Raw genomic sequence first — 123,674 nt, 5'->3', positions numbered from 1 at the left:
GCCCGATGTGGGACTCGATCCCAGGACGCTGGGATCATGACCTGAGCCGAAGGCAGCTGCTTAACCAACTGAGCCACCCAGGCGTCCCTGGAATCTTCTTTTATACATGCCAACAATCCACATGTCCTCATCTGTTTTCCTGACACAGTGGTAACAGCGACTCAAGAACAAAAATACAACTAGAGATCCGGTTTGCTTCAAGGCAAACAGTATGTGCAAAGATCCTGAGGTGGGAAGGAACTTTGAGTAATCAGGGAACAGAAAGAAGACCCTTCTCATGGGAGTGTAGAAGGAGAAGGAGGTATGAAATTAGAGAGAAAGGTAGGGCCTTGCAGGCCACAGTAAATTCAGCTTTTAAATGTGAAGAAAAGCCACTGAAGGGTTTTAATGAAGGCAGTGATTGGACATGGCTTACATTTGGATATCGAGAGCACTTTTCCAGTTCAATAGGAGAGAATGTGTCATGAGGTTAAGAACGAAGATGGAGAGACTAGATCTTACATTTGTTACAGGGCTGATAGTGTCTAGGTAAAATATAATGGGGCTCAACTAAGGTGATGGCAGTGGAGAGGACAAAAGATGGGAAATTCAGGGTGCCTGGGTGGCTCAGTGGATTAAGCCTCTGCCTTTGCCTCAGGTCATGATCCTAGAGTCCTGGGATTGAGCCCCACATCTGGCTCTCTGCTCAGCAAGGAGTCTGCTCCCCCCACCACCTCTTCTGCCTGCCTCTCTGCCTACTTGTGATCTCTGTCAAATAAATAAAATCTTAAAAAAAAATGGGAAATTCAAGGTAATTGTAGGCAACAGAATCAACAGGACCTGCTAGTCCCCTAGGTATAAAGCAAAAGGAGGAGTCAAGAATGACTAATATTTTTAGCTTAAATAACTGGTAGATTTCTGATATATGGAAGACTGTGCTGAGGGACCCTGCTTTAAAGGGAAAATTGTAGGTTAGGAAACAAGCTTAACTCTTTTAACAAAGAGACCCCAAAATATAGTGGCTTTTATTTTCTTTCACGTAGCAAGCAAGAGGTGAGCAGTCCAAGTCTGGCAGGCAGTTGTGTCCTAACACCTGGCTTCTGTGTCTGGGTCCCAGGAAGCTGCTCCAGTGGTCACAACTTTTAGCCACTGAGAAGGGGAAAAGACAAAATGGAGGGCAAGCAGTTTTCTTTTTCAAGGATGTAACCTGGAAGTTGCTTACCTCACCCAAGGACCGAATAAGGTATGCGAACAGGTAATGAGGGCTCTAAGAGCTAAAGGTCAGTTAGAGGAGAAGTTACAGAGAAAGAGGACAAGTGGTTGAAAAGTTGCAGAGAAGTTAAAAACAAAATAGAGGCTTGGGGCGCCTGGGTGGCTCAGTGGGTTAAAGCCTCTGCCTTTCGGCTCGGGTCATGATCTCAGGGTCCTGGGATCAAGCCCCGCATCCGGCTCTCTGCTCTGCAGGGAGTCTGCTCCCCCCCCACTCCCCCGCCTGCTTGTGATCTCTGTCAAATAAATAAATAAAATCTTTAAAAAGAAAAAAAACAAAACAGGTTTGATAAGAGTCAGTAAATAACTACATATGCCCAAATGTGAGGGTACCCCTCTCAAAATCCCTCAGAAGAGATGTCCCCTCATACCTGAGCCCTTTGTGTCTCCCACAGGATAGGGCATGCTTATTTTTTTTTTTTTTAAAGATTTTATTTATTTATTTGTCAGAGAGAGAGAGAGAGAGGGAGAGAGAGTGAGCACAGGCAGACAGAATGGCAGGCAGAGGCAGAGGGAGAAGCAGGCTCCCTGACGAGCAAGGAGCCCGATGTGGGACTCGATCCCAGGACGCCGGGATCATGACCTGAGCCGAAGGCAGCTGCTTAACCAACTGAGCCACCCAGGCGTCCCGGGCATGCTTATTTTTATTAACACGGGAACTGTGAGGATGAGACATGTTAACTTGAAATGCTGATGCCCGTGCAGTTTTGGATTCTCGTGAAAGTCATTCAAAGGAATCAACAAAAGAAGGTAGGTAATGGAAACGAACACTGACTTTGTATTTATTCCTGAATATTAACTTTGGTTTCAAGAGACTGCATAGTATTATAGAAAGTGAGTTTTCCTGGCTGCGTCCTGGTGGAGATGACATGGAGTGGGGATGCCAGCATGGGCAGGAAGGGGTCTAGAAGAGGAGTGGGACACGTGATCTGCCCTATTATTTTGTGTTGGGGCCCTAGGGTATCACAACAGGTAGGAAGTCAAGTGAGTCTTCCAAAAGTAGTTCTTGGAAGACAAGGTTTCATTCAGATGAAAAAGACAAAAATATATTGTTATGAAGAAAACTCTGTCAAATTACTTTGTCACTTCTCCTAAAATCATCCACTGAACCACATAACTCCAGCAAAAAGGGTGCAGGGCTAAAAGGGTTGGGAAAGGCAGTGCTATGCAGTTTTCCCCTCTCTCCCAGCCACGGAAGTGAGCCTGGAACATTCCACTACCAACAGAGTCTTCACAGCCTGTGCTGGCCTCATCACCTTCTGTGGGATGTCCTTCTCTGTTTCAGACTCAATGTTGTCCTCCTTTGCTCTGCGTAAGTGCTTGCATCCCAGGACACCTGGCCAATCCCGTGACTGTATCTGTCCACTGCAGGGGGAGCACCTGGTGGCTGTGGGGGCCTGATCTGAACTGCTGGAACCGATTCTGCCCTGCCTCTTCTCCATGTGAATACAACATTATTCCACCAGTGCTTGGCTGTGCTGTGGCTTCTCTGGTGACTATGATACCAAGACGCGGTGGGCCGAATTGTTCCCATTTCTGCTTTCAGTAGTAGGTGACAGATGTCACTTGCTTGTCAAAGCATCAGGTTCTACTCTTAGCTATGGCACTGATGAGCTGTGTGAAGCTGTCTCTGTTTTCTAATTGGCAAAATAATGGTGTTCAGTGAGTTCTCTTCCAGCTGTAACATTCTGTTTTCTGTGAGAATGAAACAGTATTATGCCCAAAGCCAAATCAGTAAGGAGAACTTCTGTAGGTCCAGAAGCCAGAGGGAATACAGTATATGGTTCTCAAAATGTACACATAGCACCATTCATTGAAGAAAAGCGATTTTACTTTAGATCAGTGTTTCTAAACCTTGACAAGATAATTGTTGTGGACAGCTGTCCTATTTCTGTAGGATATTTAACCACATCCCTGGGCTCTCCCCACTAGGTGGTAGAAGCAGCTCACATTCACAACCAATAATGTTTTCAGACACTGCCAAACGTCCCCTGAGCAAAAGTGCTCTGGGTGGAGAACCACTAATCTAGATGTATTCCTCCAGCCAAGATTAAGTAATACACATATACCTTATTCATCAATACCTTGATTTTATAGGTAGGAAAATTAAGACATTTCATGAAAAATAAAATACACTGTATTATGGATGATACAGTCAAGCATCTGAAACAGAATTGATGTCTTAGCCATTTCCCATCTTTAATCAAAATAGTATTCCTCTTAAAGCAACATGAAAAAATAACCCATATTAAAAATATTGAAAATAAGCATCATTAATAAAACACCAATGAATGATGACTAGTTCTACGTCCCTCTAACCTCATTGTATTCATTAGCTACTGCTCCAGAGCAAAAATAATTATGGCTTTTGTTATGGCTTCATAGCCTTTAAAATAGGTTTCCCATCTGGTAAACCTAACAACTAAGGCCTTTTAGTATTAAACAGAATTGAAGGTTAATCATCAAGCTAAAGATATAACAAGAAAATAATGACCCTGTCACCTGAAGGTCGTCTCAGTTTACTGTTCCCTGTGTAATCAGACACCTTAAACTAATTCCAGCAGCACGTCTAAGGGAGTCACAGATCCAGCTCTCAAGCACATCAAGGAAAGTGCTAGTACACCAGACAATGGCAGGAGAATGTCTTAGTTAAACTTTTGATAATAAAATAATACAAAAATAGTATAGAAATGGAAACCCTTGTGAGAGGTTTTTTCCCCTCAATCTGGGAACAAGATCATTATACTTGTGTGAGACTGTAAGTTTTTTGTTTTTGTTTTTTAAGATTTTATTTATTTGAGAGAGAGACAGTGAGAGAGAGCATGAAAGGGGAAGTCAGAGGAAGAAGCAGACTCCCCTTGGAACTGGGAGCCCGATATGGGACTCGATCCCGAGACTCCGGGATCATGACCTGAGCTGAAGGCAGTTGTTTAACCAACAGGCACCCAGACTGTAAGTTTTGAAGAATGAAATAAGCAAGGAAGTGCTGTAATACAGTTGAAATGTGGAAGACTGTACTGTAACTTCCAGGCAGGTCCTTGTGCTCCAAGCAGGTCTAGTCAACCCTTCCTATCTCCATAGGACAACTTCAAACAGTCAACCAAGCAAGTACAAATATGCAGTGCTCTACAAATGGCTCTTACTTATTATATAGGTCTTAGGATAAACATGTTTATACTTTGACTGGATAGTCACGTGGAGATTATACACATGGCGGCTGTATAAAACGAGTCGGTGAAATATCTTTCCTTCCTTCATGATTTCTTCAGTCTTTTTTCCAGTGGACATAACATTTTCTAAAAATTCTGAATCTTTTAAGTACAGCTCGTCTCCTGAAAAATAGTATTTTGATTCCGCAGTGTTATGTTATAAAACATAACAAAACGTTAGTGACATACACTGGTATTTATTTTCATCTGTCGTGTCTAGAACTGAGACAGGGTAAATAACTCTAATTTTATGAGCTTACCTAAATTTCTTTCCTTCCCCACAGTCCCATTCCCCAGCCAAGAATTTTCTTTGGGCACAAAAGTATTTATGATTGGTATTTTTTCATCACAAACTATCAGTTTTAGACTGGCCCATGACTTGCTTTATCCTAGTCAGTATCAATATTGGCCTTGATATCCATATATTGTTGGGTTTCAATGTGGGCTGTTCTAATAATTTTAAGGTTAAATAATCGAAATTGTCTTTACACATCAAGACCACTAAACTATCCCACTCTAGGATGAGGAACAAATATTATCACTGTTCTGAGAACTGAGCCAAGTAGCTGCGAGACAGGTCACAAAACCCCACTCTAAACTGCCATAAAACCCCTACCTGGCACTTGTCCAACAACTGACCACCAACAAACTCCCTAATTCAAATAAATTGACAAGTGCTCGTAATTCAAGTTCTTAATAGAATGTACTTGAAAACAGAAGTTTTCAACTTCATACTTTATTCTCATAATTCAAAATTAAAATGTAAAAATATGAGAATATATAAGAAAGAACTTTGTCAAGATCTAGTAAACATTTAAATAAATGTATATGGGTGTGTATAAAGCAAAATATTCAGAACTTTTGGTTAAAATAAACACTATGGATATTTTATAGAATTAGACCTTACTTAATAAACTGCTGTATTGTGTAAAACGACAGTAATTCATGTCTCCATGCTGGGCAATACTGCCATACAGCCCCGTGCATTAAACGTGAATACTAAATGTGAAAAAGCACTGGTACTTCACTGACTTACCTGGTAAAAGCTGGAGCATTCCATCAGCAGTTAAAAATGTGATTGGCAGCCATCTTTCCATTCCTTCTAACGCACCATCCAAACAAAACTTGTGCAAGTCAGAGAGAGAGGCAAAATTTCCCAGTCTTCTTATTTCATAGAATTGTGGAGGTGCAAACCAAATTTCCTTTGATATGAAACTCTCAGTTGCCTCTGATGGAGATGACCACTGTGGAAGACAAAGATTGGGGCTCCTGAGGTTTATTCCAGAGGCAATCAAAGATTCGAAATCATTAGGTTAGTACGCAAATCTAATTGAAGTTGTAAAATTAATTCATTAATGTGACTTGCTAGATTCCTCTGAGACAACATGAAAATTTTGGTAACAATATCTGGGTTGACCCCCCGCCCCCAAGAGGTTGGTTAATGAAAAGTTTCTGAAATGAAAAATACACAGGACAGAGAGGCACCTGGGTGGCTCAGTGAGTTAAAGCCTCTTCCTTCAGCTCCAGTCATGATCCCAGGGTCCCAGGGTCTGCTCAGCGGGGAGCCTGCTTCCCCCTCTCTCTCTGCCTGCCTCTCTACCTGCTTGTGATCTGTCAAATAAATAAAGTAAAAAAAAAAAAAAATACATAGGGCAGATAAAAAACTAAAAGCAAAATGATAGATTTGAACTAAATATAAATACTTAAATATATAGACATATATAAATGATCTAAACACCCCAACTGAAAGGTGGAACTTGTGCTATTGATTCAAAAAAAAAAAAAAAAAAAAAAAAAAAGGCAAGAGCATATGTTGTCTACAAGAAACATACGTTAACTATAAAGACAGGGGCGCCTGGGTGGCTCAGTGGGTTAAAGCCTCGCCTTCGGCTCGGGTCGTGATCCAGGGTCCTGGGATCAAGCCCCACGTCGGGCTCTCTGCTCAGCGGAGAGCCTGCTTCCTCCTCTCTCCCTGCCTGCCTCTTTGCCTACTTGTGGTCTTTGTCTGTCAAATAAATAAATAAAATCTTTAAAAATAAATAAATAAAAAGACAGAGGAGTGTCTGGGTGGTACAGTTGGTGAAGCCCTCCCACTCATGGTCTTCCTCTCTGAAATGAATAAATAAATCTTCTAAAAAATAAAACAAAAGTAAAGATACAGACAAGTTAAAATTAAAGGCTGGGAAAAGATACTATGCTCTTGCTAATCAAATAAAAGGGAGAGTGGCTATATTAGCATTAGAGGAAATTTCAGATCTCAGGATAAGGAATATTGCCAGGGATAAAGAAGCTCATTTCAAAATAATTAAAGGGTTAATCCATCAAACTTTAACAGTCCTAAATGTCTAGTCCTAAATGTCTATGCAGCATCTTACAAGGCAGCTTCAAAATACATGACAAAAAACCTGACAGAACTAAAAGAGGAAAAGACTAATCCATAATTACTCATTAAAAATTTCACCATTCCTGGGACACCTGGGTGTCTCAGTTGGTTGAGCAACTGCCTTCGGCTCAGGTCATGATCCTGGAGTCCCAGGATCAAGTCCCGCATCCGGCTCCCTGCTGGGCAGGGAGCCTGCTTCTCCCTCTGACCCTCCCACTTCTCATGCTCTCTCTTTCTCTCATTCTCTCTCTCTCAAATAAATAAATAAAATCTTAAAAAAAAAAAAATTTCAGGGATGCCTGGGTGGCTCAGTTGGTTGGACGACTGCCTTCGGCTCAGGTCATGATCCCGGGGTCCCGGGATCGAGTCCCACATCGGGCTCCCAGCTCCATGGGGAGTCTGCTTCTCCCTCTGACCTTCTCCTCGCTCATGTTCTCTCTCACTGTCTCTCTCTCAAATAAATAAATAAAATCTAAAAAAAAAAAAAATTTCACCATTCCTGGGACACCTGGCTCGCTCAGGCAGTAGAGCATGCGGCTCTTGATCTCAGGGTTCTGAATACGAGCCCCATGTTGGCTGTAGAGAGTATTTTATTTTATTTTATTTTTAAAGATTTTATTCATTTATTTGACAGAGAGAGATCACAAGTAGACGGAGAGGCAGGCAGGCAGAGAGAGAGAGAGAGAGAGAGGGAAGCAGGCTCCCTGCCGAGCAGAGAGCCTGACGCGGGACTCGATCCCACGACCCTGAGATCATGACCTGAGCCGAAGGCAGCGGCTCAACGCACTGAGCCACCCAGGCGCCCCTGTAGAGACTATTTTAAAAAAAATCTTTAAAAAATTTTTTTCAGCATTCCTGTCAATATCTGATAGAACAAGGAAATGGCAAAGAACTGAAAGTCACTACCAACAAATTTAACCTAATTGACATTTTTACAAACACTCCATCAAACATAGCATTCTTCTTTTTTAGGTGCAAAGAGAACATTCACCAAGACAGACCCATATTGGTGGCCATAAAACGAGTCTCCATGAATTTAAGACTGAAACCACATAAAGGATGTTCTCTGAGGGCATAATTAACTGTTGTGGGCATGAAATGAATTCACGCAGGTAAAGTGCTCAGAAAGGAGCCTGGCACATGAGCAGCACTGCACATTCCGGGGATCTTCCTCGGGTCCCTCCTGGGGGAACCATGGGAGAGGCAGAGTGAGGCCTGGACTGTGAAGCTGGGGAAAGCAGAGAGCACTTCACCAAGGTCCTGGCTTTGGCCTGTAGGGCTAAGGGCTGGACTTCCTGGGTGCCATGCCCTCTCTGTGGGCTCTATGGCTCTGAGGAAGCTACATCTACCGGACTTTGGTTCAGTTTACAATTTCGAAAACTTAGGACTCTGCAAAAGCCATATGCATTCAGTAGAAACGTTACTTTTGAATTTTGAGCTTTCCCCCCAGCTAGCTACTCACTACTGGTAACCCTGGGCAGGAGCAATGAGCAAACTCCCAATCAGGCATGAGATCATGAAGGTAAACCAAAGACATGCTTACACGCATACTGTTGCTCACTTCCAGTATTCAATAAATTACATGAGATAAGTCAATCCTTCGTTATAAAACAGCCTTCGTGTTAGGGGATTTTGCCCAGCAGAAGACTAATATAAGGGCTCTGAGAACCTTTAAGGTAGGCCAGGCTAAGCCATGATCTTAGGTAGATAAGGTCCACCAGCTGGAGCCCCATCATAGTTGGGAGAACACCTGTCATCAGCCTCTCTATCCTGGGCTTATCGGGAGGTTCCAGGTGGGCCTTGGCTACCGGCCGGGGCCCTCATTCTCAAGTTCGGGTGGGTCCCCACTCCGGCCCAGCACGCCCTACCTGGCAGTTCACCACCTCGGTCAAGTCTGGGTAGACCGTCGGCGGCTCGCTCAGGCAGCACAAGAAGAAGGCCGTGTTGTAGCGGCGGCCGCCGGGGAGCGTGAACGGCGTGAGCCAGCCGCCCCAGTCGTGCAGCGCCCAGATGTCGGGCGTGCAGTCGAGGTGCTCACACAGGCTCAGGAAGTGGCGCGGGTCGCGGCGGACGCGGTCGCGCCAAGCGTCCAGGCCCGGTGGCGCAGCGAACGCCCAGCCCAACTCGGGAGCGGCGGGCAGGGCGGCCCGAGGCCGCAGCAGCAACACGCCCGCCTCCTCGAAGGTCTCGCGGATGGCGCAGATGCGGGAGGCGACGTCATTCGGCAGCGCTGCGGCGCTGGGGGGGTCCGGCAGCCCCGGGAAGGAGGCTGGCCGAGACCATGCGGGCCCCAGGCCGAAGCGCGGCGGCCGGTGATGCGGAGCGAAGAGGCGCAGCCAGTCCGCCGAGCTGTCTGCGGAGCTCTCCAGGCCTCCCGGGAAGACGTGCGCACTGGGCAGGAAGCCTTGGCTCCTGGAGCGCTGCAGCAGCAGCAGCCGGAAGCCCTCGGGGGGCAGCGACGGGGCGGCAGGGCTCGGGCACGCCCAGCCGGCCGGGCTCGGGCACGCCCAGCCGGCCGCCAGCACGACGGTGGCTGCCCGCCGCCAGCTGCTGGCGCGCGGCCGCAGGGAGCCGTTCATGGCGGGCGGCGGCGGGTGGCTACCAAGCTCCGGGCTGCGTCACGGCGGGAGCTGTCGCGTACCGATCTTACCGCCCCCAGCGGTTGTCCAGGGCTTGGGGACCCACGCCGGTGTCTTACTGAACGAGCTTGAGGTATGGCGAGCGCACTGGACGCCGCGTGAATTCGGGCTATTTGGCCTCTGTCCGCGCCTGCCTCCGAGGGGGCGGGGGGCGTGGCGGCGAGGCGGACCGGCGCCGCCTCTAGTGCCTTAGTTCCCAGTCCGGTCACTGGTAGGACTAAGGCTCTCACTTTCCCCGGCGAGGAATTGTCTTGTCATTCACAGCCACCTGAAAGGAGGACCTCCTTGTCCCCACTCAGGACACGTGGACTCAGATTTTAGAAGCAATAAGGGAAAAAAGATATTTCAGCTGGACATTCTGTCCATATTTATAACTTCCTTATAACAAAGAAGAGCCTAAGAAAGTCTAGGACATAATAAACTGGGAATATGATCAGTAACGCCTGTCACAAAGGATCAAGCCTCCAACTGTGTGGGAAAATGGGCAAGAAAAGAGGTCAGTGATTTTTTAAAAGTCACAGCCAGCAAGTGTTGGAAACAGTCTCCAAACCTATTGGCATAGTCTCAGAGTTCCCTGCCCAGGCCTATCCTGCGAGGGGCACAGTGCCAGCTGCTCCAGGTCACACAGTAAGTGTGCACAGCGACCCCCTAATAGCTCTAGGAGTTACATGTGCCACTTGGCATGAGAGAGTGAGTCACTTTGTTTGACACAGTTGCTTACTTCATAGCTAAGGGCAGTTGACTCTTCATTCTTAAAAAAAATTTTTTTTTTTTTTAATTTAACAGAGAGAGAGATCACAAGTAGGCAGAGAGGCAAGCTCCCCGCTGAGCAGAGAGCCCCATTAGGGGCTGGATCCCAGGACCCTGAGATCATGACCTGAGCCCAAGGCAGAGGCTTTTACCCTGAGCCACCCAAGCGCCCCGATTGAGTCTTCATTCTTATGTTCTTCCAGTCCTGCCAGCTTTACTTAAAATTGAGAAAGTCCTTATTTGATTAGAACATGGTAGGCCTTGGGGAAAAAAAAATCTTTCCCCATGTTTCCTGTTGCTTCTCACCTATAGCTGTGTGCAGTCTTTTAGTTCGGTCTCGAGTTCAGCAAGCCCAAATTAATTTCTGTTATCCATTATTTATCAGGCTTTTCAGTTTAAAATGGAAAGAAAGGGGTTCCTCGGTGGCTTAGTCGACTGGGCATCTGCCTTCAGCTCAGGTCATGATCTGGTCCTGGGATGGAGCCCTGCATCAGGCTCCCTCCTCAGTGGGGAGCCTGCTTCTCCCTCTTCCTCTGACTGCCTCTCCCCCTGCTCATACTCTCTCTCTGTGTCAAATAAATAAAATCTTAAAAAAAAACAAAACAAAACCAGAAAGAGAATGTGATCTATGGGGCTAGCCACAAAGGAAAACTTGAGCTTGGACACTCCATGGTATCAGGAAAACCTGTTCAGCCTTCCTAGGAGCCAAGGCATGTCACCTGGGTTAAACAAAATACACCTGCGATTGACCAGTAACATCCTGTGCCTCCTGAATCACCATAGAAAAATTATGTCTCGAAATGTTTATTGAAAAGAGTTTTAAAAAGTTTCACAGCATTGTTTTCTCAAATATGTATGGATTCCATTTATGGGACATTTTGGAGAAGGCAAAACTGTAGGGACAGAAACGAAGTCAGTGGTTGCCAGAGCCTGGGGCAGAAGAAAAGGATTGACTAGGAAAGCACGTGGCCAGAGGTTGGGGCGGGGCGGGGGAGGGGGGATGGTTGAAAATGTCTTGTTTGCAGTGGGGTTACATGATTGCATCCCTTGGTCAAAACTCAAAACCGTTCACCTGAGAAGGGCAAAAATTACTGTATTGAACTTAAACCTCAACGGATTTGACCTTAAAAATGCATAGATTGCAACTGCCAGATAAGCCATCTGTACTTGATCCTTTGTAATGTAAGGGAATATTTAGCCAGAGCCATTCATCCGGTTAAACAGTGATTTTGTTGTTTATGCAGTAAAACTGACCCTGCCCCCCCTACCCCCCTCAGGGAACTTACTTAAAAGCAAGCCCGGGAGGGGCGCCTGGGTGGCTCAGTGGGTTAAAGCCTCTGCCTTCAGCTCAGGTCATGATCCCAGGGTCCTGGGATCAAGCCCTGAGTCGGGCTCTCTGCTCGGCAGGGAGCCTGCTTCCTCCTCTCTGCCTGCCTCTCTGCCTACCTGTGATCTCTGTGTGTCAAATAAATAAATAAAATCTTTAAAAAAAAAAAAAAAAGGCAAGTCCGGGAAACCAGTCCCAGGTAACAAAGCCCAAATACAAGGGCGGGTCAGGCCAGGTGGAGACATCCAATCAATGGGGGCGCCTACCGTCTCGCTAGCTACCAAGGAGTGTGGGCCCCGCCTTTTGGGCACCAATTCTGACCAAGGTGATAGGCTAGTTCAAATAGCTACTATGGGGTGAATTGTAATTCACTTGGCTACCCGCGTGTTGACCTAGCATGACTGTGCAGCTTTCTCTGTGTTACAATCTCATTGGCCGCCTGTGTGTGGCCAGGCTCAACCACATGGCCTTTGCTCTATAAAAGTTAGTCTGTAAAGCAGGGAGGGGTCGCCTCTTTGTACGAGACCGCCCGGGCCAGTCGGTTTGATTCTTGATGCTTGGCGCAAAATAAAGTTTTGCTTGACCTTCGCTTTGTATCAGTCTCGCTCCTTTGATCACGGACCCATTATTGGGGGACCTAACAGTATTACCTTCTGTCATTTTGACAAGTGTATCTAATTTTAACCTTCAAATTGGTTTTTGGCAGATTTTACCTAAGTTAATGGTGTAAATGGTTTCATATGGTTTCTTTTCCCCGATTATCCGATGTTGGGACTTCTAAAGTAGTTTGATAAATAACAACTGTGGCAGCCAACATTTATTGAGCCCTGTGCCTGGAAAAAGTCTTATCTCGATATCCTTAGAAGTATACCTTCACACCATTGCAAAGATAAAGACATTGAAGTCAGAGACATTGAAAGTCTTCAGTGAGATTGGATCTGAACTCCCGTGTACCTTATTCCATACTCCCTGCTCTTAACCTCAAGGCTACAGTGTCTTGATACTAAATTTCAAAACTTCCGATTCCCTGGGGTAGGATTATTCCAAAACTGTTTTGCTTTGCTTTTAGGGGAGAAGGTTCTGAAATTGTTTCTCATTATGCTTTGGGACCCTCACTGTTAAAATTTATATTTTAATAACACTAATATTTTCTGGATGATAAAAGCATTTAGAATTTTATTGTTATATTGTAAAAACAATATAACATTGAATTATTGAAAAAAATTCGTAATTCCCCCACCTTCACAAATATTTTCATTTCTGTATATTTCCTTGTAGATCTCTAGATGTCTAACAATCCATACAGGCAGGGGACATTCAACGTTGCCTTCTGGCAACAGCATATTAAAAGGAATCTTCAAAATCATTTTGCCAATGGGAGCTGTCATTTGGCTTGTTCACCTTTGTTATATTAGCCTAAGGTTATACACACCAACAGACAAGGGTGCCCAAGATCTCATAGTACTTCAATGAAAACACCCAGACTCCTCCGTAAGAATGAGATGAAAATAAGTAAATGAAAAGAAAGCTTTTTGAGAACTACATCTTGTCCCTGGGGACACAGGGCTGCAGCATGTGGTCAGTTACTGCACCTTCAGTCAGTTTTTAAGAACCAAAGGTATACTATTTGAATGTGACTTTGATCTGTGTTGACCACAGCCAGAGATCACTCATGTGGACACCTACTGTCCTTCCTGGTTCCCTCCTGCATTACAAGACAAGTATAATCATACTGTACAGAAGCACTTGGGGATTTATAATCCTGGAGAATTTCTGAATATCTCTTTATGTAATGAAATCTGTGAAGGATATCAATGTTGATCAGGACCTTCACTTCACTTCAAATGGGCATAAAAAAAATTAAGAATATATATATTTTTAAATCACAAGAGTCAATAGCTGAATTATTTGAGGGTGTCTTTTCCAACTAAGTTATAAATGCTGCATGTTACTTTTGATTTTTTTTATTTAATAAACAATTTCAGGTAGATGAACAGTTGACATGAAGCCTTTAATTCCACTTTGGATCTGATGCCACATACAAAACCACCCATGCTGTGCTCATGTTTCCTGATAGCAGGCAGCCAATGTGGTCATGGTTCTGAAGGCTCCAGGTTACTCACAGAATAGGATTTTCCCAGCCTCCATGATAAATGAGAGTTTCACATCTATAATTTCCCAGAATTAGATTAGGTAGCCCAATTGCTGGGTAAAACCAACTGTTTAATCAATAGTAAGCTTTCTTGGACTCAGACTTATAGTCTGAATTTAAATTCCTAATCTAATTGAAGTACTGTAAATAAGTAGCATTTATACAAATTTGCTTTTAAGTCCATCCACTAATTCTGATATGGACTAATATCACAGTAAGCTCAGTTCATTCTGATTTTTTAAATTTATATGGAATCTTAGATAATAACCATCAAACTGTAATGTTTCATTTTGATATGTATCCAAACCAACAATAGCTACCAAAAAACCCCATAGAAATGGAATAATCCTTTACTGTTTAACTGCATTCTACTAAATGTTTTAAACTCTGGAAGGGACCTTTGAGTCCATTGGTCAGGGCTCCCTCCCTATTTCACCATGGAGGGAACCCAGGCACAGGAAGGTCAATGACTTCTCTGAGGTACTTGGAGAAAGAGGCAGAGCCCCTGTCCATCACAGCTGATCTGGCCTTGAGGGAGGAGGCACTCCCCAAAGGAAGACAGAGGCACTCCCCAAAGGAAGTAACATTTCTTTACTTCTCAGGCTAACACACAGGCTCTCAATGCAGGGCTCACACCCTTAACAAGCAAGCATTCATTACAGAAGGGAGAGCTATCTCTGAAATGCAACTGAGTAGCTAAAAATGTACCAATGTGAAGGTAGAAACAGACCATGCAGCATCACCAGGATCCTCACACAAACCAAAACACTCTTTAACCAAAACGACTTGTCATTTGACATCACACATCTCTTATGTAGCTTACTGTAAACCTTAAGTAAACCATGCAGGTTATGCTCTAATTTTCTTTATCAAAAATCTTTCCTTTGCAGCTTTTAAAAGCATTAAGTTCTTCAAGCACACAAAAAATGAATTTGACAGGAATTTTTTTTTCTCTCCTGTAAGTATTAGTGTTTCTTTTTCTTTTTTTTCCATTACTAGCAATAGTTCAAAGTTTCCGTAAGTGCCTTGACGTTCCAATTGTTTGTCTTCTCCAAATCAGATAAAATAGTACCGTTTTCCCAAAAGGGAAGTCAGGAATATTTTCTCTTTACAGGTATTTATCATAGCATTTAATTTCAGATATAAAGATCTATCCTTTAACTTGTATCTTTAATATGGGAAACTAGTTGTGTTTTTGTTGTTGTTGTTGTTTTGTTTTTTTTTTTGGCCATAGACTCTAACTTTGACCTCATCATATATATCCTATGTTAAATATCCTGAAAAATTTCCCTGTACTTGTATCATGGTATAAAATCGTACCGAATGTTTTTAGAAAATTAATGACTTTGATATCAAACACCTAAATAGAATCAGGTTTCCATCAGAAAGCAATGTCTTGAATTATATACATAGGAATGAGAGCAGAGAGATATAGTGACAACAGCCTATTGCTCAAGCAGAAGCTGATTCTTCTTGCATCACACAGCGAAAGTTCTAGTAGGCAATGTTAGAACTCTGAATAATACCAAATAGTCCTAATGCTTAAAACTTTCAAACAGAGTTGTTTAGGTTAACAGGTCCACAGGATAAATATGTTCATTGTAATTCAGCTTTTTTGTGTGTGTGGGTGCAACATTTTTTTTTTTAAAGATTTTATTTATTTATTTGGTAGAGATTACAAGTAGTCAGAGAGGCAGGAAGAGAGAGAGAAAGAGAGGAGGAAGCAGGCTCCCCGCTAAGCAGAGAGCCCAATGCGGGGCTCGATCCCAGGACCCTGAGATCATGACCTGAGCTGAAGGCAGAGGCCTCAACCCACTGAGCCACCCAGGCGCCCCGGGTGCAACATTTTTTTAAAAATATTTTATTTATTTATCTGATTGAGAGAGAGAGAGATCACAAGTAGGCAGAGCAGCAGGCAGAGAGAGAGAGAGAGGAAAGCAGGCTCCTCCTTGAGCAGAGCCCAATGTGGGGTTCAAGCCCAAGACCCCAGGATCATGACCTGAGCCTAAGGCAGACATTTAACCGACTGAGCCACCCTGGCGCCCCTATGTGCACGTGCAACATTTTACCCCTTTCAGTGACCAGAGGACTCAGAATTAGGTACACATCTGATTGCAGATACAATTAAATACCCAAGGGTCTGCCAAGTGGGTGGAAAGGGTGACAACAAAGACATTTGTCCCAACTGCTCTCTGTGGATTATACAACATCTCATGGGCTTTTTTCAATAGATTCTGCTGAACGATTTTTTGTTGTCGTTATGAACCAAAACAACTTGATAAGAACAGAAGAGTCACTGTATTAGAAACAAGAGAATATAATTAGGGCGTGGTGTTAAAGGATAGTTTCCAACACTGGGTCACAAAATGCCCAGCCTCCTCTCTTCTGGGAAAACTGAGATTTGGGGAAGGGAATGGAGATTCTGTATTGCAATGTTTATGGGAGGGGAATGAGGGCATGAGGGGAGTTCGAAAAATTTTATATCATCTCTGAAGTTACCCTGAGCAGGCTGGTACAAAAGAATTTGAAGTGGTTTCCATTCAGATGAGGCAGAAGGTGTTTCTTTTATTAGTTAAGGTCATAAAACTTTTAATCAGCTTAAGCCCTTGTGGGTGTTTTAAAACCATTATCACAGACACACACGGAGATCCCATATTTTCATCCGGAGGTACTGTAATCTGTGTGCTGAGGAGGAGGGGAAATGAGCCAGGCTAGAAGGGTGGACCTCAGGACTGGGCACCATGGCTGCACCCCTCCTATTTGCCCTCCGAGCTCCCTTTGTGAAACTGTCATTTCCCTCCTCCTGGTCCTCTTTCCCACTTTTAGGGTAAAAAATGAAAAAAAAAAAAAAACCACCTTGTCATTTTCAGCCAAAGTCTCTGGGTTTTATTCCAAATTACCCCCCCTTTTTTTTGAGATTTTATTTATTCATGAGAGACAGAGAGAGAGGGGGAGAAGGAGGCTCCCCACTGAGCAGGGAGTCCGCCCAATGGGGGACTCGATCCCAGGAACCCGGGATCATGACCTGAGCCGAAGGCAGGCACCCAACCATCTGAGCCACCTAGGTGCCCCGAAATTACCTTTTGACAGGTAAATGTGTTTTCCCCAGCTATGTTCTCTTTGCAAAACAGGCGGCCGGTGGTGGCACTGCTCAGCCTGGGACCCAGGGGTTTCCACCTTCTATACTCACTGAGCAACAGAAGCAGGAGTCACCCAACCTCTGTTATGTACACCGTGGTTCCACTAGTTTATGCTATGACCTCCTGCCTTCAAGAAGGTCTATTTTCATAATAGATGTGTATTTACTAACTTAAGGGTGTAAGTAAAAGACCACTGTGTTTGACTCATTGGCACGTATGACTTCGTGGCCAAATGTCCTCTATAAGAAGCCGGCTTTGATAGGGCAACATATGGTTATATGGTTTTTCTTCCTCAATGATTCTTGTTTCTAAAATGCCGCTGAAATTTCCAAGTGGAAGCTGTTGCCTTCTAACCCATTTCCAGGGCTAATCCGGTCCCACGGCATGCAGCAGTGAGGTTTACCCTCTCAGGGGTCAGTGTGAGGGTCAGGGAGCTGTGGGGCTTCCTCCAAAGCCAGCTCTCCTACTGGCCAGCAGGCAAATTCCAAGGGATAGAAAGGATTAACGGCTCCAAAGAGGATTCTGCAGCCCTCCCCCCAAGGAGGATCTAAAACTCTGGTCTAGTTCTGGAACAAACAAAAGCCCCTGCAAAGGAGAAAGTGCCTGTTTGAATAGCATATGTCCTTCCCAAAGCATGTGCGCCTTCCAGGCTGACCGGGAAGAGCCCCTTGCAATAGGCAAGTAGGGGCAGTTTCAATGTCTGGTTTCCTAAGTAGGGTCAGCACTTGTGGGGAAGGTCACCGGAACCCCAAACCCAAACGTCTTCTAGCTGCTTTTGGTAACTAGATTGATGAACTCTGCCAAGAAGCTCAATGGCGTTCCATAGAGAAAGCACTTTGCACAGACTTCGCTTTGCACGCTATCCTAAGCTTAGGCCCCAAAGGATTAAGGTAATATAACCTGCTTACATCTTCTAGTTTTGTCCAGGAAACCAAATCACCACCCACACAGCAAAACAACTCCCCCAGCCCGACTTCATTTCACCTCATCCCCCTTTCAAACTAACCCACGCAGAGAGTGGGAATCTCTGGTAGCGGTGGGGGCACCAAACTCAGACTCCGTGTAAACACGCCCCAGCAGCACACGTGGTCACCCATTAACTCTGAGGAATCTGGGGTCACCGTGGGACGGTTTTCTATTAATAGGGGATAAAGCTGCTGCATACATTAGCGGTAATGCCCTGGATGCCCGCGCAAAATTAACTCCTCCCCGGCCAGCAAGAGGAAACCATGTTCTGCTTAAGCAGATGTGTGCTTGAAACATGCATGTGCGCACGCACACACACACACACGGGGTTTTAGAACCCCTTCCCTTAAACGTGCCAAATCCCACTCCCATCCCCAGTCCAGGCGATTGCCGTCGTTCCCGAGGGATGTCTCCCGGGAGGGAGCGGTAGTGGCAGGAGAAAGTCGTATGTCGGTCAGCTCAGCTTCGCCACGCAGACTGCCAGGGCCACAGCCGCCAGCAGCACGGCGCTGAAAACGGTGGCGGCCAGGGCCTTGTTCGGGTCGCAGGGCCCCGTGCGCTCCTGGACGGACACGGCGCCCACCGAGGAGACGCGTACGCTGGCGCTGGACAGGAGCTCGGCGCCCGCCGTTTGCCGGGCCTGCACCGTCCAGCGGGGCACGTTGACCTTCATCTCCATTTCTTGGATCATCTCGCTCACCTGAAGGATCTCGTGCTCCAGCTCGCGCAGGTCGTCAACGTCGAAGTTGCCCTCCGCCTCGTGCGGCAAGCTGCGGACGCTCAGGGCGCGCGCTGCTACGCCCGCGGAGCCGCCCGCCACGCCTGTGCGCACCAGCGGCCGCCGCGGCGCGTGCAGTGGGAACGCAGTGCCCAGGGCCAGTGCGCGCCGCATGTCGGCTTCCAGCAGGTCCAGGCAGCCGGAGAAGGCCACCCAGAGGCGCTCGAACTCGGCGCGCTCCTCGGCGCCCAGGCCCCGGTCGCGCAGCGCGGCCGTCAGCTGGGCGCGGGTGGCCACCGCCAGCTCCTGTGCCTTCCGGCGCGTCTTCTGCAGTTCCTCACGCAGGTTCTGCGAGTCCGCCGAGCCGCCCACGGTCAGCACCAGTTGGTGGTAGCATGCGGTCGCCTTGTTGAGAGCGTCCAGCAGTGCCTTGCACTCCTCCCTCGCCATGGCTGTGCGCTCTGGCGCAGCCCGGCCGCCCGCGCCCTTCTCCGTTCCACGCCCTCAGCGCAGCGGGACGCTGCCAGCCCCGACGGCGGCTCCCGGTCGAGCGGCCTGAGCGCTCCTCATGGCCCGAGACTGGCTCGGCGCTGCCGATGTTGTCGACGAAGCCTCTGGAGACCCGCGACGTGAGCCTCTGCGGACCGGACGCAGAGAGACAGCCCAGTTAGCTATCTCCCATCCCCTCATCCATCCTCCCCCGATTTGCTCGGAGTCACACGCCTAGTCTCTGCACCGCCCTCGCCTCCACGGAGGCTCTCTGCGAAGCCCGGGTTGCGGTCCCCATCCTTCTCCGGTGCCGTCGCCAGGGCTAGCCGGCCTCCGAGCCGCGCGCTCCGCCTTAGCCGCTGCCCAGGGCTGCGGGGTCGGGTTTCTTAGGATCCGCCTACCCCCTCCCGTCCTCCGAGGGCGCTTCCATCCCTTAGACAGTGGATGGGCGGGGCCCCGCGCGGGGAGGTCACGTGTAGGTTCCCCCATCTCCTCCTTCTCCTCTCCCCGTTACAGTTCGGGAATACTAGGGCTCGGCAGTTCCAACACTCCGGTATCGTAAAGACTGGGAAACTGAGGCTAAGGTTAAAAAAAGTGGGGGGCCTAGGTCACGCGATGTCCATGTAAGTGAGGGAATTCGAACTCAGGGACCCTAACTCCCAGACCCTGCCAGCGACCGAGTGGTGTGCCTCGTAGGACTGGGCACCTCCGTCCTCCAAAGCCAGCAGTAAAGGGCAGTTCGCAGGGCTGGACCGCTCCCGGATCTCGCCATCGGGATCCAACCCACTTTCCCCCGACCAAGCTTGGACCCCACCTCTAGTGTCAGATCACCTTCGGCCCCGCCCCCTCCTGTTCCGGGCACGCGCAGTCGGCGACTCAGGGCTGAGTAGGAAGCACCGTGCGCCGCCTGAACCCCACCCCGGCTGGGCGGACTCAATGATTGCTCTGCGCACACGTCACTCTGGATAAGGACGGCCGCTCATTGGGCTGACCAGGTGCGGCTCCGCCCAACGGCTGAGTAAAGAGGTGGGCGGTGGAGCAGAACCGCTGTGCTGGGGTGGTGGGCTCCAAGGTCCGAGTCCGGGGCACGGGAGGCGTCGCCGCTGCTCCGAAGAGGACAGGGAGTGAAATTATGTAGTCTTTTAAGTAAGTGTCCTTCCTCCTGTCTCATCCCGCGCCTCCCTTCTCTCGGGACGGCTGCGCTTCGGGGCCTAGAGGCCGGGCGGGGCCCGGGAGCTGGAAGGGGGAGGGGCTCGTTCCTCTCCGCGGCCAGCGCCCCGCGGCGCCCCCAGGCTGGGCTGGCTGCCCCTGGGCGGCACCCTTAGACCCTAGCTCCTTGCTGGCTGGATCACCCCGCCGGCGCTTTGCGGGTCCCGTCGTCCGCCGGGCTCTCTCTGCCCCTGGAGTGCGGGGTGGCAAAGAATGTGCCCTCTGACCCCCGCAACTACAGGACGGGCCAGAGGATGCGGGGTCCTGGGAGCTCGGACTTGGGGGCAGTGGGCGGGGCAGTCGTTCAAGAGCTGAGTGGCCTAGGTGGTTTGCGGACCGCCTGGCGGGGCCGCTGGAGGGGGAGGATGTGGGTGGGGGTCCGGAGCCTCAGTCCATGTGGTCCCTGGGGGTGGTGAAGGCGCAGGGGAGGGAGGAGGGAATCCCTGCCTGCCAGCCACTTGAAGGGCCGGTCTCCTGCTGGGTAAAAATTACTCCAGGAAAACTTAAGCACCAACAGATATTCCGGACTCTGGGTCTATTCAGTTCTTTTCGTTGCACATAGACTGCTCAAGGTGGGCGAGCTAGGCATGGACCTTGGAGATGTTAGGGACTTGGGCACTAGCAGCCGATGCTGTGCCACTGAGCAAATGACGCGTCTTCATTGAGGATTTAGGACATTCAGGGAAGGAGGGGCTGGTGAGATTGGAGGGTCTACTAGTTTGCATGCGAGCTGGGGGTTTCCAGGTTTATGGGGTTCATGGGCAGAGGCTCATATTTTGATTAGCTCACTTTCCCACCAGTCCCAGAGAAGAGCAGGGGTTCTTAGTGGGATATTAGCGTTTGAGTTCACCTTCCCGGGCATGGTATTGAGGCGTTTCAGAAGATTCAGAGCGCTGGGCCCCAGGGCTGCATCTCACTTTGTGCTCTGTCCTTTAATCTGTAGATTTGGGGCTATTTGTGGCCGGGATTTGGATGTTCCAGGCCTTGGCCATTCTCCATGGCGGAGGGTCTTCGCCACCCACTGACCAGATGGGGGCCTTAACAGGGAAAGAGTAGTTTTCAAGACAAAATGGTTAGAAGGAGGGAGAACTCATTGCTTTGGGGAGCTTTAAGGACAGCGGAGGGATATGAAGCTACAGAGATGGGTGGAAGGCGGGAGTGAGAGTCCCTTAATGCCAGGAAGAGAAACTGAAAGTTCATCTAGAAGGGAGTGGAGGGGAAGTCCTGGAAGAATATAGTAGCCCACCCTTTAGTCCATGGGGAATGTGTTCCAAGACCCCCAGTGGATGCTGGAATCCTCAGGTAGTACCAAACCCTATACTCCGTTTTTTTACCCCCTATACCTGCGTACCTGTGATGTTTAATATCTGAAGTAGGCGGAGTAACAAAAATAACAAAATAGAACCATTATTAACAATATAGTGTGATAAAAGTTAAATAAATGTGGACTCTTTCTCTCTCAAAATATCTTATTGTGCTATACTCACCTTTCTTGTGATGATGTGAGATGATTCAGTGCCTCGGTGATGAGACGGAGTGAGGTGACCGATATAGGTATTGTCATATAATGTTAGCTGCTATTGACTTCCTGACTCTGTGTCAGAAGGAGGACCATCTGTTCCAGACCCCAGTTGACCATAGAGAAATGAAACTGTAAAGCAAAACTGAGCATAAGGGGGACTGCTGCCCCACAGTAGACCTTAGTGTTGGAAAGATCGCTTTGTCGTCTTTCCTGTGGACCAGTCTCAGTAAGATCAGGAGGGCAGAGGCCTCTGAAGGAGAAGCGCAGGACGGGAGTAGGGACAGATACTTGTGTCTAGCCTCCGTGGCAGGAGAGCAGCTGAGGTTCTGATGTTGAGCAGATCCCGTGGGTGAGCTCTCTTCACTCTGGCTTGCCACTGGGAATCACCCTGCTAGGCAGCTTCACTGGGAGAGCCAACAGTGCTGTCTGCATAGGGCCTGGGGTCAAGGTCTTGGTTGTGTCTCCTTGTGGCTCTTGGACTGTGTTGGCCTCACGAGGGCAACTACTGGGTCTTTGTTATTCACACGTCTGTGCACTATTAGTGTTTCTGTGGGGCCCTCCTTTTGTTTATGAATTGCCAGGATTAGGTTGGTGTCTGGTCCGTAACTTGATTCTTTCCTAGAGGAGCAGAGGAATGTGACCACGTGAAGATAGATCTAGAAAGGATTCAGACCCAAATCCAGGGGTGGTTGTGCTCCTCCAAACTCTTCCTGTTCCCTTAGTGGTCACACCCCTCTTCCAGCTCTGAGGCCTTCCCTCCCTGTGTGACTCTCCACATTCCAGCTGTCACTGTGTTTAGCCAGCTCTGAGTATCATTTGTTTCTGGCTTTTTGCCCGTGCCAGCATGGCTACCTAGGGCCGGCCCTTCACTCTCCCCTGGATTTCCAGCTTCTCTGAGAGATGACGTCTCCCTGGGAGCTTGAGCTTCCTGACACCCCACTATCATGTTGTTCAGTAGATGAACAGTTAAACAGCATGCCTACAGTGAGCCACGTGGCCAGGCACAGACTGGACACTTTGAAGAAAAGCTTTTGAGAAAAATATGGATAGGATCCATAGACAGTACAGGCCAGAAGGACATAAGTGACTATAATATTATATATTACATCATCCAGTTGCTTCCATTTGCTATGAAACATAGATAATGCCTTTTTCTTTTGCATCACAAATTAAACTCTTTGGAGAATAATGCTCAGCTTTCGGATGCAGTGTGCATCTTTTTGGATGCAGCAGTAAGTCTCGTGTGGGTCTTTGGTGAGCGCCCTCACCAAAGGGTGGAAGCAGCCACAGCAGTGAGATTACAGCTGGGAGTTTATCTCTAGAAGGCACAGACATTCCTGTGCTGGATTCTGCTGAGCCAGGCTGCACGCTGTCACCAGATGGGGACACCTGACCACCCAGCCTCATCTGGGCTGGTGGGACGGTTGTAGACCACAAAACCACAAGTGTGCACACCACCCTCTTGAAATGTCCGGTACTAGTTTGAGACCTTGCCTGGTGCTCCTGTTTGTAGGAGTTAAGCTTAGATAACTCATGTTTGGGGTATTTGGTACTCAGATTAATTTTGCTGGATTTGCTGTAAATCATCCTATCATTTGAGCTTAGGCAGGGGTGGAATTTTTTTTTAAGGAGTTTTATGAGAGGATTCACTCCTCTTTCCCATTTAATAAGGAACAGTCAGTTTACTTTGCATGTTATTTTAAAATGTAAAACGAATTCTTGCAAGTAAAACTTGTGAGGGCATTAACCTGTGTTAAGTATTTACCCCCATATCAGAATTTCATTCTGACATTGAGCACCCAATTGTATTGGATTCTTATATGTTTTAACCACCGGAACTAAAAGGTTGTGAAGAGCATTGGACAGTGCTCTTTGAATCCTTACTCCTGGATGGAGGGTTCAGTCATTGGCAACCAGGAGGAATGAAGTCCTAGAGAAAACAGATGACTTGGGGCTGAAACCCAGCGGGCTCTGTCCCATTCACAAGCAATGCTTGCTTCGAGTCTTGTGTGTTTCATGCATTTGAACTTAATGTTTTGATGTGGCATTCAGGGGCCTCCCCTCACCCTGCTGTCCCTCTCTGACCAAACTATTTGCATTCCTGTTACTCCCCTGGATTCATCTTCTCATCAATTAAAAAAAAAATTATTCTTGGGTTTTCTGTTCCTGCCTTCTCTACTCTCCATCTTACCTTCTTTCCCTGCTGCTCCCTTCCCCAGTCCTGACCTGTGCCAGCACTGCTCTGGGTTGGTTTTACTCTATGAATGCACATTCCTTGCCTCCCAGCTAGGTTGTTGCTTCCTGCATCAGAGCCTGTCCTTGTCACCTCTGTCTTGGGTTGGAGCTCTGCCAGCATCTTGTCTGAGGAGCAGAAGGAGGGTCTCTTCCCAGCTTCATTCTGACTGACTGGCCTCCTGTCGCTCCTGTGATCTCTGTCCAAGGTGTCTTTAGTTTTGCAGTCTGTCATATAGAACCGATTGTGTCGGAAACCAGAAACAATTTTGTTTTCTTGGGACTATGTCCCCAGCAAAATCACATTATCCACTTGTTCTGGTTAGGGCCTCATAGAAGGATTATTTGGGCTCTAGTAATAATTGAATTCAACAAGTCAAATACCTGAATTGTTGCAGAGCTGTCTCTGGGGTCCAGGGAGAGACTATATGTAGCCTTTTTCATGCTAGGCTCTTCCCCTAAGAGGATTTTTAGGGAGCTCAGGGGCCTCCTTCAGGCAGTCCCCAGGAGGGCCTGTGGCACAGACAGTTCTGCCTGGACCAGACCCAGGGAATTCAATGTAGGGCCCATGGGGCTATCTGTCATGGTGACTTTTCCTTTGGGGGAAATGAAATATGGAATCTGGGCATCTGTGGCTTATGAAGTAACCCTTAATCCAGGCATAGTTATTTTACACAGCGGGTGCAGTGGTTAGAGAGGAAGTTGTTAGAATAAATTCTGACATCTGTGTAACAACCTCAAGTGGGCCAGCTGAGCCTCAGTTTCTTCATCTGCAAAACACGAGGCTCATGATATCTATAGTTATTCTGAGCACTGGTTGTAGTTGGTTGCCTGCAGTTATCATGAACATTAAGGTGGGATGAGGGTGAATAGAAGTTATCATGGTACCTGAACCAAAGATGCTCTCGAATAGTGGCTGTTTTTATCATTAGCCATAACAGAATTCATAATGTATTTACTTATATGTGTTGTCCTGGCATTTTCCCAAGAAGGTATGTTGGACTATTGTTACATGATAAGAAAGTAATTCAGTTTTTTATTCGTATTTCATTTATCTGATTGTGTCAAGGATAAGTTTACTTGATGCCCTTTAGTAGTTGCTAATTTTCTCTATGAAAAATGTTTATTTATTTATTTGAGAGAGAGAGAGCATGAGTGTGTGCACGCGAGCGAGCACGCAGGAGTGGGGGGAAGGAGCAGGGGAAGAGGAAGAAAGAAACTCAAACAGACTCTGCAGATCTCACGACGCTGAGACCATGACCTGAGCCTGAGATCAGGACCTGAGCTGAAGCCAAGAGGCAGATGCTTAACTGACTGTAGCACCGAGGTGCCCCATCGAATTTTCTTTTATAAGAAGAGGTCTCAGGCTCAAGCTCAGAATGTTTGGCAGTCAATAGTATCTAGCAGAGTTTTACATAATGCCAGTTGTTTCTGTAATTTTTTTTTTAAGATTTTATTTATTTATTTGACGGACAGAGATCACAAGTAGGCAGAGAGGCAGGCAGAGAGAGGAGGAAGCAGGCTCCCCGCTGAGCAGAGAGCCCAATTTGGGGCTCGATCCCGGGACTCTGGGATCATGACCTAAGCCGAAGGCAGAGGCTTTAACCCACTGAGCCACCTAGGCACCCCTGTTTCTGTAATTTTTTTTAAAAGATTTTGTTTTTATTTATTTGAGAGAGTGAGAGAAAGAGAGAGCACAAGTGGGGGATGAGGCGGGAGAAGCAGACTCCCCTCTGAGTAGGGAGCCTGACACAGGGCTTGCTCACACAGCCCAAGATCATGACCTGAGCCCAAATCAAGAGTCTGACGCTCAACCATCTGAGCCATCCAGGCACCCTGGAGTATACTGTTTTCTTTTTTTTTTTTAAAAGATTTTGTTTATTTATTTGACAGAGAGATCACAAGTAGGGAGAGAGGCAGGCAGAGAGAGAGGAGGAAGCAGGCTCCCTGCCGAGCAGAGAGCCCGATGCGGGGCTCGATCCCAGGACTCTGAGATCATGACCTGAGCCGAAGGCAGCGGCTCAACCCACTGAGCCACCCAGGCGCCCCGAGTATACTGTTTTCATATTTAAAGTTGTAATAAAGTTTCTTCTAAAAATAAATTTTAAAAGAGAGTAGGTGTTTAAAGGACTATGTCAAACACTTAACAGTAGAGCCATTGTGTGCAGTTATTGGAGGTTATAGCATAGGTGCTGTGCCCAGGAGAGAGAGATGTTGGTAAACTGGGGCTGATAGACAGTCTGTGAGCTACTTACCAAGCCATGTGCCCTGGCACAGGGCCATTGTACCCACTGGGAAGATGGGTGCCTTTTTCTAATTCTCATCAAGACCCCGTGTGGGCCAGCAGTACATGGAGGTCTTTTGGTATGCAGTATGGCAAAAATACTGAAGGCAGCATGTAAATGGGAGTCCTGCAAGACAGGTGTTTGTATTCCCCATTTCACCCCTTGAGATGGAGGCTCAGATGCTTTTTCTGTGCCCATTTTTCATATTCGTCTCTGATAGCTCTGATAGCTTGGTGAAACTACACTCATGGTTGGTAAAGGGAGGAGACCGGGGCAGTGAAAGCCCCATTCACAACAGGAGAGAATCTATACAGAATACACAAATAATGTTTAATAAAAGTTATGTATAATCTATTTGATTTAACCAGAGGACATTGAAGAAGACATATGTGGAAAGCCATACCATGTCCATGGATGATGAGATTCATTATTATAAAGATGTAGGCTCTCCAGTCCATAAATTTAGTGCATTTTTTAAAAAGACTTTATTTATTTATTTGACAGAGAGAGAGAGACAGTGAGAGAGGGAACACAAGCAGGGGCAGAGGGAGAAGGAGAAGCAGACTCCCTGCTGAGCCGGGAGCCTGAGGTGGGACTTGATTCCAGGATCCTGGGATCATGACCCAAGCTGAAGGTGGATGCTTAATGACTGAGCCTCCTAGGTGCCCCAGTTTAGTACATTTCTAATAAAAATCCCGAAAGAATTTTTCATGGAATTGAGGAACTGATTTTAATTTATGTGATATTGCAAAAAATTAGGAATAACCATACAATTTTGGAGAACAAGGAGGGATGCCTTTCTCTATGAGATACCAAAGCTTATTATGAAGTTGTAGTCATGTGAACTAATGTGGTCTAGCTCTGCTCTGTCCGGTATAATAGCCACTAGCCATATGTGGCTTGTAAGCCCTTGAGTGTGACTAGTAGGAATTGGAAAGTGATTGTAAAGTACACACCAAATCTTGAAGATTTAGTAGGAGTAAAAAAGAATGTAAAATATGGGGGCACCTGGGTGGCTTAGTGTGTTAAACCTCTGCCTTCGGCTGAGGTCATGATCTCAGGGTCCTGGGATCGAGCCCCACATCGGGCTCTCTGCTCAGGGGAGCCTGCTTCCCCCCCCTCTCTCTGCCTGCCTCTCTGCCTACTTGTGATCTCTCTCTCTGTCAAATAAATAAATAAAATCTTAAAAAAAACACAAAAAACAAAAAACAAAGAATGTAAAATATGCCATTAATAATTTTAAACTATAGATCACATGTTAACAATATGGTATTTTGGATATATTAAGATAAATATACTGTTAAAATTAATTTCGTCTGTTTGCTTTTTCATGTGGCTACTAGAAAGTTTTAAATTACATATGTGATTATGCATGTACACCATGAAATTACATTTCTCATATATTCGTTGGATGGCACAAGACTAGACTATTGAAATAGAGGAGAGTTCAGAAACAGGCCACACATATATGGAAACTTGGGAGTATAGCAAAGATAGCATTATTGGCCAGTGCAAAAGGGATAGACTATTCAGAAAATGGGACAATGGGAAAATTAGCTTATGCCATGGACTGAATTTTTGTGCCTCCTCATTCATATGTTGAATTCCTAATCCTTAATGTGATGGTATTTACCAGATCAGAGAGGGCACAGGGGAATTCTAGTCTATTTTTTTTTTTAAGATTTTATTTATTCATTTTAGAGAGAGCATGAGCAGGGGAGGAGCTGGGGGAAAGGGAGGCAATCTCCAACAGACTCCGCACCGACCACAGAGCCCTGTGTGAGGCTCGATCCCATGACCCTGAGATCATGACCTGAGATGAAACCAACTGTTAGACACTTAACCAACTGAGCCACCCACGCCCCTCCAGTCTGTTCCAGTATACTTTATTTCTGAAAAGAAAATCTGAGGCAAACATGGCAAAATGCTGAGATTGGGTAGTTCTGGGTGGTGGGTTTGCATTATTCCTCTGTATTTCTGTGTATGCTTGACATATTTTGTTAAAATACATACATATCTTTAAAATATTTTGGTCATGTAGAATGTTCTAAAAATAGCCATTTTTATTTTTTGCAATGATTTTGAGTTTGACAAGATTTTTTTTTTTTTTTTTTTTTTTGATTTTACTTTTTGGAGAGAGAGTATGCGCTTCAGTGCGGGGAAGGGCAGATGGAGAGGGAGAAGCGGGCTCCCCGCTGAGCAAGGAGCCCCATGCGGGGATCATGATGCTCCTGAACAAGCTTTCTGAACATGATTTTTGCAGTTGACCAGTAAAAAAGTCATCTTGGAATTGGTGGGTTATCTTTGATATTTCCCGTAGAGCAGAATAGTACATGTCAGAGATGCTTTTTAGAAACTGTCAGATGAGGACTTTTTTGTGTTATATAAATCTGAAAGTGGTCATTTACTGCTTTTTCTCCCCTTGTCCCAGGAGACTCTCTTTGCCCCATCTGAAGTCCATATGGCTCTGTATGATGAAGATCTCCTGAAAAATCCTTTCTATTTGGCTCTTCAAAAGTGGCGTCCTGACTTATGCAACAAGGTGGCCCAAACCCATGGCATTGTAAGTGCATCGATCCTGAGGGTCGTCCTTCTCCAACAGGTGTGGACCAGGCAGTGTTGATAAGGCCAGAAATGCCGTAGACTTTGTTTAAGCTTAGAGGGAGTCAGTTACAAACCCACTGAGTGTAACAAGCGCCAGACCATGCTCAGTACGAGAACGAGCAGAGAGGGACCACCATGAGCTGCCTCCTCCAGGAAGCCTCTTGGCTCTGCACCAGCCTCGGGTATAATCCTCTCTCTGTTGACACCATTGACAGCCCCCGTGGACACGGATCTTCGGGTATTCGTCTGTTTCTCTCTTTCTGCGTTGACCTTGAGAGCTTCTTGGGGGCAGAAAGTGTATCAGGGCATCACGGGTCCTTGTCTGTGAGGTGTGTGCTCACTCGCATAGAATCCGGGAACATGTGAACACATTCGTGTGTAGCTTTGAAAGGCATCTCCTAAAGGGGAGGAACCGGTGATCTAATCGAGGCATCCAGATGGCAGGCTGAGGGGCGTACGCGAGGAACCACAGTATGTCTGTGGGGCCATCTGCTGCCTGCAGGGTGGCGGGCTCTTCGCTCCTGGCCTTGGTGGCCGTCTGGTGCACACAGCCCCGCGCCACACAGAGCACTTGCTGCCTTTGTGTGGCTGCTTTTCTGTTTTGGGGGGTTTTTCTTGCCTTTGTGTTTCTTTTTTATGTGTTGTCCTCTTCTCGTACTGTGTTTCTGCTTCGTGGCCAAGGATTTGAACTAGAGGAGAAGTCAGTGTAGCTCAGGTTCACTTTGGGTTATCAGATGCCTTGTCTGGACACCGGGAGCTGACTTTCACTTTGCCCATTCTGTCCCACTCCCACCACAAGCCTGCTTTTTCCAGGTTCCTTCCAGTTTTTAGGATTGGTTTTGTGATTCATATGTTTTTCCCAGAATTACTTTACTTTGGTTTTTAGAGGTCATAAAGTTCAGTGTGTGTGTGTGTGTGTGTGTGTGTATACATGTATACATATATATGTGTGTGTGTCTGTGTGTGTGTATAAAAAAACAGTTGGAGGGACGCCTGGGTGGCTCAGTTGGTTGGGCAGCTGCCTTCGGCTCAGGTCATGATCCCAGCGTTCTGGGATCGAGTCCCGCATCGGGCTCCTTGCTCATTGGGGAGCCTGCTTCTCCCTCTGCCTCTGCCTGCCATTCTGTCTGCCTGTGCTTGCTCTCTCTCCCTCTCTCTCTCTGACAAATAATTAAATAAAATCTTTAAAAAAAATAAAATTAAATTAAAAAAAAATAAAAAAAATAAAAAAACAGTTGGAGTATAGCTGTTTCCAACAAGAAAATAAAAATCATATAAAGTTCACCAGAGACATTATCATCTGTTCATTTCACAGTAGTTATCAAGTGCTCCTCTGGGGAAGGTACCATGTTTGATGGGGAGGGTTCAGCAAAAAATGGGAATAAACATCACCATCTTTACCTTTATAGAGCTGAAATGCTATTGGGAGAAATGGTCATGCTCTGAGCAAATACCTACTAATTACAGTTGTGGTACATGTCCCAGAGAAGAAATACAGGATACAAAGCAGTCATGTTAATGGGGGGGCGGGAGGCGCTAAACAAATTTGGGAAATACTCCCTCCCCATCTTTGTTCTATAACATTTTATTTTTTCTTTCTTTCTTTCTTTCTTTTTTTTTTTTTTTTAAAGATTTATTTATTTATTTATTTGACAGAGAGAGATCACAAGCAGTCAGAGAGGCAGGCAGAGAGAGAGGAGGAAGCAGGCTCCCTGCTGAGCAGAGAGCCTGATGCGGGGCTCAATCCCAGGACCCTGAGACCACGACCTGAGCCGAAGGCAGCGGCTTAACCCACTGAGCCACCCAGGCGCCCCTCTTTCTTTTTTTTTTTTTTTTAAAGATTTTATTTATTTGTCAGAAAGAGAGAGAGAAAGCACACATGCAGGCAGAGAGGCAGGCAGAGGTGGAAAGAGAGGCGGAGTGAGAGGCAGGCTCCCCGCTGAGCAAGGAGCCTGATGCGGGACTCGATCCAAGGACCTCGGGATCATGACCTGAGCCGAAGGCAGTGGCTTAACCCACTGAGCCACCCAGTCGTCCCTGTTCTATAACATTTTCAAAAATGCTGTCTGGAGAAGAGCAGACTACGTGTAACTTTCTCTTGCTCTTTAAGGATGCTGCGCTGTGGGGGTGCTTAGGTGAGTCAGTCAGTGAAGCGTCAGCGTCCAACTCTTGATTTTAGCTTAGGTCATGATCTAAGGGTCATGAGATCGAGCCCCAGGTGAGGCTCCATCCTGGGGGTGGAGCCTGCCCAGGATTCTTTCTTGCCCTCTCTACCTCCCCCCCCAAGCTCATGCGCACTCGCTCTCTCTTTCTCTGTCTAAAAAATAATAAAAAGGAAAATGCCACACTGTGAATACTGTGAGGGACCTGTCTGTCTTGCTCACCACTGTGTTTCCAGGAAGATGCTTTCCCAGCTGCAAATAGTGGAATCCCACTCAGGCTCACCTCAATGAAAGGGCAATTTTGAATAAGAACTTTGGCCTCTTGGTTACCTTACTTTTGGCCACACCGGGGACCAGGAGAGTCTTCTTAAACTGTGCCATCCGAGTTCCCAGTGGTGTCCTAGGTCCTTTCTCTGGCCCCTCCTGGGATCTGCAGGGTCCATGGGAAGCTGCTGGGGGCCCACACTTGGCAACACTGACGTCCTGGCCGTCAGTAGGTGGGAGAATCCGTGAGGCCGACGTCTCAACGGAAGTCTCCGTGGGCAGGAGCTGGCTATTGCTGCCCGACTCAGCCCAGTCAGACGTTGATGGCTAGCTCCTGCCCCTCCTGGCTGTGTGATGGGGGCTCCCATTCCTCCTGGTCTAATCCATAGTAGTGCCCTGTCCACGTCTGTTGGTGGAATGAAAAAGAATATTCCAGTCACCTCTGGAAGAGTACACATCATTTCTGCCACCGCCAAGGGTCCCTATCTCCTCAGCAAGGTGAATGCTGAATTTCTTCCCTTGGGGCCTGGCCATTGGGCGGAGTTTGGCTGCCTTTGAATCAGCCCTGGGAACCAGAGTCATTGAGTGGGCTCTAAAACACTGAGAAATCATCAGTTTTAAACATGTGTCCCTCCCCTCCAGGGTCAGCTGCCCCTCCCACGTCTTCCTAAAGCCCAGCTCGCTGGCCCCCTATCCTCACAGACAGTGTGAGTGGCAGCCGAGGGTACAGCTTGATTGCTTCCCCCGCCTGCCCCATCACTCCTCCAAGTTGACTTCCTTCCAGAACTTTCCTTTGGTTGGGATACCTGTGCATTCAGGCGGGCACCTCCTGCCAACACCTGCTCTCTGACTGGACGGGATAAGCTCCTTCTCCCTGTGTTCCCCAGATTCCAGCCACAGAGGCGTATAACACCCCCACACTGCTTCTACTGTCACCCTTGTTCTATTTAATTAGCACCCAGCTAATTATATACTGTGGTTTCTTCAGTGTGGGCTGGACAAGCCTGCTGCCTCCCTGGGGCTCTTGTCCATGAGGTGGCAGGGGGAGGGTCCTCCAGGATTCCCAGGTGGATTAGGGGTGGGTCCATTTGCTTATCGGATAAACAAAAATTACAAAGGGAGTTTAAGTTTTTTCCTCTTAATTTGGATTTTTTGGAAAGATTTATTTATTTTATTTGAGAGAGAGAGAGCGTGCATGGTGGGGAGGGGCAGAGGGAGAGAGACTCTCAGGCAGACTCCCCACTGAGCATGAAGCCCAACTTGGGGCTTAATCCCATGACCCGGAGATCATGACCCCAGCTGAAATCAAGAGTCTGAGGCTCAACAGACTGCCCCACCCAGACGTCCCTGTTCTGATCTTTTAATTATGGGGTATGTAGGCTTTTGAGGGCAGCCTGGGAACCTGTCAGCATGTCTTCCAAGTTCCAAAGAACTTTCGAGTACAATACCTAGATGGGCCAGCTAAGGGCACTGAGGTCCATGTTCTAGTTCTTAGGATTCGTTTGGCATAGATCCAGCCAACAAACAATTTGTTGAGCATCTGCTAGGAGCCAGGCACTCTGCCGGGTTTCCAGGATTGCACAGGTGAGTGGAGAACGCTGTGTGACTTCAGGGAATTCCAGAAGCTGGCCGTTGGTCTCTCAGAACGGCGGGTGTCAGGACAGAAATCACCCGAATGCTGTGGAGTTAGGAGGGGACCCTGGAGTAGTGTCACAAATGCTGATTATTGCTTCTGTTCTACTGTCTTTCCTTTACTGTTATTGAAGAATTCTTTATAAGGGACTAGGATGAAAAGTTTTATTGTTAAGCTTTAAAATAAGCAGATCCCCCACTTATGGTCTACTCGGAGGCTCCAAACTTTGTGTGCTCCACATAGGCCATAGTGCCCCTGACATCTCCAGGAAGGCTGAAGCACTGTCTTGGGAGAGCCCCAAAGGCACTTGCACTTGACCTCACCTCCTATGGGCAGCTTCCTAGCTGCTCCAGTCCCCAGCTCCACTCCAGTCCCAGGGGCTGGCATCCTCACCCTCCCTCTCAGCCAGAGAGCCCAGCCGCTGGCCTCTGCTTGCAAAGAACTGCTCTGGGCAGTATTGTCTTTCTGAAAACTGGCAGTGGGGGGTGGGGGACCTTGATATTGGAGGATCCCTATTCACTCAACAAACATTGATTGGGCACCTACTGAATGTCAAGCAGTGAGATTGGTAATAGGGATACAGTGTAGCAGGAGCCAGTCTTACTTTTAAGTTAGGGAAGCAGACAGTTAGGGAGGCAGAGAGGGAGGCAGACAGCTAAACAGCTGGGGTGAGGTTCTCCAAAGCACCTCAGAAGTCCCTGGTCTCTCACTGGAGTCTGTTACGACTCTTTCATCCACAGAGCAGGCGTGGGACCTTCTCTGGGCCTTCCTGAGTTTGGGTGTTAAACACCCCTGAGTTCTGGTTCATGGACTTCCTGTGCCCTTGGTTAGCCCCCTGGTCCCCAGGCTCTTCTTCCTGTACTCCCTGGGCCATGAGGAGGTTGCTTCCCAATTCAGGCTTATATTAAGGCCCACCTTTTCTTTCTTTATTTTATTTTTATCTTTTCTCCCTTTTTAAGTTTCACTTTTAGTAAAATTTAAACTATTTTATTAAAAAAATTTTTTTTTAATTTTATTTACTTATTTGACAGACAAGTAGGCAGAGAGGCAGGCAGAGAGAGAGGAGGAAGCAGGCTCCCCGCTGAGCAGAGAGCCCGATGTGGGGCTTGATCCCAGGACCCTGGGACCACGACCTGAGCCAAAGGCAGAGGCTTTAACCAACTGAGCCACCCAGGCACCCCTTAAATTATTTTAATATGATTTTTAAATTTTTAAAAATTTTAATTCTTTTATTTGACAGAGAGAGAGCACAAGTAGGTAAAGTGGCAGGCAGAGGGAGTGGGGAAGCAGGCTCTCCACTGAACAGGAAGCCCAATGTGGGGCTCGATCCCAGGACCCTGGGACCACAGCCCGAGCCAAAGGCAGCCGCTCAACCAACTGAGCCACCCAGGCGCCCCAGAATGATTTTTTTTAAAAGAAGTAATCTCTGTGCCAGACTTGGGGGCCAAACTATGACCCCGAGATAGAGAGTCGCGTGCTCTAGTGACTGAGCTCAATTGCAAACATACGATCCAAGTAGAAAGGGTAACATAATGAGCCCCATGCACCTGTCACCCAGTTTCAGCTGTGATCCATTCGCTGGCCCATCCCAGGTTGTTTCTGCCCTCTCCTGCTCTCCACCCTCAGACACTGGATTATTTTGAAGCAAATCCCAGAAAATTATGTCAGGTTGTCATAGAGTTTCATCTGTAGATACTTAGGAATGTGTCTTTAAATGATAGGGACTCTTAAAAAAAGTAACCACAATGCCACAAAGAGTGTCGACAAAATGAGAGCTAAAACTTTCCCCAATCATTCTTCAGTATTGTCCGCCATCTAGTCCCTGTTCAGATTCCCCAAATCATCTCACAATTGTCCGTTTCACGGGGGGTTTGTTCAGAGCAGGACCCAGAGGAGATCCACACGTCACACTGGACGGATGATGTCCGTCTTTCCTCCTCGCCGCTGAGCTAAAGTGAAGTGCACAGGGGTGCGCGGCCCCGGGTGTGAGGCCCCGGGTGTGAGGCGTGGTCAGCGTTGACATACTGGTGGCCTTGGGAAACCGTCTCCACAGTCTTCCACTGCTTTTTCGTTTCATCTTCTGCTTTCCTCGTTTTCTTTCTTTGTGTCTTTGCAGTTCGTTCTTCTGGGTCCGTCTTCCTGGAGAGTTTCCCTGGGTTCTGGCTCTTGCCGATTGCAGTCCTGGGGCTGGTGCTGATGGTGGTCCCCTGTTCACGATGCTTCCTGAAACTGATAGTTAGATCGAGATGTTGATTCTTTGAGGAGGGGCCAGGCCATTTTGTCAACATTCTTCCAGCCTCAAGTCCCTCCTTCCGCTCTGAGACACTGGCCTGTTCGTCTGTGTGGGGAGAGGCCAAGCTGCTCTTCCCGCACAGCCTGAGGAAGCCCCGGGTGACAGTGGCTCTGAAGGCTGCTGGGATTCACCGGGTCCTTGCAGAGGGAGCTCCAGCGGGCTCGGGGCTGAGCCTCCAGCACTGGCTCCAGGAGGTGGCAGGAGTTTGTGTCAGGGCTGCGAGACCCCGACAGGTTCCTTAGCTCCCTTGAGCCTCAGTTTCCTTATCTGTAGAATGGGGCTAGTGCAGAAGCTGTTTGCCTCTCAGATGGAGCCCGCCCCAAGGATAGAGTCTAGCACCCCCAGATATCTTGGCAGAGGTGGGGATCTGTCCTAGGAAACCCTGTTTCTGTGGCTCCTATTACAAACTATAATTGCAACTAGGCTTAGAAAAAATAGCCGAGAAAAAAGACAGGGAAGGAAACTGTCTTCAAGTGGCAGTGTTTCTCCTCATTCAGGTGGCAGGATTATGTGTGACTTTTTTTTTTTTTTAATAAAGATTTTATTTATTTATTTGACAGAGACATAGTAAGAGAGGGAACACAGCAGGGGGAGTGGGAGAGGGAGAAGCAGTCTTCCCGCTGAGCAGGGAGCCCAATGCGGGGCTCGATCCCAGGACCCTGGGATCATGACCTGAGCCGAAGGCAGATGCTTAACAACTGAGCTACCCAGGCGCCTACACGTGACTTTTTAGTTTGACTTTTCTCTTCTTTCCAAACTGCCCTGTCTTCCTCTGGAATTGTCCCCAAGTCTGTTGAGAATAGACTGGGGCACCTGGCTGTGGGGGTGAGGGGTACCCAGCGGGTGTGGGAACAAGCCTAGAGGGGGGCCATGCCTGGCCTCTGCCCAGGTTGGGGAATCGTGGCTTTGCCACCAGGACGTCTGTCACCCTAGTCGCTGGGTTCCATCTGCCAGTAGCATTCCAGGCAGGGGGTGTCCAGCTGGAGCTGTGAGTGGCCCCTCCCGCACTCTTCACTCTGCCTACTGTTTGCAGGTCCTGGTGCCCTGCAAGGGAAGCTTGTCGAGCAGCATTCAGTCCACTTGTCAGTTTGAGTCCTACATTTTGATCCCTGTGGAAGAACACTTCCAGACCTTAAATGGAAAGGTATTCACTTCTTTCTTTGTGGGTCAGCCAGGGTCCCTCACTCAGTGTTTGGGAGTCGGTGGGGAGGGCAGGGGGGTCCCACGTTTCTCCCCGTCCCTGCTGTGGTAAATGATGGCTCTGATGTTGCCAGGGGTTTGGAGGGCCCCCTACCTTTGAGGAAAGAGGAGGTAGTAGCTGAGCAGGGCCTGGCTGGGCCTCTGCCTGGGAAGATGGGTGGGGAGGGGTGGGGAGGGTTGGGAGGGTTGGGGTGGGGTTCCTCAGTTCAAGGGCCTCCTGCTGGTAAGTCAGGGAGTCTGGAATATCTCATGGAGGTCCTGTCGCTAAACCTGTTTTATCCCCGTGCTCTTGAGAGCTCATCAGTTTCTTGACCACAAACAGGACATCTGGGGTGAATTTTAACTTTTTAAAAAACACTCTTAAAAAAGTATGTTATTGAAACTTAAATTAGGCAAAACAACAAAAAAAACACAGGTGTGTTATTAAAACTTAAATAAGCCAAAGGATGAATACCCAACTTTTGTATCAACATGGACAGGACTGGAAGAGATTATGCTGAGTGAAATAAGTCAAGCAGAGAGAGTCAGTTATCATATGGTTTCGCTTCTTTATGGAGCATAAGGAATAACATGGAGGACATGGGGAGCTGGAGAGGAGAAGGGAGTTGGGGGAAATTGGAGGGGGAGACAAACCATGAGACTGTGGACTCAGAGAAACAATCTGAGGGTTTTGGAGGGGAGGGGGGTGGGAGGTTGGGTAAGCCTGGTGGTGGGTATTAAGGAGGGCATGTATTGCATGGAGCACTGGGTGTGGTGCATAAACAATGAATTCTGGAACACTGAAAAGAACTTTAAAAATAAATAAAAATTAAAAAAAACATAAATAAGCTGAAAAAATAAATAAAAAACGTTCTTTTTAAATCCTCTCAAACCTAGAGAAAGCCCTAAGAACTCTCCTCTGCTCTTCCCCTGGTTGGTCAGCTGTAAGCACTTTGGCCACATTTGTTTTTATCCGTCCCTTCCCCCTCTCCCCGCCACAGTATTACTGCTTTTTCTGAACTTTTTTTTTTTTTTTGCACAAAGTAAACTTTATTTGAAGCAAATAAAGACATCACTGGGAAACTTTTTCGGAAAACGTGAGAGTGAGTTGCAGACACTATGTCCCTTTATTCTAAAACATGCATTTCTTGCATAACTACTCAGAGTGAGCGCACTCAGGAAAGTGAACTGTTCAACATGCTGTCCTCATACAAATCATGCTAATTATACAAATAATATCCTTTTGTAGATTTTTTTTGGTCTTTTTAGATCCAGGGTCCTGCAGTGCATTCAGTTGCTGGTGTTTTTAGTTTCCTGTGACTTGGCGCAGTCCTTGGGCTGTCTTTGTCTTCCATGACACGGACGGCTTTGCTTTGTACACTCTCCCTCAGCCTGGGGTTCTCGGAGGTTCTCTCGCGGCCGGGAGGGCGTTTTATCACTCCGCGTGTGTCGTGACTGGAGACATATGATGTCAGTCTGTCTCATTGTGGATGTTACCTTTGGGTAACATTGGGGTCCACATTTTCTTATTTTTTAAGGGGAGGTAGAGAGATTCTGGGAGGGGGATGTTCTGTTCCTCTCCGGAACTGGCATGGGGCCAGGTGTATTTGGTGAGTGCCTCAGACCTGACAGTCAGGAATTGTGTGGGCCTGTGCGGGGAGAGGAGGGACAGGACAGGACACGGGGTTACCTAGACACCAGCCTGGCGGTGGGGGGTTGGGGGGGAGTCAGCAGCCCTGTTCGCCCCGCCAGTCACTGTTAGTTTGTTCTCTTCGGGGAAGCCAAATCTACAAGGAGAACAGAGGAGTCAGGCTTATCACATCTCATCTGCCTGGGCACCCCAGCTGTGGCCAGAGTGCTGAATGTGGCCGGGACAGCAGCATCCCTTCCCCATCCGCGTCTCCTTGCAGCGCCAGGCCATTCCAGGAGGACCTTCTTCCTCCTTCCCCAGAGGGTACAGGTTTTCTTTCTTTCTTTTTTTTTTTAAAGATTTTATTTATTTATTTGACAGAGAGAGAGAGATCACAAGTAGGCAGAGAGGCAGACTGAGAGAGAGAGGAGGAAGCAGGCTCCCTGCTGAGCAGAGAGCCCGATGCGGGGCTCGATCCCAGGACCCTGAGATCATGACCTGAGCCGAAGGCAGAGGCTTAACCCACTGAGCCACCCAGGCGCCCGGGTACAGGTTTTCTTAAGGCCCCAAGGACCAGCTTAATGCATCTCTGTCCCAATATTTAAAAAGGATCAGCTGTAGCTACAGTGTGAACAAAGAGGAAAGAAAACATTTTAGTATCAAAAAGTGAAATGGAAGAGTGTTCATGCCCCCCTGCCCCGGTAAAGCCCCACTGAAGCAAAGGAGGGCAGGTCAGAAGCAGTGCCCTCTCGGGGGCCAGCCAGGGGGACTCGTCAGTCACCGCTGGCTGCTGCTGCAGTGACTGTTCTCTTGTTCCAGGATGTCTTTATACAAGGAAACAGGATTAAATTAGGAGCTGGTTTCGCCTGTCTTCTCTCAGTGCCCATTCTCTTTGAAGAAACTTTCTACAATGAAAAAGAAGAAAGTTTCAGCATACTGTGTATAGCCCATCCTTTGGAAAAGAGAGAGAGTTCAGGTATTCTGGGAGAAAACCCTTTCCCCCTGATTTGGAGAACTGTGTTCAACTTCCTCCTGACATAGCTGTTATAAACGTCCCATAAAATATTCAAGAGCCCACTAGAAGCCTGCCTGACTTTAGAGTAATTCCCCAGAGCTTAATCAAAAAGTCATCTTGAGCTAAGACAATGGGACTGGGGGCTGCTGTGTATGGTTGCACAGGTTGGGCATTACACAATTCCGGGAGGTGATATTCATACAGACCTCTGTGTGAATGTTGCCCACTGGAGTTTGTGCAGGGTGGCAGCCCTGGCTTTGACACTGGGCCTCAATGTTAGAGCCAGCTCTTAACATCATTATTGCCCACCCAGCCCCGCTGTTGTGTCTCTTTGAGAGCTCATTATTTTTAATAAATAATAATTCTTCAGTTGTTCCAGGAAATTGACATAACAATGTGCTGAATGTACTCTGAGTCCTGTATTGCCAGGAATCTGGGCTTCCTCACCAGAGCTTCTTAGGTCATCCCTATGGTCTCAAATTGTTTTGTCCACGGAAGGGGCTTCAGGAGGGCCAGGCTCTCTGGACCCTGAGCTGTCCTGTAATGAGGCTGTTTTTGGGCAGTATCTTGAAATAATTCCTGTCCTCTGCTGGAAGATGGGGCTCCAGACCCTGGGGGAACAGGGCAAAGGATGTGGTACTTCCCCCATTAGGAAACTGGGAAGGCTTCGGCCAGCTTGACCCACTGCCTCTTTTTCAGAAGAGCCTTCAACATCTTCAGATCCGTTTACCCTGAAAACCATCGAAGATGTGAGAGAGTTTTTGGGAAGACATGCAGAGAGATTTGACAGGAGCATTGCTTCTTTCCAGCGAACATTCAGAGAATGTGAAAGAAAGAGCCTCCGTCAACACATAGTCAGTAGCTGTGTCTTGCTTTGCCAGGGTGCCCTGGCTCAGGCCGGTTCAAGAACACAGGGGCTCCTTCCCAGTGTACCCTGAAACTTTGCTGCCTCCCCTGTTGGAAGCCTTGTTTAGATGTTTCCTTCTAACAGTAAAACTAGTAGGAGCCCCTGGAGAAAACTTGAACATGACAGAGTATAAAAATGAATATTGTTATCACCTGTATGAATCCCAAGGGAAATTCTCTCTTACCCTTCATGCATCTACACTTTAAAAAGTTGAAAAAAAAAAATCACATAACTTATTTGATAAGCCTGTATCAGGACTTAAAGCTTGTCCCCCGGGAAGTACATCTGGCAATGTGTTCTCACTCCAGGACGTGTGGCACATTTTGGGTTTTGTGTTGGGGGCCTTGGGTCCTGAGTGACCTGTCTCTCTGCTCTGGGTTACACAGGACTCGGTGAATGCTCTCTACACCAAATGCCTCCAGCAACTTCTGAGGGACTCTCACCTGGTAAGCTTCAGGACTTCCAAAAGAGAGAACTGCAGTTTGCTCACATGCCAGTCCAAGGTCTTTAACGTTACCGTTACTTTCTCGTCCTGCAGAAAATGCTTGCCAAGCAGGAGGCCCAGATGAACCTGCTAAAGCAGGCAGTGGAGGTAAGAAGCCAGGCCAGGGCAGGGAGAGGAGGCAGAGGAGCAGGTGTGGGGAGGGGCAGGGCTCCTGTCCCCTCTGCACCCTGGGAATGGCTGTTTGTGGTCTGTTTGTTGATTCCACAGATGTACGTCCAGCACGATATTTATGATCTGATCTTTAAATATGTGGGGACCATGGAGGCAAGCGAGGTATGTCCCAAATCCCCATCATCCCCATTAGAAGCCTTTTATTCTTAGCTGTGTAAGAAATCTGAAGCTTCGTTAAAAATCTGCCATTAGGACGCTGCCTTTAACAAAATCACAAGAAGCCTTCAGGATCTTCAGCAGAAGGACATCGGCGTGAAACCTGAGTGTAGGTAAGAGCGTGTGCCACTGGAGCTCGGCCCCCTCGGGCGCTGGGGCCTCTGCTTCTGGAAATAGGGCTCTCAGCCGTAGGGACGGCACCCTGGTTTCACTCGGTTCCTTCCGAGGAGCAGTGCAGTTCCTTGTGACCCAAGATAAAGGACTGGGGTTGGCAGGGGTCCCCCTCCTGCCCTTGTGGCCAGCTGGAGCTCGAGGGGTGGGGCTTCCGCACAGCTGGTCTCTTGACGGGCACACCGCTCACCCAGGTGGGTCCCGCACACAGACACGCACCTCACCTGCTAGATGGGCGCCTGCTTTTGAATTAGTTTATGTTTCTTTGGTATTATGAAGTGTTTACGTTGAGACTGTTTTAACCCCTTTGAGCTATCTCACTCTGGGGCTAAGGATTTTTTTTTTTTTTTTTTTAAAGATTTTACTTATTTATTTGACAGAGATCACAAGTAGGCAGAGAGGCAGGCAGAGGTGGCGGGGGAGCCGGGGGGAAGCAGGCTCCCTGCTGAGCTGAGAGCCTGATGCGGGGCTTGATCCCAGGACCCTGAGATCATAACCTGAGCCGAAGGCAGAGGCTTAACCCACTGAGCCACCCAGGCACCTGCTAAGGATTTTTTTTTTTTTTTTCCTAATGTTCTACTGTCCTGCCTCTTTGATGGGACATTCAGAGGTGTTGAGTCTTGCCTCTGATTGGAGCCCAAGTTTTTCTTTTAGTTTGTCGTTACCTATGGCTTGTTGTAAGCAGAGTAAATCTGAGGTGTACTGTTAGATCAGGGAAGAAGGGCCCGCCCAGTGTGGTCTTAAGTTGTCACTTTCCGAATTATTTTGCAGCTTCAACATACCTCGTGCAAAGAGAGAGCTGGCCCAGCTGAACAAATGCACCTCCCCACAGCAGAAGCTCATTTGTTTGCAAAAGGTGGTGCAGCTCATAACCCAGTCTCCCAGCCAGAGAGGTTTGTGCTCAGGGGAGGGGCCCGATGATGGCACAGACACTTAAGTCCAGGTGCAAAAGTCTGTTAAGGAGCAGTGTCGTCTTGAAGGGTCACACAGATGGGCTGATGTGTCGCAGAGCACCCCTGCGTCAGCACCCCAGAGTCTGTTCTGATGCGTGGGTGCCTAGCAACAGGGGTCTGGGGGTAGGATAGGCAAGATAAGGGCAAGAGAATAATGGCGCAGAAGTAGCGACCTCAAACCAGCCAGGCTTCCCCATACCTGCCCGGGCACCATGCAGCTGCTCTGTAGATCAGAATCCAAGCAGCACAGTTTCTTTGAGTACCTGCCTTTTCAGTAGCTTCCTGTTTCCAGAATGACACTGTCCACAGTGCAAGTCTGAGCTTGCCAAGGTACAACAATATGTATGATTGGCTTTAAACTTCCTGTCATGAGTTCTCTTGAACCTGTCATGACACTGGGGCGTGGGTGTATGGCCCCATCAGGACGTTCACTGCTGGCTTCACTTAGTCCAGGGCCACAGTGCTCACCGGCCCCTTCTGCAGCTGTGTTCCAGCGACAAAATTCTTTGGCCAAAATTACAAACGTTTAATCTTAAAAATGTTCCAAGTTGGTGATGGAGACACGAAGGTTCAAGTGTATGTTAGACCCTTCTTCCTAATTTTGTGTCTGCTTAAAATTTTCCCTTATAAACAGTAAAGCAAAAGAAGCTAAGAAAAAAGTAAGGGGGAGTCATATCTGTGAGTGCAGATAGGGGGTGATCATCAAAGCGCATTAAGTGAAATGAAAGGGAGTGTGTGTGGTACACTTCTAACGGCATTCCAGAAAGGGGGGGCAGCTCTGTGTCTGTATGCATGGTGGTGAGCTCCTGGGCTGTCTCTGGGAGGTTAGGAGGGCCGCAACAGCAGTAACCTCTGGGTGATGATTGGGCAGCAGGGATGGGAGAAACCAAATCCCAGTTTGCTCTTTTGTGCTACTCAGATTTTTTTAGACATGTGAATGGATTCCTTAAAATTTAAAAGTGAAAAAAATTAAAAGAAGCTAAACATGAGCATTAGACTTGGCAGTATATAAAATGGAAATGATCTCGAGAGGAAAGAGGTGGGCGCACCTTCACCTTGTGTCTGCCCTCATAGACTCGAACCTCCTGGGAGGTGGCGAGGGGGGTCTGCTTGGAATTTCCTTCTTTTACACATGTTCTGAGAATGCTGGGCTTTTGCTTTCCCCTCAAATGGGACATCAGTTCAGGACACTGTCAAGGAGATTGTGCAATGGAACTTCTCCCTGATACGTAGTCTTACTGGATTGTGGCTTTGTGGGTTGGATGATGGTGGGGAGTTGATGTACTTGTTGGTCTCATGATGGCTTTGAACATGTGTTCCCCCTCCCACCGCAGTTAACTTGGAGACCATGTGTGCTGATGATCTGCTCTCGGTCCTGTTGTATTTGCTTGTGAAAACAGAGATCCCCAACTGGTAATATTTTCTGTTAAAATACTTTTACAAAATGGCAGCATTGTACCGGGGTGGTTTTAGCATAACTCCAGGAAATCGCGTGCCCCTTATGAGTCCATGGCTGTGTCTGTGCTGCAGACGGTGGCCGTCATCCCATTTACAGGTGGGGAAACTGAGGCCCGGAGAGCTTATGTTGTTTGTTCTGGAACACACAGCTAGTCAGTGACTGAGCGGGACGCCGACTCCACCTGTGTTTGGCTCCAAAGCCCATCCTCTTCTGACGGGAGCCCCCGGTTCACTTTACAGTAGTCAGCTTTTTCAAAACTGGCATACTTCAGGAAAGGACCAAGAAGTTTTACTTACGTGCTCCAGGGCTTAAGTGGGCAGCGTCAGAGCTCCTGGAGCTAACTGACTTCAGTCACTCACGCCCTTAGCGCTGTTCCTGGAGATGTGTGAATTGGGTCCACAACAGTGAAAATATTTTTCTTCCTTTTGTTAGGATGGCAAATTTGAGTTACATCAAAAACTTCAGATTCAGCAGCTCAGCAAAAGATGAATTGGGGTACTGCCTGACTTCGATTGAGGCTGCGATCGAATATATTCGTCAAGGAAGCCTCTCCGTTAAGCCGCCCGTAAGATCCCTCCTGCCCTGGCCTTCCTTTGTGGGTGTCTGGGCACCTTTGGTAGGGTTCTGAGGTTGGCAGGTGGAGAGGGGTGGTTCTTCTTTTTTTTCTTTCAAGATTTATTTATTTGAGATTGAGAGAGAGTGAGTGAGCGCACATGCAGGGGAAGCAGCAGAGGGAGAGGGAGTCCGATGCGGGGATTGATCCCAGGATCCTGAGATCATGACCTCAGCCCAAGGCAGATGCTTAACTGACTGAGCCACCCAGGCGCCCCGGGGGAGGGGGATTCTTTTTTTTTTTTTTTTTTAAGATTTTATTTATTTATTTGACAGGCAGAGATCACAGGTAGGCAGAGAGGCAGGCAGAGAGAGAGGAGGAAGCAGGCTCCCTGCTGAGCAGAGAGCCCGATGCGGTGCTTGATCCCAGGACCCTGGGATCATGACTTGAGCCGAAGGCAGCAGCTTAACCCACTGAGCCACCCAGGCGCCCCAGGGGGGTGGATTCTTAAATGGTCTCCCAAGAACCGGGGTCTTTGCTGTCTAAGGACTGTGGGGCTTGACAGCGAACCAGCAGCCTGAAACATCAAGCACCCAGTTGGGGGTGCAAGTTGGCAGAATATGGCTGGGATTCACAGTTAAAGGTCTGCTTTGTCAGTCATTGCCATCCTCAAAAAAAAAAAAGCACATAGGCAGAAGGGAGAGGCTAGAAACCATGAGTTTGGAGATCTAGGCAAGTGATGGGATTATTGACATCATGCAGTTTTAGGACTCACCAGCCTCATGATGATTTTCTTGGTGAGCGTTCCTTAGGGGAGGCACTTGTATTTCTATGTGACATGTGAGATCTTACGCCCAGATCGCATGGCTGGCCAAATGTGACAGTATGCGCAGAATTTCAGCAGCATTGGAAGTAATAAGGTGAAGAGATTCCTGTATTGCACACCAGGAGTTCTGAGGACTGAGCATTCCCTCGATCTTAGAATCTCCCCAAGTAATGATAAGTTAAAACAGCTGGAAAAAACCAGAGGCCTGCCCAGATAGGTGCACTTGGGTGAAATCATTTGTTATTAAAATCTTTATGTGTTTTCCCATCTTTCTCCCATCTATGTGCACTTCACATGATTTAAATTCTACTGTATATAGCATTTTACACTCTTTTTCCCAAAAGAATAGTTTTTTGTTTTTTGTTTTTCTGCTTGGGAGACTAATCCTTGCTTATAAGCAATATTTACAGTATACAGTTGACCTTGAACAATGCAGGGGTTAAAGTTGCTGACCCTCCACATGGTTGAAAATCTGTGTGTAACTTGTGATCCCCCAAGAACTTAGCTACCAGGAGCCTGCTGTTGGCCAGAGTCCTGATGACATAAATCGTTGAGAAACACATACTGGATTTATTATATGTATCCTATACTGTATTCTTAGAATAAAGTCAGCTGGGGGAAAATGTTATTAAGGAAGTCATAAGAAAGAAAACATTGCATTTTGAGGAATGTACTGTGTCTGTCCTCCTCCAAGTGGACCCGTGCAGTTCAGACCTCTGTTGTTCGAGGGACAGCTGTATACACTTGCAGTGAAGACAAAAAATACCTCTCTCAAATTCACCAGCCCGGGGATGACTTATTAACGTTTTGGTGCCTATACAACTTTTTAAAAAAGATTTTATTTATTTATTTATTCATTTATTATTTATTTTTTAATTAAAAATTTTTTAAAAATTTAAATTCAGTCAGCCAGCATATAGTATATCATCAATTTTTGGTGTAGTGTTCAGTGATTCATTAGTTGCATAAAACACCCAGTGTGTGCCCTCCTTATTTTATTTTATTTTATTTTTTTAAGATTTTATTCATTTATTTGATAGGGATCACAAGTAGGCAGAGAGGCAGGCAGAGAGGGAGAGGGGGAAGCAGGCTCCCCGCTGAGCAGAGAGCCCGATGCGTGGCTCGATCCCAAGACACTGGGATCATGACCTGAGCCGAAGGCAGAGGCTTTAACCCACTGAGCCACCCAGGCGCCCCAGCCCACCTTATTTTAGAGAGAGTGTGTGCATGAGCAGGGGGAGGAACAGAGAGACGGGGAGGGAAAGAGTTGAGCAGACCCCACGGTGAGTGAGGAGCCTGACACAGGGCTCCATCCTGAGATGATGACTGGAGTCAAAACCAAGAATCGGGCACCTAGCCGACTGAGCCACCCAGGCGCCCCTCTCCAATTGTATTTTTAACTGAAATTTGAGATTATGCTCCTCTTATTGGCATGTAGGCTGGTGGTAGGAATTGCCTGATGCCTCTCGATGGGTTCAAGGGCGGCCCTTGTCGCCTGGAGGGAGGGGTTGCCATTCCCTTGCTGGCCATCCTGCTTGCCTGCTTTCTGTGGCCTGTAGACAGCTAACACTTGGAGCCTTTGATCAGAGTGGAAGGAGGTGGCTGACCACACAGCACCAGTCGGCTTCCCACACCCATTTTGACTTCAAACAACATCTGGAGTGGGATTGGAGGAGTTGTTTTGGTTTTTCTTTTTTACTTATTTATTTATTTAAGATTTTATTTTTAAGAAACCTCGACATCCACCATGGGGCCAGAGCTCACAATCCCGATATTGAGACTGATGTAGCTTCAGCGACAGTTAGCCAGGCGCCCCTGGATTGGGGAGGCTTTGAGGGGTGGCCCCTCTTGTGCTGGTGCTGGTTCAAGCCCTGTATTTGTATTTGCCCTTGGGCAAGTCCATATCTCTTCCGTTTCTGTCCATGTCTTGTCTACACTGAAGGTGATGCTGTATGTTTCACCTCTTGCTAGGAGTTTCCAAGAATGAACTAGAGGGTTTGGAGGTGCCTTTGTGAAGCATGAGCTGGTACGCCTGTCCTGAGCTTGCTTTTCCAACACCCCCGCATCTGGGTGTCTCATTTCCTGGTTCTCCAGGGCATCCTGCGTGGATGGCTTCTGTGGGCAATGTGGGGACACCGCCCATTGTGCCCCTCTTGTCTGAGGTGTCTCCCCCTGGTCCTGGTCCTGCCTTCCAGGCCTTAGAGATGCTCTTTCCTGTGTTGACAGAACAGGTGTCATGGCTTCCTTTTGTGATGCCAGCCTTGAGGTTCTGCCTTGGCCTTGGTCAGCCTTAGCTGCTGACTGGCTTCCTGTCCCAGTGCAGTTCTGTCTTGGAAGGTGTGAGGCCAGTGTGATGTGTCCGTGTCCCTTCCTGGGGAAAGAGCTCAGGTGGCTCTCCGCACAGCAGGTGACGTTTCTGGAGAGCAGTCAGGACTCAATATCAGTAAATCAAATTTTGTCTTCCTGTTGCCTCTTTATGTACTGTGACGTAGCTTCACAGAAATTTCCCCCCTTAATATCTAATTGTACCTGAGGTGACCATATATGCATTTTTTAAGCTTAAAGACTTAGAAGTCTTGTAAATAAAGACTAACTTATTGAAAATGAGCATTAGTGGGATGATGCTAGTTTAACCTTTGTAGATCAAAAACCAGGGAAAACCTTGAAAGAATCGGTTCCCTTCTCTGTTCTAGCTTTGTGGGCTTCTGGTCTTTCTCACTGTACTGGGTTTCTCATAACTAATATATACCCCCCTCCCAGATAGATCTGAGCTGAAATGCTGTCTCTTCCAGTAGGTCATTTCTCCTTGAAGGTTCAGGCCCCAAGGACTTGCCTTTCTTCATCATTGCTCTTCATATAGTCACCCAGAGTGGAGGAAGGAAACCCCACATTTACCAGCGTGATAGTGTCTTTCACATTTCCCTGACCCTAATCTGCTTGACTGCAAATCACTGAGTAAAACGTGTTGTTAGAGCTTCATATAGCAACTGGCAGCTGGCAGCAAACGGGCTCTCATTCTGAGGGGCTGGTGTGTGTTTAACGCTCTTAGGGCTGCTAGTGTGAGGGACCGTGCCGACAGAGGACCCCAGAAAGGGGCCGTCCCTTGAGGTGCCACCCAGGCCCTGTCTTTAGCTGGATCTCTGCGTCAGAACTTAGCTGTAATGGGCCTTATCCCATACCTTTGTCAGGGTTCAGTGAGTTCTTCCGGCAGCAGCTGGCTGGGGGTAGAAGCCGCCCTTACCTCCCACGGAGACTTTTTTGAGGAAGTTCATTTGTCATCAGTCAAGTTACAGGTGGTTGGGCGAAGTGTTGAACTGTCTCGCTAGGAATTATTTCGTAGAGAAGGATGCATTTTTAGATTTGTGTATTTAAGTAAACATTACCTGTAACACGAAGACCTGGGTTTCTTATTTAGGGGTGACTCCAGTGTATTATGGGATTCGGGAAGGGTGGCCCTGTTCATCTGCTATTTTATGTTATTATTTTTATTTTTTTAAAGATTTTTATTTACTTGTTTGACAGACAGATATCATAAGTAGGCAGAGAGGCAGGCAGAGAGAGAGGGGGAGGCAGCTCCCTGCTGAGCAGAGAGCCCGATGCAGGGCTCCATCCCAGGACCCTGGGACCATGACCCAAGCCGAAGGCAGAGGCTTCAGTAAACTGAGATTTTATTTATTTTTTTGACACAGAGAGATCACAAGTAGGCAGAGAGGCAGGCAGAGAGAGAGAGAAAAGCAGGCTCCCCACTGAGCAAAGAGCCAGATGTGGGGCTCTATCCCAGGACCCTGAGATCATGACCTGAGCTGAAGGCAGCAGCTTCATCTGCTATTTTAGTAAGAATGTTCAGAAAGCAAGACTTCTCTCTCTCCTGCTGGGTGACACTGGGAAATCTAGAACAGATGGTTGTCCTCTCTTTATGCCCAGATAAAGTGGCAGGGGCTAGGGCTCTGCAGGCTGTAGAGCAGTGGTTTGAGAGGAGGAGGCCAGGGCAAACCAGGCTTCTGCCTAGAGGAGGTTGGTGTGAACGTGCTACATTCCACACTGAGTGATGACACATTCCACGCGTGCACAGAGGCAGCGTGACCCCAGACACCCCCCCACCCCCCATCAAGCAGCTGCTTCCTGGGGGGACAGACGGGAAGCGCTTTGCCCAGCCCAGTGAGGATCTGCTCTCTGGCCCAGGGAGAGAGGCTCTGCCGACCATGTTCTGTGAGGAAGTAGCCAGGACTGCTCCCAGGTTCTCCGTGTGGAAGGGTCTTCACGGACATGTTGTGACAAGTTGATAAAACAGATTATTGGGCTTTTCCTGCAGGAGTCTGAGGGATTTGGTGACCGACTGTTCCTGAAGCAGAGAATGAGCCTACTGTCTCAGATGACTTCAACTCCCATTGATTGTCTGTTTAAGGTAAGAAACCGGCACGTCCCTTGAGGGCACAGGCGCGTGAGGGATGTTTCGTTTTTCCACATCTTTCCAGCTTTCCATAAGCTCTTTCCAGCATCCATCAGGGGGATGTGCTTGGTTCAACATGGAAGTTCACGTTGGTGGTCAGAGAGGGTGGTCGGGGTGCTGGGTTTGACGTCTGTGCATCTCCCCCAAGGTGTGCTGTGCCGTGGCCGAGAGGGACAGCACGCCTGGAGCCCTGTGCCCGGGCTTTCCTCTCTCCACCTGTTCGTCAGGGTCTGCTCCGAGGTGCCCCCCTGGATGGTCTCAGTAGAGCTGATGCCTCTCCTGGGCTCCGGGGACCCGTGTTGCCAACGTTCATGGGAGCACGTGCCAGGGCGAGAGCTCAGCGTGCAGCGGCTCCCTGCTCAGATGTGACCGACCCCTGGGAGGCTAGCGAGGTGCCCTCCCGGGTGGTCGGCGAGGGCTAGGTGAGGGCCAGGGCAGCATGTTCCCCAAAGCATCTCGCTCCCCGAGAGGAACACATCCTGCTGAGCTCTGCACCGTAGCCTTGTTTGTTGATGGGCTCTTTTGCTAATGCAGCCATTTCTGCTCCCCCCAAACCAAGGCTCTGTTAGGACCCAAGAGGACGGGACGGAGGCGTGTTCTAGGGAGGAGCCTGTGTCCACCCTGAGGTTCTAGGAAGCATGATCCTCCCCCACCATTGCTTTGGGAATTTTGTCCTGTTGTCGTTTTAAGCTACGGATGATTTATAGCATTTGCAGAAGTAGAGAATATAAATGCACAGCCACGTGGCCATCTCTGTCCTGTTTTGTCTCCATCCCCGACCTGCTTTCCGTGTCCGCCCAGATTATTTCAGAATACATCCCAGAGAGCCAGTCATGTCGTCCAGGCGCCCCCAGATACGTGTTTTTGTAAGGAGGCTCCAAACATTCACGCCTGAAGAAGAGAAGAATTCCTTCACTTTGATAGTATTTTTGACGTCCCTTTGTAGCACATAGCGGCGGGTAACCAGAAAGAAGTGGAGAGACTTTTGAGCCAAGATGACCAAGATAAAGATGCCGTCCAAAGGATGTGTCACCCTCTGTGCTTCTGTGATGACTGTGAGAAACTTGTCTCCGGGTAAGAGGGTCCCCACGGAGGCTCAGTGTGTGGCATGCGGGAGGTGCAGGCCTGGGGAGATGTCTCCACTAATTTGCTGTGGTTTCCCTTCCCCTTGTTGGGCTGTTCTGCTGGGTGTCAGAGCCTACAGGGATGGGTAGGGGAGGGACGCTGGAACCAGATGCCTCACCCTGCAGGAGACTGAGCAGGGCCTGGATGAGCTTTGGGACACTGTTGAAGAGATCCAGCTTGGGTCTGGGGCTAGCAGACCTGAGATGGGTCTGCTAGCCCCAGGACTCTGGCATGTCCAGCCTGGAAGGGAGAGGCTTTTCCCTGCCATTCCTAGGGTGTATTTTTCTGTATTTTCCATCTCTCTTTCTCTCTCTCTCTCTTTTTTTTTTTTTTTTTTTTTGAAAGAGTGAGAGTAGTAGGGGTGGGGAGGGACAGAAGGAGAGGGAGAATCTTTTTTTTTTTTTTTTTAAGATTTTTATTTATTTATTTGACAGACAGAGATCACAAGCAGGGCGAGAGGCAGGCAGAGAGAGAAGGAGGGGAAGCAGGCTCTCTGCCAAGCTGAGAGCCCGATGCAGGGCTCGATCCCAGGATCCTGGGGTTATGACCTGAGCCGGAGACAGAGGCTTTAACCCACTGAGCCACCCAGGCGTCCCGGAGAGGGAGAATCTTAAGCAGCCTCCATGCCCAGCATGAGCCAAATGCTGGGCTTGATCTCACAACCCCAAGATCAAGACCTGAGCCAAAATCAGGAGTTGGATGCCCAGCCAACTGAGCCATCCAGGTGTCCCCCCTCTTCTTCCTCTTTTAGGAGGCTGAATGATCCCTCCATTGTCACTCCATTTTCCAGAGATGACAGGGGTCACACACCGCTCCATGTGGCTGCCCTCTGTGGTATGTGGTCTTGGGTTGGTCTATGGTTGGGCTACTTTGCCTTAAAGGGATGGAGCCAGGGGTGGCCCAGCAGAGGCCTGACTGACAGAGGGCGGCGGAGTCAGGGCTGGAAGGGCCCATGTCATGGGCTATGCCCAGGGCCTTTGCTATTTTTTTAGCGGTTGCACAGTATTCCATCCTGTGAACTAAGGAACTGTGGACTCTTCTGTGGATATCTAAGACTCCCTTCCCCTATCTTCTGTTCCTGAAAGGTGGGCCAGAGCCAAGCCCCCTCCAGAGGGCCAGTGGCGGGGCGGGGGGGGTCTATCCCAGAGTGTCCTGAATCTAGAGTCTGACTTGATGTTAGCTCAGGTTCCTCTTAAGGGGAAAGACACTTCTGGTGTGTCCCCTGCCAGAGAATAAGAGGGCAAAATAATGGGACTCCAGGTTTAGGGTTCAGAGAGCCCCTGCTCTTTCCTTCTCCGTTGCAAAACCCCTCTGTTCTGCAGGGCAGGCATCCCTCATTGACCTCCTGGTTTCCAGAGGCGCGATGGTGAACGCCACGGACTATCACGGCTCTGCCCCCCTGCATCTCGCCTGCCAGAAGGGCTATCAGAGTGTCACGGTGAGCGGGGTGCCATCCCCGTGCCCGTGCTCCCAGGAGCCCGGCTCTGCGCAGCTGCATCATGGTCACGCTCTTGCGTTGCAACCTGGCCCTGCTGCAGCCTCCCAGGGTGGGCCACGTGTCTTAGGCCACGGCACCTCCCTGTGGGCCCACTGGACAGAGCCCTTCGGCGTAGATGTGAAACGCGGGGGCGGTTTTGGGGGGGGGGGGTGGGGCTGTGGGCCTTGTTCTTTAATCTCTCCACGTTTTAAAGGGAAGGATGAGCATGAGGGTGGAACTTTAATTGTAGCGTAGGTCACTAAGGTTGCAGGTGGCAAGGTGTGACCTCCCCTGTGAGCCTCTGGGCCGCGCCGCCCGAGGAAGCACGGGCCTCACCTGCGCACTCTCTTCTTTCGGTAGCTGCTGCTCCTGCACTACAAAGCCAGCCCCGAGGTGCAGGACAACAACGGCAACACGCCTCTCCACCTGGCGTGCACCTACGGCCACGAAGACGTAAGTGACGCCTCTGTGCCCGGGGTGGCCGGGTTCCCCACTTCCTCGCTTGCCGGGAGATGTGAACGTCTGCTTGGTTGAATGTCGTGCTTCATGTTGATCGTTACTGGAACATTTGGCGTGTAATTTCTTTTTAATTAAAAAAGCCTTAAATTTACTACAGCTGCTCCGCTAAAATAACAGAAATCCAAACACGAATTGCCCGTTAGCGTACCCTGAAATTAAAATCATTTTCATTCACTGCCTGCTGCCATCTGGTTCTTACCTTTGTTCACCTTCAGTTTTTACTTTTTATATTTTTATAGTAATCGTGACGATTGCATCATTTCTGTTTCCCCTTAACAGCCAACTGTGTGTGTGTGCGTGTGTGTCTGTGTGTATGTGATTTTGTCCTGACCGCTCCCTCTCCCATCTTCTCTGTGTGGTAACACTGGGGTGGGTTTACACGTACCCAAGCCTGAGGCTGCGTTAGGGGTGGTTGTGGAAAAATGAAATCGTACCCTCCCCATCTTTATAAAACCACTTTCTTCCTTGATGGTACATCATGGAAACCCTGCGGGGGTCAGTAAACATAGCCCCAGCCCGTCCTTTCGTCACGACACAGTGATCTGTTGTGTGTGTTGCGTCTGTGTCCCTGAGACCACCCCTTAGTTCAGTGCTTTGCGGGGGACGACTGATAGGACTCAGCATGCAGTCCCACGGCTCTGACGGACAATAGCCAAAGGACCCAGAGCACAGTCACCAAAGGGAAAAGGTGCACAGAAGTCCAGAGAAAGCCAGATGCAAGCTTCCAAGTGTCCACTCCCCAGGAGACGTACAGGACATCCTCAGTTTGTCCAGCAGTGAGTTTAACAGCAAATATGATGGGTTGACAACCAGGAAAGCTCTGTAGGGACTCAGGGCCCAGGATTTTTACTGGAAGCTGGTCACGTAAATAACACCCAGGCCTACCACACGCCAAACTTTCAGACTCCTAGAAGGAAAGCAGGTGTTCAGCCTAACCCATGTTGTTCAACGACTTAGACACAGCGAGCCGTTCTGCAAATCCAAGCTCCTGACGAACATTGCAGGTCAGGGGCCGGCCTTGCAAGCGGGCCTTGCAGGGGACAGCCGTCTCCACTGACATGCTGTGGTCATTCCCTTCTGCAGCTGGATATATCACAATTTATTCAGCCTTTTTTTACTGATGGACAGTTTGCAAAAAAGTGATGTGTCCTGAGGAGGTAACCTTGAGGTCCGTCTCTTTCATTTCTGCACGTTCGCTTGCTGAGAGGAGCCTGGATGAAAGTGCGGTGCAGACCGAGGCTGTGGGGTCCACAGACATGCCTGCGGCACGGCATGCGACTTACGGGTGGTATTTCCCATTTTCTTTGCAGTGTGTGAAGGCCTTGGTCTACTACGACGTGCAGGCATGCAGACTAGACATCGGTAACGAGAAAGGGGACACGCCACTACACATAGCTGCACGTTGGGGCTACCAAGGCATCATAGAGACGCTGTTACAAAACGGAGCACCCACGGACATCCAGAACAGGCTGAAAGAAACACCGCTCAAGTGTGCACTAAACTCAAAGGTAGCTTTGTTTTCATCTCAGAGCATCAGTATCACTTAAAAAAAAAAAAAAATCAATGTCCAAAGACTGGGTCTTGGCCGTGCTGGACAAGCATGCATTAGTGCCTGAGGCCCGAACTTGGCCTGTGCCCTTCCTGCTGCAGTTGGGATCTGGTCGTCTGTGGGTTTTTACTTATTTATACTATCTTCAGCTTTACCAGCAGTTTTTCTCAGTCTTGTTCCAAGAGCTGCTCCCACAAGGGTTGGCCCTGGCCCCTAAGTGCAGTTGGTTTCAGAGCATGTGGCGTGGCGGGGGAGGGAACATGGCAGAGGCTCTGGTGGAGAGAAGCGGGGACGGGGCCTGCGGCGTGGAAGCAGCAGTCTGTCTTCCTGTTACTTCCGTCTTCAGCTCCGAAGTGCCTTCTCTTCTGGCCAGTTCTGATCGTCGTTGGGTACGGTTTCTCATAATGAATCAGTCCTTTCCTGTTGGTGATTTCTGGAGCCACATCAGGGCCTGGCAGCGTGTCGTGAAAGTGCTCCGCTCATTAGCGGGTGGGGAGCGGGGCGGGGGGATTGTGTGCAGAGGCCGGTTCTCTGTGCCTTGCCTCCCGCAGCCACTCCAGCCCAGGGGATGTCCCCGGAGAAGCGTGGCCAGCCCGAGGCCATCGGACCATGTCCCGCGTGTGGTGGTTGTGCGTCCCACACGAGAGATGTCATCTTGATGCCAGCCTCCGGCCCTTTCCCTTCACACCGGCTCTGCCGTCTCCCTCGTGACATTTTACCGGCCGCTCTTAGAGCTCCCAGCTCTGTTCCACGGGCTTCTCTCCAGGTGTTCACATCTCTTTCGAGGAGCGCAGTTTTTGTCTTTTAACCCATTTATTGAGATATGATGGATGCACAAAAAGCCGAACTTATTTAATGTGTGCGACTCAGGGAGCTTGGGGACGAGTACACGCCCGTGACACCCGCTCTGTGACCCGTGCCATGGATGCGCCCGTCGTGTCCAGGTGTTTCCTCCCACCCTCTTTCTGTCATGAGCAGTAGTACTATGTTGTGTGTGTCCTCCGAACACAGCACGAGGTCCACAGCGGCCATCAGTCAAGGTGCAAAGCCCTGCTGCTCACCCCGGGTGGGCCCCCGCCCCGTTCCCCAGGCCCTTGCAGGGTCTCGGCTTCGGAGCAGCTGCAGCTGACGGGCTGGGGTGGTGTCACGCTTGGCCTGAGGTGTCTGTGAGGAGCAGAGGCACCTCCGCCGTGGTGGCTTCTCCGAGAGGCTCCTTCCAAAGGGAGACAGGCAGAGCAGAGAGCAAACCGCCTTCTTGGCCCAGCTCTGAGCTGTTCCTGCTCAAGACCCCGGGCCGCCAGTGGGAAGGTTACACTGTCTGGGGACACCTTCTGCGCCTGGGCTTCCCTTGTCCTCTGAGCCCATCGCGGGAAGCCCCAGCTCCTGTTGGACAGTGGGGCCTGTGGAGTGGCTACAGGAAGCCCCCGCTTGCTCCGTGTGGTCCTGTAGGAGCTTCCACCCACTCGGGAGTTGGTTTCTCCGTCTTTCCAGGGGTGTGGTGGGGCTGCGTGACCTTCGGAGGAGATGGACAGGCAGCTAGACGAATGGGTGACACTACTCTGGCAACCTTTCTCAGTATTTTTCATGTCCCCTTCTCCTCCTAGATTCTGTCAATAATGGAAGCCCATCATCTGCCCTTGGAAAGAAGGAGGAAGTCTTCAGAGGTGAGTGAATGGGGCTGGGCTTGGGGGCCCCGCCGGAGACCGCGGCCTGCTCTCTGGCCCTCACGAGGCTCTTCTCCTGTTGGGGTCCCGTGGCCGCAGGTCCCCGTGCAGTCCCCTCAGCATCCTGTGGACTCCATCAGCCAGGCCTCCTCCACCTCCAGCTTCTCCTCTGCGTTGGTGAGCTCCAGACAGGAGGAGCCCAAGAAGGACTACAGAGAGGTGAGGATCCCAGATGGGAGGGCGGCTGCGAGGGCAGCCCTGTGTCGAGGCGACTGGTTAAAGAGCCACGCACGATGAGGGCTTCCCAGTGGGCCTCCACTGCCATTACTGGGCCAGCGTGTGGGGCGTGGCCCGGAGGGGAGCCCAGCCAGGAGTTCTCACCCTACTCCTTGAATGTGAGGCTCCTGAAGCAGCTCTTTGCTTGGGGGATAGTGTGTGTGTGTGAGACAGAGGGAGAGAGGGGTGTCTTCTAGAAGAAGTCTAAGGAAAGTCACCTGTGGGTCTTCAGATCTATGATCATTTTACAAACTCAGTTCTCCGCCCTTACGTTCCACTGCGTAAGCATCCCTGTCAGCCTGAATGATGGTCGTCCTGACGTCTTGCCAACATGTTGTGTTCTGTGAAAAGTAGTTTATAGCCTGTTTTTTTTTTCCCTTCTTCTCCATTTAACCTGTCTGTGAGCTCATCCAGCGTCAGCCCACAGAGCAGACCATCCTATGAACAGGCCACACTCCTCTGCCTGTTCCCCTGTGCACGGGGAACCTCCCTGCCTCTGTGCAGGGCGTTCGTCCCCTGCCACCCCCGAGCTGTGACCTGCACTTGGAGGGCCCGAAGAGCTTAGCTTGAACGCGACGGCACAGGAGACAAAGCCAGGAGACACGTTCCAGGGTCTGAGAGAGCCCTGGCATGGTTCCTGGTATGCTCTTAGCTGTCAGATGATGAGGGCTGAGTACACGTGACCCTGTAGGCTTGTGCTTCATTCGCAGTGACTGGCGTCTTCCTTGGCCACATTACCAGATCACGCCCCAGGCGTCAGGGGAAGCTGGGTTCGGTACGCGCTGGCGCCCCGCTGGACGGCCCAGCCAGACGGCCCAGCCGGACAGTGTCAGAGATGTGCTTGCAAGATGCTGAATGAGGTGTTAACACTCCACAGACCGAGACAGATGAGAGCTTCTGGGTTTTCTGTTACTCCTAACATTGTTTTTCCTTTACTTAAGGTAGAAAAACTCTTAAGAGCGGTTGCTGACGGAGATCTGGAAATGGTGAGTTTTTAGCAGCATGTCTAAAAAAGCTTGCTGTCGTGAGAAGAGCTGAGCCTGTTTCTGGTCTCTGGTTCAGTCAGGAGCTACGTCCTGTTCCCTTTCATATGGCAGGGCTGCATTTAATGACTATGGGGTCACGTAGGTGTTCGTGTTTTCCTGTCATGTAAGGAAGCAGGTGGTCATAAAGCCGCACAGAAAGCCTTTCAGACGTCTGGGTTCCAGGAGGCTGCTGAGGTGTTGGCCAGCCCACCGTGTGTGGGAGCACAGAGTGTGGGCTCTGGTCCCGGCCCACTAGCTGGGAGCAGGGTGCTCAGGCAGGGCGGGTAGAGAGGAGGGGTGGCAGGTGGAGTGGGTAGTGCCAGAGCCCAGAGGCCCGGCTGTGGCCCCGTGGAAATGGCGGGACCTGGGCAGGAGGCTGAGGTCTGAGGCATGGGAGTCCAAGGTGTCCCAGGTGTCCCAGGCAGGGTGTCCCGATGAGGTGGTGCTGGCTGTTGGCTTGGGGAGGAGAAGGCCTGGCTGGGGCGGGGGGGCGGTGTCTGCCCCAACCCTCCCTGCAGATGCCAGGGAACATCTGGTCAGGTCATGGAGAGCAGAGGCAGCCTTCCGTAGATTCCATGGATGGTTTCCCTGGCTTGCCTTTGGCTTCCCGAAAGGAAGTGTTTTCCACTTTAAAAGGAGCAGTAACATAGGTTACTATGAGGAGCTCAGAATAAATCATCTAACGAGGGAGCTTGATGCTACTGTGTGCTTCAGGAGGGCTTTTTGCCGATGATCCGGCTTGAGGTGGAGCATAGAAGTTAATAGAGTCTGATTATGACCACCTTGGGGATGTTCGGAATCTGACTGTAGTTTCCAGTGTATTCGCTTTTATCAGTGCACCGGACTGACACATGGTCCCTCTGGGGAGCGGGACAAGGACGTCTATACTATACGTGTCTTCTCATGAGACCGGTCCCAGGAGAACTCAGCATTGTTTGGAGGAAGCAGAGTAGGACTTCCTCAGGCCCCTTGGAGCCCTGGTGTGAACCAGTGGCGTAGTCTGTGTGGAGAAGCGATTATGACTGTCCCTGCGTCATGAATACCCACTCCTCCTCCTTTGTGGGTGGGTGAGGAGGCTGAGGCCATTCGTGAAGTCGGCGAGCAGAGGCAGACCACCTGGAGCCCAGGGGTCCCCACCCAAACTGATCTACCCACGTGACAGCCTCCAACCCCTGTCCAAGGCACCTGCCCCTGCTCCCCCTGTTCTTGTTCCCTCCCTTTGTCTGTCCCAGATAGCCTGTTAGCTGAGGCTCCTGGGTCAAGGCCTTTGGGATTTCCATGCTCAGGGGTGTCTGCTGTCAGGATGTGGAAGGGATATGGAGGAGAGACTTTTGGGCTTGAAGGTGGCCTTCTTGAACCTCTTGTCACTCCCCACATGCACATGCTGACTTCCTCAGTGCTCGGAACCAAGCCTAGAAATGTATTCATATTGTTTCCAGTTTTCAAATTTAATATTCTAGAGACTATTTTCTACTACAACATAAATTTGACCTTTTTCTGGTGGTCTTCAGTGCGTTTGTGTGTGGCTACTGCGTGGCTAGTGCGTGGAGGGGTTGCTGGAGTGGCGTCAGGGAGCCCGAGTGTAGGTTCTGACCACCACTTCCTAGTTGTGTGGCTTTGGATGAGATTCTCTCTCAGAGTGAGTTTTCTCCCAGGTTAGCAGGGACGAGTGGTGTTTTTTTTTTTTTTTTAAAGACTTTATTTATTTGATAGAGATCACAAGCAGGCAGAGAGGCAGGCAGAGAGAGAGAGGAAGAAGCAGGCTCCCTGCTGAACAGAGAGCCTGATGCAGGGCTCAATGCCAAGACCCTGGGATCATGACCCAAGCCGAAGGCAGAGGCTTAACCCACTGAGCCACCCAGGCGGCCCGGGACGAGTGGTTGTTGAAAGAGTACAATTAGATAATACAAGCCTGGGTGCTTGTGAAATGCTCCAGGACCGGGGAGTGAAAGCAGCACCACGCTGTCACACTTCTCTTTTAAGATAAAGGAATCTCTGGGGCGCCTGGGTGGCATGGTCGGTTAAGCGTCTGACTCTTGATTTCAGCTCAGGTTGTGATCTCAGGGTCCTGGGATCGAGCCCCGCGTCAGGCTCTGTTCAGCTCAGAGTCTTTCGGATTCTTTCTCCCTCTCCCTTTGTCCCTCCCATTTGTGCTCGCTTGCTTTCTAAAAGAAATAATTCTTAAAAAAAAAAAAAAAAGATGAAGGAGTCTGTACCACAAGCTGTAGAAATGGCAGCTAAAGTTCTCGGCATCACCAGTAAAAGGACTAAAATCACTGGTGGTTGAGAAAGTGTAGGCCCTGGTCTGGGAGCGCGCGTGTGTGTGTGTGTGTGTGTGTGTGTAGGGGAGGCAGGGAGGGAGAGACATTGTAGCTTGTAAAGGAACTAAGGGTGAGTTTTAAGCTCCCGTTTCTCCTTCCTGCCCAACACCAGGTGCGCTACCTTCTGGAGTGGACTGAGGAGGACCTGGATGAGCTGGAAGGTGCCATCAGCATAGACAGTATTGAATTTTGTCACCCCCTGTGCCAGTGCCCAAAATGTGCTCCAGCTCAAAAGGTTTGGCTTTGCTTCCATTGGTGTGGCTGGGGGTGGGGATGGGGAGGCAAATAATTCTTCTTCGTTGAGGGAAGTTGTCTGCTTCCCAGCCAGCTGGTTACTGAGTGGCTGTTAGCTGGCATCCCCTGAGATGTGGTGAGGTTTAGTTGTTCAGCTCAGGGAGGAGGGAGGCTAACAGGAGTGTGGATCTGGCTTGGGCGCCTTGCTTTCTGAATGGGCAGGTCAGGGAGCAGAGACATGCACAAGTGTTCAGTGTTTCAGCTGCTCTGCGGGCCCCTGAGTCACAAGGCAAGAGTCCATGGCTAAGGGTGTCTGTCCACATGGCTGCCAGTCCCCTGAGGAAGCTGCATTCGAGATCCATTGCCCACAGTCTTTGCTTAAGTTGGTCCACCTTCTGCAGGAGGACCCTCCCTCCAAATATAGAGGATCCCCTGTGTCCTTTACCCAGTCTCCCCCAGTGGTAACAGCTTGCAAAGCCACAGGACTGTTTCTTATCCAGGATATTGACACAGGAACAGTCCACACATCTTATCCACAGTTCTTTGATTTTACTTGTGCCCAGTATGCATGCATGTGTGTGCACGTGTGTTCACTTTCATCACACACATAGCTTTGTGCATCTACCACCACATTGAAGGTACCAGCAAGCTCCCTCATCACGGGGAGATCTACTCACGTTGCCTTTTCCCACACCCATCTGCCCCCCTGCTGCCCCATAAACCCAGAGTTAATTTTTGTACAAGGTGTGAGATTGAGGTTGAGGTTCATTTTTTTGCCTATGGGTGTCCTCCCGTTTTCATCACTTGTTCAAAATACCATCCTTCCTCCGTTGACTTGCTGTCCCACCTTCGTTGATAATATACAGTGTGGGTCTCTCTGCAGGGTCTGTGTTCCATTCCATGATCTGTGCATCTGTCCTTCCACCAGTTCCACACTGTCTTGATTACTGTAGCTAGAGGAAACTTTTGTATCGGATAGTCATTCTTCGTAACTTGCTCTTCTTTGCCAGGATCATTATAGCTACTCTAAGGCCTGTGGGTTTGTTTATGTCTACCAAAAATCTTACTAGGATTTTGGTAGGAATTGCATTAAAAACTGTAGATTAGGGACACCTGTGTGGCTCAGTTAGTTAAGCGGCTGCTTTCGGCTCAGGTCATGATCCTGGGGTCTTGGGATTGAGTCCTACATCGGGCTTCTTGCTCAGCAGGGAGCCTGCTTCTCTCTCTGCCTCTGCCTGCCACTCTGCCTACTTCTGCTCTGTCTCCGACAAAAAAAATAAAATCTTAAGACAAAAAACAAAACCTGTAGATTAAGTTAGGGAGAAATGACATCTTTACTGTGCTGACTTCATGAACATGGTATATCTCCAAATATTCTGGCCACCTTTGATTTCTTCATCATTCTGTGAATTTTGGCATACAGATCCTGCCCATGTTCTCTTAAGTGTATACTTAAGTATTTCATTTTCTTTTGAGAAATCGTAGATGGTATTGTGTATAGAGCATGTGCTTGTGTGCTAGCTATTTAACTCAATATGTATGTCCCATACTGAGAAAATTAGACTCTGCAAAACAGATAGAGTAGTGTTGTCCTTTGTATTATAAGATAATCTGGACTTATTTTAAAAAGCTTCACATGGGTCATTCTAACCCAATAATACTGAAATGAGTGAAACTTCCATTCACATATAGCTTTTTAGCTCGCTCCAGGGTCATTTGTACATTAGGGATGTACAGCTTTTGTTCTGTCCCAATGCTGCTGGATGGGGACAGCCCAAAGAATGATTTCCCCTGTGTAGACTGCTATAAAAAGCTAAGGGATTAAAAAGGCAGATGATGTTCAGAAGGATACGATGTGCAGTGACTGTACTTCAGGCCCGGTCTTGACTCTGTGGCCAGAGGCAGGTACTGTGTCTCCCTGTCACTGTTCTTCTTGCCTTTGTCCTAGACTCTGTTGTTCTCCCCCTCATAGTTCATTAGTTGTAACAAGAAACTGGATTACACATTAAAATAAATGCTAGATTTATTGAATAAAATCTTCCATCCTTTGCTTTTTTTTTTTTTTTTAAGATTTTATTTATTTATTTATTTGAGAGAGACACAGCAAGAGAGGGAACACAAGCAGGGGGAGTGGGAAAGGGAGAAGCAGGCTTCTTGCCAAGCAGGGAGCCCAATGTGGGACTTGATCCCAGGATCCTGGTATCATAACCCAAGCTGAAGGCAGATGCTCTACGACTGAGCCACCCAGGTGCCCCCATTCTTTGCTTTCTTTATCTCATTTTGGAATTTCTCCAAAAGACACAAAAAGACATAGAAAAGACATTTCTATGGAAATTGCTTCATGTCTATGACTTAGCTAACCACCCCCTGGCCCCACCCTCTTCTAGCCTACTGGTGTGTTTAGAGTATTTGCTTAAAAAGCCTTTATTGGGGACACCTGGGTGGCTCAGTTGGTTAAGCAGCTGCCTTCGGCTCAGGTCATGATTCCAGCATCTTGGGATCAAGTCCCACATCGGGCTCCTTGCTTGGCGGGGAGGCCTGCTTCTCCCTCTGCCTCTGCCTGCCTCCCTCTGCTCACTCTTTTGCTCTCTTGCTCTCTCTCACGAATAAATAAATAAAATCTTAAAAAAAAAAAAAAACCTTTATTGAAGTACAATTTACACCCGATAAAGTCCTGTGTACCATGTACAGTGTGTTGAGTTTCTGCAGACACGTAAAAGCATGAAGCCATGATCACAGTCTAGATCCAGAACTCTCCATCACTCCTGAGGGTTTTCTTGGGCTTTCCCCCTTCCTCCCCAGGTCTGCTGTCTGTCATCACAGATCCGTTGGCATTTTCTAGAATTTTACGTGAGTGGAAACCAGACAGGACACGCTCTTTTGAATCTGGCTTCCTTCTGTCAGCGGAATGTGTTGAGATCCACATGGGGTCAGTGGATTTCTTTCTTTTTGTCGCTGGGTAGTATTTTGTTGACTATACTATAATCTGTCAAATCACCTGTTGATGAGCATTTGAGTAGTTTCCTGTTTGGGGCTTTGTGAAGAAAGTTAGTGTGAACATTTGTGAGCAAGTCTGTGTATAAATGTATGTTTCCTTGGGTAAATACCTCGGGCTGTAATTGCTGGATTATGTAGTAAGTGCATGTGTAACTTGATAAGAAACTGCCAGCTTTCCAGAGTGATTTTCCATCTTCCGTTCCTGCCACCAGTGTGTGAGAGTTCTAGTTGCCCCACATCGTTGTGACTGTTCAACTTCAGCCATTCCTGTAAGTGTGCAGTATTTCATTGTGTTTTTTTCCTCCCTGCTTCTTCATCTGTTTGTTTTTTATCTTTTGAGGTTCAGTTTACATGCAGCAAAATTCACCCTTTTAACTCAGCATGCTGTTTTTCTGAGAGGGAACCTTTTTAATCATCAAAAAGTGAACTAGGGACGCCTGAGTGGCTCAGTGGGTTGGGCTGCTGCCTTCGGCTCAGGTCATGATCCTATGGTGCTGGGATCGAGCCCCGCTTCAGACTCCCTGCTCAGGGGGGAGCCTGCTTCTCTCTCTGCCTCTGCCTACCACTCTGCCTGCTTGTGCAAACTCTCGCTCTCTGACAAATAAATAAATAAAATATTAAAAAAGTGAACTAGATAACCAAAGTTTTCATCCTTGGGCAGTCACCTAGAATGCTGACATAGCAATTTTATTATCAAATGTAGGATTCAGTGTCATAATTCAGTGTTTGTTTTCAGTTGCATGGCTTACAAATGTTTTCTTTGTCCTTTTAATTCCTGATAGATTGTTTTCCTATTGGCCTGATGGGTTTCAAAACCACTATGAATCGATACAGACCATCTCCATGATAGATACATGTGTCTTTTGTTTTTCCAAATCTTGTGCCTATCTTTTTTTTTTTTTTTTTTAAATTGGGTTGTCAGTGGAGTTGTAAGAATCTGCTGCTGTTTTTAAATTCTGGTTGGTACCCATGCTTTGTTAGGTCCACGTAGTACAAACATTCTCTCCCGCTCCGTTACTCGCCTTTTCATTTTCTTGATCTTGTCTTTCAGAGAATAACCATTTAAAATGTGTTTTCAGGGGCGCCTGGGTGGCTCAGTGGGTTAAGCCGCTGCCTTCGGCTCGGGTCATGATCTCGGCGTCCTGGGATCGAGCCCCGCATCGGGCTCTCTGCTCATCAGGGAGCCTGCTTCCTCCTCTCTCTCTGCCTGCCTCTCTGCCTACTTGTGATCTCTGTCTGTCAAATAAATAAATAAAATCTTAAAAAAAAAAATGTGCTTTCAGTCCAGTTCATCAAACTGTTCCTTTATGCTTCTTTTTTTAAAAAAGATTTTTAAAAAAGACCTGAGCCGAAGGCAGAGGCTTTAACCCACTGAGCCACCCAGGCACCCCTCCTTTATAGTTTTTGCTTTTAGTATCTTATCTAAGAAATCTTTGCTTATCGCAGTGTTGCGGGGATGTCTTGTGTACTCGCTTCAGGAAGTTTATAGTCGTAGCTCTTACGTTTAGGTTTATGGTGCATTTTCAATTTTGTATGTGGTGAGCTAAGGATTCATGTGCAGTTTTTCCATGTGTGGATAACCCGTTGTTGAGATGCCATTTGTGGAACAGACTTCTTGTTTCTCGTTGAATCACCTTGGCATAAAGAGGGTCTCATTTCGGGGGACCTGCTCTCTTGAATATGGAAATAATCCTTTGGTATGGCTTACCTTTCGAAAGTTGTAGGAATTCACCTGTGCGTAGCCTGATTCTGGATCCCGCTGTGATCCCAAATTGTGCACAGGGGCTCTTGGCGGGGAGTGGGGGGTGGGCGTGGATGGCTTCGATTCCTTCAGCCCAGTTTCTTAAATACTAATGATGTTTCTCTCTCTCCACCTGCATTTGCCAGAAGCTGGCAAAGATCCCTGCCAGTGGACTTGGTGTGAATGTGACCAACCAGGACGGCTCCTCCCCACTGCATGTTGCAGCTCTGCATGGGCGGGCGGAGCTCGTCCCCCTCCTGTTGAAACATGGTGCCAGTGTGGGGGCCAGAAATGCGAACCAAGCCGTCCCGCTCCACCTGGCCTGCCAGAAGGGCCACTTCCAGGTACAGGGTCTTTCTCCTGGGCAGAGGGCATGGGTGCTTGCTCTTGGTTGGAGCTGTCCGTGCTGGGAATGCTGCAGAGAGGCAAGTTTGGGGGTGGGCCCAGAGCACAGACACATGTCCTTCCTCCCGGCCCCAAGATTCTACGCTACCCAGGACAGGACTGCTCAGCAAGAGAATGCAGAACTCTGGTGGTTCTGGGGGTGGGCCTTCCCCCTTCCCCTTCCCTTCGCTGCTCATCCCCACCCCCCACTCCACTGCCAAGCACCTCTCAGTGGCACAGAGGCCCTATCCTGATTCTGACCCCAGTAGGAGCAGTCTTTGGTGCTTGGGTGTTGGTCATTGAGGGCTCTGCCTGCAGCTTGGTACCTTTCATCCCCACAGCTCTTGGTCTTTGTCAGACAGTTTAGGACTTTGTTATTTTTTTTAAAGATTATATTTATTTATTTGAGAGAGAGAGAAAAATAAAGCACAAGCAGGGGAAGGGGCAGAGGGAGAAGCAGACTCCTCGCTGACCAGGAAGCCAACACAGGGCTCGATCCCAGGACCCTGGGATCATGACCTGACCTGAGCTGAAGGCAGATGCTTAGCTGACTGTGCAACCCAGGCACCCCAGTTTAGTACTTTGTAGTGAACGACCCTAAGGCGGAGGTACAGGAGAGTGTTGGGGTCCGTTATCAAAGGAACGAGACTGAGACAAAGTGAAAGTTATGCAAAGCCTTATTCTATGCCAAGCATTAGAAGTCAGACTGACCGGCCAGGGCCGCCTCCGAAGAGAGCGACCCCCTCCCGATCTCACAGGCTGGTTTTATAGGGCATAACCGCAGACCGAAGGTATGTGGTTTCTATTGTTAAGGCGTTTACTCCCGGAATCGATACCCGGAACCATACCAGGAATTACTGGGGCATTTATTCCCAGAATGAAGTCCGTGGATGTAAACAACAATATGGCTACCTAGGCAATATGGAGTTGCTCTGGCTAAGCAGGCCCTAATAGTTAAACAGTTTTGTTTTTTTTTTTAAGATTTTATTTATTTGACAGAGAGAGAGAGAGAGATCACAAGTAGGCAGAGAGGCAGGCAGAGAGAGAGAGGGGAGGAAGCAGGCTCCCTGCTGAGCAGAGAGCCCGATGCGGGGCTCGATCCCAGGACCTGGGATCATGACCTGAGCTGAAGGCAGAGGCTTTAACCCACTGAGCCACCCAGGCGCCCCAGTTAAACAGGTTTTAACATTAAATTGGCCCTAACAAGAGAATTGTGAAATGATTGACTTTTTCAAAGTCCTATATTTTTTTCTGAAAATTGCCTCTTTAAAACAATTTTTCCCTTATAGCTCTACTCTAAGCTTTTAAAGGCAGGAACCAGGGGTGCCTGGCTGGCTTAGTTGGTAGAGTGTGTGACTCCTGATCTCAGGGTCATGAGCTCAAACTCCACGTGGGGTGTAGAGTTTACTAAAAAAAAAAACAAAAATAAAAAATAAAAGACAGGAACCAAATCAGGTCTTCCATCTTTCTTGTGACACCTAACATTGTACTTCAATTGCCAGTATCCCAGTCTACAGAACTGGAGTGATAATTCCAGTCCTCCATAGGGCAGGTCTAAGAATGAAATGAAAAAAAAAAAAAAAAAAAAAAAAAAAAAATAGCGCCTCCCACATTGCCTGGTGGAGGAGAACATCAGCAAATGTCTGTTGCACCCCACTTCAGTTGGTCGGCTTTCTCCTGAGAGTCAGACATGTGTCCAAAAAGCCTTCCAAATAAACTTAGAGAGAAGTCAAAAGGATATCCTGTTAGAGGATTTTTTCCACAGATTAAATTTTTTAAAAAAGATTTTTATTTATTTATTTGAGAGAGAGACAGTGAGAGAGAGCATGAGAGGGGAGAAGCAGACTCCCTGTGGAGCCGGGAGCCCGATGCGGGCCTCGATCTTGGGACTCTGGGATCATAACCCTAGTTGAAGGCAATCATGACCCTAGTTGAAGGCAGTTGCTTAACCAACTGAGCCACCCAGGTGCCCCACAGATTTAATTAAGGCTGGAATTTTGTCTTCTCTGGGATAGGTGGTGAGGTATCTATTGGATTGTAACGCAAAACCCAATAAAAAGGATATAGGTGGAAACACACCCCTCATTTACGCTTGTTCCAATGGCCACCACGAAGTCGCGGCACTGCTGTTACAGGTAAGGGCCTCCCAGCCCTGGAGCTGCCGGTACTTGTCGGTCGTGGGTGCTTCATTTCCTGGCATTCCCTTTTTTTTGTTTAAAGAGAGAGAAAGAGAAGCAGCGCGTGGGAGCTGGGGGTGGGGGGAGGGGCAGGAGGAGAAAGAGAGAATCTCAAGCAGACTCCTACCCAGCGCGGAGCCTGACATGGGGCTTGATCTCACGACCCTGAGACCATGACCTGAGCCGAAATCAAGAGTTGGATGCTTAACCGACTGAGCTGTCCAGGACCCCTCTGGCATTCCTTTTGATTGCACTGTCCCTCCTTCTAGCACGGGGCCTCCATTAACGTCTCTAACAATAAGGGTAACACAGCACTGCACGAGGCCGTGATAGAGAAGCACGTCTTCGTGGTGGAGCTGCTGCTGCTTCACGGGGCGTCAGTGCAGGTCTTGAACAAGAGGCAGTGCACCGCCATGGACTGTGCTGAGCAGGTGAGTGGGTGCGCCCGTGCGGCTTGCTCGGGTGAAACCACATCTGAAACAGCTGGAGTCGACCTTTGACTCGGGATGCTGGGCTAAGTCCGTGTGCCGGGAGTGTGCAGTGGATTGAATATCCAGTCCTTGGTCCCCGGGTCAGAGGTGGCCTCAGGGAGCCAGGACTCAGTCTTTCAGGACTCGCTTTCAAAGGGCTGAGTGGAGGTTCCCCCGCTTGGCCACTGCAGATGTCAGCGCTCTGCTCCGGTCCCAGGGCACAGGATGGCTGGTCCGGGGCTCATGCTCCCTGGGCTGGGACTGCACCTGGGGTCTTAGCACAATAGAGAATGTTCATTCAGTTGTGGTTCTAAGTCTCCCGGAGTTATTCTCCCTGTAAGGGAAATTGTGATGAGCAGGTCAGCTCTCCTTCCCATGCTGTGGGTGTTTGCGCAGGGTACTGGTGAGGAGAAGGCCTCCTCTCCTGGGAGAAGCAAGCCCTCTATTGTCACCATTTTCACGTAGAGTCTTTCTGTTTTCAACTCCGGGTAGACAGCTGGTCGGCTGTTAAATGACATGGTGTCATGTGAAAGTCACCAGAAACCCAGCGTACTCAGGCTTATCATGTTAATTTTCAGTGACATTTCCTAACAGAATCAAAGTATTTTAAACCTTCCTTGAGCACTTTCTCAAATGATGGTAAGGATGAGTGTTTTTTTATCAAGTACTTACCATGTGCTGGGCTGGCGAAAACCCCGGGATAACTGGAGTGAGAGATGCCGTTCTCAGCCCCGTCGCACAGGGCAGCTAAGTACCCGGCCCGGGTTCCCTAGTAGAGACAGAGCCAGGCTCCAAGGGCAGGGCTGCTCTCACCACGAGGCTCTCTGGCGTCAGCTTTGCCTATACCTGCCTGCTTAGCTTCTCTGCCCAGCTGCACCAGTATTGACAGATTAAAAACAGGCTGTAACCTGCTAAGAATGAAAGATTAACTGTTAACCTTTCCCCTTTCCAATTGTAGAATTCAAAAATAATGGAATTACTTCAGGTAGTACCGAACTGCATGGCCTCAGCAGATGATGTTGGCGAAGCAGACCACAAGGAGTACGTGACTGTTAAGATCAGGAAGAAATGTAAGAATCTACATTCTCTCTGTAATTTTCAACATGGGCATGTTTGGAAATTCATGAGTAGTCGCTGGTGCTTGTTTAATTGTGAGTGTGGAATGTCATTATACTCACGACGGGGTGGGATAGGGCACCAAAGAAAAATACGTTACAGCCTCACTCATCAGCTTGTTTTGCTACTGGTTTTCTGGTTGACTGGGATGATGCTTCCTAAGGGAATAAGGTGGCCACTCCAAGCCTCACCTTTGACGACTCAGGCCTTCCCTGCCAGCTGGAGGAACCGCTGCCTCTGGGAGATTCTTGTGCGCCACATGGCCCAGACCCAGGCCTTTTTCTAAGCATTTCCTGGACATCTGGGGCTCAGTGTTTCCTGCTACCTTTCAAGGTTTAATTTATTTACTTACTTTATTTGCAGGCATACAGAGATTTTTGGTAATTAGAACAGTAGTTGCCAAACATGGATAGGGCTGAAGTATTTTAAGTTGTTATAGTCTAGATAGGGCCCATGCTCTGCTTTTTTTTTTTTTTTTAAAGATTTTTTAAAAAAAATCTTTATTTATTTATTTTTAAAAGATTTTATTTATTTGACAGACAGAGATCACAAGCAGGCAGAGAGGCAGGCAGAGAGAGAGGAGGAAGCAGGCTCCCCGTGGAGCAGAGAGCCCGATGCGCGGCTCGATCCTATGACCCTGGGATCATGACCTGAGCCGAAGGCAGAGGCTTTAACCCACTGAGCCACCCATGTGCCCCAAAGATTTTTTTTTTTTTAAAGCAATCTCTACACCCAACATGGGTCTCAGACTCATAAGGCCAAGACCAGAGTTGCACCCTGTACCACCAACTGAGCCAACCAGGCACTCCTCTGCTCTTTTATTTTTTTTTTTAGAATTAGTTTGTAGTGGAATAATGTGACTAAACCCACTTCCACTGAGGCTGCCTCACTGCTGTTGCCTGTAGCTGGAGAATATTCGTGTATTAATAAGGATGTATGTTTCCTTTCAGGGGGGGTCACACAGTAATAAATAGCTACTGATGTTTCTTTAAGCAAATAGCAGTGCTTAATTTTTCTAAATTTTGTTAAGCTAAGACAATTGAAAGGTTGCATCTGTGCTATACCTCTAATTCTTTCCCTGCTTTGGAAGTTTCCAGATGTTTATCCTTTTTTTTTAATCTACAGGGAACTCAAAAATGTACGATCTACCCGATGAGCCTTTTACAAGACAGTTTTACTTTGTCCGCTCGGGTGGTCAGTTTAAGTGAGTATAAACCTTGAGTTGATTTCTCTGCCTCTGACCCTACCTTTGCTTGTAACTCGAGCCTGTCTGTGCCCCTTCAGTGGGTTAGAGAAAATCTGCACTCACCAAATGCTGCCACCTCGTGGCCAACCAGAGCGTTTCATGCCACTTTCAGACACTGATTTCACTTTGTTTCGGGTTTCAGGGGAAGGACTTCAAGGGAGATTATGGCAAGAGATAGGAGTGTCCCTAGTTTTACTGAAGACTCTTTGCATGAGGTGAGTTATTCAATGCTGGCTTATCATCATATTTCTTAAAGCCTGGCTTTTCCAAAACGAATCCACGGTGAACACATTTCTCATTTCATGATTCCCTTTGCAAGATTTTCTAACAATTAAGAGGAGTTTGTTAGTGGGATAGCCGAGTACAGACTTCATTTATTTGAGAAAGGTGAGGGAAAATGGGAAATGGAGGTACATGTGGAGAGAGGCTATGGCTTATGGTGCGGGTACTTGGTGAAATGGTCAGCTTCCGCGAGTGACTCATGGATGTCAGGAGGAGACCATGTTTACATCTAGAAGGGTAACAAACTTCTCCAGATGTGGTCTAGAGCTGCTCATATGGACAACTCCGCATGTGGCACTCTTCCTACGGCACCACTTACTCAGTTACAGAGATGCTTGCTTGACGTTCTGTCATAACATTAGGTGACTCTTCTCAGAAATGTGACTTTTCTCTTGTTCCTTGCAATCTATGACTTGATGAGAAACAGACTTTACAGCAAAGATACAGAAGTTCTGAATCTTTGTTATAGAGAATTAAAGCAATGTTTGTTAACCTGACTCATTTCGATCTCTTCTGTAACCTTTCGTGACTTTGCTAACAGATGTGCTGCTGCATGGGAAACCCGCAAACTCTGAAATCTGCTTGGGTTCCGTCAAGCGCTTTTCCCTTGTGAGCTGTGGGACTTCATGCAGCTTGCTTCCATTTGCTGATCCTGCGTCCTCAGCTGTAAATGGGGACAGCAATTAGTACACCCCTGTTAGTTATAGAGTCATTGTGCATACAGGTAAAGCGCTGATGTTGTGTCTGACACACGGAGTACACATGTCATCCTGTCCCCACAGGGATGTCAGAGCCGAAATGATGCCCAGAAAGTACCAAGCACGTTGGGTGACAAGCAGCACCCAAGAGCGCTGTTCTTGTGTGGTTCTTGTTTAAAGTGCAGTGCAAATGAACTGCTTGAATTGTACCGTTTCTTCAGCCAGGGAGGCAAAGAGTCACAGGGAGACAGGACAACCTGCCAGACTACAGCAGATCTGAGAGTGCTGACAGAGGGCACGGCAATCAGCCCGAGGGGCCTGGACCGAGACAAAGTGTTCCTTCAAACAGGCGGATGCTGCGCAGACACACAGTCGAGGACGCAGTCGTACCCACGGGCCCAGGGACAGCTGGCAACCCAGCCACTTCTAAGGTCACATCCCAGTCTTAGCAGTGATAAGCGGTTACTGTGTTGCTGCCAAGAGAGTCCTCGGCAAGGAGGCGCCAAGCAGGAACACAGCTGAGAACTGAAATGTACTTTCTGTTGGATTTGCAAGAAAAGCAGAAAGTTCCTGAAAGCTAGCTGTTCTGTGGCTGAGGGAAGGAATGCGACCAAGCAAATGATCCTCTCTTTCCTCCCCAAAGCTAGCGCGTACGCTGGAAAAGGAGTGCACACCGATTCCGGCCGTGTCCAGATCCGTAAGAGCAGGTGTAGGTTTCTTCTGAAGCAGCGGGAGCTCCCTGACTACCATGCAGAGTTTCATGACCAGATCGCGACCTCCTCCTGACGAAAGGTGCTAACTTCTGTGATGTGGACAAATGAGCAAACCACAGGCTGAAAGAATTCCTTCATTTGGGATCCGCTGAAGAGAAGCAGTTAGGTTTCATGATACCGTGGAGGCAGGCAGAAGCGACACATGGGAACGAGGAAAAGAGGACTGGGAAATGTTCCTTTGCAAAGCAGCACTTGAACCCAAAGATGCCTACATGCTGTTGTGATGTTCATTTTCATGGAAAGGACATTTAGGATCTATTCTACGTTATGTATGTGGGAAAAGTTGGGTATAATTTTTCTTCCAACAAAGTACAGATATTTGATCACTGCACCTACGCACCTATATCAGCGTCTCTCGACACAGCCCCTTCCGTTAAAAACCTCCCTTTGTTGTCACACCTGACGGATGGTTATGAACAAGAGAGATTTGGCACATCTTTTCTTAGTCTTTTGATTCCGATTCAAAACTTACAGCACAAACCAGGTCAGAGTTACTTTCAGTTAGAATTTATTGCCATTTATTCCTTTTTATAAATTTCTATAGATTTTACTCTTATTTTTTTATGTTACTAATTGGTCTACAGCTGCAAACATGGGTTTGTCCTGAGTACATTTTCAAATAACTTTGTAATACGGAAATGGTTTTGTGCACGTTCTTGGAAATACTTGCGTATGTATAGAAGGGAGGGGCTGATTATTTTTCTACAAAGTAATTTATGATTTCTAATTTTCTAATGTGCCTTGGATATGTGCCAAATGATGGGAAAGAAGCAGTAAACTTTATGATTCTTGAGTGTGTCATGGTACACTTTTTTAGTGAATGTCTTGCTCTGCAGAGAGGTATTTCTCAGCCTGTCTGCTATAAACATGGGCTCTTTGTATGGGAAGATCTTCTCCCATTGGATGATTATACATTTTTCAGTTACTGAGGTCACTGAGATATGTAAACTGGATCATTCTGAGAACATTATCCATTCACCCGCTCAGGCCTGAGTTAATCTAGTAGGTGCAATAACTCGGGCCCATAAAAATGTCTTTTAAAAAAATCAGATAAAAAATGAATGTAATACAGCTTCTTAGCCCAAACAGAAAGTGAGCACAGTTGCTTTGCAAATTTCTTTGTTCTGATTTAGTTTTTTTCCTTTCTCCTGGTTTTAAAACAAAACCACCCTACTGGCAAGTTGTTTTGGTTCACTGCCACCCTAATTAAGAAACTTATCAGCATAGCCAGGTTGCAAATACGCACATTGGTGTCACCTGATTTTTGGGGTGGTACAATATAATTTCGAAAACTTTCATGCGTATCCCCTATTTAATTCTAACAATCGCCCTGACTGGTAGGACTGTCAAATGAAGAAACAGGTTCAGAGAAAAAAGGGGGCTGATTTGCTCGCCCCATCAGAGCTGCAGTCAAGGCCTGCTTGGTGGGGTCATGTGAATTGGCAGTTTCCAACATGGTGTGTCCTTCCTTTGGAGATATAAATACCTTGAATGAGACAGTTTTAGAGGAGAAGCTGTTTAAACTACTCTTGTTATCAGCAGGGTAAGCCACCTGAAGTGACCACTTCAATTATTTTTAAGAACACTTGCTTTTCTCTGCTTGCTTTCCCACTTGAAACTAAACTTGATTTGATAACTCAGAAATTGGTAATGCCCAAATTTCTACTCTGTGTAAGAATGGTTTGAATTCAAAGTACTGTCGATTAAAGTAGAAAGAATAACCACTCTCCATTTCCTAGGCCAAAATGTACTCTACCCCCTTTCTGTCTTCCAGAACTTTTATCTGTGTGTAGAGAACCACTTTCCATTCTTGAGGGTCTCTGGAGGACAGGACAAGGGTTTGACAGTTTAAACACATTCACATAGGTATTTGCTGTCCAGACAGTGGTTATTCTGAAGGGAGAAGCATGTGACAAAAACTTGCTGAGAATGTGTTTTTATGTAAATGAGACCTAAAGCAAAGTTCACCTCTATAGGGATGTTTTTTAAAATCCCTGAAGGAAACTTGGGTTTCCGTAAATGTTTACTTATAAAGAAACTTTACTGTTCCTTTAAAAAAAAAAATGGATGGTAACAGTTCTACTCATTCATTCATTTGGGAATGCTAGATGCTCCAACACTTTTTTTCTGGGCCGCAGTTCCAAATATCAAGTCTCAAAAACAGTAAACTCTCAAATAAACAATTTAAACATAGATCAGCGGTATGCTAGCTAAAGCAGAGACTGGGATAATAAACCACTTTTCCTGTTACTCTCCTGCTACTAATCCTATTCACCTCATAAAATGTTATGAAATTCCTCCTGGGGCTGGAACCTCTAAGCGGTTACACCAAACAGCCCACCTGACAGGTCAGTTTACACACAGAAGTTTCAAAACCTAGTGGGAGGGGGGCACCTGCGTGGCTCAGTGGGTTAAGCCTTTGCCTTCGGCTCAGGTCATGATCTCAGGGTCCTGGGATCGAGCCCCACATCGGGCTCTCTGCTTGGCGGGGAGCCTGCTTCCCCCTCTCTCTCTGCCTGCCTCTCTGCCTACTTGTGATCTCTCTCTCCCTCTGTCAAATAAATAAAATCTTAAAAACAAAAAAACAACAACAAAAAAAAACCTAGTGGGAGGAAAGCACAATGTAAGAGATGCCATTTAAGTTCCTGCAACTTTGTCAGTGAAGAACTCAGAATATTTCTACCAAAATGTTTTTTTTTTTCTTTTTAAAGATTATTTATTTATTTGACAGACAGATCACAAGTAGGCAGAGAGGCAGGCAGAGAGAGGAGGAAGCAGGCTCCCTGCTGAGCAGAGAGCCCGACTCGGGGCTTGATCCCAGGACCCTGGGATCATGACTGGAGCTGAAGGCAGAGGCTTTAACCCACTGAGCCACCCAGGTGCCCCTCTACCAAAATGTTTAACTGCTAACTGTCTTTTAATTAGGCACTTCTCTTACCAACATGCTTGTTACTGTTGAAGTACTACTACCAGCATCTCCCAGTTACTGTGGTAATTTTCTGCAATGCAAGTATCACTCTAGTTCAGACTGTCTGGGGTAGGGATGATATTTGTCAGATCACTTGATCGCAATGCCTTTAAAAAGATTATAAATGAGGGGCACCTGGGTGGCTCAGTGGGTTAAAGCCTCTGCCTTCGGCTCAGGTCATGATCCCAGGGTCCTGGGATCAAGCCCCACATCAGGATCTCTGCTCAGCAGGGAGCCTGCCTCCCTTCCTCTCTCTCTGCCTGCCTCTCTGCCTACTTGTGATCTCTGTCAAATAAATTAAAAAAAAAAAAAAAAAAGATTATAAATGAAACCAAAGCTAGGCATTTTCTTAAATTAAATGTGAGTACTACCTTCAGGAAGAATAGTTTACCTGGTTTCAGAACTTAGGTCTTGGAAATATTAGACGTTAAGTATTAAAGTTGATTCCTCTTAATCCGTGCATTTTAACTACCATGATGTTACTGGATGCTATTTTCTTCTTACTGAAGAGTAAGCTGGCTTCTATTTGTGCAAAGGCCACTTTCCTACCTAACGCTAATGTCACAGTTACAAAGGATATATTCATGCTGCTACACATTTCGAAACTTTAGGTAGGAAAGAAAATTCAAAATGCAGATCTGTTCATTCAGCTATGGTACAAAAATAACTGTCCAAATTGTTCTATTTTGCATAACAAGTTTATTTTTTTAAAAGGCATATAGACAATAAACAAAGTAAACAATCAGATCTTCACTTCTACCCAGTATTATCTGTCCCAGAACATTAAGTTCCAGTCTCTAAACATCTTAAATTTCAATAATCGTCCTCTTCATCAGAGTCCATGACTTTTCTTCTGTTGAACTAGGGGGGAGGGGAAAATTAAACGAGGGTCATAACATGTTTAATAAAGCATAACTCAGACTTTCCGAGAAGAACAAGGTCTACCTACTACAGCAAGACATTGCATCTTTAAAACAGCTTAGTGTTTTAGGTCTTGGGGGGGAGGGGAACACCAGACGCCTCAGCACATGCAAGCTTTCTCCCCAAACTTTCACCTCTTACAAAATGGAAGTGTTTATGGGCTCAAACACGTTTTTGCTACAACAAATGTATATTTAACACTTATCACTTAAAATAGCAATCTTTTTCTTTTGCCATGAGCATATGGGGACACTTACTTTAACTGTGGTTTTCTTTTCTGTTTGTTGGCTTACTTTTTCAAGGATTTCTATTAAACCTTGTTCTGATACCTAGGATAACCAGAAAGAAAAACAGTGCTTTTTTTAAACAAAGTGTTTACATTAGTACACTGAACGGTTTTAATTTTCCTGGGATGTGGGGGCAGAGGTCAAAAGGGAAAGGAAGGCAAGATGGGAAGTTCTAACTATTGGTTTAACTTCCAAAAAATTTTGATCTTCTAGCTTCATTTGAGGAGGGTGGGAAGTAGCCATCAAAATTAGCTTTCGCAGAAAAATCCGAAGTTAACACTGCTGAAGAACACCTTTATCACCACTAGCTGACGACCTTTATCACCACTAGCTGACGATGACAAGCACTTATGCCACTGTGTTAAGGGTCAGGAACAGAGACACATTGCCTCTGTGGTTGAGAAGTTTAAATGCAGGAGGGAAGTCACTCAGAAAAGATGAACCAGTCGTTGTCTCTTCCACGCATGCTCTTAGAGTAAAGGGTTCAGGGCAGGACTGATTCCCACAGGCCGCAGTGGCAACAGGTGGTTTCAGGTGCAGGTGGGGCTCATCTGGATCTTGAAGGAAGGTCAGGCTCACCAGTATATACTCATAATGGCATTACAGCAGCACACGTAAGAACCAAAAATTTCAGCACCTCCTCATTTGCAAAGCAAGCTTAACTTCTACCTACATTGGTAGTATTTAATGGATATTATTGACAAACCTGTTTCCAGTGTAGAAGCAATTAGATGCTGACCCTAAGAGTCACTGGGTCACAAACACATCAAGGTTCCATAGCAATGTCGATAAAGGAAAGCAGCAGAGGATTTTAGGAAAGGCAATTAGTTATTTAGGATTTATGGCAGATGCTACAATTCTCTCCTCTATAAACTGCCTCACTGAAACAGTTAACAGGAATTTCTTTAACCTTTCTGAAAATTGATCTTTTGAAGGTATTTTTTTGATAAAAGTTAGGTAAAGAATAGGTAAAATTGCCTCAAGGCAGTCCAAGCTTACCTTCCCACTTAGTTGTCCATATCTTGCCATCTGTATGAGGTAATTCTCTACTGCTTTAGTTTTTTCGGGCTTTACAAGTGCTAAGTTACTTACTAAAAAGAAAAAGGAGGAGTCAAAACTAAATGCACTTATAGAACTTAAAATTATGCACTGACATTTCCAAAGCACTTCACAGACATGTTTTGAGACTAGTAAGGTAGGTGAGACAGATGGTACTACTACCCCGCTTAAAAAGGGGAAACAAGTTCAGCCATGCCAACCTCAGTCAAAGCCACACAGAGGTAGTGGGAGAGCCAAGATTAAACTTGGGCCCTGGGATTCAAAGCCTGATGCCTACACATACATCATTGTGATGCTCCATCTAAGGCTGCTTCTAAGCTGGGCTTCGAATTACAATACGAAAGATACTAGTTCATTCCAATTGGCTTATTTTATTTTTCTACACTGTTTTGGTATTACGAAGAATTATGAACATACACTGAAACAGAGACAATAACCCCTGCCCAAGTCCCCATCACCCACATCAACTACCAGCCACATTTTGCAACTGACTCGATTTACAAGTTATTTCCTGTAAATCTTACCTAATGTGCACTTGGAGATCATCTCCTTCATAAGAGAGAACTGAGCTGGTATTTTTAATAATAATTTAAATGCATTTCCTTAGGTTTATAAATTTCACATTTCTTAACAATATTACCTGTATTGTATTTTAGGTTAAATACTTAATCCAGAATTAGCAATGATTTCATGTATCTTTCCCTGCTCAACTAACTCAAGTAAGGGTTATGGAAGGAACTTAAAGGAAACTGAAGATGCTTACAACGGGCCCGGGCTGACTGATCCAGGACTTGGGCTAAGATACTGTTTCTCATTTCTGCTTCCCTACGACAAAAACAGGTCAGCAAAATTAGAACTATGCTGTCAGCATTCCTACTGAACATACAAAAATGGAACTCACTCAATAGGTTTCCCAAGATGGAGGCCTGGGACGCGCACAGACTGCACTATAGGCAGTGCTGTGCGGTGGCAGCACCCACAGTCAGGTAAGAGGCCACCTCTGCCCTCAAAGCTGGCTGTATTTTATGTGAGTGTAAACCTACCAGACTGAAAGGTACCACCATTACCAACATTTATTAAGTACGCAGCGTGTGAGAGATTATAGGAATTTGTAGTGAGAATCCAAGCAATCCAAGGACCAAAAGATTAATCTGTGTGGTATGTATGTATACATGCAAGCATGTATGTATGTATTAAAAATTTTGTGTATTTGACAGAGATCACAAGTAGGCAGAGAGGGAGGCAGAAGGGGGGTGGGATGGGAAGCAGGCTCCCTGGTAAGCAGAGAGCCTGATGCAGGACTCAATCCCAGGACCCTGAGATCACGACCTGAGCCAAAGGTAGAGGCTTAACCCACTGAGCCACCAAGGTGCCCCTCTGTCTGGTATTTTTAGAGATGAAGCTGAGACCTAGGGAGGCCATCTTATGGGGGACACAGGTAATCATGGCCAAGATAAAATAAGGCCCCATGTTTCTTTTCTTCTAAAAAAAGATTTGAGAGTGAGAACGTGCACCCATGAGCTTATGCGCCCAACTGGGAGCAGGGGCAGAAGAGGGAGAAAATCTTCAGACTCCTGCTGAGTGCGGAGCCCGATGTGGGACCTGATCTCACAATCTATGAGATCATGACCTGAGCCAAAACCAAGAGCTGGACACTTAACCAACAGAGCCACGCAGGCTCCCCTGAGCCCCAAGTTTCAAGACTCCGAGGTCCACTTTTTAATTCGGTAGAGGGAGTGAAATTATAACACTACAACTATCCTTGTAACTAGTTCAGGTTCATAGGACAGTGGTTTCAAACTTAAGTAGCAAAAAGTTTTCCCCCAAATGAAGTCCTTTAAGGAACTTAATACACAACACAGACAAAAGCAGATCCTTTGGCTGAATTAGAAGGGGAGCTGGGGCTGGCTGTACCTACTAAACACGCCACCTGAGGAGCTTATAAGTCCACTTCCATAGGCCATTTCCTTGTTGCTCCTGAGTACTTCAACCCTGCTGTGAACTACTGCTACTATATTTCATTGAATCTGAGATGCCATCAGTTCTAAGATGCACCACAGTTTTATATGCTTTTAAGAACAGCAAAAAACACCCTACATGAGTCTAACAGGAGACCCTTACTCAAAGCTGGGGCATCAAAGAGTAACATCCATAGTACAAGGTAAACAAAAAAATAAACCGGCAACACAGAAAGGGACAGCAAGGAAGGAGGCATGAATCAGCCTTGGCCCTGAATGGAAGAAGAAAAAAGCTCCTCTGAGAGTCTGAACTTCAAGCTTTAGTCTTGCAGGCTTGCTATCTGAATTTACACTGCCAGGGGCGGGATGGGGGTGGAATCTCAGGCACAGAATTTAATTTTAAAACATTTCAGATTCGAAATGTACCCAAGTGATGGCAGAAGCAAAAATAAATCTTTGCAAGAATCCAGGACGGGAGTGATCATTTATGAGACCCATCCTAATCTATGTTAATATGGGAAAAAATGTACATCTTAGCATCAATGAAATTCATGTAGTAGTTTTATTTTCTTCTTAGCACCATCTATCTTCTACCACTAACAAGTCATGTAAGGACAGAACCTTCTCTGCTTTGCCTATTTCTGTAGATCCCGCACAGTGCCTGACCCAGACCTGGTGCTCAATGAATATTTGCTGAATGGTGGCACCTTGGTGGCTCAGTTGGCTGAGCATCTGACTCTCAATTTTGGCTCAGGTCATAATCTCAGGGTCATGGTATCTGGAGCCCAAGTGGGGCTCCAAGTTCTCCGTGGAGTCTACCTGAGATTCTCTCCCTCTGCCCCTCCCCTCACTCACATGTGCACTCTCTCTCAAATAAATACTTCATATATACATATATATTTGTTGAATGAATGAATTAAATGGCAGCATGATGTGGAGAGGGGGAACTGTATTGTTCAGTAAGTACAGAGTTTCAGCTTTGCAAGAGGGAAGAGTTCCAAAGATTGGTTACATAACAATGAGAATATAGTTAACAAATGAACCTCACACTTAAATTATGTACGTTTTGTATGTTATTTTAAAAAATCGCAATTAGAAGAAAAAAGCATGATGAGATAAGTAAGGTCTTCATTCAATAAACCTGCTGTGTATGAGGTGCCCTACCATGTCCTAGGACTAAAATATCAGTACGAACTGCGTAACAGTTGATGTGTACAGAGCATTTACTGAATGTGAGGCACTGTCCCCGTGTAATACTCACATCCCTATGAGGTGGTCCTATTATGAGGCTCCTTTTAAGGTAACCATAGTTTAGCAGAAAAGCAAACAAGGTACGTATGTGGAGTTCCACACGTTTCTTTAATTAACAAATTAATAGTAAAACTACCCTGATTACTTACAGAAAAATCTCTATGCCAGGAAAAACTTTAAATTCACACGCCTATTAAAATAACTTAAAAAAAAAAACCAAAAAAACCAGTTTGGTGACACCACCCTTCAAGAAGTTCAGAGCTCCAGCCCATACCTGTGCTTTGCTTCCTGTTGTGCTGCATCGCCAGGATCCTGGGGGGTGGGGGGAAAAACCCGTATCTTTTAGTCGAGTTATTTCACTTAAGAAAAAAGTAGGGACCACTCTGATACTTAAGGCTCCTGCCGTGGTAGAGATCAAATATTACCAAATCATTAAAAGCCGTGCCTCACAGAAATCAATGGGATAGTTTTAACTTACTACAAGGTTTTGATAAACTTCTAAAATCACAATCTAGTAGAATGTTTACATGAGGGAGGGGAGTCCCTATACTACGAAACCGTAGCATTAAGAAGAGTAATTTCTGGATAGTAAAATTATTTCGGTATTTGGGAACGCTGATTCACTTGGCGCTTCCCGGGAGACTCCCCGTACAGTAAAGTCATTAACTTGAGCACTTTATCTACGGGATTCGGGTTTAGTGTGTGGCTCCTCCCCGGGGACCATCAGCTCCATCAGAGAGGATGTTCCCCGCCGTACCCGCAGCACTTGGCACACGGCAGACCCTCGAACAACGTCGACTACTTGGGTCAGAACACCCGAAAGCAGTCGGAGCCGGCTAGACTCGAAGCTAAGGGAACCGAGAGAGCAGAGGGGCTGAGCACTCAATTCCGGAGCGACGCCGGTCCGCGGAGGCCCAGCGCCCGACCGCCCGGGGCCGCATGCGGTCGGCCTCGCCGTCCAGCGCCCACGCGCCCTGAGGGGCCGAAGCCCCCCTCGGGGGCAGCGGCGTCGTCCTGGGCCCGCAGGGCGAGCTCCAGCCGCGGCGTCCGGAGCCTCCGCCTGGGGCCGCGCCCTCCACCCGGGCGAGGGCGGCGCCCGGTGGGGACTCGCCCGGCGGGGGCAGGCGTACTCACCCCATGCTTCGCCTGCAGTTCGGCCAGCCTCTGCTTCCTCAGCGCCTCCAGCTCCTCCTCCGCCATGCTGCGGCAGTCCGGGGTCGAGCAGCCGCGACCACGCTCTGAGGGCTCTCCCGCAGCGCCTTAGCGCGCGCACGACCCTCCCCACTGCGCATGCGCGCGCAGCGCCCAGGCATCACCAATCCAGCCCGGAGCCGCGCCTCCCGCCGCACCCAGGGCGCCGGGAGAGGCCCGATTGCACGATCGCAGGCGATAGGGAGCCGCAGGGCTTCTGGGCTCAACTCGGCCGAACTTTCGCGACTCGAGTCCCACCTCCTCGCCCCCGCTGGCGCGGCGGGCTAGGGCCGCACTGCGAGAGGGAAAGGATAACTATAAAATCAGGCTGTCATCAACAAGTATAGTAATAGGTAAAATCTGACGGTGGCAGACCCGTGCTAGCCTCGTGTTATCTCCGCTTACAGATGAGGACGCAGGGACTCAGGCAGAGTGCGCAGAGGGAAATGTCCAAAATTGCGGTGACAGATGCACAACTCTTGCATTTGCTAAAAAGACACTAAATTGTACACTTAAAATGGGATGGGGGTGGGGATCGGGAAGAAGACAGTCGCTGTCACCCGGCCATTATGAAGCCAAATTAAAGCCGACTTGGATGCCGAGACTGGGCCCAGATGGGCCTTTCCTCAGAGGTTGGAGCTGGGCTGTGGCGTGTGGTGTAAACTTCTAAACAACCTCGCACCCCCCCGCCCCACACAGATACCCCCACCCCACAGACACCCCTACACTAGCCCAGAAGACATCCCCATTCTACTGACCCCAACCGACACAGACACCCCACCCCACACAGACACTTCTACCCCACCTCTCACTCCCACTCCAACCCACACAGACATTCCCACCCCACACAGACACCCCCATGGCACCCTCACTCGATGGGCACACAAGGGCCTGTGGGAGAACCTTGCGGGGGCAGCTGTGCTATGTGAACTCCGTGGGTAGGGGGGTGCCTTTAGAATGGGGGCATTGTTGTGTGTGGAGGGACACAGGCCCCTAACCCCTTGACTCATGCAGGTTATCCACCTGCCGTTTTTTTCAGTTGAGGAAAAATATAAAATTTACCATTTTAACCATTTTTAATGGTTAAATAGTTTGATTCAATAGTGTTAAATACACCAACATTGTTGTGCAACCAATGTCTAGAATTCTTCATCTAGAAAAACTGAAAAAATATACCCATTCAATAACTAGTCCTCAAGTTCTACTTTCTGTCTCTTACGATTTTGACTACTCTACTTCATGTAAGTAGAATCATGCAGTATTTTGTTTCACTTAGCATACTGTGTTCAAAATTCATCCATTTGTAACAGGTGTTAGACTTTTCTTACTTTATAGGGCTGAAGAAAATTCCATTTTATGTATATACCACATTTTATTTATCCACTATCTGTCAGTAGACACTTGTGTTTTTTCCACTTTTGGGATATTGTGAATAATGCTGCTGTGAACAACATTAGCATATAAGTATTTCAATTCTTGGGTATAGAGAACCCATGTCTTTTGAATTAGACATTCACTAGACATTTTGAATTTAAACATTAATGATACTTTTGCTCTAATATGTAAACAGGCAAGATCTAAGGGGGAGAGTCTACGTCTTTTGATCTCGGGGTTGTGAGTTCCAGCCCCAGGTTAGGTGTAGAGATTACTTATAAATAAAAATCTTTAGGGGTGCCTGCGTGGTGCCGTCTGTTAAATGCCAGCCTCTTAGTTTCAGCTCAGGTCTTGATCTCGATGTCCTGAGATTAAGCTCTGGCCTCTGCGCTTAGTGCTGAGTTGGCTTGGGATTCTCTCTCCCTCTCCCTGTCTCCACTCCCCACTTGTGCTGTCTCTGCCTCTCTCTCTCTCTCTCTCTCTCTCTCTCAAAAATAAGTAAGTCTTTAAAATAAAAATCTTTAAAAATAGTTAAGCGGGGGGCGCCTGGGTGGCTCAGTGGGTTAAAGCTTCTGCCTTAGTCTCAGGTCATGATCCCAGGGTCGTGGGATGGAGCCCCGCATCGGGCTCTCTGCTCAGCGGGGAGCCTGCTTCCTCCTCTCTCTCTGCCTGCCTCTCTGCCTACTTGTGATCTCTGTCTGTCAGATAAATAAGTAAAATCTTTAAAAAATTAGTTAAGGGGGAGGATTATAAAAATGGCAGTCTGGAGTTTTAAGGGCATCCACAGTGGACACTCTTTGTGGACCATTTGTGAGATGAGTGGTATAATGGCTCACATGATTTCTACTCACTTCCCAGGGCTCACAAGGAGGCACTCCTAGCTGAGATGGTGCCCAGGTGACACTCACTTGTGAGGGAGTGAGGAAACCACAGTCAGCAGGCAGGGCTTCTCACCTCCTTCCTTAAATCTAAATGCATTCTCAATGGATCAGATATATAAATTTTGAAAAAAATAAATCAGAGTTATGATAACTTCTTTACGTAGTTATGTGACTATTGTGGGGAAACGAGAGGACTCTCCATAAAACCATCTGAGTTGGATACCCTTTTTAAATATATTATTTTGGGATGCCTGGGTGGCTCAGTTGTCTAAGCATCTGCCTTCAGCTCAGGTCGTCATCCCATGTCCCTGGGATCGAGTCCCTCAGCGGGGAGCCTGCTTCTCCCTCTGCCTGTCGCTCCCCCTGTTTGTGTTCTCTCTCTCTCTGACAAATAAATAAATAAAATCTTTAAAAAATAAATATATTGTTTTCACTTTTCTCTGGGGTCATCAGCCTGTTCAGGTTTTCTGTTTCTTCTCAAGATAATTTTAATTTCGGGGCACCTGGGTGGCTCAGTGGGTTAAGCCGCTGCCTTCAGCTCAGGTCGTGGTCTCAGGGTCCTGGGATCGGGCCCTGCATCGGGCTCTCTGTTCGGCAGGGGGCCTGCTTCCTCCTCTCTCTCTGCCTGCCTCTCTGCCTGCTTAATCTCTCTCTGTCAAATAAATAAATAAAAATCTTTAAAAAAAAAGATAATTTTAATGTCTAGAGAACCATTCCTTCAGCATATTCTAGGCTTTCACACTTTAAAAATGTATGGCTGTCCCGTCTGTATCTGTGGTTCCATCCATTTTAGGGATTGTTGATTTGTTTATTTGCATTCTTTTTCCTGATTATGCTTTCTAGCCATTTTAATATTTTGGTGTTTTTCCGCCAAAGAACTCAATTTATTAGTATTCTTTTAAAAAAAAGAAAGATTTTATTTATTTATTTATTTATTTATTTATTTGACAGAGAGTGAGCTTGCGCATGCACAAGCAGGGGGAGCGGCAGAGGGAGAGGGAGAAGCAGGCTCTCCTCAGAGAAGGGAGCCTGATGTGGGGCTTGATCCTAGGATCCTGGGATCATGACTTGAGCAGAGGGAGACCTTAACCGACTGAGCCACCCTGGTGCCCCTAAAATAAAATCTTAAAAAAAAAAAGATGAAAATAGAATGTAATCATTTATAAAAGAAAACTGATGGGGTGCCTGGGTGGCCCATTCAGTTAAGTCTGTCTTTGTCAGCTTAGGTCATGATCTCAGGGTCCTGGGATTGAGCCTCCCGAATCCAGCTCCCTGCTCAGCAGGGAGTCTGCTTCTCCCTCTTCCTCTGCCCCTGCCTCCACTCGTGCATGCATGTGCTCTCTCTCTCTCTCTCAAATAACATCATTTTTTTAAAAAAAAGCTACTTAAATAACGTATCTATATTACTATTTCTTAATTTATATAGTTCAGACATTTTCAAATTATCTCATCCCATGGTGGGTATGGTTTTAACACACTTCCAGAACCCCTCTGTTCCTTCCCTCTTAGTTTCTTAATTCACATATTACTAGTTTTAATTCTAAAGTTGGTTATTGTTGTATCTTTAAGCACTATACTTACACTTTCTGTTTCTTATTCCATCAAGGACAGATGGTGTCTTTTCACTCTCAGCTTGAGGATGAAGATATTAACATCTCTACCCTCCTGTAAGTTCACATCTTTTTTTGGTAAATTCTCAGCTTCTATTATCTGTGCTTGTATTTCTACATCTTATTGATATTCTGATCTGCAATCCTAATGAAGTCTTTTTGTTTTGTCTATAGGTTGATTCTAAAAGTTAAAAATAGCTTTTCCAGTTCTTTTGCTCTTTAAAAAAAATCATGGTAAAAGATACATAACATAAAAGTTAACCATATTAACCATTTTTAAGCATATAATTCAGTGGCATTGTTCACATTGTTGTGGAACCATCCCCCCATTCACCTTAACAATAAAAGGGTTAGTTTTTTTTTTAAAGATTTTATTTATTTATTTGACAGAGAGAGAGAGATCACAAGTAGACAGAGAAGCAGGCAGAGAGAGAGGAGGAAGCAGGCTCCCCACTGAGCAGAGAGCCCGATGCAGGGCTCAATCCCAGGACCCTGAGACCATGACCTGAGCCGAAGGCAGAGGCTTAACCCACTGAGCCACCCAGTCACCCCCAAAGGGTTAGTTCTTTACCAGCAAAAATGGGTTTATTTAGGAATAACAGAGAATCTCAAATTGGGACAAATAAACTATGGCAAAACGATAGGCAATTCCAAGAAACAAAGGAGAGGAATCTTGTTTTATGGAGAAGAATGAGGAAGATGGTAGGGGTTGTTTTGAACAAAATTGTGTGGCAGAAAAGCATGAATCCAGGGTGATGGTGGTTTCTCATTGGTTCAGTTGCATGGGGGGTTGGTTTCTTATAGGAGATGCAATGGACATCTCTTTGTGATGGGGCCTGTAGTTGATGATTCTTTCCTGTTGAGGATTCTTTTGTTGGGATCCATAATCGACAGTTCTTCCGATAATTGATCTTGGATGATAAGGCTCCTCATTGTCACCTCCCTTTCTAGCTTCTGTGCTCCATTTTAGTGAGATTTCCCTTTACTATTTTTCACACCACTATTTCCAGAACATCTTCATCTTTCTTGACTGAAACTCTGTACCCATTAAACACTAACTCTTCATTCCCTCCTCCCCTCGCCCCTGAACCACCACCCTACTTTCTGTCTCTATGACTTTGACTACTCCAGATGCTTCGTGTAAGTGGAATCATGAAATAGTTGTCTTTTTTGTGACTGGCTTATTTCACTTAGCATGATATCCTCAAGGTTCTTTCATATTGTAGCACATGTCAAAATTTCCCTCCCTTTTAAGGCAAATAATATTCCATTCTACCTACATATCATATTTTAGTTATCCAATGGACAATGGTATTCTTTCCACATTTTGGCTGTTGTGATTAATGCTGCTGATATGATGTACAATTATCTGTTAGTCCCTGCTTTCACTTCTTCTGGGGATATATCCAGAAAAGGAACTGCTTGATCATATGGTGATTTTATGTTTGGTTTTCTCTGAGGAATCACTGTACACTTTTCCATAGTGGCTATACTATTTCACGTTCCTACCAGCACTGCACAAGCATTCCAATTTATCCACATTCTTTTTTTTTTTTTTTTTAAAGATTTTATTCATCCATTTGACAGAGAGAGATCACAAGCAGGCAGAGAGGCAGGCAGAGAGAGAGGAAGGGAAGCAGGCTCCCCGCTGAGCAGTGAGCCCGATGCGGGACTCGATCCCAGGACCCTGGGACCACGACCTGAGCCGAAGGCAGCGGCCCAACCCACTGAGCCACCCAGGTGCCCCGTTTTAAAGGCCCCATTTATTTATTTGACAGACAGAGATCACAAGTAGGCAGAGAGGCAGGCAGAGAGAGAGGAAGGGAAGCAGCCTCCCTGCCGAGCAGAGAGCCCGACGCGGGGCTCGATCCCAGGATCCTGAGATCATGACCTGAGCCGGAGCCGAAGGCAGAGGCCTTAACCCACTGAGCCACCCAGGTGCCCCCAATTTATCCACATTCTTGCCAACACTTGTTATTTTCTGTTTTTGGATAATAGCCATACCACTGGACATGACATTGTATCTCATCATGGTTTTGATATACATTTAAATTAATGATGTTGAGCATCTTTTCCTGTGCTTATTGGCCATTTGTGTATATTTAGAAATGTTTATTTAGGTCTTTTGTCCATCTTATATACTGGGTTAGTTCTTCTTTTTTTGTTGAGTTTTAGGAGTTTTTTTTTTTTTTTTTTAAGATGTATTTATTTATTTGAGAGAGAGAGAGAGCACACGTGCATGCATGCACTGGAACAGAGGGAGGAGCAAAAGGAGAGGGAAAGAATCCTCAGGCCAACTCCCTGCTGAGCATGGAGTCCAATGCAGGGCTCTATCCTAGGACCCTGAGATCATGACCTGAGTTGAAATCAAGAGTCAGACACTTAGGGGCACCTGGGTAGCTCAGTTGGTTAAGTGTTTGTCTTTGGCTCAGGTCATGATCTCAGGGTCCTGGGATCGAGCCCACTTCTTATTCTCCTCTTCACTTGTGCTCTTTCTCTTTCACTAGTTCTCTCTCAAGTAAAATAAATAAAATCTTAAAAAAAAAGATTCAGACACTTAACTAGCTGAGCCATCCAGGTGCCCGAAATTGTAGGAGTTTTTAAAATATACTTATATATAAACATAGGATTTGAAAATATTTTCTCCCATTTTCTGGGTTGCCTTTTCCCTCTGTTGATAGTGTCCTTTGATGCAAAAAGTTTTCAATTTTGATGAAATCCAGCTTATCTACTTTTTCTTTTTGTTGCCTGTGCTTTTGATGTCATATCTAAGAAGTCATTGCCAATCCAATGTCATGAAGTTTACACCCTTTGTTTTCTTCTGGAAGTTCTATAGCTTTAGTTTTTAATGTTTAGGTGTTTGACCTATTTTGATTTATTTTGTGTGTGTGGTGTAAGGTAAGGGTCCAACTTCTCCTGTTTCTCTTCCTCCTCCTTGCTTGTGGATATCCAGTTTTCCCATCCCCATTTGTTGAAAAGACTGTCCTTTCCCCATCAGATTGTCTTGGCACCCTTGTCAAAAGTTATTTGCCCATGTAAGTAAGAGATTATTTCTGTGCTCTCTGTTATAGTTCACTGCTCTGTGTGTCTGTGTTTGTGTCAGTACTACACTATTTTGAATGCTGTCACTGTAGGTAAATTTTGTAATCAGGAAGTGTGAGACCTCCAACTTCATTCTGTTTCATGATTGTTTTGGCTATCCAGGATCCCCTGAGATTCCATATGACTTTTAGAATAAATTTTTCTATTTTTGAAAAAAAAAATCATTGGGATTTTGATAGAGATTACCTTGAATCTGTAGGTCACTTTGGGGGAGTATTGACATCATAACTATATTAAGTCTTCCAATCCATGAACATAGGATGTCTTTCCATTTATTTGTGTTTCCTATAGTTTCTTTGAGCAACATTTTGAAGTTTAATGTACAAGTCTTTTGCTACCTTGGTTTAGTTTATTTTGAAGTATTTTGCTCTTTTTTTAATGCCAAAAAAATGGAATTATATTTCTTAATTTACTTTTCTGATGGTTCACTGTTAATGTCTAGAAATGCAACTGATTTTTGTATTGATTTTGTATCCTGCAACTTTGTTGAATTTATTAGTCCTACCAGTTTTAAAAAAATGGAATCTTAAGGTTATTCTACATATAAGATCATATTTTTTGTAGAACAGAGATCACTTTCCTTCTTCCTTTCAAATTTGGATGTATTTTATTTCTTCTTCTTGCCCAGTGGCTTTGGCTAGCACTTCTAGTACTATGTGAAATAGATATGGTAAAAGCAAGCATTCTTGTCTTGTTCCTGATCTTAGAGGAAAATCTTTCACACTTTCACCATCAAGTATGTTAGCTGTGTGTTTTTCATATATGGCCTTCATTACGTGGAGGTAGTTCCCTTCTGTTCCTAGTTTGTCTAGTGTTTTTTATCATGAAATGATATTGAATTTTGTCAAATGCTTTTTATGCATCAATTGAGACAATTATGGTTTTTTTTCCATCCTTCATTCTGTTGTCCTGGTATATTATTTTGATTTTCATATGCTGAAACATCCTTGTATTCCAGGAATAAATCCCACTTGGTTATAGTGTATAATCCTTTTAATATGCTTTTGAATTCTATTTGCTGCTATTTTATTGGTGATTTTTGCATCAGTGTTCATAAGGGATATTTGTAGTTTTCTTTTTTATTTGTTTGTTTGTTTTTGCAAAAACATGTAGTGTCTCTGTCTGACTTTGGTTTCAGGGTAATGTTGGCCTCATAGAATGAGTTTGGAAGTGTTCCCTCCTCTTTTATATTTTTGGGAGAGTTTGAGAAGCATTTGTGTTAGTTCTTCTTTAAGTAATTGTTAGAATTCACAATGTATTCCTAGACTTTTCTTTGTTGGGAGGTTTTTGATTACTGATTCAATCTTCCTACTAGTTATTGGTCTATTCAGATTTTCTCATTCTTCAAGATTCAGTCTTCAATAGGTTGTGTGTTTCTAGGAATTTTAACATTTCATCTAGATTCTCCAATTTGTTGGTATACAGATGTTCCTTTTTATATCCTTTTTATTTCTATAAAATTGGTAGTAATGTCCCCTCTTCTATTTCTGATTTAGTTCTTTGAGTCTTCTTTTTTTAGTTAGTCTAGCTAAAGGTTTTTTAATTTTGATCTTTTCAAAGACCAACTGTTGGTTTTGTTCATTTTCTCTATTTTTTTTCCCGTTCTCTATTTTATTTATGTTTGCTGTAATCTCTATTTATAATCTCCTTCCTTTTGCTAGCTTTGGGATTAGTTAGTTCTTTTTCTAATTCATTCAGGTGTTGATTTGAGTGAGATGTTTCTATTTTAAAATATGTTTATAGCTATAAATTTCTACCCTAGCATGGTTTTTGTTACATCCCATAAGTTTTGGTATGATGTCTTTTCATTTTTATTTGTCTAAAGATATTTTCTAATTTCCTTTGTGCTTTCTTCTTTGTCCTATTCGTTGCTAAAGAATGTGTTGTTTAGTTTAGACATATTTGTGGTCTTTCCAGTTTTCCTCCTGCTATTGATTTCTAGTTTCATTCCATTGTAATCAGAAGAGATATCTTGTATGATTTCAGTCTTTTAAATGTATTAAGACTTGTTTTGTGGCCTAACATATGGTCTATCCTGAAACCAGCCAATGTGCACTTGAGAAGAATGTGTGCTATGCTGTTGCTGGGTAGAGTGCTCTGTATTTATCAGTTAGGTCCACTGGTCTATAGTGTTGTTCAGGTCCTCTATCTTCTTATTGATCTTCTGTCTGATTGTTCCTTCCATTATTCAGAGTGGGATATTGAAATCTCCTTCTATTCTTAGAGAGCTATCTCCCTTCAATTCTGTCAATGTTTGCTTCAAATATTTAGGACCTCTGATGTTTGATACATGTATTTTTATAATTGTTATTTCTTCTTGGTGAAATGACCATTTCATCATTGTATTATGCTCTTCTTTGTCTCTTGTAACAGTTTTAGACTTTACGTCTATTTTGTCCGATAGCCACTCCTGTTCCTTTTGGTTACTATTTGTATGGAATATATTTTCCCATCATTTCACTTTCAACCAATTTATGTCCTAAGATCTAAAGTGAGTCTCTTGTAGACAGCCTATAGTTGAATCCTGTTTTTTATTTAGCACTTACTTTTGCATTTTGTTATTTGTTTTATGTATGTCTTTCAACATTTTTGTTTCTTATTTTCTCCATGACTGCCTTCTTTTGTGTTTAGTTGATTTTTTTTTGTAGTGACACATTTTGTTTCCCTAAGTTATGACATTAAAATATTGTTCAACAAAGAGCCAAGTAGTGTACTGTGCTATTTCTTTTCTTGTTCAAGTTTTTGCTTTTGCTGGAGTTTTTAATTGTGTCTATTTTTCTTTTCCGTTTCTAAAGCTTTGCCTATTATCTTTTAAAGTATTTTTCACCAGCTTTATTGAAATATAATTGATGTATAACGCTATGTAAGTTTAAGATTTACAACATGTTTTGCTACAGGTATATATTGTGAAATGATTACTACAGTAAGATCAGTTAACATACTCATCAGGCCTCACATAACTACCTCTGTGTGTGTGTGTGTGTGTGTGATGAAAATATTTAAGATCTACTTTCTTAGCAACTTTGAAGTATATAATGTAGTATTATTAACTATTGTCATCAATAGTTACATTTTGAACCCTAGAACTTACTAATATTTTAAAAGATTTATTTATTTATTTTATGGGACACCAGGGTGGCTCAGTGGGTTAAGCCTCTGCCTTTGGCTCAGGTCATGATCTCAGGGTCCTGGGATTGAGCCCCACATCGGGCTCTCTGCTCAGCGGGGAGCCTGCTTCCCCCTCACTCTGCCTGCCTCTCTGCCTGCTTGTGATCTTTGTCTGTCAAATAAATAAATAAATAAAACCTTAAAAAAAAGATTTATTTATTTATTTTAAAGAGATAGAATGGGGGTGCATAGGGAGAGGGAGAGAGAGTCTTAAGCAGACTCTTTGATGAACATGGAGCCCAATTCGGCGCTTGATCTCACAACTTCCACATTACAACCTGAGCCAAAACCAAGAGTCAGACGTTCAACTGACTGCACCCCAGACCTTAATAATGTTATAATTGCAAGTTTGTGCCCTTTCGCCAGATCTTCCCATTTCCCTCACCCCTCAGCCCCTGGCAACTACCAATCTGCTCTGTTTCAAAGAGTTTGGCTTTTTTAGATTCTATGTACAAGTGAGGTCATGAAGTATTTACTTCATGTAACATAATGTCCTCAAAATTCATCCATATTGTTGCAAAAGGCAGACTTTCCTTCTTTTTTTGTGGCTAAATAATAGTCCTATGTGTGTGTGTGTGTGTGTGTGTGTGTGTGTGTGTGTGTGCATGCCTGTGGGTACACCACATTTTCTTTATCAGTGGATACTTGGATAGTTTCCGTTTCTTAGCTGTGTGAATAATGATGTAATAAACTTAGGGGTGCCTTTTGTTTTTCTTCATCAAAGATAATTGGACAGGGGCGTCTGGGTGGCTCAGTGGGTTAAGCCTCTGCCTTCGGCTCAGGTCATGATCCTAGGGTCCTGGGATCCAGCCCTGCATCGGGCTCTCTGCTCGGCAGGGAGCCTGCTTCCTTCTCTCTCTCTGCCTGCCTTTCTGCCTACTTGTGATCTCTGTCTGTCAAATAAATAAATAAAATCTTTAAAAAAAATAAGATAATTGGACATTTCTTTTCTAACTCTTTGTCATATATTCTTGCAGGCTCCACTTTATCAGAGACCTGTCTTATAAAGGCTTTCCTCTTCCCTCTTTAATCTGGACGTGTTTTTCTCTAGGCCCAGAGCACAGCTGTCATTCTGGATTTCCCTTTGGTACTGTCTTGGGTTGTATCCTCTGTTTCTTGGATTCCTTGTTTTCTTTCCTGGTTCAACCCTTCACTTTGTTGAAGCACATATTCAAGTAATTCTTTACGAAAAAAGAGTATGACAGGTAAATTTTCTATGTTTTTGTATGTCTGCATATTAAAACAACACTTATATTTGACATTTTGACCAGTTATAGATGTCTAAATAAATAATTTTATTATTTATTATTTATTATTTTTATTATAATTTATTATTTATTATTCTAGATAAATATTTTTCCATTCAAATTATTTCAAATTAATAATTTTAAAAAGTTATTTGATATTTTCTTTCCAGCTTTGTTATGTCTTGGTAGTAATCTATATTTGCAAGATATATGTCATAATCTTAATCTATAAGATTAAGATTTTGCCATATTTGTTTTATCTCTGTCTACACATGTTTTTCTGAGCCATTTGAAAGTACCTTGTAGATATCATGTCACTTCATTCCTATGTGTATATATCCTAAGAACAAAAACATCTCATACATAACTAAAATACAATTATTGCACCTAATAAATTAATATAGATAAAATAATATCATCTACTTCATATAGAGCCCGCATCATATCTCTCCAGTTGTTCAAAGAACCTTCATAACGGGAATTTTCTTGTCAGTTCAGGACTCGGTAGCATTTAGCAGTCATTCTCCTGAAGTCTGAAAGTAGACCTCTGTTTTCCAACATTTAGTTATATAAAAAATCTGATACACGTTTCTTCATAAATGGTATTTTTTTCTTGAGCTTTAGGATCTTTTCTTTTTTTCCAATGTTCTAAAATTTTGCAAAGATATGGGTCTATTAAAAGTCCTTATGCGGTTTGCTTTTTAAGTCTTTTAAACATGGACACTTGTCTCTTTCACCTTTGGGGGATTTTGTTGTATTGTTCATCTGATAATTTTCTTTCTCTGATTTCTCTTTTTCTGGAGCACTTCTCAAACTGGATCTCCTGGATAGACTTTCTATGTCTCTTTTATTTGTGTCTTCCATCTCTTGGTCTCTAATGTTCTGGACAATTTCTTCTGGATAATTTATTTCAACACCATATTTTACTTTACAGGAACCTTTCTCTGATTGTGCCATTTATATAGTGTCTTGTTCTTGATTTTGAATGCATTAAAGAACGTTGAATATAGTTATGATAATAACTTAAAAATATCTATATTCATTTTATTTTTATTTCTTATTTTATCTATTATTATTATTTTATCAAATCAGTTCTCTTTCCTTTCAGTTTTTTTCTTTTAGTGGACCTTTTTTATGGCAGCCCTTACAAAGCTAATGCATATCTGTCTCCTTTTCTGTCTTTTCCTTTTTCCTTTACCCTTTTTTCTCCTCTTCTTCCTTTTCTTCTCCTTTTTTCTGGAGTTATTACATTTCTTCATGGAGGTACTCTCTGATGTTTCATTTGTGGATTTGATGTTCTATGGCCCCGCATTCTGAACAAGGGGAGGAGATAGGACTGGACTGTCTAAAGGCAGTTTTTCAAGTAACCCTCTTATTTTTTTTTGAAGATTTTATTTATTTATTTTACAGAGAGACAGAGAGCACAAGTAGGCAGAGCGGCAGGCAGAGGGAGAGGGAGAAGCAGGCTCTCCGCCTAGCAGGGAGCCCCATATGGGACTCTGTTCCAGGACCCCAGGATCACGACCTGAGCTGAAGGCAGCCGCTTAACTGACTGAGCCACCCAGGTGCCCAACCCTCTTATTTTTGACCCAGTCTCTCGCATCCTCCATCCTGCACATCTTTGGAATTCTGTAGGGAAGATCAGCAAACTCCTCTGAGATGTGTCATCTGTTATTCCTTCTCTTTCAGTTTGATAGAGTCGCAGAAACTTTTTTTAAAAGCTTCCCAGGGCACCTGGGTGGCTCAGCCATAAAGTGTCTGACTTTGGTTTAGGTCATGATCCCAGGGTCCTGGGATCGAGCCCCGTGTTGGACTCCCTGCTCAGCAGGAAGCTGCTTCTCCCTCCCCCACTCCCCCTGCTTGTGTTCCCTCGCTTGCTGTGTCTCTCTCTCTGTCAAATAAACAACGTCTTAAAAAAAAAAAAGGCTTTCTTCCCCAGATGGACAACTTGGTGTTCTCTTTGTCATATGTGTTCCTAGTTTAGTTCCTTACTACCATTTGTGTAGGGTCTCTGGAGGGAGAAGAGAACGAAGTGGTCAGTCTGTCATTTTGAAAATAGTACCTGTTTCCTAGTCTCCAGGTTGCAGTTTTGATATCCGTGGCTGAGAAGTCACTTAGGAGGCTCATGACAGTTGGGATGGAGTGGTTATGCTGTAATAACAAAAAATTCAAAATCTGAATGCCTTAAAACAACAAAAGTTTAGGTCCTGCTCATTCTGCCTGTCCACTGAGGTTGGCAAGGGGCTCGGCTTCATTCTTCCCACTCTGAGACCCAGGCTAATGGAGCAGCTGCCATCTTGGTGATACCAATTGCTGTGGCAGAGACAACCTTGTGAACTGCTCACTGTCCCCTTCAGTCTCCACCCAAAATTATACCCATCATTTCTCTCCATGTTTCATTGACTAAAGCAAATCAGTAGACTGTGCCTAACATCAAAGGGGGCCAAAGTGCAGTCCTACCCTGTGCCTAGAAAATGAAAAGCTGGAAATGTTTGTTGAAGAAAGCTATGGCCCACCAGAAGTTTGAAACTTCTTTCAAGGGGTTGAATTCTTTTTTACTATTGTTATTTATTTATTTATTTTTGATGGCAGTGGAGTCAGAGAATGTGGGCTTGTATAAAATCCTGAGTTTTTGGGGCGCCTGGGTGGCTCAGTGGGTTAAGCCGCTGCCTTCGGCTCAGGTCATGATCTCAGGGTCCTGGGATCGAGCCCCGCATTGGGCTCTGTGCTCAGCAGGGAGCCTGCTTCCTCCTCTCTCTCTACCTGCCTCTCTGCCTGCTTGTGATCTCTCTCTGTCAAATAAATAAATAAAATCTTAAAAAAAAAAAAAAATCCTGAGTTTTTTTTCCCATTGTATTATTTGTGATTAATTTTGATGACGATTTTATGTGATTGGAAAAGAGGCATTCTTTATTGGTTATGGACAAGTTTTATACAAAATAGGAAGCTATTTATATCTCCTATATACCTGTTAATTTTTTAATTTATAGATCAATCAAAGACTAAAGAAGTATTGAAAGCCATAATATTGTGCTTCTATAGATTTCTCCTGTTTTTATAATTGTGTTGCATTCTTATTTACTTTGTAAATATATCTAGAAGATGGACCTAGTAGATGTACATTCTCTATCTTGTTTAAATAACCTTCTTTGTCCAAATTAATGGGACTTTTAAATTCCTGTTCCATTGACCATGTGTCTTCTTTACTCTCTTAGGATTACCAACTGCTTATTAATTATTTTTCTGGATTCTGCACTAGCTAATTTTCAGAGCAATGGATGAACTGCTCATGCTCCTACTTAGACCTGCCCCCACTCATACTCGCCTCTTCTTTGTCTGTCTCTCTCTCTAAAATAAATAAAATATTTAACATGTTCAAATGTGGGGGCTGGGGCAGAGGGGGAAAGAGAGGGACAAGCAGACTCTGTGTTGAGTGTGGAGCACAACAAGGGGCTCGATCACGACCCAGAGATCATGACCTGAGCCAAAATCAAAAGTGGGAGACTTAACCAACAGGGCAACCCAGGTACCCCTGAACATGTTAAAATAAAAATAATTCTGACACTTGTTAAAATGGTAAGAAGGACTTTATTTGAGATCATGGCATGAGCTCAACCCTTAATACAACAAAGACTAGTGGGGATTTATGGGCAAGGAGCAGGGTGAGGAGGTCAGGAGATGGGAAATTTTTAAGAGGAGATGTTGAGGGTGGGGGATTTTCACTAAACTGGCCTGATGGGATTCTTAATAAAGGCAGGTCAAGGGATCAGACAGGAAGGGTTGGGGGCTGAGGAACTTGGTAAGTTATCTGGGTAGGTGGTGACTTAGGATTCTTTGCTAAGACTGGGCTGGTCAGGCCAAAGACAGGATGGAGGCCACAGTCAACACCTAGGCAAAAAGAGCGCTCCAAGGATCCTGACTGATGTGTGGTCTGGGAGAGAGTATCTATTAAACACCTCATGGCAGCCTCTCTCACCCACTCTGGAACTTTGCTTCTTTAATTATCCTCCTTTCTCCTGCAGAGAGTTTGTCTCTCTCCTACATTGCTTCTGTCAGCCCAGAGACATTCTACAATATCTTCCTTCCTTAAAAACACAGAAACAAAGTCTATCCTTACCTTACTCTAGTAACAAAATTAACTCAAAATGCATCCAAGACCCAAACATAAGAGCTAAAGCTATAGAACTTTTAGAAGAAGACTTAGGGGGGAAGCATCAGGATGTTAGATTCGACAATGACTTCTTAGATATGACACCAAAAGCACAGCAACAAAAGTAAAAATAGATATACTGGACTTGATCAAAATTAAAATCTTCTGTGCATCAAAGGACAATGTCAAAAGAATGAGGACAGCCTGCAGAATGGGAGAAAATGTTTACAAATTGTATATCAGATGAGGGGTTGATATGTAGACTTTATGAAGAACTATAACTCAACAGCAACAAAACAAAAAACAACAACCCAGTTTTAAAATGGGCAAAGGACTTGAATAGACATTTCCACAAAGACATACAGATGGCCAACAAACACATGGAAAGATGCTCAGTATCACCAATCATCAGGGAAATGCAGATCAAAACTGCAATAAGATACTACCTCACACCCACTGGGGAGGCTACTATAGAAAAAACAAACAACGGAAGATAACAAGTGATGAGAATGTGGAAAAATTGGAATCCTTGTGCACTGTTGATGGGAATATAAAATGATGTAGGTGCGATGGAAAGCAGTATTGTTGTTCCTCAAAAAATTAAACATATGAACCAGCAGTTGGCTTTTATGTATATACCCAAAAGAATTAAAAGCAGACTCTCAAAAAGATACCTGGACAGCACGTTAATAGGAACAGTATTTGTAATAGCCAAAAGATAGATGCAATGCAAGTGTCCACTGGTGAATGAATGGGTGAACAAAATGTGGTACGTACACAATGGGCTATATTTAGCCATAAAAAAGAAGGGAGTTTGGACACATGCTACAATATGAATGAACCTTGAAGAAAATAAATCACCAAAAGGTAAATACAGTATGATTCTGCTTATTAAAAAGTACTTAGGTGTTATGGACTGAATTATGTCCCCCTTAAATACCTATGTTGAAGTGTAGCCCCCAGTGTGGCCACATTTGGAGATAGGTTCTTCAGAGAGGTAATTAAGGTTAAACGAGGTCTTATTGGTTGGTCCCTAATCCAGATGGCTTGTGTCCTTATAAGAATAAGAAGAGACACCAGGGATGTGTGCACATGGAGGGAAGACCATGGAACACACAGTGAGAAGGCCGCCAACTCCAAGCCAAGGGAGAGACCTCAGGAGAGACCAGCACTGCCAACATCTGTATTGTGGACTTGTAGCCTTCAGAACTATGAGAGAATAAATTTCTGTTGTTTGAGCCCCCCAGCCCGTGGTAATTTGCTATGGCAGCCTTAGCAGACTAATACACGGGAGTAGTCAAATTTATACAGACAGAAAGTAGAATGGTGGTTTTCAGGGGCTGAGGGGAGAAGGACACAGGAGTTGTTTAGTGGGCATAAAGTTTAAGTTTTGCAAGATGGGAAGAGTTCTGGGGATTGATTGCACAACAGTGTAAATGTACTTAACACTATAGAAATGTACACTTTAAAATGGTTAAGGCGGTAAATTTTATGTATATTTTACCATAGTGAAAACAAAACGCCTCCCTTGAGGCTACAAACCCCTCCCACAAGGGCACTGCTTTTCTGCTCTGCTTTAGAGCAAAACTCCTAGAGAGAGTAGTTTATATTTGCTTTCTCGGCTTCTTCACACCTCATTTTTTCTTGAACCCATTCCAATCAGGATTTTCTGAAACTGCTATGTTCTTAGTCACTGACATAATTCCAAATCATCAGCAAATTTTTTTGATCCCTTGCTCCTCAAAATACTTGCCCCTTTGGCTTCCTGGTTTTCTTCTTGCTTCTGCCATGTTGGATCTGGTTGGCTCCTCCTCCTGATTTTGCTGTGAGATCCCCCAGGGCTCTGCCCCAGGCGTGGTATGAGTCAGCCCTTGACAACCTCATTCAGTGCGGGCTGTACACTGGTGAGTCTCAGACGCCGTCTCCAGCCCCACCCTCCTTTGGAACTTAATGCCGGGACATCCATCTGCCCACTCAGCATCGTCACGAGGATGTCTTCGGAATCTGCCACCGCCATTGTTCCGCTCTCTCAGTAAATGGCACCACCTTGCAACCAGTCAAAAAACGGGTACCCCTCATAATTGCACACCAAAGATCTCAGAGTCACCTTGACTCCTCTCTTCCTGTCTCACCCCACATCTAACTCCCTTGAATATCCTGTGTTCTCTGCCTTTAAAAATCTCTCCAGGATCTGACCCCCTCCTCACCTCCTGCACTACCTGCCTTGGCCAGGCCACCTTCTTCTCTCATCTGGATGACTGTGCCTGCTTCCTTGCTAAATGAACAAATGAACAAATGCTGTAGTTGTTGAAATTAATGATACGAAATATAAATGTATGTTCCTGAGGACATAACCAGAAACATAATTGAACACTTTTTTATGCAGGGTGCAGGTGATCATATATCAGAATATATACCCCAGAGAAGTAGCAAGTATCCCCACTCCCCTGTCACCCAGCATCTAATTAAACCCAGTAAAATAATGTTAGCATCACCAGGAAGTCAGTACACACACATGGCATTTCTTTTGACTCACTGAAAGGAAATTAGCATGACCATTAGAATTCTAAGAGGGAAATCAGAGAATCTGAGATACCGACCATGCAAATAACCCAACTAATAGAGAATGAGCTGTTTTGCTTAAGATGGTTGATGGTTCTCAAAGGAGCAAGTGTGGTCCTCCTTTCAAAGAGTAGGATGTCTGACCTGACCCCTGGGCCTTGTCCACTACCCCCACACCAGCCCGTTTCCAGGGACAACGTTTAGCCCTGCCTTTCCCCTCCCAGGACAGGCCACCTGCTCTGCCAAAGTCCCCAAGGAGCCCCGCGTGCCCGGAGTCCCTGTGTCTCCTGCCAGCAGCAGAGGGAGCCCACACTCTATGGAAAGGAATCGAGTTCCTCATACTACAAAGCAGAAAATACAATAATTGTTTTTTGCCACGCAGTATGTCCTTACAGATGACGCTTTAATCTCCCTCGTACATCTCTGTTGCTGTAAATTCATGCTCCATTATGGCACCATATGCCCGGATTCGCTTGGAGAAAGCCACAGCGAGCTTGACGGCAAGCCTGGGCTCCGGAGCTGTGCGTGCCTCATGTTGTTCTCCCACACATTTAAGGGTTATGTCTTAATAAGTTCTCTGATACCAGTTTATGAGCCTTGATCCTACGGTTGATAAGTCATGTCATGGGAAGGTACCACTGAACCCGCTGACGATCACAAGATGCCAGAGGCAGAAGGAAAGCTTGGCCCATTAAAAAAACAAAAAAACAAAAAAACCTGAAGGCACAAAACACAACGGAGTGGGGTTTCATCTGATTGCCTAGCAGCTGCTGATTTGCCTTCTCATCTGTTTCTAAGTAATAGGTATTGATGCTTCTTTGCTCATCGCAGGCCTATTGCAATGCAGTACACGGAATGGCATTTTTTCAAAGCGCTTCTGGGCTGTTACAGCTAGGCTTGCTGTCAGATACCAGGATTCGGGGCCGGTCCTGCTGCAGAGCCATGCCGCACGCGTTCTTCACGCTGTGCTCTTCCCGGGAAGAGCAAAATGTTGGCATTTTCCTGAAACACTCCTATCACTTCATCTCCTTCCCAGACCGACCGACCAAATCCTGAAACCAGTCTTGGGAGGGAAAACCCTCAGCTCCTGTATCCTGGCCCACAGAGCAGCTCTCCTCGTGCCTGGTAGGAAAGGGGGCCAACAGGAAACATCTAGAAGAGAGTTTCTCATCTAGAGCCCACTCTAGAGCCCGGGACTTCAGAAGCAGCTCCCCTCAAGCTTTTGGGGCCACTTGCTGGGATGGCAGGGTCCTTCTCAAGAGGAGACCTCTGTGCCAAAAGGAGAGGCCCTGGCTGGGTCACCCTGTCTAGGACTTTCCCCGTGGGTGGAAACTAACAGGTGCAGGACCAATCTAAGAGCCCCCAGGGCCCAGGACTTTGACTTGGGGAGCCCACTCCATGAAATATCAAAAATATAGAAATGCACTGCTATCCTACAGTAAGATAAAAATGTAGGAGTGCGTAAGTGACAATACATGGGCGTGGAAACTAGTGGATATTTTGTGTCATTAAATGTGTTAATCTTGACTTTCTATTCTTTTCTCTGTGGTTCTGCCCCGATACATGATTTCTTCCCAGGCTGTGTGTACTCCCTTGGGTCTCTGGAGAGCTCTGGGTTCTGGGCCCTACTTCGTAGGGATTTGATGCAGATGGTGGGGCCTGAGTGGTTGGAGGTCAAGATGAAGTTTGGGCTTAAGCCTCACCTGTCTCGTCCAAAGAGAACCAACCTTAAAGGAAATGAAGAAGACCCTTACCTGTCCTTCAATAAACCAGAAGGAGTCTCACCTATCCGTAAAAATTGTACTGAGAAGGAGATTCCTTTTCCTTCTCTAACAACATGCTTGTTCATTTGCTCATCCAAAAAACATTTAGTGAAAAGCCACCAAGTGCTAGCTATAGTGCTGGGCATTCAGGAAACAAAGGCAAATATAGCACAGTGCCTGCCCTAAGGGACCCAGAGCCCCTGGTCCTTCTGTCCCAGGGATGGCTCTGCTCAGTTGGCCCCTAGGATCCCACCTTTGCCTCCAGAGCCTCCTTGGATACTCCTGGCTATTGGCTGATTTGTATCCTCCAAAAATTGATAATGTTGAAGTCCTCACCCCCAGTACCTCAGAATGTGACTGTATTTGGAAATACGGCCTTTGAAGACGGAATTCTGGTGAAATGAGGTCATTCAGTGGGCCCTAACCCAACATAAATTGTGTCCTTATAAAAAGAGATCGGGACACAGATACACACAGAGGAAAGACCATGTGAAGACACAGGGAGAAGACGGTCATCTACAAACCAAAGAGAGAGGCTTCAGAAGAAACCAATCCCATGGACTCCTTGATCTTAGACTTGTAGACTTCAGAACAGTGAGAAGTAAATTTCTGTTGTTGAAACCACCCAGTCTGTGGTGCTTTGTGAAGCCTAACATACCGGCCCACTGGGAAGCCTGGGGTCTTTCTCAAGAGAAGAAAGGGGATGCTCAGCCAGCCCCTCCTTCCATCTGGTAGAAGCTTCTGCCAAAGGGCAACCCCACTGTGCCCTTACCCACCACTTCTTCAGCCTCATTTCTTCTCAGTCTGCTTCCTCCAAGGGTAGGCAGACAGATTAGTGGTGTCTGGGGGGATTTAGCTGGGGATGGAGGAAGGGTTGGGGCACCCTTTCCTCCGCAGCAGCAGTGATAGTTCTTTCTAGAACTCCTGTGTGTTACTCCTTGAGGGAGGGGGTTTCCCTCCATCGCAACTAAGGCTCCAGAGAACTTTCTATTCTCATTTCCCTCATGCGCTGGCCCTACAAAGCTTGCAGAATGGCTTCTGCTCTCTGTTACCTCCTGATACTCTAAATGTGAGTTCAGCCCGTCCGCTCTGCTACAAATATTTTCCACCATTCACCAGCCTGTCTGCTGCTCATCGGACTCCTGTCCCATGGGAGATAGGCCCAAAACCCAGTGGGCTACAAACAAAAGAAAAGAAACCCCAATTTGTCTCATTTGGCACTTTTCATGGTGTCAACGCACCCATCATGGCCAATTTCAGGCTACTGATGTGAAGTCGCTGAACGGGGAGCTGAACTGGGAGCAGATGCCCAGTATTATTATATTCCCACTGAGATACAATAGTCCTAAGTAACCTCAAGGGGAAATAACTTAGTAAAACATAATAAAATAACTAGGGACGATGTCCGGGGTATTTTCACCTTCGTATTTTAATACGATTTACTTAATCGTATGCTCATATAATTTAATTTTTAGTAATGACTATGTTTGACAACCAGCTCGCAGATTTTCTAAAAGTATAACAATCGACCTTTACAAGCCAGTGGGGGCTGGCCCCAGCACACAGCGAGGGTAACAGTCCTCTAGGTGGAATAGAATGAAATGTAGATATAGCAAAAGGGGCCGGCATGGTGAGCAAATGACCCCAGTCTGTAAAACCCACAACTGTGGGTTGTGAATGAACACATGAGCCATCTGGCAGCCTCAGGTGGGAATGAGTGAACAGAGTGCCAGGGCCATGAACTAGTCAGTGTTTCTAACAAGTCCATGGCCATAGCCTTGTTCCTAGACAGCCCTAAGCCCTGTGCCCTGATGGTATGTGTTCCCAAGTGGTTCTAGGTGGGCTCTGCAGATGCACACCTCCATCCAGGTAGCAGTAGGATAGCCTGGGCTTTCTCTGGGGCTGAAACAAGTGTCCTGGCCCAGGGAACACATTAGACACTAGCAGGACTGGTTTTGAATCAATGAGGAGCTGCAACACTTTTTGTGGGGTCGGGGAGGGGGACACCTCTCTCTTGTGTGATACTGCAAAGTAGGGTAATGTCTGGGCTGAATTGACTCCCGGAAGTTCACCCACATCTGTTTCTTCCTGGGGTTGTGCAGAGATGCTTTTTTCGGGAGAAATCCTAATTTCTTATGTAACAGTACATTTACTGAAATTGCCAAGTATTATGAAACCACCAAATTTACAATTATTTAAGATTTGTTAAATCATTATTAATTAAAAGTGTAAAAATTCTCCTTGTGATAGAATCATTTCACAGGGAAAATCCAAAGACCCGCTTGCAGTTAAATTCTTTCCAACAAAATAGTCCTGCTCAGTACATACTAATAGCCATAAAGCGACAATTTCAAGACATGTACTTCTTCTGCTGCGTCCAGAACAGAAATATGGTAGAAACAATAGGCTGGGATTACCCATGTCAATTAAAGAAACACAAAGCAGGGGCGCCTGGGTGGCTCAGTGGGTTAAGCCGCTGCCTTTGACTCAGGTCATGATCTCAGGGTCCTGGGATCGAGCCCCGCATCGGGCTCTCTGCTCAGCAGGGAGCCTGCTTCCTCCTCTCTCTCTGCCTGCCTCTCTGCCTGCTTGTGATCTCTCTCTGTCAAATAAATGAATAAAAAAAATCTTTAAAAAAAAAAAAGAAACACAAAGCAATAAATGCCCGTCTTTCCAGGAAGGCGTCATAAACATGTAGCTTGCACTCTGTAAACCCTGCTCATTGATTAACTGACACTAGACATTAAGCCTCTCGGCTTGGGCTGCTGGAGACAGACAAGTGGTGGGGTTTTAATTCACAAAGAGAGGAGGCAAACCAATTTATCTTCTTTCCCAACAAGCATTTATCTTGATATATAAGCTAGGATGTACGATGTAGATCATATATATACTTATGTACATATGTAATGTAGCACAGAGGTCATATACAATCATACGTGCAGGACGGAGGGTTATAGGCAGTGAAATATCTGGATGAAACACTGGAAGCTTCAGTCGGCCGACTGGCTCTTGACAAACACTCCGTGAACGTTTTGCTTCATGAAGACAAACATCCAGATCCGTGACTTTCCCCAGTTAGTTACTTTAACTTTCAGACTTGGCTTTCCTATCCGTGCAGTGGCCAAGACTCGCTCCTTGCTTGCCTCCTGCATTAAGTGCTGGGACCACAGGGCTGCTCTGTGGGGGATTCATAAACACTTGGCTACAAGACGCTTTGGAAAGCACAAAACACACATTTCCTTTACTCCCAGCTGATAATTCCTGCAAAGACCACTCATCTCAGGTTTTATTTTATTTTATTTTATTTTATTTGTAGAGAGATCGAGAGTATGTCTGCATGGTGGGGAGGGGCAGAGGGAGAGGGAGAAAGACTCCTAAGCAAGGTTCCATGCTCAGCGCAGAGCCCGAGGCAGGGCTCGATCTCACAACCCTGAGATCATGACCTGAGCCAAAACCAAGAGACTGACACTTAACCAACTGAGCCACCCAAGCACCCCATCGTATTACTTATATAGAAGAGTGAGTTCCTGAATATTTTCAGAGGTTGAGGCAAAGATGTGCTGGCATGGGACTGGACCACCCGTTTGTAGGCCTTGGAACCAGTAGGTGGTCAGAGGAACAGTTTCCTCCTTTGTCTTTTCTGAATTTCAAGTTAAAAAGCAAACAAACTGTGCTATGACACCCAAAATGTTTTCTAAAGAACCAGCTACTGTGGAGTTCATTGAGATTCGTTAGTTTACTAATTGTCCCCAATTTTATGTTATTTTTTAAAAAATCAAATTTATTAAGGTATAATTTACATACAGTAAAATGCCCTCCCCCCCTTCTTAAAGTTTTTAATTTAAATTCCAATTAGTTAACATACAGTGTAATATTATTTTCAGGTGTAGTATACGGTATTCATCATTCCCATTATGACACCCAGTGCTTATCACGAGGGGCCTCCTTAATCCCCACCACCTCTTTCACCCATCCCCCCCCAGCACCTCCCATCTGGTAACCATCAACTCATTCACTGTAAGTCTGTTTCTTTTTTTTTTTTTTTAAAGATTTTATTTATTTATTCGTCAGAAAGAGAGAGAGGGAGAGAGAGCAAGCACAGGCAGACAGAATGGCAGGCAGAGGCAGAGGGAGAAGCAGGCTCCCGATGAGCAAGGAGCCCGATGTGGGACTCGATCCCAGGACGCTGGGATCATGACCTGAGCCGAAGGCAACTGCCTAACCAACTGAGCCACCCAGGCGTCCCTGTAAGTCTGTTTCTTGGTTTGCCTCTCTCTCTCTTTCCCCCCCCACTTAGGATCGTTTGTTTTGCTTCTTAAATTCCACATATGATCAAAATCATATGGTATTTGTCTTTCTCTGACTTATTTCACTTATCATTATACTTTCTAGCTCTGTCCACATCATTGCAGATGGCAAGATTTCATTCTTTCAGATGGTTGAGCAATATTCCATTGTATATATATATTTACACCACAGCTTCTTTAGCCATTGATCAGGCGAGGGACACTTGGTCTGTTTCCATAATTAGGCTGTTGTGGATAGTGTTGCTGTAAACATCGGGGTGCATGTATCCCTTGGAATGAGTATTTTTGTTTCCTTTGGGTAAATACCTAGAGGAGCAATTGCTAGATAGTAGGGTAGTTCCCTTTTTAACTTTTTGAGGAGCCTCTATATTGTTTTCCAGAATGGCTGCATCAGTTTGAAAATGCACACATTTTAAATAATGGTTGTATGAGTTTGGGCAAATGTATGTACCATGAAACCATCATTCTAATCAATATACAGGTCACTTCCATCACCTAAGGTATTCCTTGTATCCAGTGGTATACTGGTAAATATTTAACAGCAGGCTCTGGAAAAAAAATATTGTATTTTAACATCTATTTATTTAGCATATAAATAATTTAACATGTTAAAAGTGTAAACTTTACTGATATAAAGGATGTTTGTTACACAAGTTATAAATAATTAATAAAATTGTATGGCATTCTTTATTTTACATTCTGTTTAGTCAATTGGTTATCACAAAATGTTTTCACTGAGTTTTATCTGTAGCCAACCAGTGGTTGGACGTCACTGGTGTAGTTCTGACGGACCTGTTGGTTGCTACTTTCATTTACTTTAAGGAGTCAAAAGTGAAACATAACATGATCTGGGACATCACTTGTTTGTCTATGGCAGAAGCAACGGTCATTGGTGTTGTCGCTGAATCAGGTGATAGCTTTTGAATACTGGAAGAATATTTTCTTAATTTTTGTGTGCTGTTCCCATTGTAACAGCTGTACACACTAACTCACTTTTAAGCTTAAGTGGCATTATTAGCACTTTCCCATCACTCTCTTGGGTCCAGATAATTAATAAAATTAAGGTACGATTTGTAAAGTTTTCCAATTTCCAACACTCCCACCATGGCTGATTTCAGGTTACCAACATGGTGTCACAAATGCAGACTGGGGAAGAGATGGGCACCATTATCCAGCATTTCTCCCATACAGACGCAATGGCTGCAAGTAACTTCAAGAGCACAGATAACAGTCAAACATGGTAAAATGACTGAGAAGAGACAGGAAGAATATTTATTATCTTTGTTTTAAATATAATTTATTTAACTGCAAGTTTAATTTTTTTTAAGATTTATTTATTTTAGAGAGTGAGTGAGTGAGCAGAGGGGGGAGGGAGAGAGAAGCTTTAGCAGACTTCACACTGAGCGTGGAGTCCAATGCAGGGCTTGATCTCACCACCCTGACCTGAGATCATGACCTGAGCTGAAACCAAGAGTAGACGTTTAACCAACTGCACCACCCAGGGCCGCCCACCCCGCCAGTTTTTAAATAATGGCTACTTAACAACTGGCTCCCCAACTCCTGAATATGTATAATTAATTGACTTTTGGGAGCCAGTAGGAGTCCTCAGTACACCGCTGTTTATGTCCTTTTCTGTCTATCCCCACCTCCACTCCCAGCTCTAGACAACCATTGATCTGATTTCCATAACCATTGATTAGTAGTATTGTTAGTTCTTGAACTTCATATAAATAGAATCATATAGCGTAAACTTCTTTTTGCCTGAATTATTTTGTTTAGCAGAATGTTTTCATAATATTATGATTCAGTGATTTGTTCCCTTTTATTGCTGAGAAGTATTCTATTGGACGGATATAGCAGTTGATCTGTCCATTCACCTATTGATGGACATTTGAGTTCTTTCCACTTTTTGGCTGTTACAAGTAAAGGTGTGATGAACATCTATGTACAGTTATTTGTGTGGACATGTTTTTGTTTCTCTTGGCCAAATACTCAGGAATGGAATTGCTGGATCATACTTCAAGTATATCTTTCACTTTATAAAAACTAAGTTGTCTTCCAAAGTGGTTGCTCTGTTCAACATTCCCACTGGCAGGTTGATGGCTCCATGTCTTCACCAACACTTGGAACTGTTAGTCTCTTAATTTTTTAACAATTTGAGTAGGTGCATAGAGGTATCTCATTGTAGTTTTTTTTTTTAAAGATTTTATTTATTTATTTGACAGACAGAGATCACAAGTAGACAGAGAGGCAGGCAGAGGGAGAGGGAGAAGCAGACTCCCCGCCGAGCGGAGAGCCTGATGCGGGGCTCGATCCCAGGATCCTGGGATCACAACCTGAGCCAAAGGCAGAGGCTTTAACCCACTGAGCCACCCAGGTGCCCCTCTCATTGTAGTTTTAACTTGCATTTCTCTAATGACTAATGCTGTTGGGTACCTTTTCTTAGGCTTATTCCCTGTTTGTACATTTCCTTTGGTGAAGTGTCTGTTTAAGTCTCTTGCACGTTTTTAAAAAAGTAAGTTGTAGAAACAACCCAAATGTTCATCAACTAATGAGTGGATAAATAAAATATGATATATCCATACAATGGGATAGTATCTGGTAATAAAAAAAGATGAAGTACTAATACATGCTACAACATGGATGAACCTTGAAAACATGCTGAGCAAAAGAAGGCAGACACCTATTGTATGATGCCATTTACATGAAATATCCAGAATATGCAAATTTATGGAGATAGTAATTCGATTAGTGGTTCCCTGAAAGAATGGGAGAAGGTATTTGCAAATGACATATCAGAAGGGCTAATATCCCAAATCTATAAAGAACCTATCAAACTCAACACCCAAAGAACAAATAATCCAATCAAGAAATGGACAGAGGGGCGCCTGGGTGGCTCAGTGGGTTAAAGCCTCTGCCTTTGGCTCAGGTCGTGATCCCAGGGTCCTGGGATCGAGCCCTGCATCGGGCTCTCTGCTCAGCAGCGAGCCTGCTTCCTCCTCTCTCTGCCTGCCTCTCTGCCTACTTGTGATCTCTGTCTGTCAAATAAATAAATAAATAAATAAATAAATAAATAATCTTTTTAAAAAAAAAGAAGAAATGGACAGAAGGGCATCTGGGTGGCTCAGTGGGTTAAGACCCTGCCTTTGGCTCAGGTCATGATCTCAGGGTCCTGGGATCAAGCCCCTGCTCAGCAGGGAGCCTACTTCCCCCTCTCTCTCTGCCAGTCTCTCTGCTTACTGTGATTTCTCTCTCTGTCAAATAAACAAAATCTTAAAAAAAAAAAAAAAGAAAAATGGGCAGGAGACATGAACAAACATTTCTGCAAAGAAGACATCCAAAAGGCCAAAGGACATAAGAAAAAGTGCTCAACTTCACTCATCATCAGGGAAATACAAATCAAAACCATGATCAGATACCATCTCACACCAGTCAGAATGGCTAAAATTAACGTCAGGAAACAACAGGTGTTGGCGAGGATGTGGAGAAAGGGGAACCCTCCTACACTGTTGGGGGGAATGCAAGCTGGTACAGCCAGTCTGGAAAACAGTATGGAGGTTCCTCAGAAAGTTGAAAATAAAACTACCCTATAGCTCAGCAGTTGCACTACTAAGTATTTATGCCAAAGATACAAATGTAGTGATCTGAAGGGGCACATACACCCCAATGGTTATAGCAGTAATGTCCACAATAGCCAAACTATGGAAAGAGTTAGATGTCTATGAACAGGTGAATGGATAAAGAAGATGTGGTATATACATATGATGGAATATTACGCAGCTATCAAAAATGACATCTTGCCTTTTGCAACAATGTGGATGGAACTAGAGGTTATTATGCTAAGCGAATTAAGTCAACCAGAGAAAGACAATTATCATATGATCTCACTGATATGAGGAATTTGAGAAACAAGACAGAGGATCATAGGGGAAGTGAGGGAAAAATGAAACAAGATGAAACTAGAGAGGAAGACAAATCATAAGAGACTCTTAATCTCAGGAAACAAACTGAGGATTGCTGGAGTGGAGGGGGTGGGAGGGATAGGGTGGCTGGGTGATGGACATTGGAGATGGACATATGTGCTATGGTGAGCACTGTGAATTGTGTAAGACTGATGAATCACAGACCTGTACCCCTGAAACAAATAATACATTATATGTTACTAAAAAAAAAGAAAAAAAAAAAAGCTGGTAGATTAGGTATTCCCTAAACCTAGGGATGGAAGGTGGAGGGACGGGGTAAAGGGGTGACAGCCAAGACGACCAGTGTTTCTTTTTGTAGTAAACATACCAGAAGCTGTTGAATTGTACATTTTAAATGGGTGGATTGTGGGGCATATGAATATACCCTGTATTAAAAATATAGGTTGTCTTTTTACGCACTACAATGCACTGGCTTTGTAGAAGTTCTTTCTATATTCTGGATGCAAGTAATTTGTCAGTTTTTTTTTTCTTTTTTGAAAAGCAGAAGTCTTTAATTTTATAAAGACCAATTTATCAACTCTTTCCTTTTATACTTAATCCTTTAGTTTTGTGTCCCAGAAATCTTTCCCTATTCCAGGGTCCCAAAGATTCTTTCTGTGTTTTCTTCTAAAAACTTTATAGTTTCAGTTTTACATTTAAGTCTCTGATGTAGTTCAAGCTAATCTTTCTGTACAGTGTGAGGTAAGGATTAGGTCCAGATATCCAGTTTTATCAACATCATTTGTTGAAAAGACTATCAGTTAACCATATGTGTGTGGGTCTGTGTCTGAATTTCTGTTATGTTCCATTTTTATATACATCTATCTTTATGCCATAAATCCTCCAACTTTGTTCTTTTTCAAAATTATGTTGGCTCTTCTAAATCCTTTGAATTTCCACATAAATTTTTGAATCAGCTTGTAAATTTCTACATAAAAGCCTCTTGGAATTTTGACTTCGATTGCATTGACTCTGTAAATCACTTTGGGCAGAATGAACATCTCAACAAATGTTGGGTCTCCCAATCTATTAGAGGTAGGGGTTTTTCCTTTTAGTCAGATCTTCTTAAAGTTTTGTAGTTCTCACTATAGATGTCTGACACAAATTTCATTAGACATACTTCCAAGCATTTCATGTTTCCTTGATCTGATTTCTGTCACTACAGATTATCTTTGATGATATTTTAAATGGTATTTTAAAATATTGTTTTCCGATTATTCATTGCTAGGTTCTGGAACGAGACATTGCTAATGGTAAGAAAAGTGACAGTCATGTTCACCTTTGTGTGTTTCCATTAAGCACAACATTGTAGCTGATGGCAAAAATGTCTGTAAAGCGAGTTGAAGTCTTCTTGTGTATATGCATGTGTAGACAGTTCTCTGATTTCTAGAATTTTGTTTGGTAAGACATTATAAAGTGCTGACTTTCCAGGAAAGCGGGTTCTCTCTCTTTTCATCCCCCCTCTTTTCTGAAGGCAAGAAATTCTTAGATGAATCCAATTCTTTTGTCCCTTTATCTGTTTCGGAGCAACATGAATGCAAATGGAACATTACAAAGAAAAACCAGGATATTCTCAGATGAACCAGAGCACTGGGAATATGCACAGACTTTTCTTGATCCTATATTTTTCTGATAGGCTCAGCATCTTATTCCAGGAACTCTTTCTTGATCCTATATTTTACTGATAGGCTCAGCGTCTTATTCCAGGAACTCAGCCTAGCAGGGCAGCCAGCTCTCAGCTGGCTTTCTCCGGCCCTTGCCTGAGGTCATTGGATATCCTACCATTTGAACATGCGACGTGATTAGATCTTTCACGAGAGATACTTTCCTCCCATCTATCACCTGGAAACTTTTCTGTCTGCCACAGTAGGAGCTCCACTGATCCTTGGTTACAGTTTTCAGTAGACAGCAAGGTCAGTGCCCCATGAGCTCATGTTCTCAGAATACCCATCTGGAAGACACTGGGGAGAGGCATCCCAGGATAAGAATTTAGATTAAGGGGTGGGAGAGCCAGGAAGCTTCCTGGGCAGCAGTCTGGAAGGAATGGTAAGATATCACTGAAGCGTATTAGACATGTGCTGCTGGTTAACTCAGGTTTCCATGTTGAAGTCTTCACATAACCGGCAATATGGGAATAGTTCCCGTAGTGGTGGGAATTCACCTTATGCGATGGTAGCCTCCCATTACACGGCTATAGGGAAGAGCCCACTGAGGCCAGCTGCACGGTGCCTGCACAGAGACAGGGCTTATTTCACTGGAAACAAATGAGTTATTTATGATCTGCATTTTAATTGGTAGGATAAGCCTCCAAAGTTGTGTGGTTTGGAAATAGGCATGAACTTATTTCTGTTTTTACAGGTTTTATATTTTTCATTTAAAAATCAAAGAAGATTAGTGTGGAAGGGTACCTCCTTATCCACTATGCCCAGGTGTTCAAGAACTTGGCCTGACCCTGTTCTGGTGACCTCTGGTGTGGGTCTTCTGCCTGCCCCACTCTCTCTAGGGCCCCAAAGGGAAGAGGTAGGTCACACAGCTGAAGGAGTTGGGGTGGGAGGGGTCACCACAGTCTTTCCCACTGCCTCTGCCTGGAGGCCCCTTCTTCTCTTTGTACCTCCCCCTCACAGAGGGCAGAGAAGCAAGTGCTGGATGAGGGACAAAAGTTCTCAGATCCCTGGCTCTCCTGCTTTCCAGCTACTGGACAGAAGAGCCCAGCACGAGGCAGGCCAGAGACCCTACTGGGGATCAGGATTTCCCTTTGTGGTGAGAACCCTGACCCCTAGCAGTCACAGGGCAGGTACTGGGCAGGGGCTGTGTCTGCCGGTTCCTTGGACTCTGCCTGTGGTCTAGGAACCTGGCAAGCCCTGGAAAAGGGAAGGGGCCAGGTGTTGGAGATTGTGGAGATATGGCTAAGGAGCTCGGACTGGGAACAAGTGGACACTCCCATCTTTGCATGGTGATGTAAGGTGCTGGTGTCATTTTTCTGGAAAACGTGCTCAGCACTTCTCTTTATCAGCCACTCATGGGATTAATTTTGCAACAGAGGCACTGGAACAGTAGAAACCATATTGGTTTTTATGCAGCACCCGGCAGTCTCCTGAATCAGAAGATCAGAAGGATCCACTGCTTAACCTGGGCGCTGAAATGAACCAAAGTCAATGGCAGCTCTCTGGATGGAATCCCAAGAATGGGAGTGACGCGCTGTTCAGTTGTCCCCCCGCTGCGGAGTTCAGGTCAGAGGGTTCACCCAGTGTTCCCTTCTTGTGTTGGGAACCCCAGCTCACCAAGCCGTAAAGCCAGCTCTCTGCTGGCCCCACCCCGATTCTGTCCTGGGCACAGCATTCATGGTTCTTTTCGGGAATGGGCAGGAGAGCTGAAGACCTTAATGCACAGAAACACCCAGAGGTCTCCCTTCAACACTGGGGTTGACCTTCTACTGGCTAAACCCTTCTTTCTGGGTTGTCCTCAGAATCATGGCTCCCTCCAGTCTTTCTTCTCCTCTGGGCTTCTCCTGCTGTGGTCAGCAAGCAAAAGCTGGTCAGGAGAGGGGGAGCTGAGATGGCCCACTTGGACCCTGGGTGCACCCCTCCCACAGCCCGGCTCCAAGCAGAGAGGATCTGGCATCTTCCTGCTCTTTGAAGGACCCACAGCCATATGGGGTGCGGTCTTGTCTATAAGGAGACCCAGACAGAAAGGAAGCTGGGAGACAGGCAGTATTATTTGGCTGCTTGATAGCTACACAACATACTTTTCAGAAGGAAAGAGAAAAGAAAAGGACAAAAGCATTTCCCCCAGTCACCGCATTTTGGAGATAGCAGATACTTGTCTAGAAATCATTTTAGCAGAAATAGACTGATGTAATCCATCAAGAAAGTCCTGTGTCCCAGCCCCCAGAAGGGTAAAGTCAGGGACAAGGTGAAGAAGACCTCTTTGTTTCCTGGAAGACCAACAAAGTGGTTTCCAGGTAATAAGATCAATATAGATAATAATGGTGAAAATTCATAAACCTAAATAAACATCTCTAAAATGGAGCAGGGAGGCTAGAAGAGGAGGTTGGAAGGGGGGGCCTTACTGCTTAACATCAATTATAGCAAGAGTTGTCACTTAGAGACCCCAGCAAAAGAATCCTCAACAGGAAAGAATGATCAATTTTTTTTTTTAAGATTTTATTTATTTATTTGACAGAGAGAGAGATCACAGGTAGGCAGAGAGTCAGGCAGAGAGAGAGGAAGGGAAGCAGGCTCCCTGTTGATCAGATAGCCCGATGTGGGGCTCCATCCCAAGACTCCGGGATCATGACCTGAGCTGAAGGCAGAGGCTTTAACCCACTGAGCCACCCAGGCGCCCCAAGAATGATCAATTTTAAGCCCCATATGGGAAAGATGTGGATTGCATCTCCTACAAGTAATGGATTACCCGGCAACTCAGCCAATGAGAAACCATCATCACCCTGGACCCATGCTTTTCTCCAATGATCTTTTGTTCAAAACAATTCCCTCCCAACTTCCTCCTCCTTCTCCATAAAATAAGGTTCTTCTGCTTTGTTTTTTTGGACTCACCTATGATTTTACCATAGCCTGTTTGTCCCAAAATGAGATTCTGTTGTTCCCGAATAAATTCCCGAATATTTTGCTGGTAAAATAACTTCTTTAGTAACTTTATTTTTTTCTGACTATTTTATTGCATTTTTATTTATTCATTTGATAGGTTCTTCTGTTGGGGTCTGTAATTGACAGAGCAGCAGATGTCCACTCTAATTGTTTTATTTATGCTTAGTTGAAAATGCCACAATTTATAATAAATTCTTATTTATTTATAATAAAATAAGAATTTATAATAAATTCTTATAAGATAAGAACAGACAGTTCTTATCTGTTTAACGGTTGCTGTATAACAGATCACCCTAAAGCTTATAGCTTAAAATGTTGATAGTGTATTATGTCTTACAATTTTTTAGGTTGGCTGGGTGGTACCTTTGCTGATTTCACCTGAGATCGTTGATGGGGCTGTATTTCGGCAGATGTCAGGCAGTTAGTTCTGGTGCCCTTGGTTCTCCTCCCGTAGCTTGACCCAGTGGCTTGGCTTCACTAGGTGGCATGTCGAAGCTACAATCAAAGAGAGCAAATATTGAAACTCCTGTGCTCGGGAATCACGTAATGTCCCTCCCATATATTCTGTCATCCCAAGTAAGTCAGAGGATAGTCCAGGTTCAAGGGCTGAGTAAACAAACTCTACCTCCTCATGGGAGGAGGTATAAAATGTTATGGGTTTGTTTTTAGTTTGGACAGCTATTTTTTTTCTAAGCATAGCAATGTTCCCAAATTTCACATATATTGCTCTTTCTCTCATCTGTTTATAGCTGGTGATTTTTGTTGATTTCCAGTTTTACCAGAAAAGTGACTTTCAGTTTACAAGTTACTAGTTTGTTGTTGTTGTTGGTTTAACCAATCATTTTGCTACTTTTCTTTCTTTTTTCAGAGTGGTAAGAGTATGTCCCCTGTTATTTTGGTAATTAATTTAGGAGTTTAGTTTTTGTAGCTCAGTATGTGATTATTTTTTTGTATATGCACCATAAACTTCTGAAAAGATTGTGGGTTTTGTTATTTCTTTTTTTTTTTTTTTGTTATTTCTGAAGAGATATGGAAATTGATAGATTTATCACTTTGTATTTTTTTTTAAGATTTTATTTATTTAGGGCGCCTGGGTGGCTCAGTGGGTTAAAGCCTCTGACTTCGGCTTGGGTAGTGATCCCGGGGTCCTGGGATCGAGCCCCGCATCGGGCTCTCTGCTCCGTGGGGAGCCTACTTCCTCCTCTCTCTATCTCTGCCTGCCTCTCTGCCTACTTGTGATCTCTGTCTGTCAAATAAATAAATAAAATCTTTAAAGATCATGTCCTGAGTTGAAGGCAGAGGCTTAACCCACTGAGCCATGCAGGTACCCCATCACTTTATATTTTTCAAAGATTCTATATTCTCTACATCCTATAGCTCTCTGTCTAGTGTGTCATGGCGCCTTCCTACAGGAATCTGGTAGCAGGAAGGCTGGGGAAGCATTATGTTGGGTAGGCAAAGATCTGAAATAAATCAAGAAGTGGTTTTCATCATAACCACAGCTGACTAGGGTGGGGACAACTGGGAAGTTCTGGAGAAGGAGGCGATAAGTGTATTTCATACTCTTAACAATGATCACAATCAGTGTAAGAGGAGGGGTTCTTTCCACAATGATCACAACCAGTATAACAGGAGGGGTTCTTCCCAAAGAATGTCATTAGCAATACTGAAGACTATAGGATGTGCTTATTTGTTGTAGAATTGACTTGGGGAGAAGAGTAATATAGCAAAACAGCGAGGGAAAGTGGCAAAAAGTTATGGAGCAAGGAAAGTGACAGAGACCAGGGGAACCATGGGAAGGGAGTCAGGAGGGGGGCCTCTGGGCTGGGATGGGTAGCTCTGGGCTTACAGAGCTGTCCTGAAGCCTGAGCAGGGTTTCCTCTGACCTGAGGGTGCGATCGGGGTGGGGGTAGGGATTGTTCCTTGAGTTCTTCAAGAACATTAGCAGTTAAGTCCAAGTCACTACTAGACTTTCTGGTGAATGAAAAGTTTCCCATTTTTTTGGTGGAATCATTTTGCTTTGAGTTTTTAGTGGCTGCTGATATATCTTATGAGCTTTGATGTACAGAACAACAAAGCCTAATCTTGAATAGAGGTGTGGGGTGGCCAGAGTTTAGTTTTCACAGGAGGCTTGCCCTTGGTCCTTTGGAACCATGTGGTGATTTCTGTGGTGTCCTCAGACTCCTCATGAGTAAAACATTGGAGTGTTGCTTCAGTTGTGGCAAACTGTAATTCATTTTTTTTGTCTTGCAAAAATATTTGCTAGTTAATGGTTCATTTTGACCCATTTACTTGCCAGAGAGATGAAAATCTTAGGCCACTTAAGAATTCAAGAACTAATTCTCCGTGGGATATCTTTCTATGGTCAAGGTAATGACCAGTTCAATAAAAGGCCAGGCATAATCATGATGTGGAATAAAATGCATTATGCAGGGTGGTCCAAACCCTGAGAAGGTCTTGAACTACTGTGCACATCTTGATTGCTAATTAGAAAAAGGTGTATCAAGCCAGAAACCACTGAAATATGTAAACTGAGAGGCATTGGTTATGGAAATTAAAATCAAAGGCATCAAGCTTTGCATTTCTGATTACATATTGAAACCATGCAATTACAGTGTATAAAATCAATTTTTACTATAGTCATACGTAGTAATTAGACATAGTCTTTTAAAATTGAAATCATATTTGTAATAGATGAAATTTCTCCACTTCTTTGCCCCCAAGCAGAAAAATATTTGAATGGGAAACTACAGCTGGTGGCTGCTTATTTTATAGGTAGTTCTTAAAATAGTCCAGTTATAACCCATTCAGCTTGAGGGGGACAGACTGTGGAAAAAGCGAAGAAGTCGTCTTCCTTCAAATACTCTACCATTTGTGTTCATGGCTGTTAGTTTTTAGAGCTTCCCATGTTTTGTCAAGTATTTCATGCCAAACAAAGGGGAAAAGAAAATGAAGGTGAGGTAGAGAAGAGATCAAGTTCTTCATCAGAGTAAGTAAGAAGGGCCTGGAAGCAATGAAAACCCTAGCACCCAGATTGTGGTCTCTAAATACCATTCCCTACCTAAAGGAAACAGGTGGATTCCAGGTCTGGAGCAGAAAATGTATGAATAAAAGCTGGAACATCTTGTTCCCAAATGGAAGGATATGCTCCAAGATTGATGGGAACATGGCAAATGGACACCCTGCTGAGCACGGAGCCTCATTCGGGACTGCCACCCAGACTCCCCACTAGAATTTCTTTCTGTTTACTAATTGCATTGGCTAGTATGGCCAAGACAGTGTTATGTAATAGAGGTGATGAGGCATCCTTGTGTTCCTCATAGCTAGTGGGAATGTCCCTAGTGTATCCCCAATATGTTGATGCCAGCTTTTGGGTTGAAATTAAAAAAAAAAAACAAAAACAAAAACACATTGAGGGGCACATGGCTGGCGAATATGCAACAGTTGATCTCAGGGTCATGAGTTCAAGTGCCAGTTGGGAGTACAGATGACTTGGAAATAAACAAACAAACAAATAAATAAACTTCAAAAAATCACATTGGAAGTACATAACTACCCTTTATCTCAGTGTTTATTAAGAATGGCATTCATTGGGGGCGCCTGGGTGGCTCAGTGGGTTAAGCCACTGTCTTCGGCTCAGGTCATGATCTCAGGGTCCTGTGATCGAGTCCCGCATCGGGCTCTCTGCTCAGCGGAGAACCTGCTTCCCTCTCTCTCTCTCTGCCTGCCTCTGCCTACTTGTGATCTCTCTCTGTCAAAAAATTAAATAAAATCTTTAAAAAAAAAAAAAAAAGAATGGCATTCATTGAATGTATCTTTTTAGCATTTATGAAGTGGTCATGATTCCTCCTTAGGTTCAATGATATAAAACAAATCACATAATCAGAAATCTATTCACAGAATTCAAACCAATTTCCCATTTGATATTGGCTGTAGAGTTTCTTCAAGAGAGCTAAGTCTAGGATGTCCAGTTATAGGAGAACTAGATGAATGTGAGTTACATTTTAGAAATAAAACCGATGGTGGCAATGTGGGATGTAAAGGATAAAGAGGAATTAAGGATGATTTCTGAGTTTGATCTTGAGAAATGGCTCAGATTGAGGTCACCAATAACTTTTTTTTTGAGATTTATATATTTATGATTTTTAGATAGAGAGTGAGAAAGAGAGCAGCATGGGGAGGGACAGAGGGAGGGGTGAGAATCTCAAGCAGACTCCCTGCTGAGTGCAGAGGCCTATTTGGGACTGGATCTCACAACCCCGGGGTTGTGACCCTAAATCAAGAGTTGGACACCCGACTGACTGAGCCACAACCAATAACTTTTGGTTAACCAATAACGCTAACCCCAGATGCAGTGGGACCTTTCCCACCTTACCTAACGCCAGAGGTCTGTGACTCTGCTGACCACTCCCCTTTCTGTTCAGCAGCTCTGGCCTCCTCCTTCACTGTTTCTTCTCAGTCTCTTGGTGAGCTCTTCTCCACTTGCGTAGGATGCCTAGGCTGAATCCCCACCCAGGCTCTGTTCTTAGCTGCCTTCTGTCTTCGCACAGTTTTGGATAATCCCATCTCTCCCCAGGGTTCCACCTATGACATACCACTTGTGATCCTTGATGGTTCCCACACATGTGTCTCTAGCCCTATCTTGCAACTGAGCTCCCAGCTGAAGATCCAGTTGCCTATGGGACTTCTCCCTATATGGATCTTCTGCAGGTGTCTCAAATCCTTTAAGTCTAAAACCATACTCCTTATGTGTTCTGATTCTTGCACCAATTCTGATGTGTTTTTGTCCACACCACCAAGCAATTCTTGGACACCAGCTGACAGTCCTAAAATTCTGACAGTGTGTACCTGGACACAGCATCAGACCATTCTGTCAGTGTGTACCTGGACACAGCATCAGACCCTTCGCATTAAGGGCTCAGTCCCATAAGGTGGCCCCCTGCCCCCTTCAGATGCCAATCAAGAGTTCATGTGCTTCTGACCTGTGCTTCTGACTGGCTGGCTGTAGATCAGAGGTCCCAAGTCCCCTTCCTTGGGTTTGATTAACTTGCTAGAGTGGCTCACAGAACGCAGAGAAGCATTTCACTTACTGGATTACCAGTTTTTTAAAAAGGATGTAACTTAGAAGTAGCCAGATGGAGATGATGCATAAAGCATATCTCCATAGGGTGTGGAGCTTCCCCATGCTCTCTTCAAGTGTGCCACTCTCCCCAAAACTCCATTGGTTCACCAACCCAGGGGCTTCCTGAACGCCATCCTTTTAGGGTTTTGATGCAGGCTTCATGACATAGGCAAGATTGATTAAATCATTGGCCATCGGCTAATGACTGAACACTCAGCCCCCCTCACCCCACCATTTGAGGTCGCTGGTAGGTCTGAAAGTTCCAACCTTGGGGTTGGTTCCCTTGGCAACCAGCTTCCAGCCTTCCGCGCTTCCCCAAACCACTTGATTAGCATAGCAAAAGACACCTTTATTTCTCTCTTCACTTGGGAAATTCCAAGGGTTTCAGGAGCTCCACGGCAGGAATGGGAAGAAGACCAAATATATATTCCTCATTACAAATCACAATATAACATCCACCTTCTCCTGATGGGGGTAGGGGAGGTCTCTGTATCATAGGTTCCTTTTCCTCCTTCCTTCTTCCTGATGAAGCACTAAGTCCTGAAAATTCTACCATCTCAAATCTGGTTCTTCCAGCCCCTGTCTTTGTGTTGGGACTGAAATAACAACCTCCTAAATGCTCTCTCCATTCCCTTCCTGCATTCCTAACTTCTTAGTGTTCCTCGAGAGTCTTTAAAAAAATCTGTTGGAAAAATTTTGTGTTCTAAGAGACTAAGAATGACTTTTTGCTGGAAAAACAATGAGCTCTAGAATAGAACGCTGTGTCCTCATAGATCTTTATTGAGCACAGAAGTGTGGGGTGCCAAGGTTCCTTAGCTTTGTGACTGGTACTTTGTAGAACTTCACATATTTTAAGAAGAATTTTGTTGGCCAAGTGCATCACAAATCACGTGTAGAACTCTCGCCGAAAAGGCGTTGGTCTCTGTATCTGTTGGGTTGTTTGAAATACACCCTCTAATTGGTGAGGCTGACATGCCTTGCAGTTCCATAAACTGCGATCCTATACCCTCACTTGACTTTCAAGGTTAACATTTAAAGGAATTTTTAAAAAAGATTTTGTTTATTTGAGAGAGAGAGAGAGAGAGAGAGAGAGCGAGCAGGAGCTGGGGAGAGGAACAGAGGGAGAAGGAGAAGCAGACTTCCCACTGAGCAGGAAACCCAATGCTCAGGGCTTGATCCCTGTTCCCTGGGATCATGACCTGAGCTGAAGGCAGACTCCCAACTGACTGAGCCACCAGGCACGGCTTAGACATTTTTGATGAGAAAATGTTATTCTGAAGTAATTTTGACTAATCACAGATACCAAGAACCACTGGCATTTTGAATGACAGGAGGACAGGTGCGTGTCCTGAAAGACCATCCAGGGCAGGGGCCGTGGACTTCTGGCAAATGCCAGCCTGTGGGGCAGTGGGGCAGCCTGGCAGGTGTGGGACTGGGGCTGGTGGCTGTGGAACTAAGACAGGACATTAAGGATGCCAGAGGGAGACCAATTCAGAGGACCAACCCTGGGCTTCAGGGTGGGCGTCCTGGTAGGGAAGAGAGCAGAGCCTGTAAGTTTGGGAAGGCTCAGGGAAGAGCAGGAGAGATAGAGATGCCATGAGCTCTTGTTCTCGGCAGAATAACCTCAGTTTCTGGGAGTTCCTGAAGAGAACAGGTAAGGGAGAGCGAGAGACAGGATGGAGATACAGATAGATACCACCAAGTGTTGGGAAAGCAACAAGATTCGACAAGAATATCCACTAGGCAAATAATTTAATTCAAGTGCACCTATCTGTGGAATCATTCTCAAGTGGGAAAAGAAAAAGGAAAAAGAAAAAAGCATATACATAATATATCCACACATACCACATTGTATATGTACTATCATTATAAAATATATACTTTGCCACTTAATTTTTTTCTAAGACTTTATTTGAGAGAGAGAGAGAAAGCACAAGCTAGGCGTAGGCAGAAGCAGAGGGAGAAGCAGACCACCCTCCCCCAGCAAACTAGGAGCCCTATTGGGGGTGGGGGGATCGATCCTATGACCCCAGAATCATGACCCCAGCTGAAGGCAGATGCTCAACCAACTGAGCCACCCAGGCATCCCTATACTTTATCACTTTAGAACTATTTAATACATATATATTTTTTCTATTTCTGTTTTCCTAGAAAATCACTAACATTTATCAAAGGCACTGTGGGCCAGGTACTCTGTGGTGAGATTCCCTGGCCTTTATGACTTTAATCCCACACAGTCCCATTTTACAGATGAGGAAGTAGAGTCCAGAGAGGTTGAACAGCAGGTGACAGAAGTTGGTATTGAGGCTTAGGGGGCTGAGCTGTGAGCAGCTGCTTTGGACAAAGAGCTGTGGCTAGTGTTGCCCTTGTCCTGCAGTTTGCAGGGGGGCGGGGGGTTGGCGGATGCCTTTGACAGCCCTGTTGATTTTCTGACCGTGATGAGTTAGAAAAAAGAAACGATTCCAGGAGGCGGCTGATTGCTCTCCAGTTCCTGTGGCTGCTGGGCGGCATTTGGGGCTGTGAAGATGAAAAGCCTGTTGAGCAGTTGGTAACACAGGAAGTAGCTTATAGACATTTTAAAGTAAGGTGCTGAACCGGGTGTGAGACACCTCATCCCCGCCCCCTCAGGAGCTTCTGATTAACACCATAGCCACATCTTTCTCTCTCCATCAGGGAGTCCAAATTAGGAAACCGGACTTGAAATCACCCGAGAACTTTGTGAGATTTTTTTTTTTTTAAAGATTTTATTTACTTATTTGACAGAGATCACAAGTAGGCAGAGAGGCAGGCAGAGAGCTAGGAGGAAGCAGGCTCCCTGCTGAGCAGAGAGCCCGATGCAGGACCCGATCCCAGGACCCTGGGATCATGACCTGAGCTGAAGACAGAGGCTTTAACCCACTGAGCCACCCAGGCGCCCCACTTTGTGAGATTTTAATGTCTAAGAATCCGAATTATCATGTCTCTGTCCAAAGGGTATGAAAAACTAATCTGAGCATAATTATCCTAGAACGTGGTACTGGGCCAGGGACCTGCAGCCCGCTGCCTGCGGTCCCAAGTTACGAACCAAGAGGTGGAGTGGGCGCCTAGCGACCCCATCAGGCAGACCCCACCCGGAACCGCTTCGCGGAGCTGCTCGGTGGTGAGCCCGGCCAGGTCTGCGAGTTCGCCGCCGAAGGCTGACATCCCCAGAGCGGGCGGGGCCGCGGAGCCAGCGTGTGCTTGGCATCCTGGAAGAAGACGCACCTGTAAAACTCAGATGGGGTGGGGGGGGTCTCTCGGGGAGAAGGCGCGTGGACACAGGAGGGGCGGGGCTGCGCGCGGTGGCTGGAACGCTACCCGCCTTCCCGCAGCACCCCTGCCTCCCCGCTCCTCCAGGGAGCCCACCTGGACCTTCCGTTTGATTCTAAGGAGGCGGGGCCTTGTACCAGGGCGTCAATAAAGCGTCAGGATAAGTAAGTGCCTAATTGAGCGTCTAAATTCAGCTGAAGCAGTTTACATGGAATCGGGCCATGTCTGCGATGCCTTTTTTTCATTTATGTCTAAGAAGTCACACTTTTGACGTTTTATTTCGTTTCTTAAATTACTGCAATATGACTGTGGCTTCCTGGTGCATATTTATGACCTTGGGTAGTTTGCTGTGGCCACATCGTGCAAGCCAAAAAATAAATGCAGTGGAAAAATAATATGGGAAATCCCAAAAGGTAAACAACTTTGGGGGGGGGGGTGGAGAGAAATGAGTTTAAACAAGAACCCCAGAAATTCCTTTAAGGAAAATTCCCTCAGAGGAGGGCCAGTATTATTTGGAATATTGACGCTCATTCCTGCCAGAGAATACTTAGCTTTTTGCTAGAAATTAGATTTTTATTATGGCCTTTATCAACTGTCTTCTCCTTTCACCTTTGGGGAAGAAGTTACTGCCTTTCTTCAGTATCTGTGCTTTGGTTCCCATGCCTCCTGGCAAACATTTATTAAGTGCCTACTGTATGCATGGCTCCAGCTGACAACCTGGTTCATGCTTCCAAATTATGCCCCTCACCCTCTCCTACTTTATTCTTCTACCCCTCCTCACCCAGGGAGGCACCCCGGCTCTGCACAACAGCAAACCAGCCAGCCGAATGAATCAGGCTGGACCCCGGGAGTGGGACTGAGGTTGGGGAACTAGAGCTATTTCAGGAGGGTCCTTGGAGACTTGATGTCTCTGTTCCATATCATCCAAGAGCCGGAATACTTCCAGTGAAGCTCACACTCCAAGTCTTCAGAAATTTATGTTCAAATCCCTTGACAGGGGGAGGGGTTTCCCCAATCAGAGTTCATCTTAAAACCAAACATTATATATATATTTTTAAAGATTTTTTAAAATTTATTTATCAGAGAGAGAGGGAGGGAGAGAGAGCGAGCTCAGGCAGACAGAATGGCAGGCAGAGGCAGAGGGAGAAGCAGGCTCCCTGCCGAGCAAGGAGCCCGATGCAGGACTCGATCCCAGGACGCTGGGATCATGACCTGAGCCGAAGGCAGCTGCTTAACCAACTGAGCCACCCAGGCGTCCCCAAACATTATATTTTTATTAAAAATACGAAATGGGGGCACCTGGGTGGCTCAGTCAGTAAAGTGTCAGACTCTTGATTTCCACTGAGGTCATGATCTCAGGGTTGTGAGATCAAGCCCCACTTTGGGATCCAGCTCAGTGGGGAGTCTGTTTCTCTCCCTCTCTCTCCCTCTGCCCCTCTCCCAGCACACACACACTCTTTCAAATAAATAAATCTTAAAAAAAAAAAAGGTATAAAATGTTCAGATGTGTCTGGTGCTTAGTGTATAATCCTATTCTGTGTCTGTCTTTAACATGGATTATTTCACATGTACGCATGAGTTTAGAAACTAGGAGGAGCTCACAGCTCAGTAGCGACCGGCTT

The 123,674-nt window shown here is 45.9% G+C and overlaps 4 protein-coding genes across 8 annotated transcripts; 1 reads left to right on the top strand and 3 right to left on the bottom strand.

Annotated features, from left to right (window-relative positions):
* Positions 1-4,141: 4,141 nt before the first annotated feature.
* Positions 4,142-9,419, bottom strand: LOC111161468 (nudix hydrolase 19). The gene is made up of 3 exons (XM_022525137.1): positions 8,709-9,419; positions 5,494-5,701; positions 4,142-4,580 (listed from the first exon to the last, which is right to left on the bottom strand). Exons 1-3 carry the CDS (start codon positions 9,417-9,419, stop codon positions 4,375-4,377), a joined length of 1,125 nt encoding a protein of 374 aa, XP_022380845.1. The 3' UTR covers positions 4,142-4,374.
* An 8,849-nt stretch (positions 9,420-18,268) lies between these two features.
* On the bottom strand, positions 18,269-18,982 carry LOC111161620 (regulator of G protein signaling 9 binding protein). Its single transcript, XM_022525380.1, has one exon. The coding sequence runs from the start codon at positions 18,980-18,982 to the stop codon at positions 18,269-18,271; it is 714 nt and encodes a 237-aa protein (XP_022381088.1).
* A 1,060-nt stretch (positions 18,983-20,042) lies between these two features.
* LOC111161438 (ankyrin repeat domain 27) lies at positions 20,043-72,998 on the top strand. Of its 5 annotated transcripts, none has more exons than XM_022525082.1 (29): positions 20,043-20,171; positions 28,701-28,832; positions 36,259-36,369; positions 38,854-39,010; positions 39,749-39,903; positions 40,343-40,402; positions 40,495-40,548; positions 40,669-40,734; positions 40,825-40,901; positions 41,731-41,852; positions 43,247-43,325; positions 43,804-43,936; positions 49,063-49,155; positions 50,147-50,274; positions 51,077-51,159; positions 51,648-51,763; positions 52,163-52,255; positions 53,632-53,829; positions 55,475-55,534; positions 55,634-55,753; positions 56,752-56,796; positions 59,269-59,391; positions 64,275-64,472; positions 66,528-66,647; positions 66,959-67,120; positions 68,118-68,229; positions 69,401-69,479; positions 69,664-69,736; positions 70,723-71,018. In XM_022525082.1, exons 2-29 carry the CDS (start codon positions 28,731-28,733, stop codon positions 70,948-70,950), a joined length of 3,147 nt encoding a protein of 1,048 aa, XP_022380790.1. In that variant the 5' UTR covers positions 20,043-20,171; positions 28,701-28,730; the 3' UTR covers positions 70,951-71,018. The 5 variants fall into 5 exon arrangements, with proteins under 5 accessions (XP_022380790.1, XP_022380789.1, XP_022380788.1 ...); XM_022525081.1 differs by having other exon boundaries at positions 20,115-20,167; positions 64,278-64,472; positions 70,586-72,998; XM_022525080.1 differs by having other exon boundaries at positions 20,115-20,167; positions 70,586-72,998.
* A 1,926-nt stretch (positions 72,999-74,924) lies between these two features.
* LOC111161559 (programmed cell death 5) lies at positions 74,925-81,019 on the bottom strand. The gene is made up of 6 exons (XM_022525299.1): positions 80,853-81,019; positions 79,993-80,030; positions 77,273-77,334; positions 76,450-76,541; positions 75,421-75,492; positions 74,925-75,103 (listed from the first exon to the last, which is right to left on the bottom strand). Exons 1-6 carry the CDS (start codon positions 80,916-80,918, stop codon positions 75,056-75,058), a joined length of 378 nt encoding a protein of 125 aa, XP_022381007.1. The 5' UTR covers positions 80,919-81,019; the 3' UTR covers positions 74,925-75,055.
* Positions 81,020-123,674: the final 42,655 nt, after the last annotated feature.

This window comes from Enhydra lutris, unplaced genomic scaffold, assembly GCF_002288905.1.
Source record: "Enhydra lutris kenyoni isolate GAN:26980312 unplaced genomic scaffold, ASM228890v2 scaffoldscaffold85, whole genome shotgun sequence".
Taxonomy (NCBI): Eukaryota; Metazoa; Chordata; class Mammalia; order Carnivora; family Mustelidae; genus Enhydra; species Enhydra lutris.
This window is presented reverse-complemented; position numbering and strand designations above follow the sequence as displayed.

Coding starts and splice junctions, on each gene's coding strand:
- LOC111161559 (XM_022525299.1), bottom strand. CDS start 80,918: ATGGCGGAGGAGGAGCTGGAGGCGCTGAGGAAGCAGAGGCTGGCCGAA. Junction 75,493..76,449: donor ATGGACAACTAAGTGGGAAG/GTAAGCTTGGAC, acceptor TGGTTATCCTAG/GTATCAGAACAAGGTTTAAT. Junction 75,104..75,420: donor AAAAGAAAACCACAGTTAAA/GTAAGTGTCCCC, acceptor CCTCCCCCCTAG/TTCAACAGAAGAAAAGTCAT.
- LOC111161468 (XM_022525137.1), bottom strand. CDS start 9,419: ATGAACGGCTCCCTGCGGCCGCGCGCCAGCAGCTGGCGGCGGGCAGCC. Junction 5,702..8,708: donor CCGAGGTGGTGAACTGCCAG/GTAGGGCGTGCT, acceptor TGTCTTCCACAG/TGGTCATCTCCATCAGAGGC. Junction 4,581..5,493: donor AATGCTCCAGCTTTTACCAG/GTAAGTCAGTGA, acceptor ACTATTTTTCAG/GAGACGAGCTGTACTTAAAA.
- LOC111161620 (XM_022525380.1), bottom strand. CDS start 18,982: ATGGCGAGGGAGGAGTGCAAGGCACTGCTGGACGCTCTCAACAAGGCG.
- LOC111161438 (XM_022525080.1), top strand. CDS start 28,731: ATGGCTCTGTATGATGAAGATCTCCTGAAAAATCCTTTCTATTTGGCT. Junction 39,904..40,342: donor AGAGCCTCCGTCAACACATA/GTCAGTAGCTGT, acceptor TGGGTTACACAG/GACTCGGTGAATGCTCTCTA. Junction 67,121..68,117: donor CCATGGACTGTGCTGAGCAG/GTGAGTGGGTGC, acceptor TTCCAATTGTAG/AATTCAAAAATAATGGAATT.